General features: G+C 44.7%; 2 protein-coding genes across 2 annotated transcripts; both read right to left on the bottom strand.

The window, feature by feature from the left end:
• Window positions 1-17,471: 17,471 nt before the first annotated feature.
• Window positions 17,472-40,642, bottom strand: LOC133073834 (histone-lysine N-methyltransferase PRDM9-like). Its single transcript, XM_061167829.1, has 14 exons — window positions 40,567-40,642; window positions 40,043-40,159; window positions 39,630-39,737; window positions 35,442-35,491; window positions 33,535-33,691; window positions 32,604-32,705; window positions 32,119-32,390; window positions 30,764-30,831; window positions 29,501-29,694; window positions 26,473-27,832; window positions 25,544-25,671; window positions 23,771-23,953; window positions 22,034-22,110; window positions 17,472-17,678 (listed from the first exon to the last, which is right to left on the bottom strand). Exons 1-14 carry the CDS (start codon window positions 40,640-40,642, stop codon window positions 17,472-17,474), a joined length of 3,099 nt encoding a protein of 1,032 aa, XP_061023812.1.
• A 1,014-nt stretch (window positions 40,643-41,656) lies between these two features.
• LOC133073833 (histone-lysine N-methyltransferase PRDM9-like) lies at window positions 41,657-106,953 on the bottom strand. The gene is made up of 13 exons (XM_061167828.1): window positions 106,878-106,953; window positions 106,355-106,471; window positions 105,940-106,047; window positions 101,731-101,780; window positions 99,821-99,977; window positions 98,890-98,991; window positions 98,405-98,676; window positions 97,362-97,429; window positions 96,098-96,291; window positions 93,030-93,676; window positions 91,877-91,947; window positions 90,449-90,578; window positions 41,657-41,725 (listed from the first exon to the last, which is right to left on the bottom strand). Exons 1-13 carry the CDS (start codon window positions 106,951-106,953, stop codon window positions 41,657-41,659), a joined length of 2,061 nt encoding a protein of 686 aa, XP_061023811.1.
• Between the last annotated feature and the right edge of the window lie 1,016 nt (window positions 106,954-107,969).

The following is a 107,969-nucleotide window of genomic DNA, read 5'->3' as shown; positions in this document are numbered from 1 at the left end:
TTTGGTCTCTCTGAGGGTAGTATTTTTAGGGTGCCTCAGGCTGTGGGGAACTGGGGTTAATCTAGGTATTTGAGGGTCGCAGCACTACGGGATTCAGTGTTTCTGTGGGTGAAGGGACTTGTAATCCCTGAAGCTGACGAGACGCAAGTCCCCTTCTGATTAGGACTCAGGTTACTCAAAGTTGACGGGATTTCGGGCCTCCGAAATTTGAAGCCTTCATGCTAAGGGTTTACGAGGGCTGCGCAGGTGGCATTCCCGTCACCCTCCCCGCTGTCCTGCCGCGCTGCCTACCCTGTCCCCAGGAGCGCTAGAGGTTCAGCGAAGTTCAGTCCTTCCGCGCTGAGGTGAATGAAGAGCCAGCAGCCTGCCTGTACCCTGTCAGGCACAAGCGACCAATCGGCGTTGTGACTGAGGCAGTCTGGCCAATAGTCGGCCGTAGGTTGCAGAGCGAGATGGAGGCCCCGCCCCACCGCTCGGGGATTGGCTGCTCTGTGGGCGTGTCTGTCAAGCCTCCAGCGCGCATGGGCATCGTGGCTGGTTTCTTTGTTTTCAGGCATGGCCTCTTAGGCCTGGATCCTCAAGTGGGCGGGTTGTCCTCAGGCTGAATGTTTCTTTCCAGTGCCCTCAACTGGTATATCGGCTCCACCAGACTGTAACCGTGCTCCCGGAGTGTATCCGAAGCCCCCCTGTGCCCTACCTTGTCAAATCCAGTTTTGGCAAGAACTCTTATGTGGTGAGTACTGCATTATTCAAGGGAAAACGGTGTAATTAAATACATTCTGATGAGACACAAGATAAACGCTGTATGGTCAAAGATTTAAACACAACGCATGGAATAAGTGTGTTAGAAAAAACTTGGAGGATTTTTAACCTGAAAGTGCAAGTGGCACTGATGAGCCATCTGTATATTTAATGTAGGTATGAAAAGCCTTCAGAAATGAGGTATAAGTAAAACCTCAAAGCCCTGCAAGTGTTTTCTGTAAGCCGAGGCATCGATCTGGAGGACTGTGGATCCACTGAGCTGAGTTTGCCTTACGGCTACTGGCTTCACAAGATAAAATAGGGACACTGTTTCTGGCCCTTAGGTAGCTTTGCTCACAGAAAATTAATGAGACTTCCATGTATTGGAAGCAAAGCAACTGACTGTAGAATTAGTGTCAAGTGGTGGTTGGGAGTCTGGATGGAGAAAGGTTACCAGAAAAGCGAGTTTACCTCTTGGTGGGTGTAGAGCCAGAAGGTAAAACCCAGCGAAAGCTCATGGGAAGGAAAAGTGTATTACTTGCAGAACTATGGAAAACACCATGGAGCTTTCCAGAGCAGTGTCTCTGTAAACCACAAAGTTGGGTAAGCTTTAATCTATGAGTACAGGCATGTTCTGGCTTCTGTGGTGACTCAGATGGTAAACAATCTCTGCATAGCAGAAGACCCGGGTTCAACCCCTAAGTGAGGAAGATTCTAAGAGGAGGGCAGGGCAGTCCACTCCAGTCTTCTTGCCTGGAGAATCCCATGGACAGAGGAGGCTGGTGGTTCATGGGGTTGCAAAGAGTCAGACATGACTGAGTGACTAACACTTTAACTTTCCAGGCATGTTCATTAAGGGTCTTGGGCTGTGGGAGACTCCAAGCTTCAGTTGATTGAAGTCTTGAGAGTCAGAACCAGTCACCATCAGCATGCCTTACATTCCAGCTGGTCTGGTATACATATAGCTATCTATTCTTGATATAGATATAGATACCTATTCTTCATGTTCTTTCCCCTTATCAGTTCAATTCAGTCACTCAGTCATGTCTCACTCTTTGCATCCCCATGTTCTGTAGCACGCCAGGCCTCCCTGTCTGTCAGTAACTCCCGGAGTTTACCCAAACTCATGTCCATTGAGTCGGTGATGTCATCCAACCTTCTCATCCTCTGTCATCCCCTTCTCCTCCTGCCCTTAATCTTTCTCAGCATCAGGGTCTTTTCAAATGAGGCAGTTCTTCATATCAGGTGGCCAAAGCATTGGAGTTTCAGCTTCAACATCAGTCTTCCCAATGAACACTCAGCTCTGATCTTGTTTAGAATGGACTGGTTGGATCCCCTTGCAGTCCAAGGGACTCTCGAGTCTTCTCCAACACCACAGTTCAAAAACATCCATTCTTCCACACTCAGCTTTCTTCACAGTCCAACTCTCCCATCCATACATGACCACTGGAAAAACCATAGCCTTGACTAGGCAGACCTTTGTTAGCAAAGTAACATCTCTGCGTTTTAAAATACTCTCTAGGTTGGTAATAACTTTTCTTCCAAGGAGTAAGTGTCTTTAAATTTCATGGCTGCAGTCACCATCTGCAGTGATTTTGGAGCCCCCAAAATAGTGTCTGCCACTGTTTCCCCATCTATTTTCCATGAAGTGATGGGACCAGATGCCATGATCTTAGTTTTCTGAATGTTGAACTTTAAGCCAACATTTTCACTCTCCTCTTTCACTTTCAACAGGAGGATCTTTAGTTCTTCTTCACTTTCTGCCGTAAGGGTTGTGCCATCTGCATTGCTGATATTTCTCCCAGCAATCTTGAATCTAGCTTGTGTTTCATCCAGCGCGGTATTTCTCATGATGTACTTTGCATAGAAGTTAAATAAGCAGGGTGACAATATATAGCTTTGATATGCTCCTTTCCCGATTTGGAACCAGTCTGCTGTTCCATGTGTGGTTCTGACTGTTGCTTCTTGACCTGCATACAGATTTCTCAGGAGGCAGGTCAGGTGATCTGGTATTCCCATCATTTGGGAATTTTCACAGTTTATTGTGACCCACACAACAAAGGCTTTGGCATAGTCAATAAAGCGGAGATAGATTTTTTTCTGGAACTATCTTGGTTTTTCGATGATCCAGTGGATGTTGGCAATTTGATCTATGGTTTCTCTGCCTTTTCTAAAACCAGCTTGAAGATCTGGAAGGTCACAGTTCACGTGTTGCTCAAGCCTGGCTTGGAAAATTTTGAGCATTATTTTGCTAGTGTATGAGATGAGTGCAATTGTGCAGTAGTTTGAGCATTCTTTGGCATTGCCTTTCTTTGGGATTGGAATGAAAACTGTCCTTTTCCAGTCCTGTGGCTACTGCTGAGTTTTCCAAATTTGCTGACAGATTGAGTGCAGCACTTTCACAGCATCATCTTTTAGGATCTGAAGTAGCTCAACTGGAATTCCATCACCTCTACTAGCTTTGTTTGTAGTGATGTCTCCTAAGGCCCACTTGACTTCACATTCCAGGATGTCTGGCTCTAGATGAGTGATCACAACATCGTGACTGTCTGGTTCATGAAGAACTTTTTTGTACAGTTCTGTGTTTTCTTTCCACCCCTACTTAATATCTTCTGCTTCTGTTAGGTCCATACCATTTCTGTCCTTTACTGAGCCCATCTTTGTGTGAAATGGTCTCATAAGCATAAGTTTTAAGGTTGCTATTGCAGGGAATGGCCACAAGGTGTCAGGACATTTTCATGCCCAGTTGTGATTACCTTGAAAGTGAAAACTTTCAAGTTTTAACTTAAGACTGTAATTCAATATGGAAAATACCTGAAGAAACACCCAAAAGCTTGTGTGTTCTTTCTGAACATTCTTATTTATTTATTTTAATAATTTTTAAATTTACTGGCAGTTGCATGTGGCATGTGGGGTTTTTAGTTCCCCGACCAAGTGTCAAACCCTCGCCCCCTGCATTTGAAGCACAGAATCTTCACCACTGGACTGCAGGGAAGTCCCCCTAAGCATTATTTTTTTTAAAGTAACCTTTATTTCATATTGTAGTAACATAGATATACCATGTGTTGTTGGTGGCAGGTGAACCGAATGTATTTTCTATTTTATTGTTGTCCAGTTGCAGAGTCAGATCTTTTTGTAGGAGCGCTCCTTTTTCTACAGGCCCTGTTATACTGGTAAGACATCTATTTGTATATACAGAAGTGTACATAAATATAAATATCTAGGTACATAGATATGTAAATGTCCAGAGAGAGATATAAATGTCTACATATGTAGATATACAAATGTCTATATGCATAGAAATATACATTCTAAGTACATAGATGTATAAATACCCACGTTCATAGAGGCATAAATATCTATACACATAGACATATAAATATATATGTACATATAGACATAACTATCTATGCAAAACAGAAAAAGAGACACAGATGTACAGAACAGTCTTTTGGACTCTGTGGGAGAAGGCGAGGGTGGGATGTTTCAAGAGAACAGCATCGAAACATGTATATTATCTAGGGTGAAACAGATCACCAGCCCAGGTTGGATGCATGAGACAAGTGCTTGGGCCTGGTGCACTGGGAAGACCCAGAGGGAGCGGGTAGAGAGGGAGGTAGGAGGGGGGATCGGGATGGGGAATACATGTAAATCCATGGCTGATTCATGTCAATGTATGACGAAAACCACTACAATATTGTAGAGTAATAGCCTCCAACTAATAAAAAAAAAAAGAATTCAATTTGTTGTAAACCATGGGCCCCACCCAAACCCAATGAATCAGAAAATTTTGAAGTGGGGCCCTGCAATTCATGTTTTCTAAGCAAGATTTTCAGTTGATTGTGATGCACATGAAATTTTAGAACCTCAGTGGCTGTTTTTTAAAGTCACCTTGGAAAGGGAACCCTCTTACACTGTTGGTGGGAATGCAAACTAGTATAGCCGCTATGGAGAACAGTGTGGAGATTTCTTTAAAAACTGGAATTAGAACTGCCATATGACCCAGCAATCCCACGTCTGTGCATACACACTGAGGAAACCAGATCTGAAAGAGACATGTGCAACCCAATGTTCATCACAGCACGGTTTACAATAGGCAGGACATGGAAGCAACCTAGATGCCCATCAGCAGATGAATGGATAAGGAAGCCGTGGTACATATACACCATGGAATATTACTCTGCCATTAAAAAGAATTCGTTTGAATCAGTTCTAATGAGATGGATGAAACTGGAGCCCATCATACAGAGTGAAGTAAGCCAGAAAGATAAAGACCAATACAGTATACTAACACATATATATGGAATTTAGAAAGATGGTAATGATAACCCTATATGCAAAACAGAAAAAGAGACACAGATGTACAGAGCAGAATTTTGGACTCTGTGGGAGAAGGCGAGGGTGGGATGTTTCGAGAGAACAGCATCAAAATATGTATATTATCTAGGGTGAAACAGATCACCAGCCCAGGTTGGATGCATGAGACAAGTGCTCGGGCCTGGTGCACTGGGAAGACCCAGAGGAATTGGGTGGAGAGGGAGGTGAGAGGGGGGATCGGGATGGGGAACACATGTAAATCCATGGCTGATTCATGTCAATGTATGACAAAACCCACTACAATATTGTAAAGAAATTAGCCTCCAACTAATAAAAATAAATGGAAAAAAAAAAGAAATATACATTCTAGGTACATAGATGTATAAATACCTAGGTTCATAGAGACATAAATATCTATACAGATAGACATATAAATACATATGTTCATATAAACATAACTATCTATGTATATACAGATATAAATATCTATTATAGATACATATAGACATAGATATCTATATACATAGACATGTAAATATCTGTATACACGGAGGATGGTTACACAGTGGACAATGAAGGAGACCACCTTATAGATAACATAAGTGATACAGATAGTGGCATTTATAAGAGCATACTAGGAGAGAGAAACATAAACAATTGCAAACAAAGAGAACACAGCTAAGCAAGATGCATGTGACTAGTTTTAATCTGAGGGCACTAAACCAACAAGTCCACAGCGGGTCAGTAGATGATGGCAAAGTCTGGAAGGGTGAGATAGTGAAAACAAGTTAAATGTTTCACCTTGGTTTACAAAGCATACCTTATAAATTTTTGGATTCATACTTGTTACCTCCTTAAGTATGTATCATCCTATATATGGACTGTAATGAAAGCTGAGTACCGAAGAATTGATGCTTTTCAACCGTGGTGTTGGAGAAGACTCTTGAGAGTCACTTGGACTGCAAAGGATCCAACCAGTCCATCCTAAACATAGTCAGTCCTGAATGTTCATTGGAAGGACTGATGTGGAAGCTGAAACTCCAATACTTTGGCCACGTGATGTGAAGAACTGACTCACTGGAAAAGACCCTGGTGCTGGGAAAGATTGAAGGCAGGAGGAGAAGGGGACGACAGAGGCTGAGATGGTTGGATGGCATCACCGACTCAGTGGACATGAATTTGAGTAAACTCCGGGAGTTGGTGATGGACAGGGAGGCCTGTTGTGCTGGAGTCCATGCAGTCGCAAAGAGTTGGACACAACTGAGTGACTGAACTGACTGACTGATGTTTCTATCATATGCTGGAGCAGCAATTGCATCACACTCGAGTGACTCTGAGGAGATACCCCACGTCCAGGGGCAAAGGAGAAGCGCCAGAAAGATGGTACGAGGGGCACAGTCACATTCAGAATCAAACCCCACACCTGCCAGAGACACTCAGAGGGCTCAAACGCACCCTGTGCCCACCAGGACCTCAGCCACACAGAGACTGAGACAGAACTGTGTCTGGGTGTGTCCTGAGGAGATACGGGTCAGCAGTGGACTGCTGCAGGACCAGGGACTCTGGGTGCAGTAGACCTGGGTATGGCATAAGCCCTCTGGGAGAAGTTCACCGTTAACCCACCACAGAGCTGCCAGAACGTCCACAGGACTGGGGAAACAGACTCTTGGAGGGCACAACAGAACCTAGTGCACACCAGGACCCAGGAGAAAGGAGCAGTGACCCACAGGAGACTGACCAAGACGTTCCCGTGAGTGTCCAGGAGTCTCTGCTGGAGGCGTGGGTTGGTGGTGGCCTGCTGCAGGGTTGGGGACACTGACTGTAGCAGGGCCCGCATGGCATCTTTTGAAGGAGGTCGCCATTATCTTCATCACCTCCACCATAGTTTGGCGTCAGGTCAAAAAACAGAGGGAGCACAACCTCGCCCTTCAACAGAAAATTGGATTTCCATCAGAGGGCAGACAGACTGAAAACCAGAATCACAGAAAACTAACCAATCAGATCACATGGACCACAGCCTTGTCTAAGTCAGTGAAACTATGAACCGTGCTGTGTAGAACCAGTCAAGACGAACGGGTCATGATGGAGATTTCTGACAATACATGGGCCACTGGAGAACAGAATTGCAAACCACTTCAGTATTCTTGCTTTGAGAACCCCATGAGCAGTATGAAAAGGCAAAAAAATAGGACACTGAAAGATAAGCTCCCCAGGTCAGTAGGTGCCCAATATGCTCCTGGAGATCAGTGGAGAAATAACTCCAGAAAGAATGAAGAGACAGAGCCAAAGCAATAGCAACACCCAGTTGTGGATGTGACTGGTGATGGAAGTAAAGTCCGATGCTTAAGGAGCAATATAGCATAGGAACCTGGAATGTTAGGTCCATGAATCAAGACAAATTAGAAGTGGTCAAACAGGAGATGGCAAGAGTGAACATTGATATTTCAGGAATCAGCGAAATAAAATGGACTAGAATGGGTGAAGATAATTCAGATGACCATTATGTCTTTTGGGCAAGAATTCCTTAGAAGAAATGAAGTAGCCCTGATAGTCAACAAAAGAGTCCGATGGAGTACTTGGATGCAATCTCAAAAATGACAGAATGATCTCTCTGCATTTCCAGGGCGAACCATTCAATATCACAGTAATCCAAGTCTATGCCCTGACCAATAAGGCTGAAGAAGCTGAAATTGAATGGTTCTATGAAGGCCTACAAGACCTTCAAGAACTAACACCCAAAAAGGGTCCTTTTCATTAAAGGGGACTGGAATGCAAAAGTAGGAAATCAAGAAATACCTGGAGTAACGGGCAAATTTGGCCTTGGAATACAGAATGAAGCAGGGTAAACCCTAATAGAGTTTTGCCAAAAGAATGCATTCATCATAGCAAACACCCTCTTCCAACAACACAAGAGAAGACTCTACACATGGACATCACCAGATGGTCAATACCGAAATCAGGTTGATTATATTCTTTGCAGCCAAAGATGGAGAAACTCTATACAGTCAGCAAAAAGAAGACTGGGAGCTGACTGTGGCTCAGACCATGAACTCCTTATTGCCAAATTCAGACTTAAATAGAAGAAAATAGGAAAAACCACGAGACCATTCAGGTATGACCCAAATCAAAATCTTTATGACTATACAGTGGAAGTGAAAAATAGATTCAAGGATTATATCTGCTAGACAGAGTGCCTGAATAACTATGGATGGAGCTTTGTGACATTGTACAGGAGGCAGTGATCAAGACCATCCCCAAGAAAAAGAAATGCAAAAAGGCAAAATGGATGTCTGATGAGGCCTTACAAATAGCTCTGAAAAGAAGAGAAGCAAAAGGCAAAGGAGAAAAAGAAAGAGATACCCATTTGAATGCAGAGTTCCAAAAAAGAGCCAGGAGAGATAAGAAAGCCTTTCTCAGTGATCAGTGCAAAGAAATAGAGGAAAACAATAGAATGGGAAAGCCTAGAGATCTCTTCATGAAAATTAGAGATACCAAGGGACTATTTCATGTAAAAATTGTCACAGTAAAGGACAGGAATGGTAGGGACCTATGAGAAGGAGAAGATATTAAGAAGAGATGGCAAGAATACACAGAAGAACTGTACAAAAAAAGATCTTCCCGACCCAGATAATCACGATGGTGTGATCACTCACCTAGAGCCAGACATCCTGGAATGTGAAATCAAGTGGGCCTTAGGAAGCATCACTATGAACAAAGCTAGTGAAGGTGATGAAATTCCAGTTGAGCTATTTCAAATCTTGGAAGATGATGCTGTGAAAGTGCTGCACTCAATGTTCCAGCCAATTTATAAAACGTAGGAGTGGCCACAGGACTGCAAAGGTCAGTTTTCATTCCAATCCCAAAGAAAGACAATGCCAGAGAATGCACAAACTACAGTACAACTGCACTCATCCACATTCTGTCAAATTAATGCTCAAAATTCTCCAAGTCAGGCTTCAATGGAGCATGAACCATGAACTTCCAGATGTTCAAGCTGGATTTACAAAAGGCAGAGGAACCAGAGATGAAATTGCCAACACCATTGGATCATCAAAAAAGCAAGAGAATTTCAGAAAAACATTTACTTCTGCTTTATTGACTGTGCCAAAACTTTTGACTGTGTGGATCACAACAAAGTGTGGAATATTCTTCAAGAGATGGGAATACCAGACCACCTGACCTGCCTCCTGAGAAATCTGTATGCAGGTCAGAAAGCAACAGTTATAACTGGACATGGAATAACAGACTGGTTCCAAATAGGAAAAGGAGTATGTCAAGGCTGTATATTGTCACCCTGCTTATTTAACTTATATGCAGAGTACATCATGAGAAATGCTGGACTGGATGAAGCACAAGCTGGAGTCGAGATTGATGGGAGAAATATCAGTAACCTCAGATATGCAGATGACACCACCCTTATGGCAGAAAGTGAAGAAGAACTAAAGAACCTGTTGATGAAATTGAAAGAGGAGAGTGAAAAAATTGGCTTAAAACTCAACATTCAGAAAACTAAGATCATGGCATCTGGTCCCATCACTTCATGGCAAGTAGATGGGGAAACAGTGGAAACAGTGGCTGACTTCATATTTTTGGGCTCCCAAATCACTGCAGATGGTGAGTGCAGCCATGAAATTCAAAGACGCTTGCTCCTTGGAAGATAAGAAAGGAAAGAAAAGAAGAAAAGAATACCTAAATGACATATTAAAAAGCAGAGACATTACTTTGCTAACAAAGGTCTGTCTAGTCAAAACTATGTTTTTTCAGGTATTATGGCTGTGCGAGTTGGACTATAGAGTAGTCATGTATGGATGTAAGAATTGGACTATAAAGAAAGCTGAGAGCTGAAGAATTGATGCTTTTGAACTGTGGTGTTGGAGAAGACTCTTGAGAGTCCCTTGCAGCACTGAGATCCAACCAGTCCATCCTAAAAGAAATCAGTCCTGAATATTCATTGGAAGGACTGATGCTAAAGCTGAAACTCCCATACTTTGGCCACCTGATGTGAGGAAGTGACTCATTGGAAAAGACCCTGATGCTGGGAATCAAACCCCACACCTGCCAGAGACACTCAGAGGGCTCAAACGCACCCTGTGCCCACCAGGACCTCAGCCACACAGAGACTGAGACAGAACTGTGTCTGGGTGTGTCCTGAGGAGATACGGGTCAGCAGTGGACTGCTGCAGGACCAGGGACTCTGGGTGCAGTAGACCTGGGTATGGCATAAGCCCTCTGGGAGAAGTTCACCGTTAACCCACCACAGAGCTGCCAGAACGTCCACAGGACTGGGGAAACAGACTCTTGGAGGGCACAACAGAACCTAGTGCACACCAGGACCCAGGAGAAAGGAGCAGTGACCCACAGGAGACTGACCAAGACGTTCCCGTGAGTGTCCAGGAGTCTCTGCTGGAGGCGTGGGTTGGTGGTGGCCTGCTGCAGGGTTGGGGACACTGACTGTAGCAGGGCCCGCATGGCATCTTTTGAAGGAGGTCGCCATTATCTTCATCACCTCCACCATAGTTTGGCGTCAGGTCAAAAAACAGAGGGAGCACAACCTCGCCCTTCAACAGAAAATTGGATTTCCATCAGAGGGCAGACAGACTGAAAACCAGAATCACAGAAAACTAACCAATCAGATCACATGGACCACAGCCTTGTCTAAGTCAGTGAAACTATGAACCGTGCTGTGTAGAACCAGTCAAGACGAACGGGTCATGATGGAGATTTCTGACAATACATGGGCCACTGGAGAACAGAATTGCAAACCACTTCAGTATTCTTGCTTTGAGAACCCCATGAGCAGTATGAAAAGGCAAAAAAATAGGACACTGAAAGATAAGCTCCCCAGGTCAGTAGGTGCCCAATATGCTCCTGGAGATCAGTGGAGAAATAACTCCAGAAAGAATGAAGAGACAGAGCCAAAGCAATAGCAACACCCAGTTGTGGATGTGACTGGTGATGGAAGTAAAGTCCGATGCTTAAGGAGCAATATAGCATAGGAACCTGGAATGTTAGGTCCATGAATCAAGACAAATTAGAAGTGGTCAAACAGGAGATGGCAAGAGTGAACATTGATATTTCAGGAATCAGCGAAATAAAATGGACTAGAATGGGTGAAGATAATTCAGATGACCATTATGTCTTTTGGGCAAGAATTCCTTAGAAGAAATGAAGTAGCCCTGATAGTCAACAAAAGAGTCCGATGGAGTACTTGGATGCAATCTCAAAAATGACAGAATGATCTCTCTGCATTTCCAGGGCGAACCATTCAATATCACAGTAATCCAAGTCTATGCCCTGACCAATAAGGCTGAAGAAGCTGAAATTGAATGGTTCTATGAAGGCCTACAAGACCTTCAAGAACTAACACCCAAAAAGGGTCCTTTTCATTAAAGGGGACTGGAATGCAAAAGTAGGAAATCAAGAAATACCTGGAGTAACGGGCAAATTTGGCCTTGGAATACAGAATGAAGCAGGGTAAACCCTAATAGAGTTTTGCCAAAAGAATGCATTCATCATAGCAAACACCCTCTTCCAACAACACAAGAGAAGACTCTACACATGGACATCACCAGATGGTCAATACCGAAATCAGGTTGATTATATTCTTTGCAGCCAAAGATGGAGAAACTCTATACAGTCAGCAAAAAGAAGACTGGGAGCTGACTGTGGCTCAGACCATGAACTCCTTATTGCCAAATTCAGACTTAAATAGAAGAAAATAGGAAAAACCACGAGACCATTCAGGTATGACCCAAATCAAAATCTTTATGACTATACAGTGGAAGTGAAAAATAGATTCAAGGATTATATCTGCTAGACAGAGTGCCTGAATAACTATGGATGGAGCTTTGTGACATTGTACAGGAGGCAGTGATCAAGACCATCCCCAAGAAAAAGAAATGCAAAAAGGCAAAATGGATGTCTGATGAGGCCTTACAAATAGCTCTGAAAAGAAGAGAAGCAAAAGGCAAAGGAGAAAAAGAAAGAGATACCCATTTGAATGCAGAGTTCCAAAAAAGAGCCAGGAGAGATAAGAAAGCCTTTCTCAGTGATCAGTGCAAAGAAATAGAGGAAAACAATAGAATGGGAAAGCCTAGAGATCTCTTCATGAAAATTAGAGATACCAAGGGACTATTTCATGTAAAAATTGTCACAGTAAAGGACAGGAATGGTAGGGACCTATGAGAAGGAGAAGATATTAAGAAGAGATGGCAAGAATACACAGAAGAACTGTACAAAAAAAGATCTTCCCGACCCAGATAATCACGATGGTGTGATCACTCACCTAGAGCCAGACATCCTGGAATGTGAAATCAAGTGGGCCTTAGGAAGCATCACTATGAACAAAGCTAGTGAAGGTGATGAAATTCCAGTTGAGCTATTTCAAATCTTGGAAGATGATGCTGTGAAAGTGCTGCACTCAATGTTCCAGCCAATTTATAAAACGTAGGAGTGGCCACAGGACTGCAAAGGTCAGTTTTCATTCCAATCCCAAAGAAAGACAATGCCAGAGAATGCACAAACTACAGTACAACTGCACTCATCCACATTCTGTCAAATTAATGCTCAAAATTCTCCAAGTCAGGCTTCAATGGAGCATGAACCATGAACTTCCAGATGTTCAAGCTGGATTTACAAAAGGCAGAGGAACCAGAGATGAAATTGCCAACACCATTGGATCATCAAAAAAGCAAGAGAATTTCAGAAAAACATTTACTTCTGCTTTATTGACTGTGCCAAAACTTTTGACTGTGTGGATCACAACAAAGTGTGGAATATTCTTCAAGAGATGGGAATACCAGACCACCTGACCTGCCTCCTGAGAAATCTGTATGCAGGTCAGAAAGCAACAGTTATAACTGGACATGGAATAACAGACTGGTTCCAAATAGGAAAAGGAGTATGTCAAGGCTGTATATTGTCACCCTGCTTATTTAACTTATATGCAGAGTACATCATGAGAAATGCTGGACTGGATGAAGCACAAGCTGGAGTCGAGATTGATGGGAGAAATATCAGTAACCTCAGATATGCAGATGACACCACCCTTATGGCAGAAAGTGAAGAAGAACTAAAGAACCTGTTGATGAAATTGAAAGAGGAGAGTGAAAAAATTGGCTTAAAACTCAACATTCAGAAAACTAAGATCATGGCATCTGGTCCCATCACTTCATGGCAAGTAGATGGGGAAACAGTGGAAACAGTGGCTGACTTCATATTTTTGGGCTCCCAAATCACTGCAGATGGTGAGTGCAGCCATGAAATTCAAAGACGCTTGCTCCTTGGAAGATAAGAAAGGAAAGAAAAGAAGAAAAGAATACCTAAATGACATATTAAAAAGCAGAGACATTACTTTGCTAACAAAGGTCTGTCTAGTCAAAACTATGTTTTTTCAGGTATTATGGCTGTGCGAGTTGGACTATAGAGTAGTCATGTATGGATGTAAGAATTGGACTATAAAGAAAGCTGAGAGCTGAAGAATTGATGCTTTTGAACTGTGGTGTTGGAGAAGACTCTTGAGAGTCCCTTGCAGCACTGAGATCCAACCAGTCCATCCTAAAAGAAATCAGTCCTGAATATTCATTGGAAGGACTGATGCTAAAGCTGAAACTCCCATACTTTGGCCACCTGATGTGAGGAAGTGACTCATTGGAAAAGACCCTGATGCTGGGAATGATTGAAGGCGTGAAGAGAAAGGGGTGACAGAGGTTGAGATGGTTGGATGGCATCACTGACTCCATGGACATGAGTTTGAGCAAACTCCAGGAGTTGGTGGTGGACAGGGAGGCCTGATATGCTGCAGTCCATGGGGTCACATAGAGTCAGACATGACTGAACGACTTAACTGATGGTTTGGGTAGAGGAATTCATATGGTTAAAGTTAGGCTCAAGGCAAAGATAGGTTCAAGGATAAGTACAGAACCTGAGGATGTGGCTGGTCATAGGGCTTCTTTAATAAATAGTTTGACTGCATCACCAATAGTTTGGAGTAGGCTGTATGGCCCTACAACATTTGGGCCTTTTCAGAATTGTGTATAGCCTAGAACTTTTCATTCTACTAGTGGTAAGAATGCTATAGCTAGAAGGATGGGCTTCACTTTCACTTTTCACTTTCATGCATTGGAGAAGGAAATGGCAACCCACTCCTGTGTTGTTGCCGAAGCATCCCAGGGATGGAGGAGCCAGATGGGCTGCTGTCTATGGGGTTGCACAGAGTCGGACACGACTGAAGCGACTTAGCAGCAGCAGCAGCAGCACAGAGTTATACAAAACAGGTCCACGGCCCCCCGGCCCCACTTTCTCACATCCACGCCCCCGTGCCCTGCATCCCCACATGCTCCCAGCGCAAGCCAGCAGTCTGCCTCCTCTTTCCAGTCAGTCTTTGGGCTTCACTGAGGTGTTTTGGCTCTGGGGAAGGAAATGGCAACCCGCTCCAGGATTCTTGCCTGGAACATCCCATGGACTGAGGGGCCTGGTGGACTACAGTCCATGGGGTCGCAAAGAGTCGGACACAGCTGAGCGACTGAGGTGTTATACAAAATTGCCTGTAGTGCTGCCGTGTTTGCATCTGCCATCCACACCATCATCCAATGAGCAGGAAGGATATAGTCCCACTCCTTCTCAGCCAGTAAGTAATTGGAAGAGATTATTAGTGGTAATAAGAATTAGTGTTGTAACAAGGAAAAGGAGTGTTTGAAGAATCAGTTAATGTTGGGGTCTGAGTGAATGGATCATATTGAGAAGTCTATAGTTGATCATATGACAAATAGGGCCACCAGCACACATTATTGAGAAATAATCTATTTTAGAACTGAATGATAGCTTAAGGGATTGTAGTGTGATTCAGTGCCAGTTTGAGATAATTATCTCTTGGTCTGTATACATGAATATTATTGCTGGAACTAAGCTAATGGTGAAGGCATATGAGATAATCTTACATATAGAGGGTATGTGGTGGTTTTATAAATGTTAGTGCTTGCTATTATGATCGATGATGTAAATAGTGAGGCGAGAGTGAAAGAGGAAATTTAATTTATTACTTTTATTTGGAGTTGCACCAAATATGTGGTTCCTAACACCAATGGATAAAAGTTTGAAAAAGCCATGCTGTTAGTCAAGGGAGTAGAAAATCAGCAATTCTCATCTTCTTCTGTGGTAAATAAGAAGGTATTGTCTTCTCTTACTAGATTCACAATCAAGTTTTTTTTTCTAAACTATATATACAGTATAAGGGGCCTAGAATGATTTTTGGGTTTAAGGATAGGAGTAGAAGAGGTAGGATGGGTAAAGATATGAGAGCATTTTCTCATGTAAAAGATGGAGAGATACTGTTTATGTGGTGTGTGTATTTGCCTCACTGTGTTGAAATAAGTATATATAAAGAGTATAGGGCGGCAATTACCATATGAATTCCTATTAAAATAATTGCAATGTTTGATCACGAGAAGGATATTACTACAAATAGCTCTCCAATCAAGTTAATAGTTGGGGGTAGAGCTAGGTTTGTTTAACTTGCTGGTACTCATCAGGTTGCTGTTACTAGGAGTAACATTTGTAGGCTTTAGGCTAGGATTATTGTTTGGTGATGGACCTGGTAATTTGAATTTGCCAGGCAGAACAATACAGAGGATATAAGACTATGGGCAATTATTAGGGCTGTGGCTCCTATACCACTTCAAGGTGTTCGGGTAAGGATAGCAAAGTGCTATGTGGCTGACAGAAGAGTATGCAGTGAGTGATTTTAGGTCTGTCTGGCATAAGCAAATTGAGCTGGTTATAAGTATGCCTCATAAGAACAATAAAATGAGTGGATACCCTATGAAGTCTGATAGTGGGTTTCAAATTATTGTAATTCGTAATTCCTAGTATCCCACAGCATCCAAATTTTAGTAGTGCTGGCAGCATAGCCAGAACTCTGAAACATGCAATAGGGGCCTCTTCATGTGCTTTAGGTAGTCAAAGGTGGAGACCATAAGATTGTATTTTTACTGTAAAGGCAATTATGCATACTAACCGTATGAAACCATTGGATCAAGAGTTGGATACTGATTGGGCTCAGCATTAGAATATTTTAAGGTCCTACTGTATTTTGAATGTAGACAAGTATTCCTAAGGGGGGAGAGAACTTACTAGGGTATAAAATGAATAGAGACCTGCATTAAGGTGTTCTGCTTGATTTCCTCTGTGGGTAATGATAATGAGTGTTGAAACTAGTGTTGCTCCAAATAGAATATATAAAAGAATGAATTTTATGGCAGTAAATGTTATAATTAAAGTAATTATAATATGACTAGCAGTGATAATATTTTTTTCTGGTAGAGATTCTTTTAATATGAGGTGTTGACTGTTAGTATAAGGGGTCATAACCATGTAGTTAAAATCAGTGGTGGTGTCCATAGGGAGTGGGAGAAAACAATTGAGAAATTGAGGCTGTTATCATTGATTAAGGAGGAGTAGGCTTGTGTGTCTAATTAGTAGGCTATGTATGGTGGTGTTAATTCAGATTAACCTGGTGATCAGGTTACTGGTATTGTTGCTGACCAAAATCTTGGCCTTCTCTGCCCGCCGAGCTGAATAAAAGAACTTGGAGACTGAGTCTGGAGGAAATAGAAAGTTGGCTTCAATTCTCAGTCAGCAGAGAGGGGAACCCAGCAGGCTCATCCCTCAAGACCTGTGCCTGCCCCCCTTGAGGAGTCTAGGGGCTCAAGAAGGAAGCGCTCACAGTCAGGAGGCAGTATGATAAACAAAGGGGATGGGACTTTGATTTCTTCCTCTTGCATTTATTCACAGTCGCATCAGTTCAGTTCAGTTGCTCAGTCATGTCTGACTGATGATGGGAAAGACTGAAGGCGGGAGGAGAAGGGGACGACAGAGCATGAGATGGTTGGATGGCCTCAACGACTCAATGGACATGGGTTTGAGTAAACTCCAGGAGTTGGTGATGCACAGGGAGGCCTGGTGTGCTGCAGTCCATGGGGTCGCGAAGAGTTGGACACGACTGAGCAACTGAACTGAATTGAAACCACTCCAGTAGATTCTTCCAAGTGTGTAGCCCAGAGCGTTCTGCCTCAGGGAGTTGAGATCACACAGGTAAAACGTGTAACAGCTCACAGGGTGCTCAGGACTGTGGAACTGACAGCCCTTCCTGGGCAGCCACGACCATGAGAAGCGATGACCGCCTCGCCCCCTCATGGTCCCAGGGAGAAGGAAGCTGATCAGCCTGCCGGCCAGTCCGAGCCACTGCTGAGAGGTCCCTGTCTACCCTGACCACTGGAGCGGCCCAGGGGGCCACCCTCTTGGGCCCCACTGAGCCCCTGCTCCACACCCATGTGGAGAGCCCTTCCAGGCCGTCGTGACGGGAATCTGTGGTGGGAACTCAGCAGGAAGGGCGTGAGGGCTGCCGGGACCTTCCTTCACCGAAGATGTGAGATCTCCAGGTACACTGAGGTCACGCAGGTGGCGGGGAGGCCGTTCCAGATGGTGGTCTGTGCTGAGAAGGACACAGGACACGGGGAGGCAGGGGCTGACGGGCGCGAGTCCAGAGAGGCGCCTTCTGGAGGAGGGGGGATGCTCAGACAGAACTGCATCTGGCCCCAGAGCTCCAGCGGCCCGGCCGGTTGCTGAGGAGGGCAAGGCCGGGGCTCGGCCTCAGGAGCGGTGCATCTGGCCTCTGGTAGAGTTTCTGCTCCCCAAGGACTGGGGTTATTGTCTGTCTCCTCACGGCTGTCCCGCGCCTGGAACACGACCTGGCCAGAGGCAGGTGCTAAGCAAATATCTGTGAATGAGTGGCCGGTCTGAGAGTGGAGATGCACAGGACAGGCGGCGTCAGGCTGCAGAGTGGGGGTTAAGTAGATTAGGAGGCCAAGCTGGGAGAGAGACATACAGGGTTTCTGGGTCCGGACTCCCAGCCCCCTTGAGCTCAGCTCCACCCAAGCCTGTCTGTTCCCCAGACACTCTGTTTTCTATGGTACATTCCCTCTGGCCTTCACTCACCTGCGTGTCCTGCCCTGCATGACTTAAAAGCAGCTCCAAGGCTGTTCCTCCCACCTGTGCCTGAAGCCTCTTTATGCTTAAGCTGGGGGATCCCAAGGGCGCCCCTGCAGATGGGGCCGCTTCCCTGCCCGTGGATGGGTGCTCCTTGTCTGTTCCGTGGACTCAGCTCTCTGCAGTTGTCTACCTGTTCGGGTCTCTGCCTGACCCAGGGCCGGGAGTGTTCATGGGACGGTGTGTCCCCGCTGAGTCTAGCCATCCGCCAGGCTGAGGCCTGCTGGCCTGCATTGTGACACTGCCATTTACTGGTGACACGGGGCCCACACTGGAACACCGCTGACAAGGTGCCCACTGGTCTCAGCTGGACCTCGCTGTTGGGCCGGGAGCCCGATGGTCAGTGCTGCTGGTGCCTGTGGGCATGGCTGCCATCACAAGCCTTCTCCTCGGGGCTCAGCAGCTGAGGCATCAGGGCGTGTGCAGAACCCGGTGCAGACCAGCCCAGGGGGTCAGCGCTGGGCCTCAGCCAGAGAGCGGAGGCTCCGACATGGGGGCCTGCCCTCCATTAGGACACTTTCCGGCCTCCTGGGCTCTGTTTTGTCCGACCTTCGAGGAACGGGCGGAGCTGCTGCACTCATCCTGGCCCACCCGCTCCAGAGCTGCCCTCACAGACCTCCCCTGCATTGGGGTCTGACCAGTACATTCCTGGTCCCAGCACCAAGCCAGGACGTCCTGGGGCCCCTTCAGTTAAGGGGTCAGGGGAAGCAGAGCCGCTTTGTTTAGAGCTGGAGGGGGAGTCGTGTGGGTAGAGTTCTCATTTCCTCCAGCGACACTTGAGGCTTACGGTGCCCAGGGCTCCCAGCCAGCCTGTGGGCCGCCGTGGGACCCCGTCTCCTGTCGGCCCCTCTTCTGACTGATTGGTCCATGTTCTGACTGCTCGGGACTTGGTGCTCCTGGGTTGAGTGTCTATTGTAATTGGCTAGGGTCTGTTCTTTTCTTTTTTTTTTAATCAGTATTTTTTTTTTTTTTTGAAGTATAGCTGGTTTACAATGTGTTAATTTCTGCTTATAGCTCAGAGATACACTTATACACACATATACATTCTTTTTAAAAATATTCTTTTATAGTTTATCATTGGATACTGAATATTGTTCTCTGCTATGCAGCAGCGCCGTCTTTAACCATTCTACTTACAAAAGCTACATCTGCTGACCCCAGCCTCCCACTCTGGCCCTCCACCTCCCCCTACTCCTCGGAGAGCGCCAGTATGTTCCTTCTGTCCCTGAGTCCATTTCTGTTTCATGTGTGTGTGCTCATGTGTTCAGTTGTGTCTGACTCTTTGTGACCCCATGGACTGTAGCCCACCAGACTCTTCTGTCCATGGGATTCTCCAAGCAAGAATTCTCCGCTGGGTGAGTGCAGGCTTGTGGTCACTCTGACCTGTCACAGACCTCTCAGAGGCTGTCCGCTGGGTGAGTGCAGTCTCGTGGTCACTCTGAACTGTCACAGACCTCTCAGAGGCTGTCTGCTGTGAGCACAGGCTCATGGTTGCTTTAGTCTGTCACTGACCTCTCAGAAGCCATCTGCAGGGTGAATGTGGGCTCCTGGTCACTCTGGTGCACAGTTTCCACAGGGCTGTCGAGAGGCACTGTGTTGCTGCCCCAGCTGCCGGCCACTTATTGCGCTCTTGCTGCCCCAAAGCTACATCTGGAGAAGGCTAATCCCAATGAGAAGCTACTTTCAGACTTCAGCTCACATCCTAGGAACTAGTCTTCCAGCCTAAGCAGGTCACTTGGGGTTTCCTGTGTTAGTGCTCATAGCTCACATCCCCTAGAGAGTGGGCCGGATCTGGGGACACATGTCCTCTGCTGCTAAAAGTGACATTAGACTGTTTTCCCAGGGATGGACTACAAGGGGTGATTTGAGAACGTCTGCCCTACCTGCTTGGAGGCACTGTGCCCCCAGCCCCTGCCTTCTCCCCACTCAGGTACGGAATGTGGGAAAGCAGGAGGGGAACCTCGGTCCCAGTGAGACCCTCTCAGCAGAGCTGGGCCTGGGTCAGGCTTGGAGGGTGTGACCGAGAGTTTGCTGGACAGGACACCACATTTAGAGGGCCTCCTGTAGTGTAAGTTTCAGGGCTAGATAGCAACTAAGTGCAGAGCATGGTGGCTGAGCTGACAGCTGTGGACCCTGCAGGCTGAACGCTGAGCCCTGAACGTTGGAAGGTTGTCTGGAGTCACAGGACCTGCTTGCTCTCTCTGCTGAGATGATCTCAATGGGGAACCAGGTTCCCCCTCCTACTCTCTAGAAGCTATCAAACTGAAGCCACTCCTCATGGTGAGCTCTGAGGAAACTCAGGAAAGGAAAGAATACCTGCTTTCCAGCAGCCATCAGACTGCAGCCACTCCCCACTGTGATCCCCGTGGAAACTCAGGAAGGAGAAGTCAGGATGCTGGTCCCAGGTGGTAAGGTATGTATCAAAGGGGATGATTTCAGTGAGATGGCTGGTGCATCTTCCCACACACAGAAAAGTGCTAAGTTCCTTAACTTTAGATGCTGCCCCCTGGTTTTGAAGTCCTAAAAGATTTGTATTGTATAAAACAACTCTCAACACCTGTATTATAATATTATTATGTCTATCCATATGAAGTAGAGACTTTCCAAAGAACAACAAGAGACAAATCTCAACATTCAGCATACTGACACCAGTGGTGGGCACTCCCCAAAAGATGCAACTAGTGGGGCAATTAGAAACCTCATCACCCCTTTTCCCATAAGATTGTGGAATGGACGCTGACACTGGGGAATTGTTACAGGGAAGAACAAAGTCTGAATCCATGTTGAATGTTTTACTTTAACCTTTGCTTCCTGTTGGCCTGTTTACTACAGGGATACTGTCCATACATAATGGCCTGCCTCAGGAAACCCCGCCCCTCTGCCTCTGTCTAGGACCTGTCCACCTGTGGATGGCTAGAGGAGGGAGAACGTAACACATCTCCTCCCGAGACTGGCCATTCCAGGAGATGTTTGCCAGATTACTGGCCTTTTTACTGTATTTCTTCACCTCCCATCTCTGTGTTCTATAAAAGACACTGGCTTCTAGAACCTGACAAGATGGTTTCTTCAAGATATTAGTCTGCTATCTTCTCAATCTGCTGGCTTTCCAAGTACAGTTATATTCCTTGCCTCAGTACCTCGCCTCTGATTTATCGGCCTGTGGTGAGGCATGCAGAGTGAGCTTGGACTTGGTAACAATCCCACATGCATTGCAGTCAAAAAATCAAAACATAAAATGGAAGCAATATTGTAAGAGATTCAATAAAGACTCTGAAAATGGACCATATAAAAAGATTTGAAACCAAAAACCAAAAGGAACTCAGTGGTTGTCTGAAATATTTAGAAAGGATTTAGTACCCCTCTTGCCCATATCCCCTGAAGCCACGGTGGACAGTTAGGCCCTGTCCATTCAGGACACCCTCTCCAGACCCCAGCTGGAGGTGCTCTGCCCCCAGTGCCCACCTGGGTCTCAGGAGTCGAAGAAACACAACCTAGGGGGTCTCCTCTCTGGTCCAGGGGAGCATCACACCAGCCACCCTGTCTTCCTGCCCATAATAAATAAGGAGGGTTGTCAGCACCTGGGTGAGTGATGCTGTCGGCACCTAGCATGCCTTGTCCTTGCGAGATTTGGTATGAAGATCACACAGAAGGGGAACCAGCAAGGAAGGTTCCAGGGAGCAGTGAACCCCTCTTCACAGGGACCCTGTGAGACCCAAGACTCACTCTGCCCACCCTGTTCTGAGTTTTGGGAACTGGCCTTTGTCATTCTCTGGGCAGGAGGTGGGAAGGACAACCCGGTCTCTCTTCCACCTCCTGAGACCCAGGTGAGCCCTGGGGGCAGCAGCACCTCCACCTGGGTTCCAGAGAGGGTGTCCTGAATGCACAGGGCCTAACCAGTCAGTGAGGCCGGCCCTCGTCACAGTGCACTGACCTGCTGCAGGGTCACGGGTTCCCTGGCATCCAGCTCGCCCATTGCCAACCCCAGCTTTGTGTCTTGGGAGCCCCTCACTGGCGGGCACCCAGCAGGTGAAAGCTGCATGCCCAGCGAGAAGGAGGAGAAGCTGGTGGAGCAGGGATCCATCATGGAGTGTCCAAGGCCCCTCTGCTCCCCCAGGAACACCCAGACCCGCCTGCCGTGGGCTTTCTCCTCTTCAGTATGTGTCTTTGTGGCTGATGTTGCCAAACACCTTCCCCTGGAAGAGAAGGCTCCATGACCGTGGAAGGGGTGGAGGTGAGGAGGTGCTGTAGCCCTAAACCCAGAGAGCTTCAGAACTAACTCCCCTGAGCCCTGAACGTACTGCCTGTTACATCTGTACCAACCGAGGCCGGATCCAGATAGATTCTCTCTGGAAACACTTTCCATGTCCAACAAGAGAACCAAACTAGGCCAAGATCCAGGCAGATTCTCTGTGGAAACACTTTTCTGTCCAACAAGAGAAGTCTTGTTAACCCACAGCCTAATCCCAGGACGTGGGATGTGCTGTAACTGTGGAGATGCAGGGAAGGTGTTTGAGAGTCTTCCCGGGCGGCTCCCCAAGGCCCCTGGAGTTACTGGACCCAGAGGGGGAGCAGTCGCGCTTCTCTCCTCACTGCAGGCCAGACGGTGCCCCCAACCACACAGCCCTAATCCACCACCTCCCTGAGTTCAACAGAACCTCCCCAGTCATGAGGCCAAACCGCAGTCTTCTTGGTGAGCAGAGCAGAGGCCGGTGGGAAGGTGGGTGGAGGCTGAAAGCTTCTTTGTAGAAGAAAAACACGGAAGTGTGTTCCCATGTGTGGTGGCCGCATGCTGCAGTAATTGGTGTTCCCCACACATTTATGGGTGGATTTTAGTTTCTGTATTTTCTAAATTTCTTTTTTTTTAAACAGCTGCATATTATGAGAAAATTTTTGCAATCAACCATGAGCACTTGCAAAATAAGCTCTTATTTTTTTTCCTTTTCCTAAAATGTCGCAGTTTTCTATGGTGACAGATGAACCATCTCCTACTTTTAAGTATTCATTTAATTGGCTGCGCTGGGTCTTAGCTGTGGCATGCAGGGCCTTCAGTTGCAGCATGTGGGATCTAGTGCCCTGACCAGGGACTGAACGTGGCCCCCTGTGTTGGGAGCTCAGAGTGCTAGGCTCTGGATCAGCAGAGAATGCTGCGATCTCCTACTTAAAGCAAGGTTATTTATTTATTTTCGACTTGCTCGGTCTTCACTGCCGTGGGGGCTTTTCTCTGGATGTCGGGCGTGGGGGCTGCTCTCTCGTTTCTGCCCTGAACTTCTCCCTGTGGCGGCTGCTCTGTTTGGGAAGCAGAGACTCTAGGCTCTTGGGCTGCAGTAGTTGTGAACGGACTTAGTTGCTCCACGGCACGTGGGGTCTTCCCAGATCAGGGATTGAACCCGCGTCTCCTCCATTGGCAGGTGGATTCTTAACCACAGCACCACCAAGGGAGTCATTCCCCTCCCTGCTTCCTGCCAACATCCCCCTTTAAAAAAAGGCTAAAAATGATCTGTTTAGTAAGTTTTCAGGAGTCTGAGCTCTGAGGTCAGCGTCTGTGGTGTCATTCTCCCAAAGGCATCTTGGCTTCAGATACTGGCTGGGCGCATGAGTCCAGTAAGCAGGGCAGGTCTGGTGGCTGAAGACAGGCTTGGCCTCTGGAGCTCTGCCCTCACCGACTCACCCAGGGTCCCCGAGCCCTGGCAGCCTAGCAGAGCTGCGCACAGGCGGGACTGGTACAGCCACGGGGCCGCCGTGGTCAGGGTGGAGCGTGCAGCGGAGGCAGCTGGCTGTCCGTCCCGTGACTGCTGGTGTCCTGTGTGCCCGTGCAGGGCAGTCACGGTGTCAGGTGGGGCCTGGCCACTCTCTTGGGGACAGGATGGGACCTCAGAGAGCTCTCATCCCCACTCCCCATCTCCCAGCTCCACTTCAGATCATGGCTTGTGGTTGCTGGCAGCTCCCTGGGCTGGGAGGCTGTGTAAAGCATCAACCCCCTTTGTCAAGGTCAGCTGAGACCCCCAGCTCTGGGGTCACACATCATCTGTGCCACCATCCAGGTCATCCCACTTCTGTGAGGGAGGGCCTGTGTGGGGCTGTGGGTGATGGGGGATTTGGGGGTGTTGTGGGCTGGCCCCAGGAGTCAGCTTTTTGAGGGGAGGGAAGCAGAGGGGAGGGGAGGGAGAAGGTTTGACCTGCTCAGGGTTCCAGGGGATTCCAGGCCCAGCTCTGGTGGCAGGTGCAGGTGAAAAGCCCTTGCAGGTTTCTGGATCCCCACCGTTTTTCAGTTGAAGCCCCTCTGCCTACACCACCCCTAAATCTCCCTCCCGTGGCCCAGCCTGAAGCCACAGAAGATGGGGAGTTTACGTGGCTTCCCTTCCTGTAGGGAAACCAAGCCACAGACAAACATGTTCCTTTAAGAAAGCATAGACATCGGAAAATAATAGTGGGTGGTTATTACTGACGCGGTTCATGTAGAGACGCTTCACAAGCCTAGCACATGGAGGGAACTGAGGGCCGTTGCCCCGAGTCCTGGACTTCGCACCCTCCGCCCGCCGCCCCGTGGCCCACTCTCCCCTTGGTGTCTTCTGGTGGCCGGGCGGACTTCAGCCTCCTGAGCCCCTTCTGGAAGGATCAGGCCAGGGCAGAGGTCATTCACAGAGGGGAGGGTGTGGTCGACCTTAAGAACCCCATTGCCCCCACTCTGTGTCGGAGCTCGGTTCCGGGTCTGAGCAAGCGTGGCTTCCTGGTGCTGTCCCCACCCTCACTCACCCAGGGTGGGGGGGCTTTGTGTCCACCTTCTCCCCTCGTGCAGCCCAGTCACCCCAGAACCCGTGATGTGTGTGCATCTGCTCGGCTCACAGCGCACCTCGGGGCCCATCAGACTTCACTCATGAAAGGGAAGTGTAACGATGTACTATTCCATGGTTAACAATTTCAAGGTTGCGACAGCGTTGTCCAGAGCATACGGGCACGGTTATGGGGCCCATGCAGAGAGAAGCCGCGGTGTGGGATTCAAGGACCCTCCGTGTGGGGGTGGGATGGGGGCCAGACCGGGATTTCCTGCAAACCTGGCTCCAGGCTCTGTTCTCTGCAGGGGTATGACTGTGGGCACTGCCTGTCTGTGGAGGGGCCCTGGGGCTGCCCAGCTCAGCAGGAACGGCAGGGGTGGGAAGGGAGGTCGGCCTCCCTTAGCACCCCTGACCTCACACCCCCTCATCAGGGCAGCCCGGTGCCTAAACGGCCTCTTCCTCGTCTAGCTCTGAAGACCGGGAAGGTGTGGGGGCTGAAGGACATGCAGAAAACAAACTGTGTAAAGCAATTATCCTTCTATTAAAAAATAAAAAAAGATTAAGGAAAAAAACACAAAGGAAAGCAAAGGTGGGTCTTGCATTCTCAGCCAGCCTCTGCCAGATTCCACCTGTGCTTACGCATCAGACCAAAAGGCTGGTGCTCCCACCTCGTATCACAGATGAGAATAGAGACACAGAGAGGTTGAGCATCTTGCACCAGCTCACGCAGCTGCTGGGGGCAGGGCTGAGAACTGGACCCCTGAGGTCGAATCTGGAGTCCAGATGCTGTGATGACCTGGAGGGAGCGGCAGAGACCAGATGGACCATGCTGAGCCAGGCGCGCGCACACACACACACACGTGCATGTGGCCTTCACCTTTGCGGCTACAGAAGTCAGAGGAAACCAGAGGGCAACCAGGAGAGGCCAAAGGAGAGCCAAGGCTATAAGGAGGAGAGGCCACACTTCCCAGGAGGCCAGGGAATTCCTTTCCCTGGTGAGTCTGACTCCACTCTGCATTCCTCTCCCTGGACCCAGGAACTGACTGTCCAGTGACCTAACTGACTTGGCTCAAGAATTATGCCTTCCCAGGGGTTCAGCTATGACTGGACTCCACTGCTGTCAGTGATAAGGGGGGAATGAGTACATAGTCTGGGCTTCAGATTTGTTTGGAGACAAAATTTATTAGAAGAGAAGTACTAAAAAACCACGAAGGCAATTGGCATGAACATCTCCAGTACACTTAAGAAACCCTCTGCTGTTTATCCACCTCCTCTCCTGTCACAAAAGTGGAAGGTCTATTTAACAAGTAATTCTGTGCTTATCACACTCTTTCTTTACAATATTTATCATATATTTATTTACTCGGCTGTGCTGTGTCTTAGTTGCAGCCTGTGAGACCTAGTTCCCCAATCAGGTATTGAACGTGGGTCTCTGCATTGGAGTCTTGGCCACTGGACCACCTGGGAAGTCTCTCGTGATACTTCTGGGGACAGTAACGGGTCACAGACCTCCTCTGAGGCCCCCTTAGAGCTGAAGCATGGGGTGGCTGCAGTAATCCTCCTGAGGCTAAGGTGTGGTTTGTTGGTCATGACTCACTCACACTCCCTGCAAATGTAGGGCTTCTCCCCTGTGTGTGTCCTCTGGTGTGTGATGAGGACGGACTTCTGACTGAAGTTTCGCCCACAGTCCCCGCAAACATAGGGCTTCTCCCCTGTGTGTTTCCTCTGGTGTGTGATGAGGACGGACTTCTGACTGAAGTTTCGCCCACACTCCCCACAAACATAGGGCTTCTCCCCTGTGTGTGTCCTCTTGTGTAAGATGAGATTTGACATATCCCTGAAGCTTCGCCCACACTTCCTGCACACATAGGGCTTCTCCCCTGTGTGTGTCCTCTGGTGTCTGATGAGGAGGGACTTGTGACTGAAGCTTCGCCCACACTCCCCGCAAACATAGGGCTTCTCCCCTGTGTGTGTCCTCTGGTGTGTGATGAGGACAGACTTCTGACTGAAGCTTCGCCCACACTCCCCGCAAACATAGGGCTTCTCCCCTGTGTGTGTCCTCTTGTGTGAGATGAGATGAGCCTTCTGACTGAAGCTTCGCCCACAATCCCTGCAAACATAGGGCTTCTCCCCTGTGTGTGTCCTCTGGTGTCTGATGAGGACGGACTTCCAATGGAAGCTTCGCCCACACTCCCCGCAAACATAGGGCTTCTCCCCTGTGTGCGTCCTCTTGTGTGAGATGAGATGAGCCTTCTGAATGAAGCTTCGCCCACACTCCCCGCAAACATAGGGCTTCTCCCCTGTGTGTGTTCTCTGGTGTCTGATGAGGGCTGACTTCTGACTGAAGCTTCGCCCACACTCCCCGCAAACATAGGGCTTCTCCCCTGTGTGTGTCCTCTGGTGTCTGATGAAATCTGTCTTCTGACTGAAGCTTCGCCCACACTCCCCGCAAACATAGGGCTTCTCCCCTGTGTGTGTCCTCTCGTGTGTGCTGAGACTTGACCTGTCCTTGGAGCCTTGCCCACACTCTCCGTACGTGACCCTCATATTCCCTGAGACCCCTGCCACCGTGAGGAATGTGCCTGTGTCCTCTGGATTCAGTTTCTGGCTTGTGCTGGGCTCGTCTTTCATTCTCTCATGCACCCCAGAACACCCCATTTGTCCTCCGGTTGAGTAGGAAGAGGCCCTTGAAATCCTCTTCAGCCTTATGCTTTTCAGCAACGGTTGGGGCCTGGCCTTGGTCTTCTGACCCTCAGATTTGTTGCTCGGGCTGTGTGGATCTGAATATCGCTGATTTTGATTGCCTGGGCAGGGATCCTCTGGTTGGAGGAGTTGTCTTTCAGATGGTCTCAGGAGGGTCTGAGAGGGGTGACTGCGTTGGGTGTGTTGGCTGAGGAATTTCTGACTGGAGAAGGCCAGAGAGCAGGAGGCACATGGGTGGATCTTGGGCTTTGGTTCTGCTGAAAGAGGAAGCTTTTGGTCAGGTAGCTGGTTTGCCGGGGTCAGGCCTGCCTCACTAATTATCTAAGTGTTGACAGTGCACGACTTGTCTCCCATCAGGTGTCTCTTTATAGTCCACGTTTCCACTCCACTCTTATTCTCTACATCTACAGAAATCCAGGAAGTTGGTGTCAGGGGCCTTTTCTACATATCACCCAGATAGGGACCTTCCAGCAGCATCAGAGGCAGCATCTCTCCTGATAGAGGTGGATCTGCAGGGACTTTCCTTGCGTGTAAGTATCTGAAAAGTCATGTGACAGTGGCCACAGGTATTTACCCTACTGAGGGATAAGACTTGATGCCTTAGATGAAATCTCCTGAGAGGCTCCCTGTGAGGAGAAAGGGTCTATTAAGTTAGGGGCGCCTGGCCTGGAGTTCTCTGCATATGGGAGGCAGCACAGGGGGTGGTTAGTTCAGGTGTGAGTAAAGCTGACTTTGTGGCTCCTTGTTCAAAGAGCAGCCTTTGTGCCGATCTCTGCAGGAAGTGGGTTTGAGACTGGATGAGACCGAGCGGCCCAGGTCCCACTGACTACAGGTCTCTGGCTCCTGCTGCCCAAACAGGTTCACAAATTGCTACTGTCTCAGTTTCCCATAAATCATAAAATAAAAGCATATCCTTTCTCAAGCCTCACCAGTACTCATACCTCATTTATTTCATTCAGTCTTAGTCCATTTAACGTGCACTAGGAAGCCCTATTTAAAAATACATCTCCAGCCAGACTCTTCACATCCTCACTCGAAAACATCTTTAGCCAGCCCACTCTCCCCTCATGAACTGACCTCTGAGGGGGCTCCCTGCTGATGTCTCGTCCCCAAAATGAACCAAAGCATCGTCTTAGCACAGAGCACATGCTGCTTGCAGCAGAAAGCCGCGCGGTTGTTCTGTGTCACCCAGGAGGACCCCTGGGGCCTGCATGTGGACACATGGCCTGAGGCTTCCGTGTCACATCCAGCCTCCTTCTCGTCCTCTGTGCTTCCTCCCATGACCCCTGTTATGGTATCTCTTCCCGGCCCTGGGTCTGAGGCACTGGCTGCTTCCCTGTCTGGAATCCTTACCCACGGGTGTTATCTGTGCACAGACCCTGCCCCACCGTCCTGCACCACACCCCACCCTCTGCTCACGCTGACCCGAGGCAGGTTCCCTGCTCTGGTTTTCCTCAGAGCACCAGCCCCTGTCTGGTGTGAAGCCCCTGCTGCCCCAGGGCAGTGGTTCTGTCTGTTTCGGTGCGTGGAGCCCCGTCTGGCACAGAGTGTGAACTCACATGACAGCAAACTGGAACAGTAACTGAATGCACATCACTGTACATGTGTCACTGAGAAATGGGAGGAAATGAGGAAGAAACAGGTAAAGGGCAGAGAGCTCGTAGGTGCTAGAAATGTTGCTTTTTGCTTCTCAGCCTTTCTGCAGAAGGTGATGTTACACATTTTTTTGCATGAAATATTAAAAATTAGAACTAGCATTTTTAATATAAAAATTTTTCCTAACAATCATATGAAAAGAATCAAATTCTAAGGCATTTTAATTGCAACTCTACTGACTTTACACTGGATTGTCCTCTGCTTCGAAATCGGACCACGGAGGCTCCCAGGATGGGGTGGGGTGCTGGAAGAGGGCTGACACTCACCTCTCCCGGCCGCGAGCTCACTCTTCCCCCGGCTGTTCCGCTTGATGCCAAGGTCCTGACCATACTCGTCCCCGTACCAGACCAGCAGCTCACAGCCCGGCCTGACCACCTGGCAGGTTCGGTAGAAGTTCTGCCCGTGATACTGGAAGGCCACCAGGTTCTGCTCCTCATCGTCCCGGGCACAGTTCACATACCTGGGGGCGAGGCCGGGAAAGGGAAAGAAACCTCAGGTGATGAGTGTCCTCCACTCTCCGACCATGCCCAGCTCCTTGCCTTCCGCCTCTGAGGCCACCCCTCATGTGGCCCTTCTGTTCACACCTTCGACCAGACCATGTGAATTCCCATGCTTTTCTCTCCTTCCCTAATTAGCCATTTTCCGGAGCCCAGTTCCAGACTCATCTCCACCTGGACTGTCCTTGAGGCTGGTGACCTCCAGCTCCTCTAAACTCTGAATTAAGTTCTCTTTCATCCACAGGACTTGGTGCTCCTTGGCTAACACGCAGCCCTCAGCACTCACCCCAGCCTGCCTTCTCTCCCAAGGCTTTCTCCCATCTCCCCACGTGTATCCAGAGTCCTATTCGCTTCCCCACCCCCTCCCACAGAAACTTGGAGAGAGCTCTGATATAGCTTGAGACATGGAACAGTAATACTTTGTTCACTGTCTGCCTGCCCTGATGAAAGGGAGGCCCTCAGAGAATGGCCCCACTCAGGGCCATCCTGCCTCCCATTCCTTCTGAGGCCTCAGGGCCCACTTCTCACTGGAACCAAGCCTGAAGAGGTTGTTGCCCACATAGAGTTAAGGTCTCCTGTATTAGCTTTTCCTGGCGCTGTGTAGTTACTCAAAGATAGAAAAAATAAGGTTACTGTTCCTAAAATCAATTGGCTAATGTCTGTTTGCAGTATTTTCTCCAATAGGACATGGGTTGTGTGATCTGCTTCAGTAACGAAGTTCATTGTCTAAACTGAAACATAAAGTGCGTGGTAAGTGTCCATTAAGTGAGTTAAAGTGTCCCTGGTGAATCTAGACTCCTCAAGTTGTTTTCAAGTCCACCAGTTTTTTTCAGCATATAGACTTGTATCTTGACGGCACATGCCATATTTTTATTTCCTTCTTTCTAGTGTCTTTTGAAATGAAAGAGCATGATATGGAGGGAAAAGAGGAAGGAAGATGTGAAAGCTGTGGAGGGAGCCGGGTTGAGAAGGAAAGGGGCGTGGGATGGAGGGAGTCTCAATGTCTACACAATGGAGACTCACTGCACTCACCTCATCCAGTTGGCCCAAGACGTGTCCTTTCCATCCACATGCTCGTAGCAGTTCCTCCCTTTGGTGATCTGAGTGTCAGAGAAAGAGTTACAAGCTTTCCTCTTTCTTTTATTTGTTTTTTGGTAGGAAGATATAGAAGAGCTATTTCCTTCTGTAGTCATTGGTGCTTTTCAGCCTGCATGGATTCACCTGCCAGTCGGACCCCACGGTAAGCCCGTTACTCATCATTCCAAGTCTGAGTCTCTTGGTTCATTGAAGGCAAGGGCTCCACACGGGAGGAGTCACTTCTGTGTGTCTGTACACTGTGTTCCCACCTCTCCTCTGACCTTTAGATAGAAGTCCTGTGAGTGTGTACCACGGTGTTCCCACCTCTCCTCTGACATTTAGATGGAGGTCCTGAGTGTCTGTACACTGTGGTCCCACCTCTCCTCTGACCTTTAGATAGAGGTCCTGAGTGTCTGTACACTGTGGTCCCACCTCTCCTCTGATCTTTAGATAGAGGTCCTGTGTGTTTCTACACTGTGGTCCCACCTCTCCTCTCATCTTTAGATAGAGGTCCTGAGTGTCGATACACTGTGGTCTCACCTCTCCTCTGATCTATAGATAGAGGTCCTGAGTGTCTGTGCACTGTGGTCCCACCTCTCCCCTGATCTTTAGATAGAGGTCCTCTATCTCTGTACCCTGTGGTCCCACCTCTCCTCTGACCTTTAGATAGAGGTCCTCTATCTCTGTACACTGTGGTCCCACCTCTCCTCTGACCTTTAGATAGAGGTCCTGAGTGTCTGTACACTGTGGTCCCACCTCTCCACTGACCTTTGGATAGAGGTCCTGAGTGTCTGTACACTGTGGTCCCACCTCTCCTCTGATCTTTAGACAGAGGTCCTGAGTGTCTCTACACTGTGGTCTCACCTCTCCACTTATTTTTAGATAGAGGTCCTGTGAGTCTGTACCAAGGTGTTCCCACCTCTCCTCTGACCTTTAGATGGAGGTCCTGAATTTCTGTACACTGGTCCCACCTCTCCTCTGACCTTTAGATGGAGGTCCTGAGTGTCTCTACACTGTGGTCCCACCTTTCCTCTGACCTTTAGATAGAGGTCCTGAGTGTCTGTAGACTGTTCCCATCTCTCCTCTGACCTTTATAGAGGTCCTGAGTGTCTGTACACTGTGCTCCCACCTCTCCTCTGACCTTTAGAGGGAAGTCCTGTGTTCACGCCCAGGGCACACAGTACACAGGGCTGACTGTGGCATTGCCGACCGTGTTATCACCATCTGCGTCCTCGCATGTAGACATGAAGTACCCCCCACCACACACAAGCGGTTAGAGGCCAGAGGACAGGGAAACAGGTGCTTCTCACCAGCCAGGCGTATCCACTGTTGGCGGCCTCTTCATCGTCTGTGATCTGGCCCTCATAGGGGCCAAAGTGCATGCCCAGCGGCAGATCGGACGCCTCGTTCCACACTCCAAGCCCAGCGTCAGGGATGCCCGACAGTCTGATGCTTAACCCAGGGGGCAGAGTGAGGGCTGAGCGGTTGGCATGCCCCTTTTCCACTGCACAGTCCTTTACAAAGCTTGGGGGCCCATGGGCAGCACAGCTGTCGATGAAGAAGTTCTGACACTCCTCACAATCTGGAGGTGAGAACAGGGATGAGAGGAGGTATCGTGATGTTGCTGGTCGTAACGCCCTTCAGAAAGAACTGGGGCATTCATGCCATTTGGCCTCGACCCTGCACCCCAAATCATAGAGGAAGGGGATGGACGCGGGGCCAAACGGTGAGGTGAGGTTAGTGGACCAAGGCCTCGTAGCCCCTTCTCCGTGAGTGGGCCAGCGGGGTCACTCACAGAGGCAGTCGTCATCCTGGGGCTCGCTGACCTCTTGGTATATGTGGCCCTTTCTTTCTCGTAAACTGTACCTCTTCACTCCAGTCTCTTTTCTTCTGAGTTCTAAGATGGAGAACAGAAGCTAAGCAAGGCCGGTGGGGTCTGGGGAGTTAGTCCCTGTTTTATTGGAAAGTGTGAGATCTCCTACCTGTCCAACTATACACTTTGTTAAAACTTTCTTACATGTAGTTTTCAAACTTTTACTTTTGTAATTTTATTTTTTAATGATACATTATTTATTTCTTCTCCACACTGCATGGCTTGTGGGATCTTAGTTCCCTGACTAGGAATGGAACCCACACCTCCTGCAGTGGAAGCATGGAGTCTTAATCACTTCACCACCAGATAGTCCATTCTCTATACTTTGCTTCTTGTCCCTTTAACTACAGGTTCAGGAGACTGAGGCTCAACTGACCACAGATGCCCAGTTCAGTGATAGCATCCTGCACTTCCCGTTAGTAGGTTTAACTTCCAAACCTTCCTACTTAGGAAATAGTTCACCGACACATCTACTCAGAAAATATATGTTAAGGGCACATGACACGTAAGGCAATGAGCAGAGGTCTGGGCATAAACACTAACAAAGCTCGGTTCCCATCATCACAGCTGGGTTTATCGAACTACTTGTAGGTGTCAGACTTTTGCATTTAATGTAAGGCTTTCAAGCACTGTATGAGTTATGTATCCTTATCTTCACTTTACACATAGCAATCAGGAACTCAGAAAATGTATAAGATTTTCCCAAGGCCCCAGTGCTAACATCATGACTCAGATCCGTCCTGCTTAAACCCCCGCCTACCCAAAGTCCATGTCACACACCTAGGTCACACTTATTAGCTTTTCTACAGGGATTAGAGGAAGTAATTAGAGGAACTCCCCAAATTTCTCTTACCGCCTTTTTGTCTGGGGTGCTGTCCAGGGGTCCTTGCTTTTCTGTGATGGGGCACTGGTTTCTGAGCCTGCTTGGAGCCACTTGTTTTCAGCGATTTTGCTGCTCCCGGCAATTCCTTCAAACTAGATTCCTTACTTAATGGTGCCCTGGACATTCTCTTCCATGTGAGTAAAAGAAAACAGGCATTTCTTTAGTTCTTTAGGACTTTATGAAGTGTTTTCACATGCATGACTTTAGTTAATACTTTGACAATTCTTGGAAATACCTGATTTGGGGGCGGGGGTGGGGGCTTGAACACTGGAATGTAACAAAAGGACCTAGGTGGATAGTGAATCAAAACTAGAATTCATATCTTAAGGTTCTTCCCCTTCAACTTTCTGCATAAAAATGAGAGCAAGGCAGGGAGAATAGCTGGAGGTCAGGGAAAGAAGAGGGTAAGTGCTTGTAGAGAGATCCAGGGGGGTTGTATTAATTAGTGGCCTTTTGATGGACAAGGAAGTATGGAAAATTACAGAGGGGACAAAACACATCTGGAAAATAAGGTGACAAAGCAGTGAGATTAAGAAGAGAAAAGACGATCGGCAGAAACACATTTAGACAATAAAGAAAATGAGATGAAAGTTGCAGGTTGCCATGTCCTAGAGACAATGTTTGGAATTAAAGTATCTGGTCACATCAGTTCTCCTTGAACAAGGCTGTATGACTAGCTGATTCTCCTCAGTTTCCTGATCCATGAATTGGTATTCAGGCTAATTCTTAATATTATAGTGACATGAAATTTAATAACCTTCAACAAATTGTTGTGTGAGCTATTTAATACAGTAAGAACGTGAGCGTACATCCCTGGCATCAATTTATTCCCTAAACTGCATCTATATTTGAAGTCTAGCTCACAGACACTATCTTCAGCATTCTTTGACCTTTCTACTCCTAGATGAATGCTCAAATGTGGAGTCACTCATTCACAAAACATTCAGGGTCCCTCAGGGGCTTTGAGCTGGGCCTGGACTTCTGAGAATGAATGGGTGTGGGCTAGGCTCTCAAAGCTCACAACACAGGGGCAGGCTAAACATAGGATTCCAAACAGGAGAGTTGCCTAATTAGAGCTCAGAGGAAGCAGTTGTTACTCCCTCCTACAAGAATGAGCATTTGACATGATGCCCAGATGATGAGTTTCTACTCAAAAGTGGGTAATCTATGTGAAGTCCTTCTGTTATTTTCTTATTTGTTGATTTTAAGTCATAAACCTGAGGTTTCTCAGGGTGGCGAGTTGCTTCCTCTTATTGGAGTGGGAGGCTCTGAGGTAGGGATCCTGTCTCCTTCTTCATCTTGGACTGTCCACTCTGCAAACTGCCCAGCATGACCTTAAGCTTCCCTTAGTCAGATGTCTTAGCATATCCCTCCCTAGCACAGCACAAAAGAACTGAGGTTGAAAACATCTCTCAGATGAATGATATAAAGATGTATGAATAAGCTTCATAGAACCATGGAAGTTTTAATCATTTTGTAAGGGGTTTAGAGAAAGTGCTTTGGTTTAGATTGCACTGCCAGTGATACTGTGATCTCAGGCATATAATCAAAGGTTTTTTAACTCATTTTTTAAATCTATAATGGTGATAGCTATATACCCACTTATAGGTACTGTAGGATTGATTTAAGGTTTAGGTAAGTTTATTCACATAACATGCTCAAAGTCTGAAATATTATGTAAATAATGTAGCAACAGAACTGCCTACTACTGTTGTTGTTCTTACTAACTGTAAAGGTGGTGATGATGTCAGACAGTGTGCTAAAGATCCAGGGCAGGAAGGCAGCCGTCTCCAGGATCTCTGTGTTTTCTCCTATTCTCACCTGTGACTGGATCCATGAGGAGGATATTTTGGCAACAGGATTTGGGAAATACTCACCTTCTTGTGTTTACTGTGCTCCACTCTGAAGGCCATTGATGAAGGTTTACCTAAAGAATGATGAGAATCAGTGTTTTGGTTGGGAAATGTTTCCAAACTCTGGGTATTCTAATTAAGGACACATAATTCTAAGCCAGAGAGTGACAAAGACAGTGATTACCAAAGGAGGAATGGAAAATGATTTCTGTGTCATCAACTCCCATGGTTCCACTGGGAGCATTACATAATTTTCTTAAAATTAAAAAAAAAAATATGAAACTTCATCTGTGCCTCATCTGATGTTCATAAAGTATCTAATAAATTTACTCGTCTTTCATGACAAAAGTACTCAACAATGTAGAAATAGGAGAAAGTGACTGCAATATAATAAAGGTCATATATTGAAAGTCTACCTCTAACATCATAGTCATCAGTGAAAAAGATCAAGAAAAAAAGACAAGGGTGCCCCTTATCAACATTTCTGTTCACCATAATATTAGAACTCCTAGCCAGGGCTTTAGGTTAGAAATGGAAACAAAATGCTTCCATTTGGAAAGAAAGAAGTAAAATTATGTCTGTTCACAGGGCCATGGTTTTATGTGCAGAAAAATCTGTAAATCCACACACAAAAAAATCCTCCACAGAAAGTTTCACGGTACAAAATCAACATGCAAATATCTTTCCGTGCATGAAGAATGACCATTCCACAAAGGAAAATAAGAAAACAATCCTATTTATTTTTTAAAAGCTATATTCAACAGCTAAATTAAAAAAAAAAAATATTTATTTTTATTTATTTGTTTGTGCCAGGTCTTTGTTGTGGCATGTGGGATCTAGTTCCCTGACTAGGGACTGAACCCAAGTTTTCTGCACTGGGAGTGTGGAGTCTTAGCCACTGGACAAATAATCTTATTTATAATAGCATTGAAAAGAATGAAGTAATTAGCAATAAACTTAAGGAGATGAAAGACTTATATGTTGAAAACTACAAAGTATTGCTGAAAGGAATCTGACATAAATAAATAGATATGTGTCTCAAGTTTATGGATTTGGAGGCTTAATATTATTAAGCTGTTCATACTACCCAAAGCAATTTAAAGATTCAATGCAATTCCTATTAAAATCCCAATGGAATTTTTTTCAGATATAGAAAATCCATCCAACAGTTAACACAGAATCTCAGAGCACCCCAAATAGGCAAAGCAATCTTAGAAAGAACAGCAAAGCTGGAGGCCTCTGATTTCAGAACATACTACAAAGGTACAGGAAGCAAAAGAGTGTAGATTTGGCAATAAATGTGTGCTCAGTTGCTCACTCTTCTTGACTTTTTGTGATCTTTTGGACTGCAACCCACCAGGCTCCTCTGTCCAGGGGATTTCTCAGGCAAGAATACTGGACAGGGTTGCCATTTCCTTCTGCAGGGGATCTTCTAAACCCATGGAGTGAACCCGCATCTCCTGTGTCTCCTGCACTGAAGGCAGATTCTTCACCTGCTGAGCCACTGAGGAAGCTGGCTGGCATAAAGACAGATATGTCAATCAATGGAACAGAATAGAGAGCCAGAAATAAACTCTTGGATACATGGTCTAATGATCTTCATCTAGGGTGTCAAGATACTGTGGAAAGTTTAATCCCTGTAATGAATGGTGCTGGGGAAACAAAATAACCATATGCAAAATAATGAACATCTTACGTCTTGAAGAAAAATCAACTCAGAATGGATGAAAGACCTAAATGCAAGACTTGATAAGACTCTTAGAAGAAAACAAGGGTGAAGCTTCAGAACACTGAATCAGCAATGATTTCTTAGATATGGTACCAAGTGCACAATATTAGTAACAAAGTACAAATAGACAAATGAGATTAATCTTAAAACCTCTGTGCAGCAAAGGACACTGAACAGAGTTGAAAAGGTCACCTACAGGATGGTAGAAAATATTTGTAAACTATGCATCTGATAAGGGCTTACTAAGCATACACCAGTATGAAGGCTACCTATAAGCCCCGAAGAGAACCTGATTGACCATGATGGCACCTTGATATCAAATTTCCATGCTCCAGCATTGGAAGAAAACAAATTTCTCTGGTTTAAGGAATGCAGTCTGCTTTGTTATGGCAGTCTGAGCTGACTAACAGTGAGAGAAGGGATTGAATAGACATTTCTCCAGAGAAAATACACAAATGGCCAACAAACATATGAAAAGATGCTCAATATTACTAATCAATAGGGAAACACAAATTGAAACCTGCGATGGGCAATATCTATAAGAAGACAATAGCAAGCGTGGTAAGGATATGGAGAAATTGGAACACTTATACACTATTGTTGGCAATGTAAAATGTTGCAAGCTTTCTAGAAAACAGTATGGAGTTTCCACAGAAAATTAGAACTGCTGTATGATCTAGGAATCCCATCAAAAGTGTATTTCCATAAAAACTTGAAAGCAAGTTATTGAATAAATAGTGGGCACATGAATGGTCATTGCCTCATTATTCCCAATAGGCAAGATGTGTAAGCAACCTAAATGTTCATTGGTGGATAAAAGATAAAGACTATATATAAGATATATATTATAGCTCTTATATCCACATGCACACAACAGAATGTTTTGAAGCTTTAAAAAATAATTCTGTCACATGCTACATCATGGATGGGCCTTGATGATATTTTACTAAGTGAAATGAACCAATCAAAAATGAGAAATATTGCCCGATTCCACTTCTATGAGGTATCTAACTTAATCAAATCCATGGAAACAGAAAATAAAATCGTGGTTGCCAAGGGCTGTGAGGAGGAAGGATTGGAGAATTGTTACTCAGTGGGTTAGGGCTTCAGTTATGCAAGATGTATCATTTCTACAGATTTGTTGTACAGCAATGTGTATATATATCCCCTGTGGCTCAGTGGTAAAAAATCCACCTGCAATGCAGGAGATGCAACAGATGCAGGCCCAGTTCCTGGGTTGGGAAGATCACCTGGAGCAGGAGATGGCAACCCGCTCTAGGATTCTTGCCTAGAGAATCCCATGGACAGAGGAGCCTGGTGGGCTACGGTCTATGGGTACGCAGAGTCAGACATGACTGAGCGATTAGCACTATGGCCACTAACATTAACGTGCACATAGTTAGCAAAGTGTGTCATACACTCAGAAACTGGTAAACAGGTAAATAAAGACGTGCAGGTGTATGGTGAACCGAGGCGTATGTATTCCCTATGAAGAATCTCTCCTTATGTCAAAACCTTTGCAGACAACCAAGTGTTTGCTTTTCATGTCCCTGTCACTAGTTTTAATAACCTCAGGGAACAGAGGGACTTCCCTGGTGCACAGTGGATGAGAATCTGCCTGCCAATGCAGAGGACACAGGTTTGATGGCTGGTCCAGGAAGATTCCACTTTCTGCGGGGCAGCTAAGCCTGTGTGTTACAAACTACAGAGCCTGCACGTGCTCTGCAACAAGAAGACACTCACCGCAACCAGAGAAAGCCCATGGACAGCAGCAAAGACCCAGTGCAGCCAAAACTAAATAAATAATTTTGAAAAATCTGGGAGAACAGAAATCCATAGATGGAGAATCATAGAACTATCTAAATTGTTTCCTCCAGTCTAGGCAGATTAACTCTTCTAAACTGTTTGAGCAGCAGAAGAGGAAGTGAGCTGCTCACTTCTATTTTATAATAAGTGCACTTCATTTTATTTACCTGATGCCATCTCTGGTCAGTGAAATGTGGGAAAGATCATGGAGAATAAATAGTTCTCTCCAACCCTTTCCCAGAATCAAAATATAGAATTAGTTTAACCTTAGGGTAAGAAGATCACAGGTTTTGTTTTATATACATACATAAATAATGTATCTTGACATAATATGTTAATCATTTCTTCTTCGAAGAGATTTAATCCAATAACCAATGAGATTAGTATTAATCGGTTTGTTGAATTTATTTCTAAGGTTTCTTTAACTGCCTTTCACTAAGAATGTTTAGCAAAAATGATTCTTTGTAAGAAGAATGACAAATTTTAACCATAAAACTTTTGAGAATTACACTGGAAAACCTATACATTCATCTTCATTCAGGCTAATGTCAATATTCAGCCACAACCACTTCGGAATGCTGAAAATTATGTTTTCCCTACTACTGGCTGAGATGTAGTTGAGACCTAAGCCCAGGCTGGTTTCAGGAAGACACCTCCACATCCTCCTGGCCTCTCACCTTGCTGCCTTGGTGTCCATTCTTCATCAGAATCCTCAGTGTCATCTACCTGGGGCTTGATGACCTGCCTGCGGTGATGCATGAAATCCGGTCGAGTGGCTCTGAAACCTGGAAAGAAGCAAAACATTTGTTCTAAGAAGGAGAAACAAAGCACAGAAGCAATGGGAAGTGTCACAAAGTCAGGGAATCAGTGGGATGGGCTGGGGGAGTCTAGAACAAGGCAAGAGGTGAGCTCTGCACTGCAGGGTCAACCTCCCTTTGGTACAAAACTGTAACATTTCCTGCAGTTTAGTCTCCACACAAAAGGGAACTGTGAGCAGATGAAGCCACCTAAGAGCGGGCCAAGTGAACACTGAGGGTGAAGACCTGTTTCATGTTTCCCAGGCTCACAGGCACCCAGCACTTCCTGTTACCTATAGCAATCAGCGCTTCGTAGTTTCTTTTCACATTCCTATATCGGATTTTTCCCCATTCTCCAATCTCTTCCCATTCTTCCTTGGAGAAGTACATGGAGATGTCTTTGAAAGCATCTGTGGCCTAAGGAAAATAATAGATTTCATCAGTGATTTACTAATCTAAGTCAGACCTTAGAGCTGGGCCTTCTTCTCCACCTTTTGTGCAGGGAGTAGCCTGAAGCTACTGGATGGTCTGTGTGAGACAGGGATGAAGACTTTCCTTCCCGACTGTGTCCTGCTTACCTGAACAAATGCTGAGCATTTTCCTAACTCTCCCTGGACACAGAGCAGTTGACGAAGCTAGTGTCCTGTTTTGTCCCACTCCACCCCCACCATCTCAGACAGGACCAGGCATTCCCATCCTGTGTACAGTCACAGGGGAGTTCACTCAGCTGCCCAGGCAACCAGTCTGTGGTGCTTCAGGGACCAGCGCCGTGTCCTTCCTATAGAGCTGGCTTAGAGCCCAGGTTTGCTGCCTCCACCTCTCACCGTGGGCTTCCGCTCTGTTCTCCCGGCATCTCCCTCAGTGCTCGCCTCTGGAGACCTGTTCGGCCTCATGGCCATTGGAGTGCTCAAGGCCAAGGAGCCTGTGGAAGAAGAAGGTGCTGAGAGAGCCCAGACCAGTGTCCAGAGCCTGGTGTGTCTTCCTTGGGTGGAGTGTCCAGGGCAGGAAGGTGAGGGGAAAGTCAGGGTGAGGGTATTGGTGGGATGGATGAATCCTGACTAGATATGACAGATCAGCCTAATGTGAACTAGATTTGGTTTCTTTGGTTCCCCTACAATTCAGCCCCTCTGAGGGAAGGCACTGGGATGGATGTGTCTGTGGGTGATGGAGGGATTCTTGAGGAGACCTGGAAACCCGTAACTGCTGGACTGGGGTCAGGCTGAAATCAGGGCTCTGTTCCAGTGCAGTAGAGGGAATGTTTCTCCGAGAAGGATTTTGAGGATCTCCTCCTGGACACTCAGAAAAATCTGGTCATAACGCAGGTTCTATGTCTAAGGGAGAAGTCGCTCGTCTTGAGGAGATCTGGGTCCCACAGGCTGAAGTAACTGGGGTCCTCAGACAGAGGGGATTGGGGATCTTTTGTCTGATGTAGAATTTGCAGGGTGAGAAAACTTGGGATCTTTGAGGCTGAGGAAATCGGGGGTTTCTTATTAAGGGACTTTAAGTCTCCGACAGGCAGGACAGTTAGGGTCTTGAGGAGGAAGAGTTTTAAGAGCTCGCAGGCGGAGGGATTCAGGGTCTCCGAGGTTTAGGAAATTTTGTGTCTCTGCGGTGGTATTTTTAGGGTGCCTCAGGCTGAGGGGAACTGGGGTTAATCTAGGTATTTGAGGGTCGCAGCACTAAGGGGTTTGGTGTTTCTGTGGGTGAAGGGACTTGTAATCCCTGAAGCTGACGAGACCAAGCCCCCTTCAGATTAGGACTCAGGTTGCTCAAAGTTGACAGGATTTCGGGCCTCCCACCCTGGAATTTGAAGCCATCAGGCTAAGGGTTTATGAGGGCTGCGCAGGGTGCGTTTCCATCAGCCTCCCCGCTGTCCTGCCACGCTGTCCACCCTGTCCCCAGGAGAGCTAGAGGTTCAGCGACGTCCAGTCCTTCAGCGCTGAGGTGAAGTGAAGGGCCAGCAGCCTGCCTGTACCCTGTCAGGCACAAGCGACCAATCGGCGTTGTGACTGAGGCAGTCTGGCCAATAGGCGGCCGGAGGGTGGGGAGCGTGATGGAGGCCCCGCCCCACCGCTCAGGGATTGGCTGCTCTGTGGGCGTGTCTGTCAAGCCTCCAGCGCGCAGGCGCATCGTGGCTGGTTTGTTTTTTTTCAGGCATGGCCTCTTAGGCCTGGATCCGCAAATGGGCGGGTTGTCCTCAGGCTGAATGTTTCTTTCCAGTGCCCTCAACTGGTATATCGGCTCCATCAGACTGTAACCGTGCTCCAGGAGTGTATCCTAGGTCCCCCTGTGCCCTACCTTATCAAATCCAGTTTTGGCAAGAACTCTTATGTGGTGAGTACTGCATTACTCAAGGGAAACGGTGTAATTAACTGCATTCTGATGAGACACAAGAAAAACACCGTGTGGTCAAAGATTTAAACACAACGCATGGAATAAGGATGTTAGAAAAAACTTGGAGGATTTTTAACCTGAAAGTAGAAGTGGCACTGATGAGCCATCTGTATATTTAATGTAGGTATGAGAAACCTTCAGAAATGAGATATAAATAAAACCTCAAAGCCTTGCAAGTGTTTTCTGTAAGCCGAGGCATTGATCTGGAGGACTGTGGATCCACTGAGCTGAGTTTGCCTGACACCTACTGGCTTCACAAGGTAACACAGGGACACTGTTCCTGGCCCTTAGGTAGCTTTGCTCACAGAAAAATAATGTGATTTCCATGTATTGGAAGCAAAGCGACTGACTGTAGAATTAGTGTCAAGTGGTGGTTGGGAGTGTGGATGGAGAAATGTTATCAGAAAAGTGAGTTTACCTCTTGGTGGGTGTAGAGCCAGAAGGTACAACCCAGCCAAAGCTCATGGGAAGGAAAAGTGTATTACTTGCAGAACTCTGGAGAACACCATGGAGCTTTCCAGAGCAGGGTCTCTGTAAACCACAAAGTTGGGTTAGCTTTAATCTATGAGTACAGGCATGTTCCAGCTTCTGTGGTGACTCAGATGGTAAACAATCTCTGCATAGCAGAAGTCCCGGGTTCAACCCCTAAGTGAGGAAGATCCCAAGAGGAGGGCGGGGCAGTCCACTCCAGTATTCTTGCCTGGAGAATCCCATGGACAGAGGAGGCTGGTGGTCCATGGGGTTGCAAAGATTCAGACATGAGTCAGTGACGAACACTTTAACTTTCCAGGCATGTTCATTAAGGATCTTGGGCTGTGGGAGACTCCAAGCTTCAGTCGATTAAAGTCTTGAGAGTCAGAAGCAGTCACCATCAGCATCCCTTACATTGCAGCTGGTCTGGTATAGATATAGATATCTATTCTTGATATAGACATAGATATCTATTCCTCTTCATATTCTTTCCCCTTATCAGTTCAATTCAGTCTCTGAATCACGTCTAACTCTTTGCAGCCCCATGGAGTGTAGCACGCCAGGCCTCCTTGTCTATCAGTAACTCCCGGAGTTTACCGAAACTTGTGTCCATTGATTCAGTGATGCCATCCAACCTTCTCATCCTCTGTCGTCCCCTTCTCCTCCTGCCCTCAATCTTTCTCAGCATCAGGGTCTTTTCAAATGAGTCAACTCTTCACATCAGGTGGCCAAAGCGTTGGAGTTTCAGCTTCAACATCAGTCTTTCCAATGAACCCTAAGGTCTAATCTCATTTAGAATGGACTGGTTGGATCCCCTTGCAATCCAAGGAACTCTAAAGTCTTCTCCAACACCACAGTTCAAAAGCATCCATTCTTCAGCACTCAGTTTTCTTTATAGTCCAACTCTCCCATCCATACATGACCACTGGAAAAACCATAGCCTTGACTAGAGAGACATTTGTTAGCAACGTAACATCTCTGCTTTTTAATATACTGTCTAGGTTGGTAATAACTTTTCTTCCAAGGAATAGCTGTCTTTTAATTTCATGGCTGCAGTCACCATCTGCAGTGATTTTGGAGCCCCCCGAAATAATGTCAGCCACTGTTTCCCCATCTATTTTCCATGAAGTGATGGGACCAGATGCCATGATCTTAGTTTTCTGAATGTTGAGCTTTAAGCCAACATTTTCAGTCTCGGCTTTCACTTTCATCAGGAGGCTCTTTAGTTCTTCTTCACTTTCTGCCAGAAGGGTTGTGCCATCTGCATTGCTGATATTTCTCCCGGCAATCTTGAATCTAGTTTGTGCTTCATCCATGTGCTACATCATTTCTCATGATGTACTCTGCATAGAAGTTAAATAAGCGGGGTGACTATATATTGCCTTGATATGCTCCTTTCCCAATTTGGAACCAGTCTGTTGTTCCATGTCTGGTTCTGACTGTTGCTTCTTGACCTGCATACAGATTTCTCAAGAGGCAGGTCAGGTGGTCTGATATTCCCATCTTTTTTTAATTTTCCAGTTTATTGTGACCACACAGTCAAAGGCTTTGGCATAATCTATAAAGCAGAAATAGATATTTTTTCTGGAACTCTCTTGCTTTTTCGATGATCCAGTTGATGTTGGCAATTTGATCTCTGGTTTCTCTGCCTTTTCTAAAACCAGCTTGAAGATCTGGAAGTTCACAGTTCATGTATTGCTCAAGCCTGGCTTGGAGAATTTTGAGCATTACTTTGCTAGTGTATGAGATGAGTGCAATTGTGCAGTAGTTTGAGCAATCTTTGGCATTGCCTTTCTTTGGGATTGGAATGAAAACTGACCTTTTCCAGTCCTGTGGCCACCTCTGAGTTTTCCAAATGTGCTGACAGATTGAGTGCAGCACTTTCACAGCATCATCCTTTAGGATCTGAAATAGCTCAACTGGAATTCCATCTCCTCTACTAGCTTTGTTTGTAGTGATGTCTCCTAAGGCCCACTTGACTTCACATTCCAGGATGTCTGGCTCTAGATGCGTGATCACACCATCGTGATTATCTGGTTCATGAAGATCTTTTTTATATAGTTCTTCTGTGTTTTCTTGCCACCCCTTCTTAATATCTTCTGCTTCTGTTAGGTCCATACCATTTCTGTCCTTTAGTGAGCCCATCTTTGCGTGAAATGTTCTTATAAGCATAAATTTTAAGGTTGCTATTGCAGGGAATGGCCACAAGGCGTCAGGACTTTTTCATGCCCAGTTGTGATTACCTTGAAAGTGAAAACTTTCAAGTTTTAACTCAAGACTGTAATTCAATATGGAATGTACCTGAAGAAACATCCAAAAGCTTGTGTGTTCTTTCTGAACTTTCTTATTTATTTATTGTAATATTTTTTTTAATTTACTGGCAGGTCCATGTGGCATGTGGGGTTTTTAGTTCCTCGACCAAGTGTCGAACCCTCGCCCCCTGCATTTGAAGCACAGAATCTTAACCACTGGACTGCAGGGAAGTCCCCCTAAGCATTATTTTTTTAAAGTAACCTTTATTTCATATTGTAGTAACATTGATATATCATGTGTTGTTGGTGGCAGGTGAACCGAATGTATTTTCTATTTTTGTTGTTGTCCGGTTGCAGAGTCAGATATTTTTGTAGGAGCGTTCCTTTTTCTACAGGCCCTGTTATACTGGTAAGACATCTATTTGTATATACATAAGTGTACATAAATGTAAATATCTAGGTACATAGATATGTAAATATCCAGAGAGAGATATAAATGTCTACGTTTACAGATATACAAATGTCTATATGCATAGAAATATACATTCTAGGTACATAGATGTGTAAATACCCAGGTTCATCAAGACAGAAATATCTATAAACATAGACATATAAATATATATGTACATATAGACATAACTATCTATGGAAAACAGAAAAAGAGACACAGATGTACAGAACAGACTTTTGGACTCTGTGGGAGAAAGCGAGTGTGGGATGTTTCAAGAGAACAGCATCGAAACATGTATATTATCTAGGGTGAAACAGATCACCAGCCCAGGTTGGATGCGTGAGACAAGTGCTCGGGCCTGGTCCGCTGTGAAGACCCAGAGGGAGCGGGTAGAGAGCGAGGTAGGAGGGGGGATCGGGATGGGGAATACATGTAAATCCATGGCTGATTCATGTCAATGTATGACAAAAACCACTACAATATTGTAGAGTAATAGCCTCCAACTAATAAAAAAAAAAGAAAAAAAAAAAAAAAAGAAGTATTCAATTTGTTGTAAACCATGGGCCCCACCCAAACCCAATGAATCAGAAAATTTTGAAGTGGGGCCCTGCAATTCATGTTTTCTAAGCAAGATTTTCAGTTGATTATGATGCACATGAAATTTTAGAACCTCAGTGGCTGTTTTTTAAAGTCACCTTGGAAAGGGAACCCTCTTACACTGTTGGTGGGAATGCAAACTAGTATAGCCGATATGGAGAACAGTGTGGAGATTTCTTAAAAAACTGGAATTAGAACTGCCATATGACCCAGCAATCCCACATCTGTGCATACACACTGAGGAAACCAGATCTGAAAGAGACATGTGCAACCCAATGTTCATCACAGCACGGTTTACAATAGGCAGGACATGGAAGCAACCTAGATGCCCATCAGCAGATGAATGGATAAGGAAGCCGTGGTACATATACACCATGGAATATTACTCAGCCATTAAAAAGAATTCATTTGAATCAGTTCTAATGAGATGGATGAAACTGGAGCCCATCATACAGAGTGAAGTAAGCCGAAAAGATAAAGACCATTACAGCATACTAACACATATATATGGAATTTAGAAAGATGGTAATGATAACCCTATATGCAAAACAGAAAAAGAGACACAGATGTACAGAACAGACTTTTGGACTCTGTGGGAGAAGGCGAGGGTGGGATGTTTCGAGAGAACAGCATCAAAATATGTATATTATCTAGAGTGAAAGAGATCCCCAGCCCAGGCTGGATGCATGAGACAAGTGCTTGGGCCTGGTGCAATGGGAAGACCCAGAGGAATTGGGTGGAGAGGGAGGTGGGAGGGGGGATCAGGATGGGGAACACATGTAAATCCATGGCTGATTCATGTCAATGTATGACAAAACCCACTACAATATTGTAAAGTAACTAGCCTCCAACTAATAAAAATAAATGGAAAAAAAAAAGAAATATACATTCTAGGTACATAGATGTATAAATACCTAGGTTCATAGAGACATAAATATCTATACACATAGACATATAAATACATATGTACGTATAAACATAACTATCTATGTATATACAGATATAAATATCTATTATAGATACATATAGACATAGATATCTATATACATAGACATGTAAATATCTGTATACACGGAGGATGGTTACACAGTGGACAATGAAGGAGACCACCTTATAGACAACGTAAGTGATACAGATAGTGGCATTTATAAGAGCATACTAGGAGAGAGAAACATAAACAATTTCAAACAAAGAGAACACAGCTAAGCAAGATGCATGTGACTAGTTTTAATCTGATGGCACTAAACCAACAAGTCCACAGGGGGTCAGTAGATGATGGCAAAGTCTGGAAGGGTGAGATAGTGAAAACAAGTTAAATGTTTCACCTTTGTTTACAAAGCATACCTTATAAATTTTTGGATTCATACTTGTTACCTCCTTAAGTATGTATCATCCTGTATATCCTCATATGCCCACATCCAAACTGTTTCAACTCAAATCAAGCATAACTCCAACTTGTTGCAACTCTATTTAGTCAACTCTTGCAATTTCATGAAAAAGACACATTGTGATTCTTTTGTATAGACCAGTAATGGTTAGGATTTCTGTCTGTTTTTTTTTTGTTTGTTTGTTTTTTTTAGGGTCCTTAGAGATCATTTAAAATTTCAACACTTCTCTCTGTTTCACCTTGTTCTGATTCAATTGACATTGGAAAAGTTATGGAAAGAGTGTTTACTATAATCTGAACTCACCAGGTATCTATTGTTTGGTGTACATAAAGATCTGAGAAGTAGACTTCGATGGATGTAAAAATAAATATTGTGGATATAGAACATAATTAGAAATTGCAAGAGTCATTTGACCAGAGAGCAATCACAACAGATCCACTTCATCTCCCACACCCATGAGGACAAGTTTATCTTGGTTATAATATCAGCAACTGAAGAGTTAAAGTGTTGAAAGGTTGTTGCTGAACCATAAGACTCTGGAATTCTTGGCCTCCGAAGGAGACGAATACAATCCAGGGCCAGAGACGAGGCTGGATCGCTCAGAGCTTTTGTGTAATAAAGTTTTATTAAAGTATAATGGAGATAGAGATAGCTTCTGACATAGGTATCAGAAGGGGGCAAAAGAGTACACCCCTCCTTGTCTTTAGCTGTATGTTATATAGTCACTCACAGTCTGTTAATGAAAAGAAAGGAGTGTCATAAAATTAGAATGGTACCAGATATTTCATCCCTGGCCATAAAATGATTGACTTGAATCTTGTAGAAGGGCAGAATACCAACAAATAGTTTCGTTTACATAGATTAGGGGAACAATACCTGAGTAAGTAGGTTGGGCCATTTGGCAGAACCAACTTGGAGATAGAATATGGGGTACATTAACATAGCTTAAGACAACATTTCCATAAGAAAAAGCAATGTATTGGTTAACTCAAGGTTTGAGAGTAGTTAGCTTCAGGTGAAACCAGGTGTCATGGCAACACAGCATTTTAAAAGAAACCTCCTTTTAAATTTGTATAGAGAAGAAAAATATCGCTGGTTTTTTTCCTCCTGCTGCTTAAGAGAAATAAAAAGGTCTGGCACTTGCAGCCTCTTTCCTCCATTTGGAGACCCCTTGCCTTCCTGCCTGTTACCCTCTCAGTGTTATCACTGTGAAAAATGATTATGAAAAGAAATCTATGGAATGTTTTCATAGATAGGATGCAACTTTCCAAGAGGCTTTAAATTTCAGGTGAATGTTTTATTATTTGAAATCTTGAGTGGATTACAGACTCTGCAAATTTTACAGACTGTTCAAATTTACATTCTGTTCCATCCCGGAATGAATCCATTACCTTTTGGTTCATGCACTTGTGACGGACCTAATCAGCTTGGAGTCAATCTGTGTTGGAGAGTGTTCTAAACCAATGTGTGTGTATCAGCTGCAGGTCTGACAAGAAACATTCACTCTCATGTTGTTGTAGTTGATGTTCAGTGGCTAAGTTGTATCTGACTCTTTGTGACCCCATGGACTGCAGCACGCCAGGAATCCCTGCCCATCACCAACTCCCGAAGCTTGCTCAAATTCATGACAGTTGAGTCAGTGATGCCATCCAACCATCTCTTCCTCTGTCATCCCCTTCTCCATTTGCCTTCAGTCTTTCCCAGCATCAGGGTCTTTTCCACTGGGTCGGCTCTTCACATCAGGGGGCCAAAGGATTCGGCTTTGGTTTCAGCGTCAGTCCTTCCTATGAATGTTCAGGACTGATTTGCTTTAGGATTGACTGGTTTGATCTCCTTGCAGACCCAGGGACTCTCAAGAGTCTTCTCTAGTGCGGGGAGCGGCTTGAAAAAGCTGACTCTGGGAGCTGCCTTGATTGATTATCAAGGGTCTGTTTGCAGACATAGCTCTCTGTCCCACCACCCCTCTGGAATTTACTATTCAAGTTAACTCCTAACAGAACATTAGTGAGCCTTGAATGCACACAAGGCACAGATAGATAGCTTTGCACGACTGCCCTTAAGATAAGTAGGATGTCTTTGGCGCCTTGAGAGAGCTCTGGTGATTGTTATCTAAAAGATGATGTACATGGGGAAGAATTTTCTTTGGGATGCCTCTCTTTTTGGTTTAGTATATATGTAACCCTGAGAAATAAAGAATCATCGTTGACTGCAGCGATCCTCTCGACCCCATCTGTTCTGTCTCTTTATTTCTTAGCCTAAAGGAACGCGTCATGTTGCTCGCTGAAATCTTCCGGCTGGCCCGGCAAGTGGCGCCCAACAGCGTGAAGCTCAACGAAAGTTCCTTGCGGCCGCTGCCCGTTGAAACTATTAAGGTAAGTAAGAGTGTATATACTTGTATATTGAGGGGCAGGAAGGAATATTGTCGAGAGTATAAACCATGGGACAAGATCATAGTCGTCAGTTGTTTGTGCATATGTTACAGATAATGTTGAAGGATCGTGGAATGCAGGTTACTAAAACAAAATTGCAGACTTTTCTTAGTTTTGTTGAGGAAGTATGTCCCTGGTTTCCACAGGAAGGGACTATGAGTTTAGAGATATGGAAAAAGATAGGGAAACAGATTCAAACCTATTATACTCTCCACGGACCTAATAAGGTTCCTGTGGAAACTTTTTCATTATGGTCTTTAATAAGAGACTGCCTTGATTTTGAACATGAGGAAAGGAGTAAATTAAAACACATGCTCCCACCCGAAGAACCAATTTATGCTACTCCTAAAGTTTATGCTACTCCTAAAGGGAAAGGACCCACAACCTTTGAATTAGAATCTGCAAAACCTTTGAAGGAAAATTAGGGAACGCTGACTCCAGAGGATGAGAAAAGTTTAGAGGAACAGGCAGCTGCTTACCATAAGGATGATCATTGGGAATTACTTGTAACTGACGATTCGAATGAGCAGGCAGCAGCTGCCCCTCCAACAAAGGGTCTGGAGGCACTCATGCAGAAATTATTAATAACAATAAAGGAAGAAATAAAAAGGGAAGGTAAGGATGAAGGCGCTGGTGCAATCTCTACTGCGCCTCCTGCTTATGCACTCTCAACTATGCTGGATTAGATCCTCCACCTATTTCCAAACCTGAAAATTTGTTGAATATAACTCATGAATCACACAGTTTGTCCCCCTTGCAAAAGGCTATGCAACAGGCCCAAAGAGCTGGAGAAACTGTTCAGAGATTCTCCGCTACTTTCCCGGTATTTGAGCATGAAAACCAAAGGTACTATGAAGCTTTACCTTTCAAACAACTAAAGGAATTAAAAATTGCCTGTGCTCAATATGGACCTACGGCTCCTTTTACCCAGACCATGATAGAGAGTCTAGGAGGTCAAAATTTGCCACCTAGTGATTGGAAACAAATTGCAAGAGCTTGCTTATCAGGAGGGGACTATTTATTATGGAAATCAGAATTTACAGAACAATGTGGCCATATAGCTGAACTAAACCAGCGACAAGGGATCAATACTACATATGAAATGTTGGTAGGGGAAGGGGCCTACCAGAATACCAATGCCCAATTGAACTATTTGCCTGGAGCATATGCTCAAATTTCTAATGCTGCCCGGCAGGCTTGGAAAAAGCTCCCTTGCTCTAGTAATAAGACTGAGGATCTTTCAAAAATTCGTCAGGGGCCTGATGAACCATATCAAGATTTTGTGGCTCGTCTTCTTGTAGCAGTAGGTAAGATTATAGCTGATGAGCAGGCTGGAATAGTGCTTACTAAACAATTAGCCTATGAAAATGCAAATTCTGCCTGTCAGGCTGCGCTTAGACCGTACAGAAAAAAGGGGGGTCGATCAGATTACATTCGTATATGTGCTGATATCGGACCTTCCTATATGCAGGGTATTACCCTGGCTGCAGCTTTACAAGGTAAAAGCATAAAAGAAGTATTATATCAACAGCAAATGAAAAATAAACGAGGATTACCTAGTAGAGGAAATGCTGGCTGTTTTCTTTGTGGCCAGCCTGGACATCGTGCCGCCTTTTGCCCCCAACGAGCCAATTCAGGGAATATTAAAACTCCTAATTTATGCCCTAGGTGTAAAAAAGGAAGACATTGGGCAAAAGATTGTAAATCTAAAATTGATGTCCAGGGCAACCCACTTCCCTCACCGTCGGGAAACTGGGTGAGGGGCCAGCCCCTGGCCCCGAAACAATGTTATGGGGCAATGCAGGGAAATCAGATGGTAGAAGGCGAGTCACAGACTTGTTCAGAGCCACCTCAGGGAGTGCAGGCTTGGACCTCTGTTCCTCCTCCTACACAGTACTGACTCCCGAAATGGGAATGCAGGCTCTGCCCACTGGGGTATACGGCCCTTTGCCTGATGGAACTGTCGGACTTTTGCTTGGACGTAGTAGCTCCACCATAAAACGACTGCTCATAGCTCCTGGAGTAATTGATGCTGATTATACAGGAGAAATTAAAATTATGGCCCATTCCCCGTGATGCATTACCACCATAGCTAGCAGACAGCGTATAGCTCAATTGATATTGGTCCCTGCGGTGCAGACTGGAAAAGCATTGGCTTCCAGGAGAGAGGAAGGTGCCTTCGGATCCTCTGACACCTACTGGGTCCAGGCAATAACTAATAATCGTCCTGAGTTCACGTTAAGAATAAATGGAAAGTTCTTTACAGGCATTCTGGACACAGGAGCTGATGTTTCTGTTATTGCTGAGAGACACTGGCCCCGAGAATGGCCTAAACAGATAGCTATATCAACATTGCAAGGAATTGGTCAAACTAATAACCCTGAACAAAGTACAGAGCTGTTACATTGGACTGACCATGAGGGTCATGCAGGGGACATTAGGCCTTATATCCTCCCAAACCTCCCTGTAAATTTGTGGGGACGAGATGTTATGACTCATATGGGAATATACCTATACAGCCCCAGTGATCAGGTTAGCAATCAGCTTTTAGATCAAGGGCTTCTTCCCACCTCGGGACTTGGAAGAAATAATCAGGGAACTGTTGCGCCTGTTCAGACAAAAAGGTTACCAAAAAGAAGTGTACTTGGGTATTTTTAGAAGGGACCTCTGATCCTCCTGTAATTCACACAGATCCTATTACTTGGAAGTCTGAGGAGCCTGTGTGGGTTGATCAGTGGCCCCTTTCCAAAGAGAAAATTGACGCTGCCCAACAACTGGTGCAGGAACAGTTAGAACTGGGACATATTGAACAGTCTAATGCACCTTGGAATTCGCCCACTTTTGTTATTAAGAAAAAATCTGGGAAATGGAGGCTTTTGCAGGATCTGCGAAAGGTTAATGAAACTATGGAAGTCATGGGAGCATTACAACCAGGATTGCCTTCTCCCATGGCTATTCTGAGGGATGCCCACATAATAATTCTAGATTTAAAAGGCTGCTTTTATACTATTCCTCTAGCACCTCAAGATTGCCCTCGATTTGCTTTTAGTGTTCCTTCTGTTAATTTTTCCCAACCAATGCGCAGGTATCATTGGAAAGTTTTGCCACAGGGTATGGCCAATAGTCCCACCTTGTGCCAGAAGTTTGTTGCAGCAGCATTGCTTACGGAATTTTTCTGCTATGGGCCTACCTAAATGCATCAAAACAGACAATGGCCCTGGATATGTTGGCCGCAATTTTCAAACCTTTTGTGTCCAGCTGCGCATCGTACACAAGACTGGAATCTCATATAATCCACAGGGCCAAGGAATTGTTGAGCGGGCACATCAAACCCTTCAGCACCAACTGAAAAAATTAAAAAGGGGGAGTTTGTATGCTATTACGCCTAACAATCTTCTTAGTCATGCTTTGTTTGTTTTAAATTTTCTGAGCCTCGATAAAAATGGAAAATCAGCAGCTCAACGTTTTTGGCACTATGATAATAAAAAGGCACGGCCATTAGTCAGGTGGAAAGACCCGCTAGAAGGCAGATGGCATGGGCCAAATCCAGTTCTAATATGGGGGAGAGGTCATGTTTGTGTTTTCCCGCAGAATGCCGAAGCGCCGCGCTGGCTCCCGGAAAGGTTGGTACGCACGGCAGAGGAGATCACTGGTGGAGCGAATGAGACAGCTCACAATCCAGGAGACGGTCCCGCTGCCGACAGCTCAGCAGATACAGGCGCTGTTACAGATGGCATGTGAGAATGCTTCGAACCCTTCCCCTACCTCTCCTACTAGTATATTAATTTCATTATTACTTCTTTTAAACCAGATAAGTTCCATGGAAGCCAGTATCTTCTGGGCGTATGTTCCTGATCCCCCTCTTTTACAGCCTGTTGGATGGGAAATGAGTTCTGTTCCTGTGTATGTGAATGACACAATACTTTTGGGGGGGTTTTCTGATAAGCATATTTTTCCACAGAATGCCAGTATTTCTTATACGGGATCCTCTTCACAATGACCAATGTGCTTTTTCCGAAATCATAATGTTTCAGGTTGTCTCACTGTTACAGATGTTGGATATTCTGGTTACAGCACTGGCTGGAGTGTGGATATTCCTGGTGTGACCAAGCTCAAAGGGCACGCACAGCGGCGCAGCAGGACGGGACCCCAGGATGTCCCATTCTGTGGCCTGGGGCATGAAGGGAAACATAGAGCGGGGCCATGGACACTCTGCCGGAATGAGACTGCTACGGTGTATTCTATTCCTAACAGCACACACTCACTGTGGGACTGGTCGCCAGACTCAGAGAGAAACCCCGGAAAGGAAAGTAACAGACAGTTTGCAGCGAGAATTTGGAATCTTGGCGGCACCCTTGTTTATCAAACTGAGGTCTGGAAGTTGCTGGCCGCTTTTGAAACAAGCGGATCCTTCATGCAGACTGGAGAAAAGGTTAAAGGTGGATTTTTTTGGAATGCAACTTGGAGATATCCTCAGGCTTGTGTACCTTATCCATTTACGATTATTGCTGGTTCTGTAAATATTACTAAGAACAATAGTCAATATTATATTCATTGTTTTAATTGTACCCTAACCAATTGCATTCGAGGAATAAGAAATAATTCTGGAGTCTCCACCTTTTGTTATGTTGCCTGTAAATCTTACTGAGCCCTGGTATGAAGAGTCTGGGCTTGAACTATGGGAAAGAGTGCGCACAGCCCTTGCTAGGCCACGAAGAGGGATAGGATTAATAATTCTAGGAGTAGTAACACTTATAACTTTGATTGCTTCTGCTGTTACTGCTTGTGTATCTTTAGCTCAATCTGTGCATACTGCTAGCATTGTAGACGATTTGGCAAAAAATACTTCCAAAGCTTTAGGGATTCAAGAAGATATAGATAGAAAATTAGAGGATAGACTAAATGTGCTTTATGATGCAGTAAGATTTGTGGGAGAAGAAGTGCAAGGGTTAAAGCTAAGAACAAAAATTAGATGTCATGCTAACTATCGTTGGATTTGTGTTACACCAAAAATTTATAATGATACTGAAACCCCTTGGGACAGAGTGAAATCACATTTAGATGGTATTTGGCATAATGAAAACATATCCTTAGATCTATTACAACTTCATCAGGAAATTCTTGATATAGAAAATACTCCTTGGGCTAGTATGGATTTGGCAGAAAATGCTGAAGAGTTTGTTAACAGTTTGTTTTCCAATTTTCCTTCAATAACCTCACTTTGGCATCTTTTTTCAGGGGTCGTGACCATGCTTCTGGTATTAGCGCTTTTTGTGTGCATTGCTCCTTGTATCATAAAGAAATTTGTCAAAGAGCTGTGGGACATCAAGGCTGTCCTACACAGTAATTACTTACGCCAAAAGAATCAGGCGTGCCATTTTACTAAATAAAAGAGGGGGAGCTGCGGGGAGCAGCTTGAAAGAGCTGACTCTGGGAGCTGCCTTGATTGATTATCAAGGGTCTGTTCGCAGACATATCTCTCTGTCCCGCCACCCCTCTGAAATTTACTATCCAAGTTAACTCCTAACAGAACATTAGTGAGCCTTGAATGCACACAAGGCGCAGATAGATAGCTTTGCACCACTGCCCTTAAGATAAGTAGGATGCCTTTGGCGCCTTGAGAGAGCTCTGGTGATTGTTATCTTAAAGATGATGTACATGGGGAAGAATTTTCTTTGGGATGCCTCTCTTCTTGGTTTAGTATATATGTAACCCTGAGAAATAAAGAATCATCGTTGACTGCAGCGATCCTCTCGACCCCATCTGTTCTGTCTCTTTATTTCTTAGCCTAAAGGAACGCGTCGTGTTGCTCGCTGAAATCTTCCGGCTGGCCCGGCACTTTAGCACCACAGTTCAAGGGCATTAGTTCTTCAGTGCTCTGCCTTCTTTGTGGTCCTACTCTCACATCCGTACATGACTACTGCAAAAACCAGTAGCGTTTACTCTCACATATGGGATATCAAATTTGTTTTTACATATTGCCTGCTATATTGAGGCTCTTGGTTCATACTTCATGTACCCATGTAGTGTTGTATTTAAATCCAGTTTGAAACAGAGCTTTATTTGAAGAATGTTTTGCCCACCAGCAGCGTTCTATTCTCACCAGCACCTCTTACCTTGGTGTGACATCTCAAAACTCAGAAACTCTTACATGTTGATATGAATATCAATTTCATTTTAGGAGCGTTTAAACAGAGAAGTGACAAAATCAGGGTGCCTATTTTATCAGATTTCTCCAGGCAGAAAATTGAAGCTTGATGTTGTTCAGTTGCTCAGTCGTGTCCAACTCTTTTCAACCCCATAGACTGCAGCATGCTGGGCTTCCCTGTCCTTCACCATCTACCAGAGTTTGCTCAAACTCATGTTCATTATGTTGGTGATGCTCTCCAACCATCTCGTCCTCTGTCATCCCCTTCTCCTCCTGCCCTCAGTCTTTGAAGTTGAAACTGTTAGAAGGCAGAGTTCATACAGCTTATGGGCTCCTTGACTCAATTTTTTCTTGCAAGTATTTTCTTAGGAATTTTTCAAGTGTGACCTTTCATTCATATAATAGCAAATAACAGAATTAGAAGAAACCAATTTGGAACAACAGATCGTTTCTCTCCTGACAATCTGAACACAAAGGAACCAGTGGGAACCCCAAAGATCTGGGGGCCAAGCTTTTAAGAATATTTTAGGTTGGCAAATACTAACTAGTATGCTTTCCATTTCAACAATTCTTATTCTGATACAGGATATCCTTTTCTAGAAGGCTTCCAGTGTCGCTGCCTCCTGCTGGAAGCATGGGAGAAGGAATCAGGGCACTGTCTGTCTGTCTTTACACGACACTGGACTCAGCTCTAAGAAATCCCTGGATCTTCCCTGGATCCTGACCACCACATGACCAAAGATACTGGTAACAGATTTGTTTTGCCTGTTAAAGTGTTTAATGACAAAGATTCTTTTCGTTTCCTGATGTGGGTAACGTGTGGGGCCCAGTAATGATTTTTTCTTTAAGAAACTTAGTTGCTAGTTCCCACATGAGGGTGAGGCCGCTGTCCAATGATGACAGAACCTGCATGTGTATGACCTGTGCCTCCAAGAGAGCAACTTTACTCTAGTTTTAACCTGGCCAAGTTCTGTCTGCATGGTAGATTTAGACCTCTCTGTCTTGTCTGGGATTTTCCTTCGTGGCTTAGATGGTAAAGAATCTGCATGCAGTTCAGGAGAATTGGGTTCATCTCTGGATTGGGAAGATCCCCTGGAGAAGGGAATGGCAAGTGAATCCAGTGTTCTTGCCTGCAGAATCCCATGGACAGAGGAGGCTGGAGGGCTACAATCCATGTGGTCACAAAGAGTCAGACATGTCTGAAGGATGAATACTTTGACTTTAAGTCCTGTCTGCACTGATTACGTTTAGACAAGACTGCTTGCTTTCTGCAATGAGAATATTGACAGCTGACCATGTTCTGTGTGCACTAGGGCGTGGAAACCTGGGTGAGGACTGGGCCTGGCCTCCGTCCTGGAAAACTCCGTGCCTGTGTCTGAATGTCAGTGCTCAGAGGTCTGGGGTCTGGAGCTGAGGTGGGCTTCTCTGGGTAATGTGCCCTCCTCTGAGTCGGGTTCCATGGCCCTCCCAGGGGTCAGTGCTGCAGCAGGGCTCTTAGTCTTTCCTCCTGCCAGGCTCACCTGCCCTGAGGCTCATGGAGACTCCTCAGGTGGGCTACTTGGTAATTATTCCAGTTTTTTAGCGCATTCAGTTTGAGTAGGGAGGCAGGTTCACCTGGCTCAGTGATTCCAGGGTACAAGGATCAGGCAAAAAAGGGGCAGCAGGCGAGGTTGCAGTGTGATCACCTTCCCGTCGGCCGTTCCCGCTCAGCAGACACCAAACCTGCCCCTCATCTTCTAGCCCCAGGCCTGGGGTGTTTTCTCAACACCTCAGTGGGAAAATAAAGAACGGAGCCCACTGGAACCAAGGCAGTGTGTTCAACATTATGGTGACAGCTGTCAAAACAGTTAGTATCAGACAAAACCAAAGGGCAGGAGAGGGGGACTTCTCAAGGATGAGAGAAGGTTCCAGGAAGCCACTCGTTTCCGCCTTTGGGGCCCAGCCATCAGGGACCTGGTGTCCTAACCAAGTCTCATGCAACCCCAGGTGCAGGGTTTGGGGACCGTGTGGGTCTCACCCCATCCACACGGGTCCAGACACCCTGTGTCTGCTCTTCACCTCTATGTGTCTTGCCCCTTGGAGATCCCCAACATCTGAATGGAGGGTGTTGCACTGATTAACCTGTGGTCTTTCTTCTCTTCATCTTGGGACATTCACATGAGGTCAGGCACCTAAGAATGGGTTGCTGCTCTGTGTTCTGCTGGGTGAAAACCTTTGGCCGTGTCATATTAATATCATAGTGTATCACAGACCTAATCTGTAGGGTCGCCACTGTCTGGGGTCCCCTAGATGCACTTTCTGTAATTTAATTTTTATTTTCTATTGGAGTCAGGTTGATTTCCATTGTCTTATTAGTTTTAGCTGTACAGGAACTTAATTTGATTTTACATAGAAGTGAATCTATTCTTTTTCCATTTTTTCCCTCATATATATTATTACAGTCTCTTTAGTAGAGTTCACTGTTCTTTTCACTAGGTCCTACTTGCTTATCAATTTGTTAGATCTTAGTGTGTATATAAATCCTAAACTCTTTATCCATTCTTTCTTTCTTTTGATACTCATAATTTGATTTTCGCAGGCTGTTAAGTCTCTTTTGTACATTAGTCATTGGTATGAATTTTTAGACTTCGCCTGTAAGTGATAACTCATAATATTTGTCTTTCTGTCTCTGAGTTCCTTCACCTGGGGTGATGACTTCTTAGTACACCATGCTGCTGACAGCATCCTTGTTGCACTCTGTTTTATGGTTGAGTGGTGTTCCAGTGTAGATGTACCACCTTGTCTTCACTTTTCTTCCACTGGACCTTTTGGTGGATTCCATGTCTTGCCTATTGAAATAGTGCTGCCCTGAAAATCAAGGTGCACGTGTCTTTTTGAATGGTGATTTTCTGTGGGCCTGTGCTTCCCTTTATAGCTCAGTTGGTAAAGAATCCACCTGCAATGCAGGAGATCCCAGTTCAATTCCTGGGACAGGAAGATCCGCTGGAGACGGTATGGGCTACCCGCTCCACTATTCTTGGGCTTCCTTTGTGGCTCAGCAGGTAAAGAATCTGCCTGCAATGCGGGAGACCTGGGCTTGATCCCTGGGTTGGGAAGATCCCCTGGAGAACGGAAAGGCTACCCACTCCAGTGTTCTGGCCTAGAGAATTCCATGGACTGTATAGTCCATAGTGTTGCAAAGTGTTGAACACGACAGAGTGACTTTCACTTCACATTCTCTGGACCTAGGCCCATTAGTGGGATTGCAGGGTCATGTGATACCTCTATGTCTTGTATTTCTTGGAAGCTCCATGCTGTTTTCCATAGTGCCTTTACCATTTACATTCCCAAAAAGATTATAGGAGGATTTCATTTTCTGTATATTCTTTGTAGATGTTTTATTTTACTTATTTATTAATCTTTATTCATTGTAGATCATTTTGATGGTGGCCACTGTGACCAGCATGAGGTGATACCTTATTGCAATTTTGATTGGCATTGATTTAATAATTATTGGTGTGGACTATCTATCCATGTGCTTTTATTACTTTATACTTTATGAGTACAATTTTTTTTTTTTTTTTTTTTTTTTTTTATTTACATGTATTCCCAATCCCGATCCCCCCTCCCACCTCCCTCTCCACCCGATTCCTCTGGGTCTTCCCAGTGCACCAGGCCCGAGCACTTGTCTCGTGCATCCCACCTGGGCTGGTGATCTGTTTCACCATAGATAGTATACATGCTGTTCTTTTCAAATATCCCACCCTCACATTCTCCCACAAAGTTCAAAAGTCTGTTCTGTGTTTCTGTGTCTCTTTTTCTGTTCTGCATATAGGGTTATCGTTATCACCTTTCTAAATTCCATATACATGTGTCAGTATGCTGTAATGTTCTTTATCTTTCTGGCTTACTTCACTCTGTATAATGGGCTCCAGCTTCATCCATCTCATTAGGACTGGTTCAAATGAATTCTTTTTAATGGCTGAGTAATATTCCATGGTGTATATGTACCACAGCTTCCTTATCCATTCATCTGCTGATGGGCATCTAGGTTGCTTCCATGTCCTGGCTATTATAAACAGTGCTGCGATGAACATTGGGGTGCACGTGTCTCTTTCAGTTCTGGTTTCCTCAGTGTGTATGCCCAGAAGTGGGATTGCTGGGTCATATGGCAGTTCTATTTCCAGTTTTTTAAGAAATCTCCACACTGTTTTCCATAGCGGCTGTACTAGTTTGCATTCCCACCAACAGTGTAAGAGGGTTCCCTTTTCTCCACACCCTCTCCAGCATTTATTGCTTGTAGACTTTTGGATAGCAGCCATCCTGACTGGCGTGTAATGGTACCTCATTGTGGTTTTGATTTGCATTTCTCTAATAATGAGTGATGTTGAGCATCTTTTCATGTGTTTGTTAGCCATCTGTATGTCTTCTTTGGAGAAATGTCTGTTTAGTTCTTTGGCCCATTTTTTGATTGGGTCATTTATTTTTCTGGAATTGAGCTGCAGGAGTTGCTTGTATATTTTTGAGATTAATCCTTTGTCTGTTGCTTCATTTGCTATTATTTTCTCCCAATCTGAGGGCTGTCTTTTCACCTTACTTATAGTTTCCTTTGTAGTGCAAAAGCTTTTAAGTTTCATTAGGTCCCATTTGTTTAGTTTTGCTTTTATTTCCAATATTCTGGGAGGTGGGTCATAGAGGATCTTGCTTTGATTTATGTCGGAGAGTGTTTTGCCTATGTTCTCCTCTAGGAGTTTTATAGTTTCTGGTCTTACATTTAGATCTTTAATCCATTTTGAGTTTATTTTTGTGTATGGTGTTAGAAAGTGTTCTAGTTTCATTCTTTTACAAGTGGTTGACCAGTTTTCCCAGCACCACTTGTTAAAGAGGTTGTCTTTTTTCCATTGTATATCCTTGCCTCCTTTGTCAAAAATAAGGTGTCCATAGGTTCGTGGATTTATTTCTGGGCTTTCTATTCTGTTCCATTGATCTATATTTCTGTCTTTGTGCCAGTACCATACTGTCTTGATGACTGTGGCTTTGTAGTAGAGTCTGAAGTCAGGCAGGTTGATTCCTCCAGTTCCATTCTTCTTTCTCAAGATTACTTTGGCTATTCGAGGTTTTTTGTATTTCCATACAAATTGTGAAATTCTTTGGTCTAGTTCTGTGAAAAATACCGTTGGTAGCTTGATAGGGATTGCATTGAATCTATAGACTGCTTTGGGTAGAATAGCCATTTTGACAATATTAATTCTTCCAATCCATGAACACGGTATGTTTCTCCATCTGTTTGTGTCCTCTTTGATTTCTTTCATCAGTGTTTTATAGTTTTCTATGTATAGGTCTTTTGTTTCTTTAGGTAGATATACTCCTAAGTATTTTATTCTTTTTGTTGCAATGGTGAATGGTATTGTTTCCTTAATTTCTCTGTCTGTTTTTTCATTGTTAGTATATAGGAATGCAAGGGATTTCTGTGTGTTAATTTTATATCCTGCAACTTTACTATATTCATTGATTAGCTCTAGTAATTTTCTGGTAGAGTCTTTAGGGTTTTCTATGTAGAGGATCATGTCATCTGCAAACAGTGAGAGTTTCACTTCTTCTTTTCCTATCTGGATTCCTTTTACTTCTTTTTCTGCTCTGATTGCTGTGGCCAGCACTTCCAACACTATGTTGAATAGTAGTGGTGAGAGTGGGCACCCTTGTCTTGTTCCTGATTTCAGGGGAAATGCCTTCAATTTTTCACCATTGAGGGTGATGCTTGCTGTGGAGATCAACTAAACAGAAAATTAACAAGGAAACACAAACCTTAAATGACACAATGGACCAGCTAGACCTAATTGATATCTATAGGACATTTCACCCCAAAATAATCAACTTCACCTTTTTCTCAAGTGCACACGGAACATTCTCCAGAATAGATCACATCCTGGGCCATAAATCTGGTCTTGGAAAATTCAAAAAAATTGAAATCATTCCAGTCATCTTTTCTGACCACAGTGCAGTAAGATTAGATCTCAATTACAGGGAAAAAATTGTTAAAACTTCAAACATATGGAGGCTAAATAACACGCTTCTGAATAACCAACAAATCATAGAAGAAATCAAAAAAGAAATCAAAATATGTATAGAAATGAATGAAAATGAAAACACAACAACCCAAAACCTATGGGACACTGTAAAAGCAGTGCTAAGGGGAAGGTTCATAGCATTACAGGCTTACATCAAGAAACAGGAAAAAAACCAATTAAATAACCTAACTCTACACCTAAAGCAATTAGAGAAGGAAGAAATGAAGAACCCCAGAGTTAGCAGAAGGAAAGAAATCTTAAAAATCAGGGCAGAAATAAATGCAAAAGAAACTAAAGAGACCATAGCAAAAATCAACAAAGCTAAAAGCTGGTTTTTTGAAAAAATAAACAAAATTGACAAACCATTAGCAAGACTCATTAAGAAACAAAGAGAGGAAAACCAAATTGACAAAATTAGAAATGAAAATGGAGAGATCACAACAGACAACACTGAAATACAAAGGATCATAAGAGACTACTACCAGCAGCTCTATGCCAATAAAATGGACAACTTGGATGAAATGGACAAATTCTTAGAAAAGTATAACTTTCCAAAACTGAACCAGGAAGAAATAGAAGATCTTAACAGACCCATCACAAGCAAGGAAATCGAAACTGTCATCAAAAATCTTCCAGCAAACAAAAGCCCAGGACCAGATGGCTTCACAGCTGAATTCTACCAAAAATTTAGAGAAGAGCTAACACCTATCTTACTCAAACTCTTCCAGAAAATTGCAGAAGAAAGTAAGCTTCCAAACTCATTCTATGAGGCCACCATCACCCTAATTCCAAAACCAGACAAAGATGCCACAAAAAAAGAAAACTACAGGCCAATATCACTGATGAACATAGATGCAAAAATCCTTAACAAAATTCTAGCAAACAGAATCCAACAACATATTAAAAAAATCATACACCATGACCAAGTGGGCTTTATCCCAGGAATGCAAGGATTCTTTAATATCCGCAAATCAATCAATGTAATACACCACATTAACAAATTGAAAGATAAAAACCATATGATTATCTCAATAGATGCAGAGAAAGCCTTTGACAAAATTCAACACCCATTTATGATTAAAACTCTCCAAAAAGCAGGAATAGAAGGAACATACCTCAGCATAATAAAAGCTATATATGACAAACCCACAGCAAGCATCACCCTCAATGGTGAAAAATATGAGTACAATTTATCTCTTGAAACTGGCCTCTTGAAACTTGGCCCTATTTGGAATTCTTTTCTGATGAAATACCCCAGGACATTTCTTGAGGGCAGATGTCATTTAAAGCCCTGTGAAACTTGTGACTATTTAGAGTCTTTCAGCACCTATTTTATGGTTTACCTGCTCACTCAGTGGTAAAAGAATCCACCTGCAATGCAGGAGACTTTCAGGAGACCTGGGATCAATTCCTGGGTTGGGAAGATTCCATGGAGAAGAAAATGGCAAACCATTCCATTATTCTTGCCTGGAGAATCCCATGGACATCCTTTGTCCTGGCAGGCTACAGTCCAAGGGGTTGCAAAGAGTCGGACAGGACTGAGCAACTAAACAACAAAAACCGCACTAGTTTTGACATGTAAATATTGATCTGTACCAGCTAATTACTTCCCCCACCACCTGCCACCTCTCTATTTTGGTAAGTGTAAGTTTCTGAGTCTGTGAATCTGTTTGCATTTTGTAGTGATGCTCATTTGTATCCATGTTTAGATTCCACAGAAGTGATACTCTCTATTATCTTTCCCTTTATCAGTTATTTCACTTAGTTTGATCACCTCTAGTTTCTTCCCTGTAACTGGAAATGGCATTATTTCATCCTTCTTTATGTCTGAGCCATATTGCATTGTGTATATGTACCTCATTTTCTGTATGCATTCGTCTGTCCTTGTACACTTAAGTTGCTCCCCTGTCTTGGCTATCGTACCTAGTACTGCCATGATTTTTGGAGTGCAGGTGTCTTTAAAAATTTTGCTTTCTTTCTGGATCTACTTCTAGGTATTGGATTTCTGGGTCACTGGGTACTTCTGTGCTTAGTTTTAAAAGAACCTCCATAATGTTCTACCAAATGGTTGTACCATTTTACATTCCCACCAACAGAGTAGGAGGCTTTCTTTCTTTTCACACCCTCTACAGAATTTATTGTTGTAGGTTTTTGATGTGGCCTTTCTGACCAATGTGAGGTGATATCTCATGGTACATTTGATTTGCCTTTCTCAAAGAACTAGTGATGCTGAGCATCTTTTCATGTGCTTTTATCACCGTCTCTATGACCTCTTTAGAGAAACATGTCTTTAGACCTTTGGCTGATTTTTTTGGTGAGTTTTTCTTTTTTTTTTTTTTAATTGAGCTGTACTAATAATTTGTATGTGTTGAAGAGAAAGTTCTTGTGAAATCAACCCTGAATATCACTGGAAAGACTGAAGATCCAATCTTTTGTCCACCTGATGCAAAGTGTTGACTCATTGTAAAAGACCTTGATGCTGGGAAAGATTGAGGACAGGAAGAGAAGTGGGCAGCAGAGGATGAGATGGTTGGATGGCTTTACCCACTCAACAGACATGAGTTTGAGCAAACTCCCAGAGATAGTGAGGGACAGGGAGGCTTGGTGTGCTGCAGTCCATGGGGTCACAAAAAGTCAGACAAGACTTAGCAACTGAACAACTACAAAAACCTGAATCCTCCTGAATATTAACTCCCTAGCAATTCAGATAGCATTTAATATTCAGTTGTCCAGTATGAAAAGACAAAAAGTTATGACAATGAAAGATGAATTCCCCTGGTTGGTAGGTGCCCAATATGCTACCAGAGAAGAGTGAAGAAATAAATCCAGAAGGAATGGAAAGGCTAAGTCAAAAAGGAAAAAGTTGTGGGTGTGTATGGTGGTATAAGTAAAGTCTGATGCTGTAAAGAGCAATATTGCATAGGAACGTGGAATGTTAGGTCTATGAATCCAGGTGAATTAGAAGTGGTCAAGAAGAAGATAGCAAGAGTGAACATTGACATTTGATGAATAAGTGAACTAAGATGTGTGGGTTAGGGTTAGGGTTAGAATGTGGTCCACTGGAGAAAGGAATGGCAAACCACTTCAGTATTCTTGCCTTGAGAACCCCATAAACAGTGTGAAAAGGCAAAAAGATAGGACACTGAAAGATGAACTCCCCAGGTGGGTAGGTGCCCAATATGTTACTGGAGATCAGTGGAGAAATACCTCCGGAATGGGTGAAGGGATGGAGCCAAAGCAAAAACAACACTCAGTTGTGCATGGGACTGGTGATAGAAACAAGGTTTGAAGCTATCAAGAGCAATATTGCAAAGGAACCTGGAAAGTTAAGTCCATGAATCAAGGCAAATTGGAAGTGGTCAAACAGAAGATGACAAGAGTGAACATCGACATTCTAGGAATCAGCATACTAAGGTGGACTGGAATGAGTGAATTTAACACAAATGAGCATTATATCTACTACTGTGGGCAGGAATCCCTTAGAAGAAGTGGAGTAGCCATCATAGTCAACAAACGAGTCTGAGATGCAGTAATTTGATGCAATCTCAAAAGCAACAGAATGATCCCTGTTAGTTTCCAAGGCAAACCATTCAATGTCACAGTAATCCAAGTCTATGGCCCAACCAGTAATGCTGAAGAAGCTGAAGTTGAACAGTTCTATGAAGACCTACAAGACCTTCTAGAACTAACACCCAACAAAGGTGTCCTTTACATTAAAGGGAACTGGAATTCAAAAATATGAAGTCAAGAAACACCTGGAGTAACAGCCAAATTTGGCCTTGGAGTACAGAATGAAGCAGGACAAAGGCTAATAGAGTTTTGCCAAGCGAATGCATTCATCATAGCAAACACCCTCTTCCAACCACACAAGAGAAGACTCTACACATGGACATCAACAGATGGACGACATCAAAATCAGGTTGATTATATTCTTTGCAGCCAAAGGTGGAGAAGCTCTATACAGCCAGCAAAAACAAGACCAGTAGCCAACTATGGCTCAGATCATGAACTCCTTATTGCCAAATTCAGAGTGAAATGGAAGAAAATAGGGAAAACCACTAGATCATTCAGGTATGACCTAAATCAAATCCCTTATGACTATACAGTGGAGGAGAGAAATAGATTTCAGGGACTAGATCTGATAGTCAGAGTGTCTGATGAACTGTGGATGGACATTCATGGCATTGTAGAGGAGACAGAAATCAAGACCATCCCCAAAAATACGGAAAAGAAAAAGAAATACAAAAAATCAAAATGGCTGTCTGAGGATGCCTTACAAATAGCTGTGAAAGGAGGGAAGTGAAAAGCAAAGGAGAAAAGGAAAGATATACCCATTTGAATGCAGAGTTCCAAAGAATAGCAAGGAGAGATAAGAAAGCCTTCCTTGGTGATCAGTGCAAAGAAATGGAGGAAAACAATAGAATGGGAAAGACTAGAGATCTCTTCAAGAATATCAGAGATACCAAGGATACAACTTTATGCAAAGATGGGCTCAATAAAGGACAGAAATGGTAGGGACCTATCAGAAGCAGAAGATATTAAAAAGAGGTGGCAAGAATACATGGAAGAACTGTACAAGAAAGATCTTCATGACCCAGATAATCATGATAGTGTGATCACTCACCTAGAGCCAGATATCCTAGAATGTGAAATCACGTGGGCTTTAGGAAGCACCACTATGAACAAAGCTAGTGGACGTGATGGAATTCCAGTTGAGCTATTTCAGATCCTAAAAGATGATGCTGTGAAAGTGCTGCACTCAATATGCCAGCAAATTTGAAAAACTCAGCAGTGGCCACAGGACTGGAAAGGTCAGTTTTCATTGCAATCCCAAAGAAAAGCAATGCCAAAGAATGCTCAATGTACCCCATGATTGAACTCTTCTCACATGTTAGTAAGGTGGTTCTTAAAATTCTCCAAGCCAGGTTTCAGCAAGACGTGAACCTTGAACTTCCAGATTTTCAAGCTGGATTTAGAAAAGACAGAGGAACCACAGATCAAATTGCCAACATCCGCTGGATCATCAAAAAAGCAAGAGAGTTCCAGAAAAAGATCTATTTCTGTTTTATTGAGTATGCCAAAGCCTTTGACTGTGTGGGTCACAATAAACTGTGGAAAATTCTGAAAGAGATAGGAATACCAGGCCGCCTGATCTGTCTCTTGAGAAACCTATATGCAGGTCAGGAAACAAGAGTTAGAACTGGACATAGAACTACAGACTGGTTCCAAATAGAAAAAGGAGGACGTCAATGCTGCATATTATCTCGCTGCTTATTTAACTTATATGCGGAGTACATCATAAGAGACTCTGGGCTGGAGGAAGCACAAGCTGGAATCAAGCTTGCTGGGAGCAATATCAATAAGCTCAGATATGCAGATGACACCACCCTTATGGCAGAATGAGAAGAAGAACTAAAGAGCCTCTTGATGAAAGTGAAAGAGGAGAGTGAAAATATTGGCTTAAAGCTTAACATTCAGAAAACTAAGATCATGGCATCCAGTCCCATCACTTCATGTTAAATAGATGGGGAAACAGTGGTTGAATTTATTTTTCTGGGCTCCAAAATCACTGCAGATGGTGATTGTAGCCATGACATTAAAAGACACTTGGTCCTTGGAAGAAAAGTTATCAGCGATCTAGACAGCATATTAGAAAACAGAGACATTATTTTGTCAACAAAGGTCTGTCTAGTGAAGTGTATTCTTTTTCCAGTGGTCATGTATGGATGTGAGTATTGGATTTTTTTTCATTTATTTTTATTAGTTGGAGGCTAATTTCTTTACAATATTGTAGTGGGTTTTGTCATACATTGACATGAATCAGCCATGGATTTACATGTAATCCCCATCCCGATCCCCCCTCCCACCTCCCTCTCTACCCAATCCCTCTGGGTCTTCCAAGAGCACCAGGCTGAGCACTTGTCTCATGCATGTAACCTGAGCTGATGATCTGTTTCACTATAGATAATATACATGTTTCGATGCTGTTCTCTTGAAACATCCCACCCTCGCCTTCTCCCACAGAGTCCAAAAGTCTGTTCTGTACATCTGTGTCTCTTTTTCTGTCTTGCATATAGGGTTATCGTTACCATCTTTCTAAATTCCATATATATGTGTTAGTATGCTGTAATGTTCTTTGTCTTTCTGGCTTACTTCACTCTGTATGATGGGCTCCAGTTTCATCCATCTCATTAGAACTGATTCAAACGAATTCTTTTTAATGGCTGAGTAATATTCCATGGTGTATATGTACCACAGCTTCCTTATCCATTCATCTGCTGATGGACATCTAGGTTGCTTCCATATCCTGGCTATTATAAACAGTGCTGTGATGAACATTGGGGTGCACGTGTCTCTTTCAGATCTGGTTTCCTCAGTGTGTATGCCCAGAAGTGGTATGCTGGGTCATATGGCAGTTCTATTTTCAGTTTTTAAGAAATCTCCACACTGTTCTCCATAGTGGCTTTACTAGTTTGCATTCCCACCAACAGTGTAAGAGGGTTCCCTTTTCTCCACACCCTCTCCAGCATTTATTGCTTGTAGACTTTTGGATAGCAGCCATCCTGACTGGCATGTAATGGTACCTCATTGTGGTTTTGATTTGCATTTCTCTGATAAAGAGTGGTGTTGGACATCTTTTCATATGTTTGTTAGCCATCTGTATGTCTTCTTTGGAGAAATGTCTGTTTAGTTCTTTGGCCCATTTTTTGATTGGGTCATTTATTTTTCTGGAATTCAGCTGCTGGAGTTCCTTGTATATTTTTGAGGTTAATCCTTTGTCTGTTGCTTCTTTTGCTATTATTTTCTCCCAAGCTGAGGGCTCTCTTTTCACCTTGCTTATAGTTTCCTTTGTTGTGCAAAAGCTTTTAAGTTTAATTATGTCCCATTTGTTTATTTTTGCTTTTATTTCCTATATTCTGGGAGGTGGGTCATAGAGGATCCTGCTGTGATTTATGTCGGAGAGTGTTTTGCCTATGTTCTCCTCTAGGAGTTTTTTAGTTTCTGGTCTTACATTTAGATCTTTAATCCATTTTGAGTTTATTTTTGTGTATGGTGTTAGAAAGTGTTCTAGTTTCATTCTTTTACAAGTGGTTGACCAGTTTTCCCAGTACCACTTGTTAAAGAGGTTGTCTTTTTTCCATTGTATATCCGTGCCTCCTTTGTCAAAGATAAGGTGTCCATAGGTTCGTGGATTTATTTCTGGGCTTTCTATTCTGTTCCATTGATCTATATTTCTGTCTTTGTGCCAGTACCATACTGTCTTGATGACTGTGGCTTTGTAGTATAGTCTGAAGTCAGGCAGGTTGATTCCTCCAGTTCCATTCTTCTTTCTCAAGATTACTTTGGCTATTCGAGGTTTTTTGTATTTCCATACAAATTGTGAAATTATTTGTTCTAGTTCTGTGAAAAATACCGTTGGTAGCTTAATAGGGATTGTATTGAATCTATAGATTGCTTTGGGTAGTATAGCCATTTTGACAATGTTGATTCTTCCAAACCATGAACACGGTATGTTTCTCCATCTGTTTGTGTCCTCTTTGATTTCTTTCATCAGTGTTTCATAGTTTTCTATGTATAGGTCTTTTGTTTCTTTAGGTAGATATACTCCTAAGTATTTTATTCTTTTTGTTGCAATGGTGAATGGTATTGTTTCCTTAATTTCTCTTTCTGTTTTCTCATTGTTAGTGTATAGGAATGCAAGGGATTTCTCTGTGTTAATTTTATATCCTGCAACTTTACTATATTCATTGATTAGCTCTAGTAATTTTCTGGTAGAGTCTTTAGGGTTTTCTATGTAGAGGATCATGTCATCTGCAAACAGTGAGAGTTTCACTTCTTCTTTTCCTATCTGGATTCGTTTTACTTCTTTTTCTGCTCTGATTGCTGTGGCCAAAACTTCCAAAACTGTGTTGCATAGTAGTGGTGAGAGTGGGCACCCTTGCCTTTTTCCTGATTTCAGGGGAAATGCTTTCAATTTTTCACCATTGAGGGTGATGCTTGCTGTGGGTTTGTCATATATAGCTTTTATTATGTTGAGGTATGTTCCTTCTATTCCTGCTTTCTGGAGAGTTTTAATCATAAATGGGTGTTGAATTTTGTCAAAGGCTTTCTCTGCATCTATTGAGATAATCATATGGTTTTTATTTTTCAATTTGTTAATGTGGTGTATTACATTGATTGATTTTTGGATATCAAAGAATCCTTGCATTCCTGGGATAAAGCCCACTTGGTCATGGTGTATGAATTTTTTTAATATGTTGTTGGATTCTGTTTGCTAGAATTTTGTTAAGGATTTTTGCATCTATGTTCATCAGTGATATTGGCCTGTAGTTTTCTTTTTTTGTGGCGTCTTTGTCTGGTTTTGGAATTAGGGTGATGGTGGCCTCATAGAATGAGTTTGGAAGTTTACCTTCATCTGCAATTTTCTGGAAGAGTTTGAGTAAGATAGGTGTTAGCTCTTCTCTAAATTTTTGGTAGAATTCAGCTGTGAAGCCATCTGGTCCTGGGCTTTTGTTTCCTGGAAGATTTCTGATGACAGTTTCAATTTCCTTGCTTGTGATGGGTCTGTTAAGATCTTCTATTTCTTCCTGGTTCAGTTTTGGAAAGTTGTACTTTTCTAAGAGTTTGTCCATTTCTTCCAAGTGGTCCATTTTATTGGCATAGAGCTGCTGGTAGTAGTCTCTTATGATCATTTGTATTTCAGTGTTGTCTGTTGTGATCTCTCCATTTTCATTTCTAATTTTGTTAATTTGGTTCTTCTCCCTTTGTTTCTTAATGAGTCTTGCTAATGGTTTGTCAATTTTGTTTTTTTTTTTTTTTTCCCCAAAAATCCAACTTTTAGCTTTGTTGATTTTTGCTATGGTCTCTTTAGTTTCTTTTGCATTTATTTCTGCCCTAATTTTTAAGATATTTTTTCCTTCTACTAACCCTGGTGTTCTTCATTTCTTCCTTCTCTAGTTGCTTTACATGTAGAGTTAGGTTATTTATTTGACTTTTTTCTTGTTTCTTGATGTAAGCCTGTAATGCTATGAACCTTCCCCTTAGCACTGCTTTTACAGTGTCCCATAGGTTTTGGGTTGTTGTGTTTTAATTTTCATTCGTTTCTATGCATATTTTGATTTTGTTTTTTATTTCTTCTATGATTTGCTGGTTATTCAGAAACTTGTTATTAGCCTCCATATGTTTGAATTTTTAACAATTTTTTTCCCTGTAATTGAGATCTAATCTTACTGCACTGTGGTCAGAAAAGATGACTGGAATGATTTCAAATTTTTTGAAATTACCAAGAGTAGATTTATGGCCCAGGATGTGATCTATTCTGGTGAAGGTTCCGTGTGCACTTGAGAAAAAGGTGAAGTTGATTGTTTTGGGGTGAAACGTCCTATAGATATCAATTAGGTCTAGCTGGTCCATTGTGTCTTTTAAAGTTTGTGTTTCCTTGTTAATTTTCTGTTTAGTTGATCTATCCATAGTTGTGAGTGGGGTATTAAAGTCTCCCACTATTGTTGTGTTACTATTAATTTCCTCTTTCATACTCGTTAGCGTTTGCCTTACATAGTTCGGTGCTCCCATGTTGGGTGCATATATATTTATAATTGTTATATCTTCTTCTTCGATTGATCCTTTGATCATTATGTAGTGTCCTTCTTTGTCTCTTTTCACAGCCTTTATTTGAAAGTCTATTTTATCTGATATGAGTATTGCGACTCCTGCTTTCTTTTGGTCTCCGTTTGCGTGAAATATTTTTTTCCAGCCCTTCACTTTTAGTCTGTATGTGTCTCTTGTTTTGAGGTGAGTCTCTTGTAGACAGCACATATAGGGGTCTTGCATTTGTATCTATTCAGCCAGTCTTTTTTTTTTTTTTTTTTTTGGGGGGGGGCATTCAACCCATTTACATTTAAGGTAATTATTGATAGGTATGTTACTGTTGCCATTTACTTTGCTGTTTTGGGTTCACATTTATACAACCTTTCTGTGTTTCCTGTCTAGAGAAGATCCTTTAGCATTTGTTGAAGAGCTGGTTTGGTGGTGCTGAATTCTCTCAGCTTTTGCTTGTCTGTAAAGCTTTTGAATTCTCCTTCATATCTGAATGAGATCCTTGCTGGGTACAGTAATCTAGGTTGTAGGTTATTCTCTTTCATTACATTCAGGATATCCTGCCATTCCCTTCTGGCCTGGAGGGTTTCTATTGATAGATCAGCTGTTATCCTTATGGGAATCCCCTTGTGTGTTATTTGTTGTTTCTCCCTTACTGTTTTCAATATTTGTTCTTTGTGTTTGATCTTTGTTAATTTGATTAATATGTGTCTTGGGGTGTTTTGCCTTGGGTTTATCCTGTTTGGGACTGTCTGGGTTTCTTGGACTTGGGTGCCTATTTCCTTCCCCATTTTAGGGAAGTTTTCAGCTATTATCTCCTCAAGTATTTTCTCATGGCCTTTCTTTTTGTCTTCTTCTTCTGGGACTCCTATGACTCGAATGTTGGGGCATTTCACATTGTCCCAGAGGTCCCTGAGGTTGTCCTCATTTCTTTTGATTCTTTTTTCTTTTTTCCTCTCTGCTTCATTTATTTCCACCATTTTATCTTCTACCTCACTTATCCTATCTTCTTTCTCTGTTATTCTACTCTTGGTTCCCTCCAGAGTGTTTTTTTTATCTCATTTATTGCATTATTCATTTTTAATTGACTCTTTTTTATTTCTTCTAGGTCTTTATTAAACATTTCTTTCATCTTCTCAATCTTTGTCTCCAGGCTATTTATCTGTAACTCCATTTTGTTTTCAAGATTTTGGATCATTTTTATTATCATTATTCTAGATTCTTTTTCAGGTAGATTCCCTATCTCCTCCTCTTTTGTTTGACTTGGTGGGCATTTTTCATGTTCCTTTACCTGTTGGGTATTTCTCTGCCTTTTCATATTGTTTAGATTGCTGTGTCTGGAGTGGGCTTTCTGTATTCTGGAGGTCTGTGGTTCCTTATTATTGTGGAGGTTTCACCCAGTGGGTGGGGTTGGATGATTGGCTTGTCAAGGTTTCCTGGTTAGGGAAGCTTGCGTCGGTGTTCTGGTGTATGGAACTGGATTTCTTCTCTCTGGAGTGCAATGGAATGCCCAGTAATAAGTTTTGAGATGGGTCTGTGTGTTAGATGTGACTTTCGGCAGCCTGTATGTTGACGCTCGGGGCTATGTTCCTGCGTTGCTTGAGAATTTGTGTGGTATGTCTTGCTCTGAAACTTACTGGCTCCTGGGTGGTGGTTGGTTTCAGTGTAGGTAAGGAGGCTTTTGGATGGTCTCTTATTACTTAATGTTTCCTATAGTCAGGAGTTTTCTGGTATTCTCAGGTTTTGGGCTTAAGTCTCCTGCCTCTGGATTTCAGTTTTATTCTTCCAGTAGTCTCAAGACTTCTCCAACTATACAGCACTGATAATAAAACTTCTAGGTTAATGGTGAAAAGATTCTCCACTGTGAGGGACACCCAGAGAGTTTCACAGAGTTACATGAAGAAGAGGAGAGGGAGGAGGGAGATGGAGACGAGCAGGAGGAGAAAAAGGGGGACTCAGAGGAGAGACAACAGATCCTCAGTTGTCTGATCCCACAGTGTTCTCCATAGCCCAGACACCCACAAAGATTCACAGAATTGGATTGGGAAGAGAAAGGGAAAGGAGGAAACAGAGGTGTTCTGAGATAGAAAATGGAGAGTCAAAACTGGGAGAGAGTAATCAACACACTCCTGAATAAAAATGGGAACTGAATATTGGATTCTAAAATGTCCAAAATTTATATCACATACTGAAAAACAAAGATTAAAAATCTAGAGTAGCCTTTAGACTCTTAAAAATACAATATTAAAAACAAAAACACAAAAATTTTTAGAAATATATATGAAGTTCGGTTTAAAAATAGGGCTTCTCTCTTTTTTTTTTGCAAGCTTATAGTGAAATGAAAATGAAAATTAAGGAGTAGTAGAGGAGTAATAGAGGACTTTACAAATAAATAAGAGAAAAAGAAAAAAAGAAAAGAAAAAAAACAAGAAAAAAATTTTTTTCCTAATTAAAAAAATCGTAAATATATATGAAAATGAAAGTTAAGCAGTAGTGGGAGAGTAATAGGGAATTTTGAAAGAAAATAAAAGAGAAAAAAAAAAAAAAGAAAAGAAAAAAATTTTTTCTTTTTTAATTAAAAAAAAAAAAGGTAAAAATATATCTAGGAATTTCTCTGGAGCTACTGCAGTCAGTGTGGGTTCAGATCAATTTCAGAGAGCTCCTCATTCCAGCTTACACTTCTCGATATCTATAGGCCCCTTCCTGTGTAGTCGGTGTTATCTACATGGATTTTAATCTGTTGTACCGGTCCCTTCTGAAGCGGTTCCCTTTGTTTATTTGGCTTCTGTTTGCCGGTCTCTTCAGTGCCTAATTTCCGCCATGACACAGGTGAGCAGAGGTGGTCTCTTGTTCAGGTTTGCTAGTTCCATCGCGCTGTGGGGAGGGGGGGGCACGGTTTTCCCCGTCTAGGCTGCTCAGGCTCCCGGCTGCTCTATATGGAGCGTGCCCTATGTTGCGTGCGGTTCCAGTTTTCGGGTATTCCACAAAAATGTGGACTCAGTTGCGCGTGCGTTTTGTGCCTTCCCCATCCCGAGCAGCTCAGGCAGCCAGGAGCTTGACGGGTGCACTCTCCCTGGGTGCGGTGTGCCTTCTCCCCTCCACGGCCCCAGCCTGTTTCTGCCCGCGCCAGTCGGGTGCGTGTGCCTTGTGTTTAACCGTGACCCTCCCGGCGGATGTTGACCATCCAGAATCTCAGGAAGTCTTTGGTTAGAAACTGGAGGCCTGTTTGCAATGTGGTAGGGGACGCAGTCTTTGGGGCCGAGTTTGCCCCTTTCCCCTCTCCCCTGCCTCCCACCTCCGGCCGGGCTGGGCCGATCTGCCGGCAGGCTAGCTCTTCTCTGGACTTGCTCAGACCCTTTGTTCTGCAAACGGCCTGCAGTGTGTTTGGGCCCGTTAATTTTCTCTCTCTCTTTTGCTATCACACAGTTTAAGTTGAAATCTCACAAAAGCTCCCTCCGATTGCCCTCAGGGCACTCAGGCCCGGTCCTTACCCTAAGCAATGCCGCCCGCTCCTCTCCATTCCGCCCCCACTTGCTGGTGGCGGATGCGGGCAGCTGGGGTACTTTTCCACTAACCAGGTTTAGTGGAGAAAGCAATGGCAACCCACTCCAGTACTCTTGCCTGGAAAATCCCATGGATGGAGGAGCCTGGTAGGCTGCAGTCCATGGGGTTGCTAAGAGTCAGATATGACTGAGTGACCTCACTTTCACTTTTCACTTTCATGCATTGGAGAAGGAAATGGCAACCCACTCCAGTGTTCTTGCCTGGAGAATCCCAGAGACGGCAGAGCCTGGTGGGCTGCCGTCTATGGGACTGCAGAGTCGGACATGGCTGAAGCAACTTAGTAGCAGCAGCAGCAGCAACCAGGTTTAATGCTGTCAGAGTGGGATTACATAATAGGATGGCAGTGATACATCCTATGTGGGCCGCTGATGACTAGGCTGTGATCTTTCATACTGCATCTGATTTCACCATCCTCAGCCTCCAATTATAGTGGATAATGTGGATATAGCTTGTATCAACTTGGGCTTCCCTGGTGTCTCAGATGATAGAGAATCTACCTGCAATGTGGAAGACCTGGGTTTGATCCCTGGCTTGGGAAGATCCCCTGGAGGAAAGCATGGCAACCAACTCCAGTATTCCTGCCTGCAGAATGCCCATAGCAAAAGAGCCTGGTGGGATACAGTCCCTGGGGTCAAAAAGGGTCAGACATGGCTGAGCGACTAAGCCCAGCACACAGTACACTATTAAATTAATTGATGGTGAAGTTTGGTATAGCACAGACATGGGTGCAAGTTTTTTCGTGGTCATAGGAAGAAGCCAGATGTTAGTAAAATGTCTTGTATACTTTCTGGTATTGCAATGTGAAACGCAGATATTCCCAGTTTTATTCATAAGGCTATTGTTATTAATATGGATGCTGTTGGATTAAATAGTTTTGTGACAGTCCATTGACCTGAGAATAATAAATAATGACAGTTATCATGAGTAATATTGATGTGGTGGATTGTGTCAAGTATTTAGTTGATGCTTCTGTTGCTCCTGGGTTGAATTATTTATTATAATGGGGATCATGCCTAGTATATTTATTTCAAAGCCAAATCAGAAAAGTAATCAATGGAGATAATTATAATGACAGTAAATCCTGAGAAAATAGTTGATAGGATAATGACGAAGATGATGGGACTTATTAGTACAGAAAGGGTATAAATGAACATTTTTGGGGTACAGGCCCAATAGTTTAATTAGCTGACCTTACTTATAGAATGTGGTGTAATTTGGTAGCACAAAGAACTTTGGATTCTTAGGGGTATGTTCGATTCCTATAATTCTAGATATAAGAGGATTTAAATCTCTATTATTTACTCTCTCAAAGTAAGTCTAGTCAGACACATTTCTTATGCCTGTGGAAGAGTACTTGATAAGAATGGATAAGGATATGTGTCATATGTATAGGGCTTAGTATTAGGGATAGAAAATATTGGAGACTAAATGTATTCATTGGTCATATTGGAATCAGGGGTCTAATGCTCAAACTGATAGGAAGGAGACTGTTAATAACAGTGACTTGGTTCAGTTCAGTTGCTCAGTCCCGTCCAACTCTTTGTGACCCCATGGACTGCAGCATTCCAGGCCTCCCTGTCCATCACCAACTCCTGGAGTCGACCCACACCCATGCCCATTGAGTTGGTGATGCCATCTCACCATCTCATCCCCTGTAATCCCCTTCTCCTCCCGCCTTCAATCTGTCCCAACATCAGGGTCTTTTCAAATAAGTCAGCTCTTCGAATCAGGTGGCCAAAGTATTGGAGTTTCAGCCTTAGCATCAGTCCTTCCAATGAACATCCAGGGCTGATCTCCTTTAGGATGGACTGGTTGGATCTCCTTGAAGTCCAAGGGACTCTCAAGAGTCTTCTCCAACACCACAGTTCAAAAGCATCCATTCTTCGGCGCTGAGCTTTCCTTATAGTCCAACTCTCACATCCGTACATGACTACTGGAAAAACCATAGGTTTGACTAGACGGACCTTTGTTGACAAAGTAATGTCACTGCTTTTTAATACGCTGTCTAGGTGTGTCATAGTTTTTTTTTTCCAAATAGTAAGCATCTTTTAATTTCATGGCTGCAGTCTCTATCTGTAGTGATTTTGGAGCCCCCCCCAAAATAGTCTGTAACTGTTTCCAATGTTTCCCCATCTATTTGCCATGAAGTGATAGGACCAGATGCCATGATCTTGGTTTTCTGAAAGTTGAGTGTTAAGCTAACTATTTCACTCTCCTCTTTCACTTTCATCAAGAGGCTCTTTAGTTCTACTTCACTTTCTCCCATAAGGGTGGTGTCATCTGCATATCTGTGGTTATTGTTATTGCTCCTGGCAATCTTGATTCCAGCTTGTGCTTCCTCCAGCCCAGCATTTCTCATTATGTACTATGCATATAAGTTAAATAGGCAGGGTGATAATATACAGCCCTGATGTACTCCATTTCATGTTTGGAACCAGTCCACTGTTCTATGTCCAGTTCTAACTGCTGCTTCCTGACCTGCATACAGGTTTCTCAGGAGGCAGGTTAAGTGGTCTAGTATTCCCATCTCTTTCAGAATTTTCCATAGTTTATTGTGGTCCACACAGTCAAAGGCTTTGGCATAGTCAATAAAACAGAAATAGATGTTTTTCTGGAACTCTCTTGCTTTTTTGATGAGCCAGTGGATGTTGGCAATTTGATCTCTGGTTCCTCTGTCTTTTCTAAAACCAGCTTGAGCATCTCGAAGTTCACAGTTCACGTATTGCTGAAGCCTGGCGGACCCCCACCCCCACCCCACAAATAAATTCTGTCACTGTTTCCATTGTTTTCCCATCTATTTGCCATGAAGTGATGGGACTAGATGCCACGACCTTAGTTTTCTGATTGTTGAGTTTTAAGTACACTTTTTTCCTAAGAGGGTGTTTGCTTTTATCAGTGCATTCACTTTGCATAACTCTATTAGCCTTTGCCTTGCTTCATTCTGTACTCCAAGGCCAAATTTGCCTGGTACTCCAGGTGTTTCTTGACGTCCTTCTTTTACATTCCAGTCTTGCAGGTCTTCATAGAACTGTTCAACTTCAGCTTCTTCAGCACTACTGGTCAGGGCATAGCCTTGAATAACTGTGATATAGAATGGTTTACCTTGGAAATGAACAGAAATCCTTCTGTCGTTTTTGAGACTGCATCCAAGTACTGCATTTCAGACTCTCTTGTTGACTATGATGGCTATTCCATTTCTTCTAAGGGATTATTGCCCACAATAGTAGATATAATGGTTTCAATAATACATGAACTGTGAACATCGAGATGTCCAAGCTTGTTTTAGAAGAGGCAGAGGAACCAGAGATCAGATTTGGAACATCCACTCGATCATTGAAAAAGCAAGAGTTCCAAAAAATATCTATTTCTGCTGTATTGACTATGCCAAAGCCTTTGACTGTGGATCACAATAAATTGTGGAAATTTCTGAAAGAGATGGGAATGCCAGAGCACCTGACCTGCCTCTTGAGAAACCTGTATGCAGGTCAGGAAGCAACTGTTAGAACTGGACATGGAACAACAGACTGGGTCCAAATTTGAAAGGAGCATGTCAAGGCTGTATATTGTCAGCCTGCTTATTTAACTTGTATGCAGAGTACATCATGAGAAACGCTGGGCTGGAGGAAGCATAAGCTGGAATCGAGATTGCTGGGTGCATTATCAATAGCCCCAGAAATGCTGATGACGCCACCCTTATGGCAGAACGTAAATAAGAACTAAAGAGCCTCTTGATGAAACTGAAAGAGGAGAGTGAAAAAGTTTGCTTAAAGCTCAATATTTAGAGGAGAAGGCAATGGCACCCACTCCAGTACTCTTGCTTGGAAAATCCCATGGTTGGAGGAGCCTGGTCGGCTGCAGTCCATGGGGTTGCGAAGATTTGGACACGACTGAGTGACTCCATTTCAGTTTTCACTTTCATTGATTGGAGAAGGAAATGGCAACCCACTCCAGTGTTCTTGCCTGGAGAATCCCAGGGATGGTGGAGCCTGCTAGGCTTCTGTATACGGGATTGCACAGAGTTGGACATGACTGAAGCAACTTAGCAGCAGCAGCAGCAACATTCAGAAAACTAAGATCATGACATCTGGTCCCATCACTTCATGGAAAATAGATGGAGAAACAGTGGAAACAGTGGCTCACTTTATTTTCTTGTGCTCCAAAATCACTGCAGATGGTGATTGAAGCCATGAAATAAAATGATGCTTACTGCTTTTAAGAAAAGTTATGACCAACATAGACAGCATGTAAAAAGCAGAGACGTTACTTTGCCAACAAAGATGTGTCTCGTCAAGGGTATTGTTTTACTGGTAATCCTGCATGGATGTGAGAGTTGGACTATAAAGAAAGCTGAGTACTGAAGAATTGATGCTTTTGAACCATGGTGTTGGAGAAGACTCTTGAGAGTCCCTTGGACTGCAAGGAGATCCAACCAGTCCATCCTAAACATAGTCAGTCCTGAATATTCATTGGATGGACTGATGTTGAAGCTGAAACTCCAAAACTTTGGCCACCTGATGTGAAGAACTGACTCACTGGAAAAGACCCTGATGCTGGGAAAGATTGAAGGCAGGAGCAGAAGGGGACGACAGAGGATGAGATGGTTGGATGGCATCACCGACTCAATGGACATGAATTTGAGTAAACTCCGGGAGTTGGTGATGGATAGGGAGGCCTGGTGTGCTAGAGTCCATGGGGTCACAAAGAGTCGGACATGACTGAGCGACTGAACTGACTGACTGATGTTTCTATCATATGCTGGAGCAGCAATTGCATCACACTCGAGTGACTCTGAGGAGATACCCCATGTCCAGGGGCAAAGGAGAAGCCCCAGAAAGATGGTACGAGGGGCACAATCACATTCAGAATCGAACCCCACACCTGCCAGAGACACTTTGAGGCTCAAACACACCCTGTGCACACCAGGACCTCAGCCACACGGAGACTGAGACAGAACTGTGTCTGGGTGTGTCCTGAGGAGATATGGGTCAGCAGTGGACTGCCGCAGGAACAGGGACTCTGGGTGCAGTAGACCTGGGTACGGCATAAGCCCTCTTGGAGAAGTTCACCGTTAACCCACCACAGAGCTGCCAGAACGTCCACAGGACTGGGGAAACAGACTCTTGGAGGGCACAGCAGAACCTAATGCACACCAGGACCCAGGAGAAAGGAGCAGTGACCCACAGGAGACTGACCAAGACGTTCCCGTGAGTGTCCAGGAGTCTCTGCTGGAGGCGTGGGTTGGTGGTGGCCTGCTGCAGGGTTGGGGGCCCTGACTGTAGCAGGGCCCACATGGCATCTTTTGAAGGAGGCCACCATTATCTTCATCACCTCCACCATAGTTTGGCCTCAGGTCAAAAAACAGAGAGGGAACACAACCTCACCCTTCAACAGAAAATTGGATTTCCATCAGAGGGCAGACAGACTGAAAACCACAATCACAGAAAACTAACCAATCTGATCACATGGACCACACCCTTGTCTAACTCAATGAAACTATGAACCATGCTGTGTAGAGCCAGCCAAGACGAACGGGTCATGTTGGAGATTTCTGACAAAACATGGGCAACTGGAGAAGGGAATGGCAAACCACTTCAGTATTCTTGCTTTGAGAACCCCATGAGCAGTATGAAAAGGCAAAAAGTTAGGACAGTGAAAGATAAGCTCCCCAGGTCGGTAGGTGCCCAGTATGCTTCTAGAGATCAGTGGAGAAATAACTCCAGAAAGAATGAAGAGACAGAGACAAAGCAAAAGCAACACCCAAAGAGCAATATAGCATAGGAACCTGGAATGTTAGGTCCTTGAATCAAGGCAAATTAGAAGTGGTCAAACAGGAAATGGCAAGAGTGAACATTGATATTTCAGGAATAGCGAAATAAAATGTACTACAATGGGTGAATATAATTCAGATGACCATTATGTCTTTTGGGCAAGAATTCCTTAGAACAAATGAAGTAGCCCTGATAGTCAACAAAAGAATCTGATGCAGTACTTGGACGCAATCGCGAAAACGACAGAATGATCTCTGTTCATTTCCAAGGCGAACTATTCAATATCACAGTAATCCAAGTCTATGCCCTGAGCAATAAGGCTGAAGAAGCTGAAATTGAATGGTTCTATGAAGACCTACAAGACCTTCAAGAACTAACACCTAAAAAAGGTGTCCTTTTCATTAAAGTGGACTGGAATGCAAAAGTAGGAAATCAAAAAATACCTGGAGTAATGGGCAAATTTGGCCTTGGAGTACAGAGTGAAGCAGGGCAAACCCTAATAGAGTTTTGCCAGAAGAATGCATTCATCATAGCAAACACCCTCTTCCAACAACACAAGAGAAGACTCTACACATGGACATCACCAGATGGTCAATACTGAAATCAGGTTGATTATATTCTTTGCAGCCAAAGATGGAGAAGCTCTATACAGTCAGCAAAAAGAAGACTGGGACCTGACTGTGGCTCAGACTGTGAACTCCTTATTGCCAAATTCAGACTTAAATAGAAGAAAATAGGAAAAACCACTAGACCATTCAGGTATGACCTAAATCAAAACCCTTATGACTGTATAGTAGAAGTGACAAATAGATTCAAGGGATTATATCTCTAGAGAGAGTGCCTGAATAACTATGGATGGAGCTTTGTGACATTGTAGAGGAGGCAGTGATCAAGACCATCCCGAAGAAAAAGAAATGCCAAAGTCAAAATGGATGTCTCAGGAGGCCTTACAAATAGCTTTGAAAAGAAGAGAAGTGAAGGGCAAAGAGAAAAAGAAAGATATACCCATTTGAATGCAGAGTTCCAAAGAAGAGCAAGGAGAGATAAGAAAGCCTTTCTCAGTGCTCAGTGCAAGGAAATAGAGGAAAACAGTAGAATGGGAAGGATTAGAGATCTCTTCAAGAAAATTAGAGATACCAAGGGAACATTTCATGCAAAGATGGGCACAATAAGGGACAGGAATGGTAGGGACCTAACAGAAGCAGAAGATATTAAGAAGAGATGGCAAGAATACACAGAAGAACTGTACAAAAAAGATCTTCCCGACCCAGATAATCATGATGGTGTGATCACGCACCTAGAGCCAGACATCCTGGAATGTGAAATCAAGTGGGCCTTAGGAAGCACCACTATGAACAAAGCTAGTGGAGGTGATGAAATTCCAGTTGAGCTATTTCAAATCTTAAAAGATGATGCTGTGAAAGTGCTACACTCAATGTTCCAGCCAATTTATAAAACTTAGGAGTGGCCACAGGACTGCAAAGGTCAGTTTTCATTCCAATCACAAAGAAAGACAATGCCAAAGAATGCTCACACTAGGGTACAATTGCACTCATCTCACATGCTGTCAAAGTAATGCTCAAAATTCTCCAAGTCAGGCTTCAACAGAGCATGAACCATGAACTTCCAGATGTTCAAGCTGAATTTTGAGAAGCCAGAGGAACCAGAAATGAAATTGCCAACAACCATTGGATCATCAAAAAAGCAAGAGAATTTCAGAAAAACATTTATTTCTGCTTTATTGACTATGCCAAAACTTTTGACTGTGTGGATTACAACAAAGTGTGGAAAATTCTTCAAGTGATGGGAATACCAGACCACCTGACCTGCCTCCTGATAAATCTATATGCAGGTTAGGAAGCAACAGTTATAACTGGACATGGAATAACAGACTGGTTCCAAATAGGAAAAGGAGTATGTCAAGGCTGTATATTGTCACCCTGCTTATTTAACTTATATGCAGAGTATATCATGAGAAATGCTGGACTGGATGAAGCACAAGCTGGAGTCGAGATTGATGGGAGAAATATCAGTAACCTCAGATATGCAGATGACACCACCCTTATGGCAGAAAGTGAAGAAGAACTAAAGAACCTGTTGATGAAAGTGAAAGAGTAGAGTGAAAAAGTTGGCTTAAAAATCAACATTCAGAAAACTAAGATCATGGCATCTGGTCCCATCACTTCATGGCAAGTAGATGGGAAACAGTGGTAACAGTGGCTGACTTCATATTTTTGGGCTCCTAAATCACTGCAGATGGTGAGTGCAGCCATGAAATTCAAAGACGCTTGCTCCTTGGAAGATAAGAAAGGAAAGAAAAGAAGAAAAGAATACCTAAATGGCATATTAAAAAGCAGAGACATTACTTTGCTAACAAAGGTCCGTCTAGTCAAAACTATGGTTTTTCACGTATGTATGGCTGTGCGAGTTGGACTATAGAGTAGTCATGTATGGATGTAAGAATTGGACTATAAAGAAAGCTGAGAGCTGAAGAATTGATGCTTTTGAACTGTGGTGTTGGAGAAGACTCTTGAGAGTCCCTTGGGCAGCATTGAGATCCAGCCAGTCCATCCTAAAGGAAATCAGTCCTGAATATCCATTGGAAGGACTGATGCTAAAGCTGAAACTCCCATACTTTGGCCACCCGATGTGAGGAAGTGACTCATTGGAAAAGACCCTGATGCTGGGAATGATTGAAGGTGGGAGGAGAAAGGGGTGACAGAGGATGAGATGGTTGGATGGCATCACTGACTCCATGGACATGAGTTTGAGCAAACTCCAGGAGTTGGTGGTGGACAGGGAGGCCTGATATGCTGCAGTCCATGGGGTCACATAGAGTCAGACATGACTGAACAACTTAACTGATGGTTTGGGTAGAGGAATTCATACGGTTAAAGTTAGGCTCAAGGCAAAGATAGGTTCAAGGATAAGTACAGAACCTGAGGATGTGGCTGGTCATAGGGCTTCTTTAATAAATAGTTTGACTGCATCGCCAATAGTTTGGAGTAGGCTGTATGGCCCTACAACATTTGGGCCTTTTCAGAATTGTGTATAGCCTAGAATTTTTCATTCTACTAGTGGTAAGAATGCTATAGCTAGAAGGATGGGCTTCTCTTTCACTTTTCACTTTCATGCATTGGAGAAGGAAGTGGCAACCCACTCCTGTGTTGTTGCCGAAGCATCCCAGGGATGGAGGAGCCTGGTGGGCTGCTGTCTATGGGGTTGCACAGACTTGGACACGACTGAAGCGACTTAGCAGCAGCAGCAGCAGCACAGAGTTATACAAAACAGGTCCACGGCCCCCCGGCCCCACTTTCTCACATCCACGCCCCCGTGCCCTGCATCCCCACATGCTCCCAGCGCAAGCCAGCAGTCTGCCTCCTCTTTCCAGTCAGTCTTTGGGCTTCACTGAGGTGTTTTGGCTCTGGGGAAGGAAATGGCAACCCGCTCCAGGATTCTTGCCTGGAACATCCCATAGACTGAGGGGCCTGGAGAGCTACAATCCAAGGGGTCGCAAAGAGTCAGACACAGCTGAGTGACGGAGGTGTTATACAAAATTGCCTGTAGTGCTGCCGTGTTTGCATCTGCCATCCACACCATCATCCAATGAGCAGGAAGGATATAGTCCCACCTCTTTCCAGCCAGTAAGTAATTGGAAGAGATTATTAGTGGTAACAAGAATTAGTGTTGTAACAAGGAAAAGGAGTGTTTGAAGAATCAGTTAATGTTGGGGTCTGAGTGAATGGATCATATTGAGAAGTCTATAGTTGATCATATGACAAATAGGGCCACCAGCACACATTATTGAGAAATAATCTATTTTAGAACTGAATGATAGCTTAAGGGTTTGTAGTGTGATTCAGTGCCAGTTTGAGATAATTATCTCTTGGTCTGTATACATGAATATTATTGCTGGAACTAAGCTAATGGTGAAGGCATATGAGATAATCTTACATATAGAGGGTATGTGGTGGTTTTATAAATGTTAGTGCTTGTTATTATGATCGATGATGTAAATAGTGAGGCGAGAGTGAAAGAGGAAATTTAATTTATTACTTTTATTTGGAGTTGCACCAAATATGTGGTTCCAAACACCAATGGATAAAAGTTTCAAAAAGCCATGTTGTTAGTCAAGGGAGTAGAAAATCAGCAATTCTTATCTACTTCTGTGGTAAATAAGAAGGTATTGTCTTCTCTTCCTAGAGTCACAATCAAGTTTTTTTTTTCTAAACTATATATACAGTATAAGGGGCCTAGAATGATTTTTGGGTTTAAGGATAGGAGTAGAAGAGGTAGGATGGGTAAAGATATGAGAGCATTTTCTCCTGTAAAAGATGGAGAGATACTGTTTATGTGGTGTGTGTATTTGCCTCACTGTTTTGAAATAAGTATATATAAAGAGTATAGGGCGGCAATTACCATATGAATTCCTATTAAAATAATTGCAATGTTTGATCACGAGAAGGATATTACTACAAATAGCTCTCCAATCAAGTTAATAGTTGGGGGTAGAGCTAGGTTTGTTTAACTTGCTGGTACTCATCAGGTTGCTGTTACTAGGAGGAACATTTGTAGGCTTTAGGCTAGGATTATTGTTTGGCGATGGACCTGGTAAATTGAATTTGCCAGGCAGAACAATACAGAGGATATAAGACTATGGGCAATTATTAGGGCTGTGGCTCCTATACAATTTCAAGGTGTTCGGGTAAGGATAGCAAAGTGCTATGTGGCTGACAGAAGAGTATGCAGTGAGTGATTTTAGGTCTGTCTGGCATAAGCAAATTGAGCTGGTTATAAGTATGCCTCATAAGAACAATAAAATGAGTGGATACCCTATGAAGTCTGTTAGTGGGTTTCAAATTGTTGTAATTTTGTAGTTCGTAGTATCCCACAGCATCCAAATTTTAGTAGTGCTGGCAGCATAGCCAGATCTATGAAGCCTGCAATAGGGGCCTCTTCATGTGCTTTAGGTAGTCAAAGGTGGAGACCATAAGATTGTATTTTTACTGTAAAGGCAATTATGCATACTAACCGTATGAAACCATTGGATCAAGAGTTGGATACTGATTGGGCTCAGCATTAGAATATTTAAAGGTCCTACTGTATTTTGAATGTAGACAAGTATTCCTAAGGTGGGAGAGAACTTACTAGGGTATAAAATGAATAGAGACCTGCATTAAGGTGTTCTGCTTGATTTCCTCTGTGGGTAATGATAATGAGTGTTGAAACTAGTGTTGCTCCAAATAGAATATATAAAAGAATGAATTTTATGGCAGTAAATGTTATAATTAAAGTAATTATTATATGACTAGCAGTGATAATATTTTTTTTTTTTCTGGTAGAGATTCTTTTAATATGAGGTGTTGACTATTAGTATAAGGGGTCATAACCATGTAGTTAAAATCAGTGGTGGCGTCCATAGGGAGCGGGAGAAAACAACTGAGAAATTGAGGCTGTTATCATTGATTAAAGAGGAGTAGGCTTGTGAGTCTAATTAGTAGGCTATGTGTGGTGGTGTTAATTCAGATTAACCTGGTGATCAGTTTAGTGGTATTGTTGCTGACCAAAATCTTGGCCTTCTCTGCCCGCTGAAGCTGAATAAAAGAACATGGAGACAGAGTCTGGAGGAAATAGAAAGCTGGCTTCAATTCTCAGTCGGCAGAGAGGGGAACACAGCAGGCTCATGCCTCAAGAGCTTTGCCTGCCCCCCTTGAGCAGTCTAGGGGCTCATAGAAGGAAGGGCTCACAGTCAGGAGGCAGTATGATAAACAAAGGGGATGGGACTTTGATTTCTTCCTCTTGCTTTTATTCACAGTCACATTAGTTCAGTTCAGTTGCTCAGTCATGTCTGACTGATGATGGGAAAGACTGAAGACGGGAGGAGAAGGGGACGACAGAGGATGAGACGGTCACATGGCCACACTGACTCAATGGACATGGGTTTGAGTAAACTCCAGGAGTTGGTGATGGACAGGGAGGCCTGGTGTGCTGCAGTCCATGGGGTCGCAAAGAGTCGGACATGACTGAGCGACTGAACTGAACTGAAACCACTCCAGTAGATTCTTCCAAGTGTGTAGCCCAGAGCGTTCTGCCTGGAGGAGTTGAGATCACACAGGTAAAACGTGTAACAACTCACAGGGTGCTCAGGGCTGTGGAACTGACAGCCCTTCCTGGGCAGCCACGACCCTGAGCAGCGATGAGAGCCTTGCCCCCTCGTGGTCCCAGGGAGAAGGAAGCTGATCGGCCTGCCGGCCGGTCCGAACCACTACTGGGAGGTCCCTGTCTACCCTGACCACTGGAGCGGCCCAGGGGGCCCACCCTCTCGGGCCCCACCGAGCCCCTGCTCCAGACCCATCTGGAGAGCCCTCCAGGCCGTCATGATGGGACTCTGTGGCGGGAACTCAGCAGAAAGGGCATGAGGGCAGCCAAGACCTTCCTTCACCGAGGACGTGACATCGCCAGGTACACTGAGGTCACAGAGGTGGCGGGGAGGCCGTTCCAGATGGTGGTCTGTGCTGAGAAGGACACAGGACTCGGGGAGGCAGGGGCTGACGGGTGGTGAGTCCAGAGAGGCGCCTTATGGAGGAGGGGGGATGCTCAGACAGAACTGCATCTTAGGCCCGAAGCTCCAGCAGGGCTGGCTGGTTGCTGAGGAGGGCAAGGCTGGGGCTCGGCCTCAGGAGCGGTGCATCTGGCCTCTGGTAGAGTTTCTGCTCCCCAAGGACTGGGGTTATTGTCTGTCTCCTCACGGCTGTCCCATGCCTGGAACACGACCTGGCCAGAGGCAGGTGCTAAGCAAATATCTGTGAATGAGTGGACGGTCCGAGTGTGGAGATGCGCAGGACAGGCGGCGTCAGGCTGCAGAGTGGGGGTTAAGTAGATTAGGAGGCCGAGCCGGGAGAGAGGCATACAGGGTTTGAGTCTGGACTCCCAACCTCCTTGGGCTCAGACCTCTCAGATGACATCCGCTGGGTGAGTGCAGGCTCGTGGTCACTCTGGTCTGTCACAGACCTATCAGAGGCCATCTGCTGGGTGAATGTGGGCTCCTCGTCACTCTGGTCTGTCACAGACATATCAAGCTGTCCACTGGGTGAATGCATGCTTGTGGTCACTCTGGTCTGTCACAGATGTCTCAGAGGCTGTCTGCTGTGATTACAGGCTCATGGTTGCTTTAGTCTGTCACAGACCTCTCAGAAGCCATCTGCTGGGTGAATGTGGGCTCCTGGTCACTCTGGTGCAGTTTCCACAGGGCTGTCAAGAGGCACTGTGTGGCTGCCCCAGCTGGGGGCCACTTATTGCGCTCTTGCTGCCCCCAAGCTATATCTGGAGAAGGCTAATCCCAATGAGAAGCTACTTTCAGACTTCAGCTCACATGCCAGGAACTAGTCTTCCAGCCTAAGCAGGTCACTTGGGGTTTCCTGTGTTAGTGCTCACAGCTCACACCCCCTAGAGAGTGGGCCGGGTCTGGGGGCACATGTCCTCTGCTGCTAAAAGTGACATTAGGCTGTGTTCCCAGGGATGGACCACAAGGGGTGATTAGAGAACATCTGCCCTACCTGCTTGGAGGCACTGTGCCCCAGCCCCTGCCTTCTCCCCACTCAGATATGGAATGTGGGAGAGCAGGAGGGGAACCTGGGTCCCAAGTGACCCTCTCAGCAGAGCTGGGCCTGGGTCAGGCTTGGAGGGTGTGACCGAGAGTTTGCTGGACAGGACGGCACATTTAGAGGGCCTCCTGCAGTGTAGGTTTCAGGGCTAGATAACAACTAAGTGCAGAGCATGGTGGCTGAGCTGACGGCTGTGGACCCTGCAGGCTGAACGCTGAGCCCTGAACGTTGGAAGGTTGTCTGGAGTCACAGGACGTGCTTGCTCTCTCTGCTGAGATGATCTCAATGGGGAACCAGGTTCCCCCTCCTACTGTCTAGAAGTTATCAAACTGAAGCCACTTCTCATGGTGAACTCTGAGGAAACTCAGGAAAGAAAAGAATACCTGCTTTCCAGCAGCCATCAGACTGCAGCCACTCCCCACTGTGAGCCCTGAGGAAACTCAGGGAGGAAAAGACAGGATGCTGGCCCCAGGTGGTAAGGTGTGTATCAAAGGGGATGATTTCAGTGAGATGGCTGGTGCATCTTCCCACACATAGAAAAGTGCTAAATTCCTTAATTTTAGATGCTGCCCCCTGGTTTTGAAGTTCTAAAAGATTTGTAATGAATAAAACTCTCAACACCTGTATTATAATATTATTATGTCTATCCATATGAAGTAGAGACTTTCCAAAGGACAACAAAGACAAATCTCAACATTCAGCACACTGGCACCAGTGGTGAGCACTTCCCAAAAGATGCAGCTAGTGGAGCAATTAGAAAACTCATCACCCCTTTTCCCATAAGATTGTGGAATGGACACTGACACTGGGGAATTGTTACAGGGAAGAACAAAATCTGACTCCATGTTGAATGTTTTACTCTAACCTTTGCTTCCTGTTGATCTGTTTGCTACAGGGATGCTGTCCATACATAATGGCCGGCCTCAGGAAACCCTGCCCCTCTGCCTCTGTCCAGGACCAGTCCACCTGTGGATGGCTACAGGAGGGAGAAAGTAACACATCTCCCTCTGAGACTGGCCATTCCAGGAGATATTTGCCAGATTAATGGCCTTTTTACTTTATTTCCTCACCTCCCAGCTCTGTGTTCTATAAAAGACACTGGCATCCACACCCTGACAAGATGGTTGCTTCGAAATACTAGTCTGCTATTTTCTCAATCTGCTGGCTTTCCAAGTAAAGTCATATTCCTTGCCTCAGCACCTCAGCTCTGATTTATCGCCCTGTTGTGAGGCATGCAGAGTGAGCTTGGACTTGGTAACAATCCCACATGCCATGCAGTCAAAAAATCAAAACTTAAAATGGAAGCAATATTGTAACAGATTCAATAAAGACTCTGAAAATGGACCATATAAAAAGATCTGAAACCAAAAACCAGAAGGAACTCAGTGGTTGTCTGAAATATTAAGAAAGCAGTTAGAACCTCTCTTGCCCATACCCCATGAAGCCACACTGGACAGTTAGGCCCTGTCGATTCAGGACACCCTTTCCAGATGCCACCTGGAGGTGCTCTGCACCCAATGCCCACCTGGGTCTCAGTACGTGGCAGGGACACACCCTGGGGTGTCTCCTGTCTTGTCCAGGGGAGCGTCACACCAGCACCCTGTCTCCCTGCTCATAATAAATAAGGAGGGTTGTCAGCACCTGGGCAAGTGATGCTGTGGGCACTGGACTGCCTCATCCTTGTGATTTGATGTGAAGACAACACAGAAGGAGAACCAACCAAGAGGGATCCAGGGAGCAGTGAGCCCCTCTTCACAGGGACCCTATGAGACCCAAGACTCACTCTGCCCACCCTGCTGACTTTTGGGAACTGGCCTTTGTCATTCTCTGGGTAGGAGGTGGGAAGGACAACCCGGTCTCTATTCCACCTCCTGAGACCCAGGTGGGCACTGGGGGCATCAGCCCTCCACCTGGGGTCCAGAGAGGGTGTCCTGAGTGCACAGGGCCTAACCGGTCAGCGAGGCCGGCCCTCGTCCACAGTGCACTGACCTGCTGCAGGGTCTCGGGTTCCCTGGCATCCAGGTCGCCCATCGCCAACCCCAGCTTGGTGTCTTGGGGGTCCCTCACTGGCGGGCACCCAGCAGGTGAAAGCTGCATGCCCAGCGAGAAGAAGGAGAAGCTGGTGGGGCAGGAGTCCAGCATGCAGTGTCCAAGGCCCCTCTGCTCCCCCAGGAACACCCAGCCCGCCTGCCATGGGCTTTCTCCTCTTCAGTACGTGTCTTTGTGGCTGATGTTGCCAAACACCTTCCTCTGGAAGAGAAGGCTCCATGACCGTGGAAGGGGTGGAGGTGAGGAGGTGCTGTAGCCCTAAACCCAGAGAGCTTCAGAACTAACTTCCCTGAGCCCTGAACGCACTGCCTGTTACATCTGTACCAACCGAGGCCAAGATCCAGGCAGATTCTCTGAGGAAATACTTTTCTGTCCAACAAGAGAGGACTTGTTAACCCACAGCTGAACCCCGAGACGTGGGACGTGCTGTAACTGTGGAGACTGCAGGGAAGGTGTTTGAGAGGCTTCTTCCCGGGCGGCTCCCTGAGGCCCCTGGAGTTACTGGACCCAGAGGGGGAGCACTCGCGCTTCTCTCCTCACTGCAGGCCAGACGGTGCCCCCAACCACACAGCCCTGCTCCTCCACCTCCCTGAATTCAACAGAAACCCCCGGTCACGAGGCCAAAGCACAGTCTTCTTGGTGAGCAGAGCAGAGGCCGGTGGGAACTGGGGTGGAGGCTGAAAACTTCTTTGTAGAAGAAAAACACGGACGTGTTTTCCCGTGTGTGGTGGCTGGATGCTGCAGTAATTGATGTTCCCCACACATTTATGGGTGGGTTTTAGTTTCTGTATTTTCTAAATTTCTTTTCTTTTAACAGCTGCATATTATGAGAAAATTTTTGCAATCAACCATAAGCACTTGCAAAATAAGATTTTTTTTTTTTTCTTTTCCTAAAATGTCACAGTTTTCTATGGTGACAGATGAACCGCCTCCTACTTTTAAGTATTCATTTGATTGGCTGCGCTGGGTCTTAGCTGTGGCAAGCAGGAGCTTCAGTTGCAGCATGTGGGAAATAGTGCCCTGACCAGGGATTGAATGTGGCTCCCTGTGTTGGGAGCTCAGAGTCCTAGCCTCTGGATCAGCAGAGAATGCTGTGATCGCCTACTTTAAAAAAGGTTATTTATTTATTTTTGGTTTGCAGAAAACATGCAGAAAACAAATTCTGTAAAGCAATTATCCTTCTATTAAAAAATTAAAAAAGAGTAAAAAAACCCCACAAAGGACACCAATGGTGGGGCTTGCGTTCTCAGCCAGCCTCTGGCAGATTCCGCCTGTGCTTACGCATCAGACCAAAACGCTGGTGTTCCCATCTCGTATCACAGATGAGATTAGAGACACAGAGAGGTTGAGCATCTTGCCCGAGCTCACACAGCTGCTGAGGGCAGGGCTGAGAACTGGACCCCTGTGGTCGAATCTGGAGCCCAGATGCTGTGATGACCCTGAGGGAGCGGCAGAGACCAGATGGCCCATGCTGAGACAGGCGCGCACAAACACATACGCGCACGTGGCCTTCACCTTTGAGTCTACAGAAGTCAGAGGGAATCAGAGGGCAACGAGGAGAGGCCAAAGGAGAGTCGGGGTCTATAAGGAGGAGAGGCCCCACTTCTTAGGAGGCCAGGGAATCCCTTCTCTGGTGAGTCTGTCTCAAACCCTAGATTCCTCTCCCTGGACCCAGGAACTGAATGTCCAGTGACCTAACGGACTTGGCTCCAGAATTATGCCTTCCCAGGGGTTCCCTGGACCCCACTACTGTCAGTGATAAGGGTGGAATGAGTACATAGTCTGGGCTTCAGATTTGTTTGGAGACAAAATTTATTAGAAGAGGAGTACTAAAAAACCACGAAGGCAATTGGCATGAACATCTCCAGAACACTTAAGAAACCCTCTGCAGTTTATCTACCGCTTCTCCTGACATGAAAGTGGAAGGTCTATTTAACAAGTAATTCTGTGCTTATCACACTCTTTCTTTAAAATATTTATCACATATTTATTTATTCGGCTGTGCTGTGTCTTAGTAGCAGCCTGTGAGAGCTAGTTCCCCAATCAGGTATTGAACGTGGGTCTCTGCTTGGAGTCTTGACCCCTGAACCACCTGGGAAGTCTCTCCTCATACTCCTGGGGACAGTAATGGGTCACAGGCCTCCTCTGAGGCCCCCTTAGAGCTGAGGCATGGGGTGGCTGCAGTAATCCTCCTGTGGCTAAGGTGTGGTATTTTGGTCATGACTCACTCACACTCCCTACAAACATAGGGCTTCTACCCTGTGTGTGTCCTCTGGTGTCTGATGAGATGGGTCTTCTGACTGAAGCTTTGCCCACACTCCCCGCGAACATAGGGCTTCTCCCCTGTGTGTGTCCTCTTGTGTGAGATGAGATTGGTCTTCTGACTGAAGCTTCGCCCACACTCCCTGCAAACATAGGGCTTCTCCCCTGTGTGTGTCCTCTGGTGTCTGATGAGGAGGGAATTCCGACTGAAGCTATGCCCACACTCCCCGCAAACATAGGGCTTCACCCCTGTGTGTGTCCTCTGGTGTCTGATGAGGGCTGACTTCTGCCTGAAGCTTCGCCCACACTCCCCGCAAACATAGGGCTTCTCCCCTGTGTGTGTCCTCTGGCGTCTGATGAGGTCGGACTTCTGACTGAAGCTTCGCCCACACTCCCCACAAACATAGGGCTTCTCCCCTGTGTGTGTCCTCTCGTGTGTGCTGAGACTTGACCTGTCCTTGGAGCCTTGCCCACACTCTCCGTACATGACTCTCATAATCCCCGAGACCCCTACCCCTGTGAGCAATGGGCCTGTGTCCTCTGGATTCAGTTTCTGGCTTGTGCTGGGCTCGTCTTTCATTCTCTCATGCACCCCAGAACCCCCTATTTGTCCTCCGGTTGAGTAGGAAGAGGCCTTTGATATCCTCTTCAGCCTTATGCTTTTCAGCAAAGGTTGGGGCCTGTCCTTGGCCTCCTGACCCTCAGGTTTGTCGCTTGGGCTGTGTGGATCTGAATATCGCTGATTTTGATTGCCTGGGCAGGGATCCTCTGGTTGGAGGAGATCTCTTTCAGATGGTCTCAGGAGGGTCTGAGAGGGGTGACTGCATTGGGTGTGTTGGCTGAGGAATTCCTGACTGGAGAAGGCCAGAGAGCAGAAGGCACATGGGTGGATCTTGGGCTTCGGTTCTGCTGAAAGAGGAAGCTTTTGGTCAGGTAGCTGGTTTGCCATGGTCAGGCCCTCCCCAATAATCATCTAAGTGTTGACAGTACACAATTTGTCTCCCATCAAGTGTCTTTACAGTCCACTTTTCCATTCCACTCTTATTCTCTACATCTACAGAAATCCAGGAAGTTGTTGTCAAGGGCCTTTTCTACATATCACCCAGATAGGGACCTTATGGCAGTATCAGAGGCAGCATCTCTCCTGAGAGGTGGATCTGCAGGGACTTTCCCTGCGTGTAAGTATCGGAAAAGTCACGTCACAGTGGCCACAGATATTTACCCTACTGAGGATTAAGACTCGATGACTTAGGTGGAATCTCCTGAGTGGCTCCCTGTGAGGGGAAAGGGCCTATTAAGTTAGGGGCTCCTGGCCTGGAGCTCTCTACATATGGGAGGCAGCACAGGGGGTGGTTAGATCAGGTGTGAGTAAATCTGACTTTGTGGCTCCTTGTTCAAAGAGCAGCCTTTGTGCCGATCTCCGCAGGAAGTGGGTTTGAGACTGGATGAGACCGAGCGGCCCAGGTCCCACTGACCACCGATCTCTGGCTCCTGCGGCCCAAACTGGTTCATAAATTGCTCCTCTCTCAGTTTCCCATAAATCATAAAATAAAGGCATATCCTTTCTCAAGCCTCACCAGTATCCATACCTTATTTATTTCATTCAGGCTTAGTCCATTTAACATGCATTAGGAAGCCCTATTTAAAAATGCATCTCCAGCCAGACTTTTCACACTCTCACTCCCGAGCATCTTCAGCCAGCCCACTCTCCCCTCATGTCTGGCAATGAACTAATCTCTGAGGGGACTCCCCGCTGCTGTCTCTTCCCAAAAATGAACCAAAGCATCGTCTTAGCACAGAGAACATGCCGCTTGCAGCTGAAAGCCGCGCGGTTGTTCTGTGTCACCCAGGGGGACTGCACGTGGACACAGGCCCTGAAGCTTTCGTGTCCCATCCAGCCTCCTTCCTCTCCCTCTGTGCTTCCTCCCGCGACCCCTGGCATGGCCTCAGTTCCCGGCCCTGGGTCTGAGGCACTGGCTGCTCCCCTGCCTGGAATCCTTCCCCACGGGTGTTATCTCTGCACAGACCCTGTCGCACCGTCCTGCACCACACCCCACCCTCTGTTCTCGCAGAACCGAGGTACGTTCCCTGCCCTGGTTTTCCTCAGAGCACCAGCCCCTGTCTGGTATGAAGCCCCTGCTGACCCAGGGCAGTGGTTCTGTCTGTTTTGGTGCGTGGAGCCCTGTCTGGCCCAGAGTGTGAACTCACATGACAAGAAACTGGAACAGTATCTGAATGCACATCACTGCACATGTGTGCACCCCAATGTTCATCGCAGCACTGTTTATAGTAGCCAGGGCATGGAAGCAACCTAGATGCCCATCAGCAGACGAATGGATAAGGAAGCTGTGGGGCATATACACCATGGAATATTACTCAACCATTAAAAAGAATTCATCTGAATCAGTTCTAATGAGATGGATGAAACTGGAGCCCATTATACAGAGTGAAGTAAGCCAGAAAGATAAAGACCATTAGAGCATACTAACACATATATATGGAATTTAGAGAGATGGTAATGATAACCCTATATGCAAAGCAGAAAAAGAGACACAGATGTACAGAACAGAATTTTGGACTCTGTGGGAGAAGGCGAGGGTGGGATGTTTCAAGAGAACAGCATCAAAATATGTATATTGTCTTGGATGAAAGAGATCACCAGCCCAGGCTGGATGCATGAGACAAGTGTTAGGGCCGGGTGCACTGGGAAGACCCAGAGGGATCGTGTAGAGAGGGAGGTGGGAGGGGGGATCGGGATGGGGAATAAATGTAAATCCATGGCTAATTCATGTCAATGTATGACAAAAACCACTACAATATTGCAAAGTAATTAGCCTCCAACTAATAAAAGTAAATGAAATAAATAAATAAATGAAATACTGATGACTAAGGAATTCCATTTACTTTCTTTAAATTGGCAGATGTCATTTATAAATTTCCTAGTGTGACTCTTTAAATATCTTTGTCCTATAAATATTTTAAAATAAAATGTCTTTATTTTAGTTAAAAAAAATAAAAAGAAATGGGAGGAATTAAGGAAGAAAGAGGTAAAGGGCAGAGAGCTGGTAGGTGCTAGAAAACTTGCTTTTTGCTTCTAAGCCTTTCAGCAGAAGGTGATGTTACATATTATTTTGCATGAAATATTAAAAATTAGAACTAACATTTTTAATATAAAAATTTTTCCTAACAATCATATGAAAAGAATCAAATTCTGAGGCATTTTTATTGCAACTCTACTGGCTTTACACTGGATTGTCCTCTGCTTCAAAATCGGACGACGGAGGCTCCCAGGATGGGGTCGGGTGCTGGAAGAGGGCTGACACTCACCTCTCCCGGTGGCGAGCTCACTCTTCCCCCGGCTGTCCCGCTTGATGCCAAGGTCCTGACCATACTCGTCCCCGTACCAGACCAGCAGCTCACAGCCCGGCCTGACCACCTGGCAGGTTCGGTAGAAGATCTGCCCGTGATACTGGAAGGCCACCAGGTTCTGCTCCTCGTCGTCCCGGGCACAGTTCACATACCTGGGGGCGAGGCCGGGAAAAGGAAAGAAACCTCAGGTGATGAGTGCCCTCCACTCTCCGACCATGCCCAGCTCCTTGCCTTCCACCTCTGAGGCCACCCCTCATGTGGACCTTCTGTTCACACCTTCGACCAGGCTATGTGAATTCCCATGCTTTTCTCTCCTTACCTAATTAGCCATTTTTCTAGAGCCCAGTTCCAGACTCGTCTCCACCTGGACTGTCCATGAGACTGGTGACCTCCAGCTCCTCTAAACTCTGAATTAAGTTCTCTTTCATCCACAGGACTTGGTGCTCCTTGGCTAACACGCAGCCCTCAGCACTCACCCCAGCCTGGCTTCTCTCTCGAGCGTTCTCCCATCTCCCCACGTGTATCCAGGGTCCTATTCGCTTGCCCACCCTCTTCCGCGGAAACTTGGAGAGAGCACTGATATAGCTTGAGACAAGAAACAGTAATAGTTTGTTCACTGTTTGCCTGCCCTGATGAAAGGAGAGGCCCTCAGAGAATTGCCCTGCTCAGGGCCATGCTGCCCCTCATTTCTTCTGAGGCCTCAGGGCCCACTTCTCACTGGAACCAAGCCTGAGGATGTTGTTGCCCACAAAGAGTCAAGGTCTCCTGTGTTAGGTTATCCTGGCGCTGTGCAGTTACTCAAAGATAGAAAAAAAAAGGTTACTGTTCCTAAAATCAATTGGCTAATGTCTGTCTGCAGTATGTTCTCCAAAAGGACATGGGTTGTGTGATCTGCTTCAGTAACGAAGTTCATTGTCTAAACTGAAACATAAAGTGTGTGGTAAGTGTCCATTAAGTGAGTTAAAGTGTCCCTGGTGAATCTAGACTCCTCAAGTTGCTTTCAAGTCCACTAGTTTTGTTCAGCATATAGACTTGTATCTTGACGGCACATGCCATATTTTTATTTCCTTCTTTCTAGTGTCTTTTGAAATGAAAGAGCATGATATGGAGGGAAAAGAGGAAGGAAGATGTGAAAGCTGTGGAGGGAGCCGGGTTGAGAAGGAAAGGGGCGTGGGATGGAGGGAGTCTCAATGTCTACACAATGGAGACTCACTGCACTCACCTCACCCAGTTGGCCCAAGACGTGTCCTTTCCATCCACATACTCGTAGCAGTTCCTCCCTTTGGTGATCTGAGTGTCAAAGAAAGAGTTACAAGCTTTCCTCTTTCTTTTCTTTTCTTTTTTTTTTTGGTAGGAAGCAATAGAAGAGCTATTTCCCTGTGCAGTCATTGGTGCTTTTCAGCCTGCATGGATTCACCTGCCAGTCGGACCACACGGTAAGCCCCTTACTCATTATTCCAAGTCTGATTCTCTTGGTTCATTGAAGGCAAGGGCTCCACAAGGGAGGAGTCACTTCTGTGTGTCTGTACACTGTGGTCCCACCTCTCCTCTGACCTTTAGATAGAGGTCCTGTGTGTGTGTACACGGTGGTCCCACCTCTCCTCCGACCTTTAGATAGAGGTCCTGAGTGTGTGTACACGGTGGTCCCACCTCTCTTCTGACCTTTTGATAGAGGTCCTGTGAGTGTGAACCAAGGTGTTCCCAGCTGTCCTCTGATCTTTAGATAGAAGTCCTGTGAGTGTGTACCAAGGTGTTCCTATCTCTCTTCTGACCTTAAGATGGAAGTCCTGAGTGTCTGTATACTGTGTTCCCACCTCTCCTCTGACCTTTAGATGGAAGTCCTGAGTGTCTCTACACTGTGTTCCCACCTCTCCTCTGATCTTTAGATAAAGGTCCTGTGTGTCTGTACACTGTGGTCCCACCTCTCCTCTGACCTTTAGATAGAGGTCCTGAGTGTCTGTACACTGTGGTCCCACCTCTCTTCTGATCTTTAGATAGAGGTCCTGAGTGTCTGTAGACTGTGTTCCCACCTCTCCTCTCACCTTTAGATAGACATCCTGAGTGTCTGTACAATGTGATCCCACCTCTCCTCTGACCTTTAGATGGAAGTCCTGTGTTCACGCCCAGGGCACACAGTACACAGGGCTGACTGTGTCATTGCCGATCATGGTATCTCAATCTGCGCCCTCGCATGTAGATATGAAGTACCCCCCAACACATAGAAGCGATTAGAGGCCAGAGGACTGGGAAACAGGTGCTTCTCACCTGCCAGGCGTATCCACTGTTGGCGGCCTCTTCATCGTCTGTGATCTGGCCCTCGTAGGGGCCAAAGTGCAGGCCCAGCGGCAGATCGGACGCCTCGTTCCACACTCCAAGCCCAGCGTCAGGGATGCCCGACAGTATGATGCTTAACCCAGGGGTCAGCGTGAGGGCTGAGCAGTTGGCATGCCCCTTTTCCACTGCACAGTCCTTTACAAAGGTTGGGGGCCCATGGGCAGCACAGCTGTCGATGAAGAAGTTCTGACACTCCTCACAATCTGGAGGTGAGAACAGGGATGAGAGGAGGTATAGTGATGTTGCTGGTCGCAATGCCCTTCAGAAAGAACTGGGGCACTCATTGCATTGGGCCTCGACCCTGCACCCCAAGTCATAGAGGAAGGGGATGGCCGGGGGACCAAATGGTGAGGTGAGGTTAGTGGACCAAGGCCTCATAGCCCCTTCTCCGTGAGTGGGCCAGCGGGGTCACTCACAGAGGCAGTCGTCATCCTGGGGCTCGCTGACCTCTTGGTACACGTGGCCCTTTCTTTCTTGTAGACTGTACCTCTTCACCCCAGTCTCCTTTCCTCTGAGTTCTAAGATGGAGAACAGAAGCTAAGCAAGGCTGGTGGGGTCTGGGGAGTTAGTCCCTGTTTTATCAGGAAATGTGAGATCTCCTACCTGTCCATCTATACACTTTGTTAAAACATTCTTACATGTATTTTTCAAACTTTTACTTTTGTAGTTTTATGCTTTAATGTTACATTATTTATTTCTTGGCCACACTGCATGGCTTGTGGGATCTTAGTTCCCTGACCAGGAATGGAACCCCCACCTCCTGCAGTGGAAGTGTGGAGCCTTAACCACTTCACCCCCAGGGAGTCCCTACTCTATACTGTGTTTCCTCTCCCTTTAACTACAGGTTCAGGAGACTGAGGCTCCACTGACCACAGATGCCCTATTCAGTGATAGCTTCCTGCACTTCCCGTTAGTAGGTTTAACTTCTGAACCTTCCTACTTAGGAAAAAGTTCACCGACACATCTACTCAGAAAATATATGATAAGGGCACATGACATGTAAGGCATTGAGCAGAGGTCTGGGCATAAACACTAACAAAGCTCGGTTCCCATCATCACAGCTGGATTTATTGAACTACTTGTAGGTGTAAGACTTTTGCATTTAATGTAAGACTTTCAAGCACTGTATGAGTTATGTATCCTTATCTTCACTTTACAGATAGCAATCAGGACCTCAGAAAATGTATAAGATTTTCCCAAGGCCCCAGTGCTAACTTCATGTCTCAGATCAGTCCAGCTTAAACCCCGCCTACCCAAAGTCCATGCCACACACCTAGGCCATACTTATTAGTTATTCTACAGGGATTAGAGGAACTAATTAGAAGAACTCCCCAAATTTTCTCTAACCGACTTTTTGTCTGGGGTGCTGTCCAGGGGTCCTTGCTTTTCTGTGATGGGGCACTGGTTTCTGAGCCTGCTTGGAGCCACTTGTCTTCAGTGACTTTGCTGTTCCCGGCAATTCCTTCAAACTAGATTCCTTACTTAATGGTGCCCTGGACATTCTCTTCTATGTGAGTAAAAGACAACATGCAGTTCTTTAGTCTTTAGGACTTTATGAAATGTTTTCACATGCATGACTTTAGTTAATACTTTGACAGTTCTTGGAAATATCTGATTTGGGGAGGGGGAGAGGGGTCTGAACATTGGAGTGTAACAAAAGGACCTGGATGGATAGTGCATCAAAATTAGAATTCATATCTTAAGGTTCTTCCCCTTCAACTTTCTGCATAAAAATGAGAGCAAGGCAGTGAGAATAGCTGGAGGTCAGGGAAAGAGAAGGGTAAGGGCTGGTAGAGAGATCTGGGGGGTTTATATTAATTAGTGGCCCTTTGATGGACAAGGAAGTATGAAAAATTACAGAGGGGACAAACCACATCTGGAAAATAAGGTGACAAATCAGTGAGATTAAGAGGAGAAAAGATGATCGGCAGATACACATTTAGACAATAAAGAAAATGAGATGAAAGTTGCAGGTTGCCATGTCCTAGAGACAATGTTTGGAATTAAAGTATCTGGTCACATCAGTTCTCCTTGAACAAGGCTGTATGACTAGCTGGTTCTGCTCAGTTTCCTGATCCATTAATTGGTATACAGGCTAATTCTTAATATTATAGTGGACATGAAATTTAATAACCTTCACCAAATTGTTGTGTGAGCTATTTAATACAGTAAGAACATGAGCGTACATCCCTGGTATCAATTTATTCCCTATACTGCATCTATATTTGAAGTCTAGCTCACAGACACTATCTTCAGCATTCTTTGACCTTTCTACTCCTAGATGAATGCTTAAATGTGGAGTCACTCATTCACAAAACATTCAGGGGGCCCTCAGGGGCTTTGAGCTGGGCCTGGACTTCTGAGAATGAATGCGGGTGGGTAGGCTCTCAAAGCTCACAACACAGGGGCAGGTTAAACACATGATTCCAAACAGGAGAGTTGCCTATTAGAGCTCAGAAAAGGAGCTGTTACTCCTCCTGCAAGAATGAGCATTTGACATGATGCCCAGATGATGAGTTTCTACTCAAAAGTGGGTAATCTATGTGAAGTCCTTCTGTTATTTTCTTATTTGTTGCTTTTCAGTCATAAACCTGAGGCTTCTCAGGGTTGCGAGTTGCTTCATCTTATTGGAGTGGGAGGCCCTGAGGTAGGGATCCTGTCTCCTTCTTCATCTTGGACTGTCCACTCTACAAACTGCCCAGCATGTCCTTAAGCTTCCCTTAGTCAGATGTCTTAGCATATCCCTCCCTAGCACAGCACCAAAAAACTGAGGTTGAAAACATATCTCAGATGAATGATATAAAGATGTATGAATAAGCTTCATAGAACCATGGAAGCTTTAATCATTTTTTAAGTAGTTTAGAAAAAGTCCTTTGCTTTAGATTGCACTACCAGTGATACGGTGATCTTGGGCATATAATCAATCATTTTTTTTTTTTATCTCAGTTTTGTGATCTATAATGCTGATAGCTATATACCTACTTATAGGTACTATAGGATTGATTTAAGGTTTAAGCAAGTTTATTCACATAAAATGCTTAAAGTCTGAAATATTATGAAAATAATGTAGCAACAGAACAGCCTACTACTGCTGTTGTTCTTACTAACTGTAAAGGTGGTGATGGTATCAGACAGTGTGCTAAAGATCCAGGGCAGGAAGGCAGCCGTCTCCAGGATCTCTGTGTTTTCTCCTATTCTCACCTGTGACTGGATCCATGAGGAGGACATTTTGGCAACAGGATTTGGGAAATACTCACCTTCTGGTGTTTACTGTGCTCCACTCTGAAGGCCATCGAAGAAGGTTTACCTAAAAAGTGATGAGAATCAGTGTTTTGGTTGGGAAATGTTTCCAAACTCTGGGTATTCTAATTAGGGACACATAAATCTAAGCCAGAGAGTGACAAAGACAATGATTAGCAAAGGAGGAATGGAAATGATTTCTGTATCATCAATTCCTATGGTTCCACTGGGAGCATGACATACTTATCTTAAAAATAAAAAAAAAAAATATGAAACTTCATCCGTGCCTCATCTGATGTTCATAAAGTATCTAATAAATTTACTAGTATTTCATGTCAAAAGCACTCATCAATGTAGAAATACGAGGAAGTTAATGCAATATAATAAAGGTCATATATTGAAAGTCTACCTCTAACATCCTAGTCATCAGTGAAAACCTGAAAACTTCTACGATCAAGGAGAAAAGGCAAGGATGCCTGATATCTACATTTCTGTTCACCATAATATTAGAACTCCTAGCCAGGGCTTTAGGTTAGAAATGGAAACAAAAGGCTTCCATTTGGAAAGAAAGAAGTAAAATTATGTCTGTTCACAGGGGCATGGTTTTATGTGCAGAAATATCTTTAAATCCACACACACAAAAATCCTGCACAGAAAGTTGCATGGTACAAAATCAACATTCAAATATCTTTCCATGCATGAAGAATGATCATTCTACAAAGGAAAATAAGAAAACAATCCTATTTATTTTTTATTTTTTTAAAGCTATACTGAACAGCTAAATTAAAAAACAATATATTTATTTTTATTTATTTGTTTGTGCCAGGTCTTTGTTGCGGCATGTGGGATCTAGTTCCCTGACTAGGGACTGAACCCAAGTTCTCTGCATTGGGAGTGTGGAGTCTTAGCCACTGGACAAATGATCTTATTTATAATAGCATTGAAAAGAATGAAGTAATTAGGAGTAAACTTAAGGAGATGAGAGACTTATATGTTGAAAACTACAAAATACTGCTGAAAAGAATCTGATGTAAATAAATAGATGTCTCATGTTTATGGATTTAGAGGCTTAATATTATTAAGCTGTTCATACTACCCAAAGCAATTTAAAGATTCAATGCAATTCCTATTAAAATCGCAATGGAATTTTTTTCAATTATAAAAATCCATCCAACAGTTAACACAGAATCTCAGAGCACCCCAAATAGGCAAAGCAATCTTAGAAAGAACAGCAAAGCTGGAAGCCTCTGATTTCCGAACATACTACAAAGGTACAGGAACCAAAAGAGTGTAGATTTAGCAAAAAATGTATGCTTAGTCACTCAATCTTCTTGACTTTTTGTGACCTTTTGGACTGTAGCCCACCAGGCTCCTCTGTCCAGGGGATATCTCAGGCAAGAACACTGGACAGTGTTGCAATTTCCTTCTCCAGGGGGTCGTCTTAAACCATGGATTGAACCTGCATCTCCAGTGTCCCCTGCACTGAGGGCAAATTCTTCACCTGATGAGCCACTGAGGAAGCTGGCTGGCATAAAGACAGATATGTCAATCAATGGAACAGTATAGACAGCCAGAAATAAACTCTTGGATACATGGTCTAATGATCTTCATCTAGGGTGTCAGGATAATGGGGAAATTTTAATCCCTATAATGAATGGTGCTGGGGAAACAAAATAACCATATGCAAAATAATGAACATCTTACATCTTGAAGAAAAATCAATTCAGAATGGATTAAAGACCTAAATGCAAGACTTGATAAGACTCTTAGAAGAAAACAAGGGTGAAGCTTCACGACACTGAAATAGCAATGATTTCTTAGATATTGTGCCAAGTGCACAAGTATTAGTAACAAAGTAAAAATAGACAAATGAGAGTAATCTTAAAACCTCTGTGCAGCAAAGGACACTGAACAGAGTTGAAAAGGCCACCTACAGGATGGTAGAAAATATTTGTAAAATATGCATCTGATAAGGGGTTACTAAGCATACACCAGTATGAAATAGGCTACCTATAAGCCAGGAAGAGACCCTGATTGACCATGATGGCACCTTGATATCAAATTTCCACACTCCAGCATTGGAAGAAAACAAATTTCTCTGGTTTAAGGAATGCAGTCTGCTTTGTTATGGCAGTCTGAGCTGACTAACAGTGAGAGAAGGAATTGAATAGACATTTCTCCAGAGAAAATACACAAATGGCCAACAAACATATGAAAAGATGCTCAATATTACTAATCAATAGGGAAATACAAATTGAAACCTTCTGTGATGGGCAATATGTATAAGAAGACAATAGCAAGCTTGGTAAGGATATGGAGAAATTGGAACACTTATACACTATTGTTGGCAATGTAAAATGTTCCAAGCTTTCTAGAAAACAGTATGGAGTTTCCACAGAAAATTAGAACTGCTGTATGGTCTAGCAATCCCACTCAAAAGTGTATTTCCATAAAAAATTGAAAGCAAGTTATTGAATAAATAGTGCGCACATGTATGGTCCTTTCTGCATTATTCCCAATGGGCAAGATGTGTAAGCAACCTAAATGTTCATTGGTGGATAAAAGATAAAGATTATATATAAGATATATATTATAGCTCTTATATCCACATGCACACAACAGAATGCTTTGAAGCCTTAAAAAAGAATTCTGTCATATGCTACATCATGGATGGGCCTTGATGATATTTTACTAAGTGAAATGAACCAATCAAAAAAGACAAATATTGCCCGATTCCACTTCTATGAGGCATCTAAAGTAATCAAATCCATGGAAACAGAAAATAAAATCGTGGTTGCCAAGGGCTGTGAGGAGGAAGGATTGGAGAATTGTTACTCAGTGGGTTAGGGCTTCACTCACGCAAGATGTAACATTTCTACAGATTTGTGGTACAGCAATGTGTATATATATCCCCGGTGGCTCAGCGGTAAAAAATCCACCTGCAATGCAGGAGATGCAACAGATGCAGGCCCAGTTCCTGGGTTGGGAAGATCACCTGGAGCAGGAGATGGCAACCCACTCCAGGATTCTTGCCTAGAGAATCCCATGGACAGAGGAGCCTGGTGGGCTACAGTCTATGGGTACGCAGAGTCAGACATGACTGAGCGATTAGCACTGTGGCCACTGACACTAACGTGCACATAGTTAGCAACAGTGTGCCATACACTTAGAAATTGTTAAAAAGGTAAATAAGGACGTGCAGGTGTATGGTGAACCGAGGCGTATGTATTCCCTGTGAAGAATCTCTCCTTATGTCAAAACCTTTGCAGACAACCAAGTGTTTGTTTTTCATGTCCCTTTCACTAATTTTTATAACCTCAGGGAACAGAGGGACTTCCCTGTGCTCAGTGGATGAGAATCTGCCTGCCAATGCAGAGGACACAGGTTCGATGGCTGGTCCAGGGAGATGCCACTTTCTGTGGGGCAGCTAAGCCTGTGTGTCACAAGCTACAGAGCCTGCATGTGCTCTGCAGTGAGAAGACACTCACCGCAACCAGAGAAAGTCCGTTCACAGCAACAAAGACCCAGTGCAGTCAAAACTAAATAAATAATTTTTAAAAATCTGGGAGAACAGAAATCCATAGATGGAGAATCATAGAACTATCTAAATTGTTTTCTCCAGTCTAGGCACATTAACTCTTCTAAACTCTTTGAGAAGCAGAAGAGGAAGTGAGCTGCTCACTTCTATTTTATAATAACTGCACTTCATTTTATTTACCTGATGCCATCTCTGGTCAGTGAAATGTGGGAAAGATCATGGAGAATAAATAGTTCTCTCCAACCCTTTCCCAGAATCAAAATAAAGAATTAGTTTAACCTTAGGGTAAGAAGATCACAGGTTTTGTTTTATATACATACATAAATAATGTATCTTGATATAATATGTTAATCATTTCCTCTTTGAAGAGATTTAATCCAATAACCAATGAGATTAGTATTAATCTGTTTGGTGAATTTATTTCTAAGGTTTGTTTAACTGCGTTTCACTAAGAATGTTTATCAAGATAGTCTTTTTTAAAAGAATGATAAATTTTAACCATAAAACTTTTGAGAATTACACTGGAAAACCTATACATTCACCTTCATTCAGGCTAATGTCAATATTCAGCCACAGCCTCTTTGGAATGCTGAAAATTATGTTTTCCTTGCTAATGGCTGAGACGTAGTTGAGACCTAAGTCTAGGCTGGTTTCAGGAGGACACCTCCACATCCTCCTGGGCTCTCACCTTGCTGCCTTGGTGTCCATTCTTCATCAGAATCCTCAGTGTCATCTACCTGGGGCTTGATGACCTGCCTGCGGTGATGCATGAAAGTTGGTCGAGTGGCTCTGAAACCTGGAAAGAAGCAAAACATTTGTCCTAAGAAGGAGAAACAAAGCACAGAAGCAATGGGAAGTGTCACAAAGTCAGGGAATCAGTAGGATGGGCTGGGGGAATCTAGAACAAGGCAAGAGGTGAGCTCTGCACTGCAGGGTCAACCTCCCTTTGGTGCAGAACTGGTAAACATTTCCTCCAGCTTAGTCTCCACACAAAAGGGAACTGTGAGCAGATGAAGCCACCTAAGAGCGGGCCAAGTGAACACTGAGGGTGAAGACCTGCTTCATGTTTCCCAGGCTCACAGGAGCCCAGCACTTCCTGTTACCTATAACAATCAGCGCTTCATAGTTTCTTTTCACATTCCTATATCGGATTTTTTCCCATTCTCCCATCTCTTCCCATTCTTCCTTGGAGAAGTATACAGAGATGTCTTTGAAAGCATCTTTGGCCTAAGGAAAATAATAGATTTCATCAGTGATTTACTAATCTAAGTCAGACCTTAGAGCTGAGCCTTCTCCTCCACCTTTTGTGCAGGGAGTAGCCTGAAGCTACTGGATGGTCTGTGTGAGACAGGGATGAAGACTTTCCTTCCCGACTGTGTCCCGCTTACCTGAACAAACACTGAGCATTTCCCTAACTCTCCCTGGACACAGAGCAGTTGACGAAGCTAGTGTCCTGTTTTTTCCCACTCCACCCCACCATCTCAGACAGGACCAGGCATTCCCATCCTGTGTACAGTCACAGGGGAGTTCACTCAGCTGCCCAGGCAACCAGTCTGTGGTGCTTCAGGAACCAGCGCCATGTCCTTCCTATAGAGCTGGCTTAGAGCCCAGGTTTGCTGCCTCTACCTCTCACCGTGGGCTTCCGCTCTGTTCTCCTGGCATCTCCCTCAGTGCTCTCCTCTGGAGACCTGTTCGGCCTCATGGCCATTGGAGTGCTCAAGGCCAAGGTGCCTGTGGAAGAAGAAGGTGCTGAGAGAGCCCAGACCAGTGTCCAGAGCCTGGTCTGTCTTCCTTGGGTGGAGTGTCCAGGGCAGGAAGGTGAGGGGAAAGTCAGGGTGAGGGTATTGGTGGGATGGACGGATCCTGACTAGATATGACAGATCAGCCTAATGTGAACTAGATTTGGTTTCTTTGGTTCCCTACAATTCAGCCCCTCTGAGGGAAGGCACTTGGAGGGATGTGTCTGTGAGAGACCAAGGGGTTCTTGAGGAGATCTGCGTCCCACAGGCTGAAGTAACTGGGGTCCTCAGACAGAGGGGACTGGGGATCTTTTGTCTGATGTAGAATGCGCAGGGTGAGAAATTTTGGGATCCATGAGGCTGAGGAAATCGGGTGTTTCTTATTAAGGGACTTTAAGTCTCTGACAGGCAGGACAGTTAGGGTCTTGAGGAGGAAGAGTTTTAAGAGCTCGCAGGCAGAGTGATTCAGGGTCTCCGAGGTTGAGGAAATTTGGTGTCTCTGCGGTGGTATTTTTAGGGTGCCTCAGGCTGAGGGGAACTGGGGTTAATCTAGGTATTTGAGGGTCACAGCACTAGGGGATTTGGTGTTTCTGTGGGTGAAGGGACTTGTAATCCCTGAAGCTGACGAGACCAAGCCCCCTTCAGATTAGGACTCAGGTTGCTCAAAGTTGACAGGATTTCGGGCCTCCCACCCTGGAATTTGAAACCATCAGGCTAAGGGTTTATGAGGGCTGCACAGGGCGCGTTCCCGTCAGCCTCCCCGCTGTCCTGCCGCGCTGCCCACCCTGTCCCCAGGAGAGCTAGAGGTTCAGCGAAGTCCAGTCCTTCGGCGCTGAGGTGAAGTGAAGGGCCAGCAGCCTGCCTGTACCCTGTCAGGCACAAGCGACCAATCGGCGTTGTGACTGAGGCAGTCTGGCCAATAGGCGGCCGGAGGGTGGGGAGCGTGATGGAGGCCCCGCCCCACCGCTCAGGGATTGGC

The sequence above is a fragment of the Dama dama genome, chromosome 19 (assembly GCF_033118175.1).
Source record: "Dama dama isolate Ldn47 chromosome 19, ASM3311817v1, whole genome shotgun sequence".
Taxonomy (NCBI): Eukaryota; Metazoa; Chordata; class Mammalia; order Artiodactyla; family Cervidae; genus Dama; species Dama dama.
Note: the sequence above shows the minus strand (reverse complement) of the source record. Positions and strands in the feature narration are given on the sequence as shown.

Coding starts and splice junctions, on each gene's coding strand:
- LOC133073834 (XM_061167829.1), bottom strand. CDS start 40,642: ATGAGGCCGAACAGGTCTCCAGAGGCGAGCACTGAGGGAGATGCCGGG. Junction 27,833..29,500: donor TGAGCTCGCGGCCGGGAGAG/GTGAGTGTCAGC, acceptor CTCTTTCAGCAG/AACCAAAGCCCAAGATCCAC. Junction 22,111..23,770: donor CCAGGGCTCGGGGACCCTGG/GTGAGTCGGTGA, acceptor GGTGCCCGCCAG/TGAGGGGCTCCCAAGACACA.
- LOC133073833 (XM_061167828.1), bottom strand. CDS start 106,953: ATGAGGCCGAACAGGTCTCCAGAGGAGAGCACTGAGGGAGATGCCAGG. Junction 98,992..99,820: donor GCACCCCAGACAAAAAGTCG/GTTAGAGAAAAT, acceptor TCTCCATCTTAG/AACTCAGAGGAAAGGAGACT. Junction 91,948..93,029: donor CCCTCATCAGACACCAGAGG/ACACACACAGGG, acceptor CCGCTCCCTCAG/GGTCATCACAGCATCTGGGC.